This window comes from Carcharhinus amblyrhynchos, chromosome 11, assembly GCF_965287045.1.
Source record: "Carcharhinus amblyrhynchos chromosome 11, sCarAmb.v2.hapA, whole genome shotgun sequence".
NCBI lineage: Eukaryota > Metazoa > Chordata > Chondrichthyes > Carcharhiniformes > Carcharhinidae > Carcharhinus > Carcharhinus amblyrhynchos.
The window spans coordinates 67,866,931-68,011,109 of NC_137334.1; the positions used below are offsets into that span (position 1 = coordinate 67,866,931).

The 144,179-nt window shown below is 41.4% G+C and overlaps 2 protein-coding genes across 2 annotated transcripts; both read right to left on the reverse strand.

Moving 5' to 3' along the window:
- Window positions 1–6,547: 6,547 nt before the first annotated feature.
- On the reverse strand, window positions 6,548–61,234 carry dars1 (aspartyl-tRNA synthetase 1). The gene is made up of 18 exons (XM_080199362.1): window positions 61,085–61,234; window positions 53,887–53,983; window positions 52,847–52,876; window positions 46,990–47,047; window positions 45,462–45,554; window positions 44,022–44,124; window positions 35,341–35,443; window positions 34,780–34,857; window positions 31,783–31,842; window positions 28,629–28,740; window positions 22,176–22,310; window positions 18,343–18,490; window positions 15,150–15,296; window positions 10,512–10,554; window positions 8,058–8,138; window positions 7,845–7,956; window positions 7,234–7,305; window positions 6,548–7,132 (listed from the first exon to the last, which is right to left on the reverse strand). The coding sequence occupies exons 1-18, from the start codon at window positions 61,105–61,107 to the stop codon at window positions 7,041–7,043; spliced, it is 1,587 nt and encodes a 528-aa protein (XP_080055488.1). The 5' UTR covers window positions 61,108–61,234; the 3' UTR covers window positions 6,548–7,040.
- A 41,432-nt stretch (window positions 61,235–102,666) lies between these two features.
- On the reverse strand, window positions 102,667–105,780 carry LOC145350259 (C-X-C chemokine receptor type 4-like). Its single transcript, XM_080199363.1, has 2 exons — window positions 105,698–105,780; window positions 102,667–104,110 (listed from the first exon to the last, which is right to left on the reverse strand). Exons 1-2 carry the CDS (start codon window positions 105,725–105,727, stop codon window positions 103,049–103,051), a joined length of 1,092 nt encoding a protein of 363 aa, XP_080055489.1. The 5' UTR covers window positions 105,728–105,780; the 3' UTR covers window positions 102,667–103,048.
- Window positions 105,781–144,179: the final 38,399 nt, after the last annotated feature.

The following is a 144,179-nucleotide window of genomic DNA, read 5'->3' on the forward strand; positions in this document are numbered from 1 at the left end:
TGACAAAAACAAAATGCTAGAAAATCTCAGCAGGTCTAACAGCATCTGTGGGGAGAGAATAATGCCAACGTTTTGGGTCTAGATGACCCTTTGCTTCAGATTCCAGCTTCTGTAGTATTTTGCTTTTATAAGTGTGAACCTGATCCTTCCTTAACTTAGCTGCTACTTTGTTTCCCCTTTCTAATGATCTCTTGGCTAGTCTTCCATCATCCACCGGTGCTAATCTAAGACTCTGCTGTTTACATCTTAAATCCTCGGAAACATCTTTGCTTGCTCCTTGTGCAACAAGACTCAATTTAAAAACTAATTTCTTGCCATCTCTTTAGGCTCTTCCATCTATAGAAGCCTTTTGAGATATCCATGTTCCTTATATTTTGACAATTTGCAAATCCCTGATTTTAATCATTAGTTATTGTGCCTTCAAATGCCTTGGGCTTGAGCCTTAGAGTTCACTCCCATATCCTCCCTATCACTATTTTAAAACCTACATCTAAGCTTTGGTCATCTGTCTTGATTTCTCCTTCTTTGGCTCAGTATCTAAAATATGATTAATGTTTATATTGATACTGTTCTTGTTAAGCACCTTGGAATGTTTTACACGTTAAAAACCCTATATAACTTTGTTGTGAAATAAAGGTCACCAGCTTCTATTGAAAAGGCTATTCTAGGCATCCATGGAAAACACCAGTGCAACATTTCAAGCAGTGAGGGACAGCACCTGCCATATGATCAATGCTCAGTGTTTACAAGTTTTTATATTTGATTGTTACAGGCAAAGGGCACAGTCATTTTGCTAGCTTCCCCAATGTACCCTGAGACCTTAATGGCAGTGAAAACATCCCTTGAAAATCTATAGAACTGCATCAGCAGGAAGAGATTCAATGCTCTTAACTGGTTTCTCAGGATTTACAATCTGCACACCCAGTATATTTATACTAAGCATGTGGATGCATGTCTTGATGCAATTTTGTCTTTTGAAAAGCATTGAGACAGTTACTTGGGTAGGACAGGGAGAGGGGGATATGGACCAAACGCAGGCAATTGAGATTAGTTTAGTGGTTTAAAAAAAGGCGGCATGGAAAAGTTGGTAATCATAGAGGTTTACATGCTGTAAACCTCGATGATTCTATTAGTCATGCAGAATTCTGAAATAGCTCAGGTATCCAGTGAATGTAAAACACCCAACTGATGACTTATTGGGAATAAAGCATACCCTTTGCTGCATTGGTGCATGAGACTATTTTAGATATCACAGGCTAGGGTGGAAAAGAGATGCAATGAAAGCCATATATCCACTAGACAGGCCAATGTAAGCGCAACTAGAGTGAAGGGCCACTTAAGGTGTCTGAATTGATCTGCAAGTGTACTCCAGCCTTTCCACACAAAAAAGGGCAGAGATTGTGTTGATGTGTTAATTCCTGCACAAATTCATACTGGTATAAGGTCTTTACCATAACATCTTGGAAGAGGAGCTCAAAAGACAGGAGAGGCAGAGGAAAGGGATGCTGAACTGAGCAGAAGGCACACACCTGACAAGGCAGGACTCCAAGCAACAGCTCTATGCAACAGGCTTTCACTCATTGACTCCTCCCTGGACGAGAAGCAGAAAAAAATTCAATGATCAGTTCAAATCCAAAATAGATTTTTGCTGTGAGAAATTTAGATTGCTTACTGTTATCAATAGATAGATAGAAAATAAAGCATTTTTCTGCGGTTATGTAGCATAGATGTTTATTTCAATTTGTAAGACCAAACGATGCTTTTGTCAATGTGTACTAAACTTTAAGAAAAAGATTTGAGTTTTCAAAATTGTGAAAATAACAATTTAAAAAATTATTTCCAGAAGTTCAAGTATTTTTGGAATATTTATAAAGCATATTAAACAGGAGTTACACAACCTAGCAGCTTCATCCCTTCCCCAAATTGGACATCAAGGAGAAGAAAGTTGAGGTGCTAGAAACAGCAAGTGAATTCCCCGCTCTCAAGACACCCACAGAAGAGTTGGTTTCAGGGAGATTTGAAAGAGGTGTTTAAAGTCAGAAGGGGCCTGGACAGTGCAGATCAGGAGAAACTGAACCCATTAGTGGGAAGGTTGACAAACCAGGGGACACTAATTTAAGGTGAACGGCAAAAGAAACATGCAACAACTCGTTAGGATATTCATCATAACACGAGTCAGAATTCCTCTACATTGAGCAAGGTCTCGTCAGACTCCCCATCAATGCCACTTTTGATAGGTCCCATCTCCTTGGATTCAGGTTGTGTCTGAGGGTGACAAGTCTGAATAAGGAGCCTTGGTCAGACCTGATCAGTTCTTGGACTTCACACATGAAAATCAGCTAACATAGACCACCTTGAATTAAACTGAAATGTTGCTTGTTTGGCATACAGTATCTTAAATATAGCTCAGCGTCAAAACTACTTCCTGGCTCTTGACTCAATAAAGGAGTAGTATTGATACTCTTCATAATTCCATTCACCTCAGATGTTTTCATATTCCTCTTCCAAATATTTATCCCATTGCTTTTTTAAATACCCTAAACAGCCACTTGTGGTGAAGCATCTACAGTCTATTTGTTCTTTGTTTAAGAATAATCCTTTCTCATTTGTTCTTTTGTCTCTGTCCCCTTGTTCCTCATTCACTCTCAGCATTTTGCCACAGTTTATCCATGATAATGTCTCAAGGTTTCAGTCGCCCCCGCGTGGCTACTCTTCTCACTCTCCGTGTTGGAACTCTGCCCACCCCAATTCCAAATCTCTTTCTCTCTTTCTCCTAATCTTGAAAAAAATTATTATACAAAAACATGCAAGCATAGGGTTAGTCATGTGAAAAATAAAGTGGATGTCAGATTCAGTGGTGGCACCTAACTGACTTTTAAAAAATACTGAATATCCCATAAGCTAATAACCCACAAAGTATTTTACATCATCTTATTTCATTTACTTTATTTCATTTATCCATATAGTGATGTGGGTGTCACTGGCTGAGTCAGCATTTAGTGGCCATCCCTGAGGAAATTTAAGAGTCAACTATATCACTAGAGATCTGGAGTCAGGCATAAGCCAGACCAGGTAAGGATAACAGATTTCATTCCCTGACAGGCACTGTTGAACTAGATGGGTTTTTATGACAGCCAACAATTGTTTCATGGCAGTATTAGACTTTTAATTCCAGATTCCCACCATGGTGAGATTCAACTCTGGCCCCCAGAGAATTGCCCTGGGTCTCTAGATTTCTAGTCCAGCAACAAAACCACAATGCCATTTCCTGTACTTAGTTGCAAAGAGTATTTTAGGCAACTGAGAGGATGTTTCTCTTCAAATCTTTTTTTTCAAAAGCCAATTGGTAGCTGAGATAAAGTCTGCAAACCATCTTGCCAATGCCCGACTGAACATAATTAACTCTCATATAAAGTAACTACTCAGGTTGCAAATTACTGCAGTCTCCTGGATCTTTGCCCAAATGTCCTATCGTTGGAGAATCCTTTTTCTGGAGATTGTGTAACAGGACACAGTCAGTATATATAGATTGCAACATGACTGGTTAGTGTAGACCACAATTGGTTGCTCATTTCAAATGGATAAGAACATAAGAACATAAGAAATAGGAGCAGGAGTAGGCCATCCAGCCCTTTGAGCCTGCCCCGCCATTCAATAAGATCATGGCTGATCTGTCGCTGCTCAGTTCCACTTTCCCGCCCTCTCCCCATAACCCTTAATCCCCTCTCCTATCAAAAACCCATCAACCCGCGTCTTAAAAATATTTAGCGAGGCAGCCTCCACCACTTCAACGGGCAGAGAATTCCAGAGATTCACCACCCTTTGAGTGAAGAAGTTCCTCCTCAACTCCGTTCTAAACCGTTTAAATTGATTAACTCAAAATATATAGAAACAATGAAAAGGTACTTAAACCCAATAGTCTGGGCTTGGAACTTATGTCATCTTTCAGGACCTTGACAGACATGTTAGAAGAACCCATAATGTTAATTTCTACAAAATAAGTAGCTGCAGTTCAAGTACCAGCTTCAAAACTGGCCGTTGCCAAGTTGGTCCATGCAAGATTAGCAGCATCAGATGGTTAAGTAATTACTTTTACAAGGAAAATATTTCGAAACTCATCTACACAAGGAGTAAATAAGAAAACAAAAATGTAGGTGATGAATTATTTTCTGGACATATTCATATTCGCTGGATGGCCTACTCCTGCTCCTATTTCTTATGTTCTTATGTTCTTATAACATAAGAACATAAGTACAATAACATCTTATGTTATGTTCTTATGTTATGAATATGTCCAGAAAATAATTCATCACCTACGGTTTTGTTTTCTTATTTACTCCTTGTGTAGATGAGTTTCGAAATATTTTCCTCATAATCATTACTTTTCAAAGGAATTGTTTAACATTTGTTGAAGGAATCATCATAATCATTACTTTTCAAAGGAATTGTTTAACAAAATGAATTATTTTCTGGACATATTCATGATCTTTGCAGTTTACAGAAACTCTACATGAGAAAATAATCCTAAAGTGCTTCAGAGCCAATATATAAAACTGTTGTAATGGAGGAAATACATTGGCTAATTTGAACACAGCAAGCTCCCACAAACACCAATGTGACAATGGCTATTTAATATGTTTCTGTGATGTTGATTGAGGGAATAAGTATTGGCCAGTACACCAGGGATAACACCCTGGTCTTTGCAATATAGTGTCTTGGGAACTTTTAAAATAATAAATAACCACAAATAAGAAAATTACAGTAAAGTTGGAAGCTACTTCAAAAATACTGTTAGATTCTTTGTAAAATGGGTTTGTAGTTTAACTCCCATGTTTCAGGTATACCATTCCTTGATATTGAATATTAATTTTTGTTCACAGTAGAAAAATGTTGAATCCTGTTTTGCTTAAGTTAAACCTTTTCAAGTTTTATATTTATGCCGGGCCAATGACTTATGTCAGAACTGTAAAAAATTAAAGATGTCAGAGGCAGAGAAAGGTGTTGGGAAGAAGAATGAAAGGGTAGGCAAAGTGAATTGTAGGAGAGATTCAATGACAAAAAGAATGTTGATGTGAGGCACATGTAGATAATAATGGGACAAGAAACAAAGGGTGGTCTGGAGAAAGTATAAATAGGTCAAACAATATCATCACCATCAGCCGCTTTAAAAATATAATGGGTGCAGGATATGGTTTGAAATTGTGAACTCAAATGTTGAGTCAGAAAGTGTGTTAAATATCTAATCTTAAATTCCTAAAATAAATGTTTGTAACTTCTCTTGATTAACGGAATAAATATTTTGGAAAAATAAAAGTGGCTGCTTTTTTAAAAAATTAAATTTCTTCTTTTTTCATATAAAAAACCTGAGCTTTAATATCGGAAGACAATATATTATTTCTAGGCTTGTTTTTGAATGCAGACCAACTAGGGGAGATATAATTCTCAGATGTTATTACTTTGAATATGAATAATTAGAATAGGAGTAAAGTGGTGTGTGAGACAAAAAGCTGGGGTCACATCAGATACAGATCAGCATGAAGCTTCGTGAGGTCTAAACTGAATCAAACACGGTTATAAGGTTCTGGAAGTGTTAACTACCAGAGACCCACCTTTTTTTGATTTTATTGTTAAAAACCCAAATCTGCTAAAAAAAAACAATGGTGTGAAAATACTATAGATACTGGAAATCTGGAAAAAAACCCAGGATATGCTGGAAATACTTACAGGTCAATCAGCTATGGAGAGTAACAGAGTTAATATGTCAGGTTGGTGACCCTTTAGAATTGTGACACAGTCACCAACCTGGAATATTAATAGTTTTACTCTCTACCAATGTTGCAAGGCCTAATGAATCTCTTCAGTATTTTCTATTTTTATTGCTGAAACAAATGGTGGTTAGTAAATTTAGTTTTGTTTGAACGAAGTGCAATAACCGTTAAAACTGTTCAGATTAAGACATTGGGTCATTAACACATTCTAACACCTCTCCGTGTGTTGTTGATTTGGTTACTAGTGTTGGGTGAGTCTTGTCCTCCATTTGTGCCAACATATTTTAATTACGTGCAGCCACTCAAGTTTGCAAGATCTATTCTTTGGTTACAAAGATCAATAAAAATTAGATAAAATTTAGCTATGTTCATGATTCATGTTAAACAGCCTGTTTTACTGTTGTCATACTGTTGGAAAATCAGAATTCTACTTTTATAGCGTTGGGTCATGCCATTATAGAACTAGATGTTGGGAGCACAAGGTGTTGCTTATAGGATAACCAGTATGGCTGAACTCAAAAGAATATTTAGTGCAGATCCAACATTTCTGCCAAGGTTCAAGTGCTTTCAGTAGGGCAAGTAAAATGCAGCAGTTAAATGTTGAACCCACCCCACCTCAGAAATTGTTCAGTGATAGTAGGCAGTCGTTATTATAACCAAGGTGTTATAGCAAGAATATCAAGGGGAAAGCACTGGTTTCTGTTATTAAATCCTGGAAATTATTAGTTATTAATTAGTAAGTTAATATACAACAGAGTAAGATAGAAGATCACTTCACATTTCAAGTAGTTAATCAATTTATTGCAATTTGTTGAGTCTAGAATTTATTTAAAAGTGAAAATTTGCTATCACAGCAAGCTACTACCTCAACATTTACACTTTCAATCTTCTTACTTTTGATCTACCATTTCAATTTAAGGCTATTCCTGCAAACCATTCTGTAAATTCCCACATGCAAACAATGTAGCCTGTATACAGTCATCTATGAATTACAATAAATTCTCCATGGTCTTCAAACATTATTTTGTAAATTGTTGTTACATTAGAAACGGTCACGTGGTACTGTTTTATTCTTTAATGTTCAGTCTAATAATTTAAGATTTTGTAAAATTCCAAAACTACCTTATCGAATGTGAAATTTGCAACTTATCAGTGCAATGGAAACAATGTTATTTTGGCACTTATTAGTATTAATTACTGATTTTTTAAAAAAAAACCATACACTAGTTTCTAATGGTAGATGAACAGGTCTTTTTAATCATTTGGCCATGTTCAAGGAGTTAGCCGCTTGGGGTCACGAGGGAACATAGATGTCTGACGTATATTGTGCAAACCCAGGTACAGCATGGTGACCCGTTCCAAACCTAAATGTTGAGAAAAGAGGAAAAAGGATGAATAGAATTATATATATATAAACCTACTGGAAACCATTTGTGACTTGCCTGGAGCAGAAACAATACATTACCTATGCCACCACCTGCATGTGGAGGAGCACCAAATCGGAAGGAATCAATGTATGACTTTATCTTTTCTATATCTGTATAAAAGTGTAGAAAAAGTTTAAATATTAAACATCTAAGATTTATTTATCTCAATTACACGACAGCACAAGATATTAAGTAAAATGGCAACAGTAAAACGGGTTTTACAACTTAACAAATTTAGAGTGCAATCAAGTCCAGATCGGTAAAAAACTCCCATCTCCTGGACCTACCAGCTTAAATTTGTTTCAACCTCAACTGGTGCCTGTGCCAATTTTGCTATGCCCCTTCCTGCCGTCCCAGTGAGCCTCACTTCCTCTGTTGTCCCCTTCCCAGCCACTACCCCCACGTACCTCATCTTCCCCCGCTATCCCCAACGACAGGGCAACTGTCCCCAGGGCCACAAGTGCCACCTGCAGCTGGCCGGGAATAAAAGAAAACCCAGGCTGGAGTTCTGACGTAATCCTGCCACTGACCTCACCAAGCATAATCCAATTTTTAGGCTATTGTTTTTGTATACATTTTTGACCAAGTAATCCTGAGAAGGGATACAAAGGGTAGATATTTCAATTTTAGAAAAACTGCACACACATACCTATCCCAAGCTGGAGAGCTCGGTCAGTCAGAAGCTGAGGGTCATGAATCCTCTGTGCGCCGGACAAAATCTCTTCCCCTCTCATAAACATGTCATAGGAATTGGAGTATTTCTGGATTGTTTTGAAAAATGTCATTAAAATATATAAATGTAATTGTTTTTTCCTGTATTGTTATGTCACAAGATTTCAGTTAAAACAAAAGTTTTACTTACAGGGTCATGTGGATCTGGCATGGTATAGAAGGGCCTCACAGCAAGAGGATATTTGTCAAGTATATAGAAGTCTGTATCATACTGCGATAATAAAAACAGTAAAATTGAGCCCATTATATCTGCACTGAAACTCGGATTGTTGTATGCACAAATTGTTCTTTAACTAAAGTATAAAATATAACTCAAGAGCTAAGCATTATTTTCATTTTGGAACCCCAACATACTAAAATAAATACATGCCAACATTGCCCTAAACCATGCATTAAGTCAGCCAATTTTCATTGTCAGTTCAAAGGTAAAAAGGAGACTCACCACCTATTCATTTTTGCAGTGTGCTTGCGGCACAAAGTCACTCACAATTACTGATTTAACATGATGCAAAGTATATGGCATAGATTTAAAGGGAATACTTGTTAAAGAACAAGATCAAAGACCTTGGGTGGAATTTTTCCAAAATTGCAGAATACTAGATGAGGTGAGGAAAGCTGTGTGAAACTTGCAGGCTTCACAGATGCCCTTTCTTGCCTGAGCAAGCAGCTCTCTGTGCAATTTTAAACTGCTGGCAAGAATTACAGAGCCAGCTGGTGGGGGGTGGGGATGTGTGTGTGGGGCATAAAACAGCCAGCAAAGAAGGCATTCTGAGATTGGGTTGCCATTTTTAAAGGGTACCCTGATCTCAGTTACACTCAAGGCCCCCCTCCTCCCTCTCACAGAGATTGGGCCACCTCCAACTATCTCACGGAGATCGGGCTGTTTGCTGCCATAGAGATGCCCCCACCCCCGCGTGGGGCATTCCCCACACCCGCCAAAATGCCAACACTGGGGCTCACTCCTCATCTCCAGCATTGGGACCCTCCCCTCCTCCCACTCCCTTAGACGCTGGAACCCTCTCCATCCTCCTTGCTGGCATTGGTGCTCTCTCCTCTCCACTATCCCTCCCCTCCCATGTATCGCCTGCGCCATCCCCCCAAAAAAACCAAGTGGAACTCCCCTGTTCCAATGGTGGAGGGTTACTTGCCTCTGCCACAGCTCCATTGGCAGTCCCCAGCACATGCCCCCTGGCACTGTCAGGGGACACTGTAAGGGTCAATGCCCCAGCTTTGCCCCTCAATCCCTGGGGTCTTTGTGTCCCCGGCATAGTCATCACGACTGATTTTCACTTTCAAAAACCAGTAGTGATTTGCACCAGCTTGACTTCATGTTACCATGAAGGGGGAAAGAGGTGTATCATGGGCGAACACTATGGTGTAAAGCCCTTTATATTAAAATTTATTTCAATTCATAGAAATCACTAGACATGATCACATCATTGGGGGTGAAACAGAGAAGATCTCAAAGTGAGTTCTCGACAGCGCAGGTCCCATTTGGGCCGCTCATGGGAGTTAGCGGCCATAACAGATTTGCATCTGTGGCGAATGGGGCCATGAGATTGCACCCTTTAGATTCAATATTGCAGCACTGTATAATCATGGTTACAATAGCTCAAATGTGCATAGCAACTATCAATATTTATCTATTGCATCGCCAACAGAAATGCCTAATACAAAAAAGTCTTCATATTTGTTTTCCTTTTCAAGGGCAATTAAGGCATAGCAATAAATGCTGGCCTCACCAGCAATGTCCATATTCCATAAAAAAACTGGTAGACACTGGCTCCATTCTCTACTAGTTAGGAGATACTTCTGTATTACAACTATTCAAATGAAATTCTAATATGGCAAATTAAACTAGTATTTGTTAACTGCTTTCTGATAGGGATGTGACACACAGGTATATGTGTGCATATAACAAATACACGTCTTTTGGACAATACTTTAAATTGAGACTCCATCTGGCCTCTCAGGATGAGGGTTACAACAGATTACATGGCAATATTTCTAAAAGGAACAGCGGTGTTATTTCTGGTGTCTTGGTCAATATTTTTGCCTCAATCAACATCAGAAAAACAAATCACCTGTTCATTATTGCTACTGGTGGGGTCTTGCAATGCGAAATTAGCTCCTGGGTCTCCTACAGTAACTTCAAAAATACTTCATTGGTTGTATAGTGCTCTGGGGCACTGGGTGGTCATGAAAGGTTCTATATAAATGCAAGTCTGTCTTTCCTTGAAATGAAGTTACCACATATTATGTTGGAATAGAAATTGTTTCAATAATAGTGGTAATAAATTTTATTTTTAAAAGAATCAAAACCATTAACAAGTACGTCTGAAGATTAACAGCAGAGTCAAATAGTGAAAAAATGGATTAGATTAATCAAACACAATTTCGCAATAATGCTACTCTTCTTTGACTGCTTCACTGATTTAAGGCAACCTACAGACCAATCAGCTCAAATGATAGTGGTAAGTATAGTTGTAGTACTTAGGGGATATTAAAATACTCTGATTTAGCGAATATTTGAATATAGTGCATTCATTTCATTAAAGAATAACATAGTAATCATTTCTGTTACCTTTTCCTTCACCAGGCGACCCAAGAGTTTTTCATTTGGGGTGCTGAAAAGTAAATGTCACAATGTGTTCACTATTTTAATTTACCATTATCACTAACTGGAGCAAAATCAATATTTACCATCTCCTGCTGTTTCTAATATCAGCTATGTTTAGAATTGTATTATTCTTGGATTTAAACTGGAAAATTAATGTTATCTTGTGACTTTTAAAAGTTCTTTTAAGGGTTGTGGTTGTCACTGGCTAGGTCAGCATTTATTGCAAATTCCTAACTGCCCTTGAAAAGGTAGTAGTGTGCTGCCTTTTTGAATCACTGTAGTTTATTTGGTGTAGGCACAACCACAGTGCTGTTAGTGTAGGAGTTCCAGGATTTTGACTCAGCAACAGTGAAGGAGCAATGATATATTTCCAAGTCAGGATGCTGAGTGGCGTGGAAGGGAACTTTCAGGTAGTGTCTCCCCAGGTATCTGCCACCCTTGGCCCTCCTTGACCTTTTAGATGGTAGCGGTCTTGGATTTGGAAGGTGGTACATATGGAACTTTGATGAGTTCCTGTGGTGCATTTTGCAGATGATGCACAATTCTGCTATTGTATGTCAGTGGTGGAGGGGGTAGTGGAGAGAGGTAACAATGTGGAAAGTTGCCAGATGAACAAATCAAGACTGTGGACAAGCTTTGTGGAGTCAGGAGGTGAGTTACTCACTGCAGGATTCCTAAACTCCAACCTGCTCTTGTAGCTACAGTATTTACGTAGCTAATCTAGTCAAGTTCTGGTCAATGGTAACCCAGGATATTGATTTAGCAATGGTAATGCCATAGAATGTCAACGGGTGATGGTGATGCTCTCTTGTTGGAGATAGCCATTGCCTGGCACTTGTGGGGTGCAAATATTACTTGCCACTTATCAGCCCAAGTCTGGATATTGTCCAGGTCAAGCTGCATTTGGACATGGACTGCTTCATTATCTGAGGATTGCAAATGGTGAACATTGTGTAATTATCAGTGAACTTCTGATCTTAATGATGGAAGGTCAGTCATTGCTGAAGCAACCACAACCACCTTCCTTTGTGCTAGGTATGACTCCAACCAGCAGAGAATTTTTCCTATTCCCACAGACTCCAGTTTTGGTAGGGCTCGTTGATGCCACACTCAGTCAAATGCTGCGTTGATGTCAAGGACAGTCACTTCCACCTCACCTTTGCAGTTTGATTCTTTTGTCTATAATTGAAGTCTGCAATTGAGGTCAGTTGCAGAGTGATCCTGGTGGAACCCAAACTGAGTGTCAATGAGCAGGTTATTTCTAAGCAAGTGCCACTTGATACGACTATTGATGACACCTTCCATCACTTAAATGATGATTGAGAGTAGATTGATGAGCCGTTTGGATTTATCCTGTTTCTTGTGTAAAGGACATACCTGAATAATTTTCCATAATGCCAGGTAGATTCCAATGTTGCAGTTGTAATGGAACAGCTTGGCTAGGGGGAACGGCAAGGTCTGGAGCACAAGTCTTCAGGACTATTGCTGGAATTTTGTCAGGGCCCTTAGCCTTTGCAGTATAAGAACATAAGAAATAGGAGCAGGAGTAGGCCATCTAGCCCTTCGAGCCTGCCCCGCCATTCAATAAGATCATGGCTGATCTGTCGTGGCTCAGTTCCACTTTCCCGCCCTCTCCCCATAACCCTTAATCCCCTCTCTTATCAAGAACCCATCAACCTGCTTCTTAAAAATATTTAGCGAGGCAGCCTCCACCACTTCAACGGGCAGAGAATTCCAGAGATTCACCACCCTTTGAGTGAAGAAGTTCCTCCTCAACTCCGTTCTAAACCGCCTCCCCTTTATCTTGAGGCTGTGCCCCCTAGTCCTACTGTCTTTTTTGAGCGGGAAGAGTCTCTCCATCTCTATCCTATCCATCCCATTCATCATCTTATACATCTCAATGAGATCTCCCCTCATTCTTCTAAACTCTAACGAGTACAAGCCTAGTTTATTCAGCCTCTCCTCATAGCTCAACCCCCTCATCTCCGGTATCAGCCTCGTAAACCTCCTCTGCACTCCCTCCAAGGCCAAAATATCCTTGCGCAGGTGCGGCGCCCAAAACTGCACAGTACTCCAGCTGCGGCCTCACCAATGCCCTATACAGCTGCAGCAAGACCTCCCTACTTTTATATTCAATCCCCCTCGCTATGAAGGCCAGCATCCCATTCGCCTTCCTGACCACCTGCAAGCTGGGTTTTTGCGACTCATGCACAAGGACCCCGAGGTCCCTCTGCACCGTCGCCTGCTGCAGTTTTTCGCCACGTAAGTAATAGTCCTTCCTACCATTCTTCCTACCAAAGTGGACCACCTCGCACTTGCCAACATTAAATTCCATTTGCCATTTCCTGGCCCATTCGCCCAGCCTATCTAGATCCTTCTGCAGACTCTCCACACCCTCCGCACAATTTGCCTTTCCCCCAATCTTGGTGTCATCAGCAAATTTCGACACCCTACACTCGGTTCCCTCCTCCAGATCATCTATATAAATGGTAAAAAGCTGAGGCCCCAGCACCGACCCCTGGGGCACTCCACTAGTCACCAACCGCCAATCCGAATAGCACCCATTGACCCCCACTCTGTCTCCTATTTGACAACCAATCCTCTATCCACGCTAACACCCTACCCCCAACTCCATGTCCCCTGACCTTCTGCAATAACCTCTTGTGAGGTACCTTGTCAAACGCCTTCTGAAAATCCAGAAAGACCACATCCACCGGCTCTCCTCTATCCACTGCCCTAGACACATCCTCATAGAACTCCAGTAAATTTGTCAGACACGACTTCCCTTTAATGAAACCGTGTTGCGTCTGCCCTGTCAAGCAATTCCCTTCAAGATGCCTCGCAATTTCCTCCTTAATGACGGATTCTAACATTTTACCTACCACAGACGTTAAACTAACCGGCCTATAATTCCCCGCCTTCAGTATCCAGTGCCTTCAGCCTTTTCTTGATATCACATGAAGCTAATCGAATTGGTTGAAGACTGGCATCTCTGATGCCGAGCACCTCCGGAGGAGGCCAAGATGGATCATCCACTCGGCACTTCTAGATGAAGACTGAAACAAATATTTCAGCTTCATCTTTTGCACCAATGTGCTGGGCTCCCCCATAATTGAGGATGGGAATATTTGTGGAGCCTTCTCCTTTAGTTAGTTGTTTAATTGTCCATCACCATTCATGACCAAGATCGCAGAGTTTAATTCTGATCTGTTGGTTGTGGAATCGCTTAGTTCTGTCTATCACTTCCTAGTTTAGCTGTTTAACACGCAAGTAGTCCTGTGTTATAACGTCATCATCTAGATACCTCATTTTTTGGAATGTGTGGTGTTGCTCCTGGCATGCCCTCTTGCACTGTTCATTGAATCAGGGTTGATCCTCTGGCTTGGTGAGAGAGTGGGGAATAGATGGGACCATGAAATTCCAGATTATGTTGAGTACAATTCTGATGCTGCTGATGGCCCACAACACCTCATGATTGCCCAGACTTGAGTTGCTAGATCTGTTAAATATTAATCCCATTAAGCACAGTTGTAGTGCCACACAACATGATAGAGGGTATCCTCAATGTGAAGATGAGTCTTTGTCCTCACAAGGTCATTCCTACCAATACTGTCACAGAAAAATGCATCTGCAGCAGGCAGCATGGTGAGGATAAGGTCCAGTATGTTTTTCCCTCTTGTTGGTTCCCTCACCACCTGCTGCAGACCTAGTCTGGCATCTATGTCCTTTAGGATTTGGCCAGCTTGTCAGTAGTTGTGCTATTGAGCCATTCTTGGTGATGGAGATTGAGCTTTCCCCCACATCCAGAGCACCCTCAAATGGTGTTCAGTATGAATTCGTGGAGTCCAGAGTTGATGTAGTGGTTTCCTAGGATAACTCCCTCCCATATGCCACTGTGTGACTAGGTCTGCCCTGCTAGTGGGACAGGGTTGATGTCGTCTGGGACACTGTCTGTAAGGTATGATTCTGTGAATATGCCTGTTGCTTGACCAGTCTTTTGGCACTTTGCGGTGTGGATGCTGGGTGCTCCATCCGGTTTCATTCCTTTGAGATTTTTCAGTGGTTTGGTAGAGGGTATTTAAGAGTCAACCGCATAGCTGCCATCTGGAGTCACATGTACACTAGCTAAGGATGGCAGATTTCCTTCCCTAAAGGACATTAGTCAACTTAGATGGGTTTTTATGATAACCAACAACCTTAGTTTTTAGGCGCCAGATTTTTTTGTATCACATTTAAATTCAACCATCTGCTGTGATGGGATTTGAACCTGGACCTCTGGATTACTAGACTAGTGACAATATCACAATGCTACCAGCCCCAAAGAATGTCACCAATATCTTGTTTTCTCACTAATTTTTTGGCAGATGAAATTGATTGATATTTAATCTGATGGATTAATTTGGTAATTGTTCGCCAAATAGAAAAGACAGCACCTGAGTATGCTGAATCAATTATTCACTGACTGACATGCAAAAAAAAATTACTTTGAGGCTACAGATTTTTCAATGAAAATATTATCTACAGTGACACTTTACAAAATGACATGTTAAGTTCTTACGATCAATCAACTTAAATGGTACAAAATTGAATTTTTATCATTACCTCAAATCCTCTTCATCACCCATCTCCACACCAGCTTCCCTCAGCATGGCTACAGCTTCAGGAAATTCCAGCCTCAAAGTTGGTTCCAAGAATTTAAAAGGTTCACATGGGTATTGTTTGTATACTGTTTGAATCTCAGTCTGATGCCTGTTCAGTTTTAACAATACAATTAATTAATATTTTAGATGACAATTAAAATGAATTTTTCAAGAAATTATAGCTTTCAGTTATTGTTGCTCATTTCATCTGTAAGAGGAAGCAAAGTGTAAACGAAAAAATGTCCATCATTATAATTAATAATCAAATACTTGCAATAAACTGAGGGCACTAAAACATCCCAATTTATTTTTGTCTAATTTTTGGTGAGCTTTGTAATGGTGTAAATTTTACATGGCCTTGAATAATTTGTATTATTAGTATCCAGTGACAGCATCAATTATTCACAGACCACATACAGCAGTGATGGACAGCCTATGCCAGTGAGTGGGTTGCATGAATGGCTCTCCATCATCTTAGTGAGCTGCAAGATTGAAATCGGGTAAGTTCACTAACCGTGATCCTTGAATAAGATTGAATACATTTAATACATACTGAATATTTCATAACAAGTTATAGGAAATGCTTAATAATTCATTTACTATTAGAATGGTCATCAACTTGCAAATGGAAAGAACAAAACAAACATTTACATTTGCTTGAGCAAGGAGGGAACACATGGCTCTCAGTTAATGTTGTGAACAATCAGCATGCACCTCATTTCATGTGCCATTGCTTTACATGCATATTCAGTCATACAGGTAGGAAAAAAGCAGTGTGGATGGAAACCAGTGGAACTGTGACAATTCTGCACATGGGCAACAATCAACAAAAATGTTTTGTGGGCCGCACTCAGAAGCCTGATGGGTCACACGTGGCCCACCACTGTACAAGATTGATTGGTTTCAGGAAAATGTTCCTTTAAAAGTTGGTATTCATAAAGGGGGTATGTCACAAGTAGGCTTACATTAACACTGCAATGAAGTTACTGTGGAAATCCCCTAGTCTCTTTGGATATACTGAGGGAGAATTTAGTAGGGCCAATGCACCTAACCAGCACATACTTGTGGGAGGAAACTGGGGCACCCACAGGAAACCCTCACAGACAGGAACAAAGCCAGGAATTGAACCCCGATCCCTGGCATTGAGTAGCAGTTCTAACCACTGTGCAAACATAGTATTTTAAACTATTTTGATGTCTGGCATCTTCGAAAAGGGAAAATATAAAAAAATTTTAATTCAAATTTCAATCCTGCGATCATGCAGGATTATGCAATTTGGCCAGCAACTTGTAACAAGGAAGAAATCTTTTATAACTTGTGAATTGCCACAATTTGCTGACCGATTTACATTCTTCCACTGTTACCATTGTGGACACGGCATCTCAGCATAAACCTTTAGTGATTTCTTGGCTGTTTTTGCATTTGAACATTACTTGCCCATTACTCAAATAAGATCCTTTTTAATGATGTGATCACTGTTTATGACAGCCAATCAATTCTTTCCCAGAAAGTGAACAATTATAAGTCATGGTATCTCAATCCATCAGGTTCTCCATTGCTTTCAGGAGCTTTAAAAGATATCAAATTTTACATATTTTCTTACTTTTCCTTTCTGAATCCCTTTTATTTCTCTTAATCCAATCTTTCTTTCTCTTTCTGTACTTGATAGATGGGGAAATTAGATTAAAAAGTATGATAGCAATGACAAACGTTTGAAGAAATAGTCTATAATTCTCAATGAATACACGCTCCATTTTTCTCAATATACATTCAGTTGAGAAATAGAAAGGAACTCAGAGCATTCATGGTTAGCTAAGAGACTAAAATAGTATTAAATTAAAAAAAGGCTAATAATGGTACCACTCATGGTACCATTAAGAATTGGTGAGTTTTAGAAAGCAACAAAGATACACAACAAAATGAAAATGTAGGAGAAAATAGATGAAAATGAATTAGCAAGAGCTTTCAAATAGATTGTTGGAGCTTCTTAAAAAAAGGAAGAGAATAGCAAAAGTAAAATTGGGGCTAAGCCAGGGGAAATTATAAGGAAATGGCAGAGCTGTTAAACAGATATTTTTAAAATTCATTTTCATAGTTGATGGTAGGAAATGTCAGGGAGCCTATGGTCTAATGGGAATCAAGAATTTAAAGTGCTAAATATTGGTAAGGAAAACATACTGAAGAAATTAAAGCTGAAAAGACACCTGGGCCTGATGGCCTACATCCAAGGTTTATAAAAAGGTGGCTACACAGTTTGTGACCTTCCAAAATTTCCTAGCTTCTGGATGGTCCCAGTGGATTTAAAAGTAATAAAATGTAAAGGAAGGAAAGAAAGACAGAGAACCACAAGCCAGTTAGCCTGATATCAATCATCAGAAAAATGCTGGAATTCATTGTGAAAGAATGGTAACATTTAGAAAATCATAACATAATTAGGTAGAGTCAAAGTGGCTTAAATCATGTTTAACAAATTAGGGTTTTTTGAAGGTGTAACCAGCAGGGCAGAAAAAAGGGCACAGTGGATGTGGTCAGCCTGGATTTTCTAAAGAGACTCAATAAGGTGTCACATAAAGGGTTGTTACACAGATATGGCTCATGGGGGTGTTAAGGATACTATATTAACATAGATAGGGGATTGGCTAAAGGGCAAATAAAAGTAGAAATAAATAATTCATTTTCACATTGACAGGCTGTAACTAATGGGAAATTAGTGCAAGAACTCGTTCTGGGGTCTCAGTTATTTCCAATCTATGCTAATAACTTAGATGAAGGACTGAGTATTACGCATCCAGGTTTGCAGACAATACAAAACTGGTAGGTAAAAATTCTGGGAGGAGAACAGAGAGTCTTCAAACGGGTATGCAAAGATAAAGTAAATGGGTTAAAATAGTCTAGACATGAACAAATCCCTGACACAGGCTTTAAGAGACTCAAAGCTGCTTCGACTTAACGATTCAATAAGATTGAATGTAACATTACTTTCAAGTACAATGCTTCATGGAAGAACGTCACTAAACATTCTGACAAATACATTTTCCTTAGCAAACATTCAAATTATACAGTCATCCTCCCACACAATAACTTCAAGAGTGGGGAAATAAACTGAAACCATGAGAAGAAATAAATCACTGAACATAGATAAGAAGTTATTTTACCTATCTCTCAAACCCTTGAAAATCTGTACCAGAGTTTCAGCAATTTCTGTCACCACCTCATGATAATGGTAATTAAATGCCATCTCAATGTCAAGTCCAACAAACTCAGTAAGGTGGCGATGTGTGTTGGAGTCCTCAGCTCGGAACACTGTAGAAAGACACGGTAAACTTAAGATGCAAGTTCTTTTTCTAAATCTTGAAACTAATTGCAATATAATGCCCCATGTTTGTAAATGACATATTACAACTGACATGGACAAGATAGGCTGAATGGCCCCCTTCTGTGTTGGAAACTTTCTATGGTTATACAGTACAACGTAATAGGCAGTTAAGCTTTGTTTAAAAGGTAAGAGAAATTTGAATTACTGTAAAATGATATTAAAACTGGGAAGGCTGATAAGTTTGAAAAGAATATGCTACTTCCACACGTGTTTAAAAGATTTGGGGTGATTGCTTCAGTGCAATTTTAAATTCGAAATAAACATATTTTCGGAGACCTGGAGCATTCCAATAATTTGCATCAGAACTGCTGCCATGAAGAATGTTATTGACAGAATGTAAAATGAATAAGATCCTAGCTTGTAAACTGATTTTTTTTTAAACAACATCTATACGATCTGGAAGTGTTGATGAATAGATAATATACAAAGATAGCAGCCAATTTGTGATAGTGAATTGGCATTGTTATTAACTATTTTAGACTATGATGCAGAATGACATTACCACCATGGATTCAATCCCAGTAAAAAGTCTGACAACACCAGGTTTTAGTCCAACCGATTTATTTGATAATAGACTCACAAGCTTTCGGGGTTAGCCCCTTCGTCAGGTGACTGGAGAGTTCTGGCCTCAGACAGAGCATATAAAGCACAGACAGTTTAGAGATTACTGATTAGAATGCAAATCCTTACACCTAACCTGCTGTTCAAGACCTGAAGTGGCTGACAATGTGAGTGGAAGGAGCACTGATCACAGGTTAAAGAGATGTGTATTGTCTCCAGACAGTAGTGAGGTTTTGCAAACCCAGGCAAGTTACGGGGGTTACAGATAGTGCGACATGAACCCAAGATCCCTGTTGAGACCGTCCTCATGTGTGCGGAACTTGGCTATCAGTCTCTGTTCAGCGACTCTGCGCTGTCGTGTGTCGTGAAGGCCGCCTTGGAGAACGCTTACCCGAAGGTCAGAGGCGGAATGCCCGTGACCACTGAAGTGTTCGCCAACAGGAAGGGAACAGTCTTGCCTAGTGATTGTCGAGCGATGTTCATTCATCCGTTGTCGTAGCGTCTGCATGGTCTCCCCAGTGTACCATGCTTCGGGACGTCCTTTCTTGCAACGTATCAGGTAGACAATGTTGGCCGAGTTGCAAGAATATTTACCATGTACCTGGTGGATGGTATTCTCACGTGTGATGATGGTATCCATGTCGATGATCCGGCATGTCCTGCAGAGGTTGCTGTGGCAGGGTTGTGTGGTATTGTGGTCACTGTTCTCCTGAAGGCTGGGTAGTTTTCTGCGAACAATGGTCTGTTTGAGGTTGTGTGGTTGTCTGAAGGCAAGAAGTGGGGGTGTGGGGATAGCCCTGGCGAGATGTTCGTCTTCATCAGTGATACGTTGAAGACTCCGGAGAAGATGTCGTAGCTTCTCCGCTCCGGGGAAGTACTGGACAACGAAGGGTACTCTGTCCACTGTGTCCCGTGTTTGCCTTCTGAGGAGATGGGGACCAAATTTGCACCTCAATATGCCAACATCTTCATGCACAGGTTTGAACAAGACTTCTTCACTGCACAGAATCTTCAACCAACGCTATACACTAGATACATCAATGACATTTTCTTCCTTTGGCCTCATGGTGAACAATCAGTGAAACAACTATATGATGATATCAACAAATTCCACCCCACCATCAGACTCACCATGGACTATTCCCCAGAATCAGTTGCATTCTTGGACACACGCATCTCCATTAAGGACGGTCACCTCAGAACCTCACTGTACCACAAGCCCACAGACAATCTCTCAATGCTCCACTTCTCCAGTTTCCACCCTAAACATGTTAAAGAAGCCATTCCCTATGGACAAGCCCTCCGTATACACAGGATTTGCTCAGATGAGGATCGTGACAGACACCTCCAGACCCTGAAAGATGCCCTCATAAGAGCAGGATATAGTGCTCGACTCATAGATCGACAGTTCCGATGCGCCACAGCGAAAAACCGCACCGATCTCCTCAGAAGGCAAACACGGGACACAGTGGACAGAGTACCCTTCGTCGTCCAGTACTTCCCCGGAGCGGAGAAGCTACGACATCTTCTCCGGAGTCTTCAACGTATCATTGATGAAGACGAACATCTCGCCAGGGCTATCCCCACACCCCCACTTCTTGCCTTCAGACAACCGCACAACCTCAAACAGACCATTGTTCGCAGCAAACTACCCAGCCTTCAGGAGAACAGTGACCACAATACCACACAACCCTGCCACAGCAACCTCTGCAAGACATGCCGGATCATCGACATGGATACCATCATCACACGTGAGAATACCATCCACCAGGTACATGGTAAATACTCTTGCAACTCGGCCAACATTGTCTACCTGATACGTTGCAAGAAAGGACGTCCCGAAGCATGGTACATTGGGGAGACCATGCAGACGCTACGACAACGGATGAATGAACATCACTCGACAATCACTAGGCAAGACTGTTCCCTTCCTGTTGGCGAACACTTCAGTGGTCACGGGCATTCCACCTCTGACCTTCGGGTAAGCGTCCTCCAAGGCGGCCTTCACGACACACGACAGCACAGAGTCGCTGAACAGAGACTGATAGCCAAGTTCCGCACACATGAGGACGGTCTCAACAGGGATCTTGGGTTCATGTCACACTATCTGTAACCCCCGTGACTTGCCTGGGTTTGCAAAACCTCACTGTACTGTCTGGAGACAATACACATCTCTTTAACCTGTGATCAGTGCTCCTTCCACTCACATTGTCAGCCACTTCAGGTCTTGAACAGCAGGTTAGGTGTAAGGATTCGCATTCTAATCAGTAATGTCTAAACTGTCTGTGCTTTATATGCTCTGTCTGAGGCCAGAACTCTCCAGTCACCTGACGAAGGGGCTAACCCCGAAAGCTTGTGAGTCTATTATCAAATAAATCGGTTGGACTAAAACCTGGTGTTGTCAGACTTTTTACTGTGTTTACGCCAGTCCAACGCCAGCATACCCACATCATGACTTCAATCCCAGTACCAGCTGTGGTAGTTTATAGAGATCTTCCCCTTGCCTTGACCCATGAGCTTGAGTTACACAACTAATTGTTCCTTTCTAATGGAGAGCGATACCTATGATCAGAGAATCATAGAATCCTTACAGTGCAGGAGGCCACCATTTGGCCCATTGAATCTGCATCGACCCTCTGACAGAACATCTTTCTCAGGTCCCATCCCTGTAATTCCACACATGTACCCCACTAATCACTCTAACCTATACATCTTGGGAACAATTTAGAAATCACAGTTCACCTAATCTGCACATCTTTGGACTGTGGAACACTGGAGCACCTGGGAGGTACCCACACAGGAAGAATGTACAAACTCCACACAGTCACCCAAAGCTAGAATTGAACCCAAGTCCCTGATGCTGTGAGGCAGCAGTGCTAAGCACTGTGCTACCAGGCTGCCTATGACTACATGATCACAGCTAATTCCTTCATTACCTTCAATGCCATCTATAAATGTGCTGCACCAGTGACAGGATTCTTCTACCCAAGTCAAGTCCTCCAATAATCAAAGTGTTTAAATGACACGAAGTATAGAACAACAAAGACTTACCAGGTCCAATGCAAAACACTTTGTCAAAGTCAGCACAAATACACATTTGCTTGTAAAGCTGTGGCGATTGAGCCAGGTAAGCACTGGTTTTAAAGTATGACACAGTAAATACATTGGCCCCTCCTTCGCTGGCAGCTGCAAGAAAATCACGTCACAGAATTGGTTATTTACATCTCTACAAAATGTTAAAAAAAGTAAAGGTTTCTATGAACATTTTTGAACTTGACATCTCAGGAATTCACATCAGGTTTCCCATTTAAAAGGACATGTCATCATCTAACATTGACAGAGCCATCTGCAGATGTGGCAACTTTGGAGACCTCTCACTTTTTACTATATTAAAGATTTTTATACACATATGGGAAGAGATTTAGATAACTCATGTATGCTGCATATTTAAATATACTTGACTACATTAAAATGAAGAAACAGGCCACAGTTCATGTTAGGTTGAGGTTAAGGGATGATTTTATGGTGACTAATGATCAACCACAGCACATAGAGAATGTGGGGTGGGAAGAAGTGTTGTGTGAGAAGGCTTCAAGCCAGACCTGCACCAGGCTTGGTGTATTATCATTTGGTCGCCTGGTGTGTTACGTTTTCAACAAGGGTTTAAAAATAATGCAAATGTGGCAGACATTGCCTTTTTCACACATTCTAAAGGACGTAGGTCATTGCTGAATGTACATTTTAAACAGGTGCATTGCAATCTCACTTCCTGCCTTTTGCTGCATGCAAATTTGCTGGCACATGATAAAGTGAATACCATCCACAAGTATTTCAGTGGTTGTGAAGGGATAACATAGATATACGATTATTCTTACTGCAATGAAAGTTTTTTTAAAAGTTATATTCAACAGATTTAAGATCTGTGAGCTGGCATTTGTTTAGTTTACTTGGTTATTTTTTATTTGAGGCAATTTTGCTTTCTGCCCTTTATTTTGACATTTCCAGTTTTGTCTGAATTATTTTCATTTAATATCATCCCAACATGGGGGATATATTCTCACTCAGATAGGTCATACTGATAAGCAGGACAATTGAACTCAAGGAGGATGAGGATTTTCATGAGAATGGATAGAGGTGGGTGCATGTGCAAAGCAAATCAGGGGATCTCTGATCTAACTGCTAGTCTTTAACCATTTGCCAGACCTATTGACTAGTACTTTTCCAAAGAAAAGCAAACAGACAGCAACCGAAGAAGTCTCTTCACCTGCGCTCTGAGCAAAAAACTGTGATTCAAAAAAGATTTTGGGTGACATTTTACTGCCTTGCTCATCCTGAAACCGTAAAATCCCGCCAGAGGTCAACGGACCTTTCCATGGTCCAGCTCTCTCGCCTGCTCCGATTTCCACGGCAGGAGGGATGGTAAAATTTTGGCCTTCATGTTTAATCCCCAGAACAAAACTGAACAGAAGGGGGCAGTATTGTCCTAGCCAAAACAAACCACTGAGCAGGACCACGTGTGGAACTAAATGCAAGCAACAAATAAGTTACTGAAACCAACTGGCATGACAAATTTATTTCCTTTTGGATAAGATTTTACATGATTCATACCAGATGAAAATATTAATGATAATTTTAAATATTGTTAATGGTTATGATCTCTAAGTTTGATAGGTGACAGAAATGGCCAGATGGAAAATAAAATTGCAAAAATGCCACTGGCAGATGTCATAACATTTATTTGATCAAATGAACATCCAGCTCAATCTATTAATATTGCTTCGTTTGCAAGATTAGAGTCATAGAGATTTACGGCATTTTTGTTACAGCACATTACAGCACTTTGTTTTGCAGATTTAGAAATGTTAGGTTTACTCAAATTAACCAAACATCAAACCACATTTAGCAAATTATAGACAATTTTTCATTGTGGATAATTGTTTGTATTATATAATAATCCAAACACACTGGAAAGTTTTGAAGGCTACTTTATGATGCCAACACCATCTTTGTTAATACAACATTTTTTATTTGCTTTTTTCAGTTGAAATATCGATTATATTGCAAACATTTTTAACTTACCCCAGTCAAAAATATAACCATCATAAATATATTATGCTGGTAAAGATAAAGTCATCATAGTCACAGATGACCATCGGCTGCTGTCTTCTTTGAGGTGGAGTGCGCTGACTGGTGGTGATTTAACCTGAGGATCACCACACCTCAGGCGAGTTGCAAGGTTGAGCCTTCATCAAAAGCCTCAGCCAGTACAGGAATTTAATCTGCATCACAAACCAGCTGTCCAGCCAACTAAATTTACCAACTCCCTCAGCCTTATCAGCAATTCTAACCCATAAACAAAAAACAAAGGACAGAGATACAAATATTTTATCATCTCATTATGTTCTCCGCGTCACAAATCAGTCACTGGCAGCAAATAACCCAAATTTACCCCAGTCACAAAATCGACAGTGAAAATCTGTGCTTTGTTTCTTAAAGTGTATGTTAATCCGGAAGCACAGCAGTTAGTGCTGCTGCTTCACAGCGCCAGGGACCCGGGTTCTATTCCCAGCTTGGGTCACTGTCTGTGTGGAGTCTGCAAGTTCTCCCTGTATCTGAGTGGGTTTCCTCCGGGTGCTTCAGTTTCCTCCCGCAGTCCGAAAGACATGCTGGTTAGGTGCATTGGCCATGCTAAATTGTCCCTCAGTGTACCCAAACAGGTGCTGGAGTATGGTGGACTAGGGGATTTTCGCAGTAGCTTCATAATTCCCAGTTATGGGCAAATCGTCCCATGGCCTTGTGATGCTAATAAATAAAACTTTTGAAAATCCAATCGTAAATTTTTGCACATTACTTTTCACACAACTATTTGCAATTTCTCATTTCCTCACCGCAAGATAACTTAAAAATTACATAAACTTTTCTTTTCAAATGCCAGTTTCAATTTTGCAAATTTAACAACTTTTTCAAACTCTTCAGATATGTAATGCCAGTAAATGCAATTTCAGATCAAGACTGTTGTGAAAGTTGTACTAGATATAGAGACAGGTTAAAAGCCTACTAATATGAGTTAATGATCCTGATAATTTTTGCAAGGAGCTGAAAATGGTTAGTGTTGCAAGCTGACTAGAGCTAATACAAGAAAAGTGCATTTCTGCATGGTGTTCAAGTTCCATAACAATGTTCTATCAGCACAGCTTTCAAATGTGTATCAAAATTTGCATGTGTGTGTGCAACAAATCAATGTGACATGACTAGTGTGTAGATGAAGAAAGTTAGCATCCTTTCTGCTTCTCATTTCAGCCCACACCAATGGCTATCAGGAATGTGAAAAAGAGAGCTACTGAGAAGCGCCCTGCAAGCCTCTCCATAGCATACCCTCAGTTGTGGTTCATTATGATGACATACGGAAGCTGGGTCACTCAGGCTAAAGCTTCAGAGGAGCTCTGCTGAGGTTTGGCCCACTTTGACACAGAATGTAGGCCAATTTACTTGCAGACAAGCCCTGACATTCACGAACCAATCTCCCAATTATGGGCAAACAGTCCCATGGCCTTGTGGCTATTGAGGGAGACAGCTGAAGGCTATGGGAGCAAACCCTGTCAACAAGCTCTGTGGTGGAGCCTAAAGGTGGAAAACTCCTGCCAGCAAGCTGGTGTCAAGCATATCACTTTGTATTCCTTTGTACTCAATGGGAGAGTTTTAGAGGGGAATTCTAACATTTCTTAAGTCCAGGATGTCCATAAATTTAGCCAGGCTTGTGTCTTGGAGAGGACACTAGTTTTGCTGCAGAGCATTTAACACAACATGGGATACCACCGTCATGAACTTAATTTAATTGGCACATACAACAGGTGCTACTGAATGTCTCAATGCAGAGCAACCATCATGCTTGTAAGTCACGACCCACAATACATATGCTTCAACAGTAGCCTGGAGGTCAGCATCTGGAGATAATATTTGGACAGAATCTATCGCAGCAAGTAAACAAATGAAAGTAACAAAAATAAAATTGTCAACTCTTCGATTGGTAAGCTGGAACATCAGGACTATGTGCATGGGACTGATGGATGAATTGTAGCCAATCAACGGAATGCTCAAGACAGCTGTGATCAGAATGGAACTTGATAGGTTGCACATTGCATTGCTACAAGAGACCAGGCTAATTGGGAGTGGAACACAAAGAAAAACATCACACCATTTGTCTGGCAGCGGAAGAGCTCAGGAGAAATACATGAGCAAAGTGCAGGCTTTGCTGTAAAGGACTCACCACTCTCAGCAACAGCACTCTGCAGAAATAATTCAGGACATGCACTTTCCATCTGCTTCTCATCTCAGACCCAGTTAACCTCATGAATACTGAGGCAAAAATGCTGTGGTCCACTACAGAGGCAGGTCCTTTAGGAAGGTGACTGCTTTCAGCAGAATCCCCAAGTCAGAACATTTTTATCCAGAGAGGGATTTCAAGAATAGATGTGGACCATGAAGCGCAGCTCTAAGCCTTGGACATCATGGCCTGGGAAAGGTAAATGAGGTGGAGATGCCAGCGTTGGATTGGGGTAAACACAGTAAGAAGTCTCACAACACCAGGTTGAAGTCCAACAAGTTTATTTGATAGTAAACCCACTAGCTTTTGGGATTTTTTAATTAAAACCCACTAAAAAATCCCAAAAGCTAGTGGGTTTACTATCAAATAAACTTGTTGGACTTTAACCTGGTGTTGTGAGATTTCTTACAAGGTAAATGAGAACAGAGACTACATTAGCTTTGCTGTTACCACAAACTTCGTATAACTAACAAGTTCTTTCAGAGCAAACCATGCTACAAGAAACATCCAAGGTCAGGTAAGTAGCACCAGCTGGAACTGATCATCACCAGACGCAACTCTCTGAACAGCATTCTCAACACACAGTTACCACAGCATTGACTGTGGTACAGATCATTCCCTAGGGTACGGACACAACCCTTGAAGCTTTTTTACCTAAAGTAGAAATGCCATCCTTGTATCAACATTAGCCATTCTGCCTCCCAGATAAAAACAGTTCTAGGATTTGATTGAACCGGCTTTCCTGGCATTCTCACACAGTGCAGAACCAAAATGGAATATACTTCAAGACACCAGTAACAATACCTTCAATGTATGCTGTGGAAAAATGCTCACTAGCTTGAGGTTAACATCAACGTAATGGAACCTGCCATGAAAACCAAGGAGTCCGCTCTCACAAGTTACAAGAGAGACCTGAGCGAGAAAACTCTGAATGCACTAAGAGCTGCTTGAAGTAAAGTTCAACAGTCTGATCAGTGGTGTGCCACTGACTACCAGTTAAAACTCTGCTAGAATATCCACATATCTTGTCAGGACCTGTCAGAGGCATGCATGAACAGATCAAAATGGCAACAAGGCAAAGTCCATGGGCAAAGATAAGAGCTCCATTGGAAACAAAGGCAAGGAATCCATTACTGACGGCAATAAACAGTTGAGAAAGATGCCTGCAACTCTACTTTAAATTATGCTCTACAGAAAGCATTTTCACCGAGGAAGCTTAGCTACTGGGTCACAATCTTCTGGGCGTCCATATTTCCATTTCAGGGACACCTGCAAGTCAGATACGAAAATGGCAAATCTTGACGCTGACAACCTGTAACAATGCCGATGGTTGTGACCTCTGGAGGCTGATTGTTTGGATGAACATTGGAAGAGGGGAGCAGAAACAAAAAGCTCAGCTAGCCAAGAAGTGAGCCAGAGAAAAGAGGCCAGCAGATTGTGCAATTCTTAGCCCACAGTCTTCCTCCGCAGCCAATGAGGCAGACACTGTCATCCAGAGTGAGCCTCCTGAGCCACACTAGCTTAACAGAGAGGTGATCACCACAAAATAAACCATCATCTTATAAGATGGAAGGCTGCCACAGGTCATTAAGCTGTGTATTAAATAGGCATGATGTGGAAATGCCGGCACTGGACTGGGGTAAACAGTAAGAAGTCTCACAACACCAGGTTAAAGTCCAACAGGATTATTTTGTAGTACAAGCCACTGGGTTTCAGTGCGCTGCCCCTTCATCAGGTGAGAGGGAGTTCTGTTCACAAACAGGGCACATAAAAACACAGACTCAAATTTACAAAATAATGGTTGGAATGCAAGTCTTTACAGGCAATCAAGTAAAGGTACAGACAATGTGAGTGGAGAGAGGGTTCAGCACAGGTAAAAGAGATGTGTATAAGTTATTGAAAATTCCCTAGTCGCTACACTCCGGCACCTGTTTGGGTACACCGAGAGAAAATCTAGCACCCAGAGGAATCCCACGCAGACACAGAGAATGTGCAAACTCTGCATAGACAGTGACCGAAGCCAGGAATTGAACCCGTGTCCTGTGCTGCCGTGACTGTTTGTAGTTTAGCTTTATCCTTATATCTTTACAGTGTACCACGTTCTAAACTTCGTATTACACAACAAATGCAACTGAGACATTTGTAGTCAGATCAAGGAAGAAAAATAAAAGTTTATGTACCTGAAATAATTTTGGGAGTCTGGATTTCAACAAACTCTTTTTTGATTAGTGTTTCTCGGAACAGTTGGCATACTCCAGCTTGCAGACGAAAGATGGATTGACTGGTCATTGTCTGCAATAAAGTCATTCCAGGAGGTAAGTTTGTTATATGGGTGCTAATTGTATTAATTACTGGTGAGGTTTAAAAATAAAGCTACATTGAGATTAATAAGCAAGTTTATTTTCAATAGAGTCAATTTAACAATGACAAAATATTTTATCAGAAGAGTTTTAGTACATTAGTCAATGCAATATTTTACCTGTAAGCTTGCAATCTGATAGTCTAAAATTTGTTGGAATTTTTAAAAATCTAAAGTTGTTGGTATATTAACATAACAGTTTCTGCCTATTAAAGAAGGGTAGAATACATGGAGCGACATTAAAAAGCTCTTTAAAAAAGCTCAGCTCCAACTAAAACTGTAGTCTGAGAAATGCTTTGCAAAATTGATAATTCTTTCCCCCCGCAAATCCCCACGATCCGCCATCTCTCATCAGATATGCACACTAATACGTATTTTCAACCAGAGGTTCAGGCAGACAGTGGTATTTTGCTTGAGGTGCTTTCTAGTTTGATTTGTGACCCTAGAATAGTTCGAGTCAGCCACAGTTTCCCTTCCCGCCCATTCGGGTGACAAAAACTTGGCTGCGCTCACAGATTTCCCAAGGTGTCTAAAGACATGTCATGTTTTGTCTCATCACCTGCACCATATGTAGAACATTAGCTGCTGACTTAATGAGAGGTGTCTAAATGAAAAATATAACTGTATTAAATGTAATATATTTAAATACTTTGATAAGAAACATGAAAGATTCACATATCTAATCACTGATGTACACAGTTCATATGCATGGTTTCCTTTTGTAACCACACAAACCCCAACTGTCACTGAGTTAATGACAACAAACAATTTCACTATTCAACAAATATCAGAACAAATAAACACCAAAATGTCATATGGTCCTGGTACAATCAATTCTACTTATATATATCCATAATATATTTTGATTTACTCAAGTCATAGTTAAATATAAAAATTGTTAAATATTTATTCATGTGAACTGTCTTTTAGTCTGCCCTTCCCCCTTTCATTTATTTTTGAAAAACAGTAAACTTTAGGTAGGGAGGGTTTGGTTCCAAATTAACTGGGTAGTGATGTCAGCAAACAAATTCCTATTAGGCAAAAAAGCAGTACAATGGATAGAATGCCATGAATAGCTAAAAATCAAAATTTAATAACACCAAGGTAGACAGTGCTAAAGAAAACTGAATAGGAGAAGTGCAGTGTGAAGATTAATAAAGTTAAAAGCAATTATAAAAGAGGATAATAAGGACGTTTCTGGGTATTTCAGAAGGAAACATGTCGTTAAAATAGAGATAGGGCTACTCAATGATAATGGGGGGGGTAGGGGTGTAAGATAAAATATGGAACAGTATCACTGAAAAGGAAGTGGCTCTGAAAGAATTAATACAACAGATTGTGGATACTGCACTTATGGTGTGCATGCCAGGCTGTTGAAGAAGGTCAGAGAGGAAAGTGCAAAAATACTGACCACAATTTTACAGTGGTCTCAGAACATGCAAGTTATAATGAGGCACTCATGGGTAGCAATCATCACACCTTTCAGGAAGGAAGAAGAATAATAATCAAGGTGTCTATTGACCTTTTCATCCAGTATCAGTTGTGGGCAAATTGTTAGAACAGTGAATTTGAGATAAAATAATTCGACATTTGGAGAAGCACAGGATAATGAAAAACACTCAACGCAGATTTATTAAAAGTTAGTTGCATCTGGCAAATTTAGCAGAATTATTTTGAAGGTGAGCTCCTGCAGAGACTACAGAACATATGGAATTTTGATAAAGTATCTCACAGAAGATAGGGGTTCTGAGAGACTCATCCAAGGGTTCAGCTATTTTAAATTTGAAAATGCTGTCCTTCCAGCTTGTCCAATTGAATGCAGTTGGACGAGTCAGTTTACAAGCAGCCAGTGCACTGAAAAGCAAAACTCAGGCAGTGGCAGAGTCAGGGTGAGAGTGAAGGTGATCAGATAGGGGAGCGAGATAGGCAGCAGCCAGAAGTGGAGGGGAGACTAATTCAGAGGCTGGGGAAACGAAGCCCAGGGAATGGAGGGTCAAAAGTCGGGAGACATTCATGGAGAGTCCCAGGGAACTGTCCATCAGAAGTTTCCAGGCAATTCCCATTTGGGTCCGCGTGTCAGGACTTCCATAGGGTCCCGACATGCATCGTCAGACACACGTCTGGTCTCTAGTGATCAGGAGGCCAAACAATTGGCCCATACTGTCTGGGAAGAATATAACTGCTACAACTACCTTGCCAATGCCTTGATTCCTTGAATACTATATTGAGTTCCAGGAAAACTAAAAGGCAAAAATCAGATTCCAAACAGTAAGTATTTGAAATTTATACAGGAATCTGCAAGTGTGAAATGGTTGCCATTAAATACACAAATTCAGTCCACCATACTTAAGGCCCAATTACTCTTTTTCCCCTAAATAGTAGTCAGCTAACCAGGGCTATTTATTTATAAACATGCTATCAAGTTAAGTGTTCAATAAAATTCATCAATTCAGTGATGATATTGGTAATGATATGGAACGACTCTACATCAAATACATTAGTTACCAGTTAAGCAGACTGGTTTGTTTCAGGATTGACTAGGTAAAGTAGGCACAAACTGAGAATTTTAGATACAGTAAAACATCCAAATAAATATGTGGACAACTGATAATAATGCTGGTAACTTTCTAAGTGTGAAATTTATAAACTCTGGGCATTTTGTTACAGCACTAGTGAAATAAGTTCAACTTAATTACAAGATCAAGGTAGTGATAGAAAAGAAATCTGACAGTCAACTTAGTTAAGGTAGGCAATTCAACATTAATATGTTAGTGAAGAATACCCATGGTTACTGTTACCAGCCTATGATACAAGGAATGTTAAACTATTTATAAAAGACAACAGCATAGTACTACAGATGGTGGAAATCTAAAATAAGAATTGAGAATGGAAGAAATAGATCAGGGGAGAGAAAAAGTTAATGTTTCATATCAACAATGATCCAATGTCAGAATGCTATATATAATTTAGCTTACCCTTAGGTCAATTATTCTATTATCGAGCCTTGTATCTTGGTTGACAGTCGCCCTTCCTTCCTAGATATGAAAAGTATAATTTATAAGAATATGATCATGAGGTTAAATAATTAGTTACTGAATCTTGTTTGTAAATTTTAATACTAACAGCCTATTGGTATGTTCGTGGATGGGCATACTCTAAGCAGAAACTGTAAATTGTAGGGCATTTGTCTGCTTCTTCCTCTTTCAAAATCCCAAGTGCTTGTCCGAAACCAATAAGTCAGCCAATACAAAAAATGTGAAAAACAGGCTTGTGATAATTGGCTAAATTACATTGGAAGATATTGGCTTAGGCTTTCCAATAGTAAGCTACTAATAGTTATCCATAAATGAATGAGTTATCATTAATGTTACAATCAGTAAACCTGATCTGTTATCTTGAGGTGCATAAAAAGGATAACAATGACGGCCGCGGAACCACAATGGGAGGAAGCGGCTACCCCTAGGAGAACAACACGCTGCACTGATATGTTAAAAATGTACAACTCCAACATAACCTGCAATGAAACACTATTTTTAGTTTTTTTGTTGTTGGCCTCACAAGGCTGTAACCAGCTGCTTTTAATCGCGTTCCCCCACTTCAGACACCTGCACCCTGTCAGACATGTTGTCCCAAAGGATTTTATTTTTGCCCTCTAATACATCATGTCATGAAGCTGTCAAAAACAGCAGAATAACATCTTAAAAGTATACCACCTTTTGATCATTTACAGACAGCAACATTATTTATTTTCATTATTTCTAGGCACAGGGCATTTCCATGTTTTGTAATCAATATATATTTAAAAATAACTTACAAATCACAATAGTTTTACATTAATACATTTCAGCTGGAGCTCAAGCTAATTTTCATCCATCAAACTCTCACTGAGAAGCATTGTTTATAATATTGGTGTACTATTGCAATTCAATCTTCTATGATGACCTCCAATGTCACTAGGTCAGTAATGATGCTCATAAATCATGACTGGAGTTCACAATTCAGAATTATGAATTAAGTTCAGTATTCTATGGTTCATAAAAAGGATATCATCTGTGGGTTTCCAACATAATAGTTACCTGTAGCTTCTTTCATGGACTTATGCTCAATGATTAAGAAATAGTTACTATTTAGATAATAATTAATGTTTCAAATACTATACACAATGAAAGAAACTAACTGCTGTCATTTTCAATCAAGTTAATGTATGTTTACATTTGTAGATTATAAAATAAAAATAAGAAACAAACACATGGATTAATGCAATGTATTGTGTGAAGAGCTTTCCCCATTAAAGGTTTCTTCCCCAATTAAGGAGAAATTATAGTGTTCACTTCTGCAGAGCTGCCACAAGGAGATTTGACATTTTAGGCAGACATGGAATCTCATACATCTTCAGCTGATATAAAGCCACGGGCTCATGTCAACAAGATTCTATGCTGCAAAGATTGGGTTATGGTATGGGAGAGAAACAAAATCCTTTTCATTACAAGATATCTAATTAAATTTTTAATTCAGTACCACTTGAATATTGCTTTACACTAATTTACAGAATAATCGCAGCTCCACTAATCCAGATGTTCGCTGGCTGACCTCAATTAATCCCGTCTCAGGACCAGCATCAGATCTGACATGTTGCATTTCCTGCTAATGGGAAAAGAGGATGGAACGCTTCTTGTCTCAGGTCGTTTGGAACAGAACAAAATTTTACTTGGAGTGCACTCTTGTCCAATGCCGAGAATAATTATTAGATTGATTATTAGAAATGTAGTGTTTGCTCCTCACAAGGGTACTGAATACATCAAGTCTTTCATGTGTGTAGTATCAAATATGACATCTAATTCTATTAAAATGAAGTACCTGGGAAGTTAGAGTATGCCTGTAAATGCTTAGAACAGAAAGGGATCATCTAGATAGATACAAACAATTTGGTTTGTAAGTAGGATTGCATTGGAGCATTTTTCAATTGTTAACATTCTTAATTCATTAACAAGTGGTGGCCACATCATTCAGTATTACACCCAACATAGTAGCGCTCCAAATATCCAGGCCTAATACTGGTGAATTTCACTGCACCACTCAGTAGTTTATTTAACTGCAATGAATTTACCAATCAACTGTCAGTCTGGTTAGCGAAATGATACACGTTGGGATATGACCAATGGATGAACGTTACAAAGTGGAAGTCAAATTGGATGCGGTAAGGCTATTTAAGTTGCGGGGGGGGGGGGGGGGGTATCCGAACAGTCACATTAGTTGGCACTGGAAAGAAGTATGCTTCAAAGCTCTCGTGACATCAATGCCCAACCAGATCATGAACGACGACTATGGGTATAAAGAGAATTTTAAAAAAATGTATCTGAAATTTAGATCAGTAAATAGTCATTTGTCTATCAAGCGAAGGTGATATCAACCCCATCTTTCCATGATTTCAACATCAGTGACACTTATACCTCTATGATTTAATCCAAATCTTGTCTGTGCAGAAGATAATCGAGTTCAAATATGTTTTGAAGTGCCAAGTAACAATCAACCACAAAGAAATTATTTGGTAGCTTTTAACCAAGCAGCATCTAGGGTGGCAAGGTGGCATAGTGATTAGCACTGTTGCCTCATAGCACCAGGGACCTGGGTTCAATTCTGGCCTCGGATCACTGTCTGTGTGGAGTCTGCATGGGTTTCCTCTGGATGTCCCAGTTTCCTCCCAGTCTAAAGTGGTGCATTGGCCATATTAAATTGTCCCTTGGTGTCAGAGGATTAGCAGGGTAAATAAATGGGATCACAGGCATAAGGCCTGGGTGAGATTGTTGTCAGTGCAGACTCGATGGACCAAATGGCCTCCTTCTGCCCTGTAGGGATTCTATAATAGTGTCTAAACCGGACAAAGGAAGGGGAAAACTAAGTTTGGAGAATCACGTGAAATTTAATGTGTGCTAAATTGGAATGCTCAATAAAATCAGGATTATACTATTTACCTCATCACCTGCTTCAGGACGCATTGCATCTTCTAGCTGCAGAGGCAGGCGTGGTTCAGCTGCACTGATAACATAGATCTGAAAACAAATTATGGCATAAATAGTAAGATAATAACAACAAAACAACAGTGAGTACTAAAATAACTGTAGGAACACAGTTTCCATTTATAAACATTTCCTCAAATACAACTGAAATTGAATTTGCATAGTAAATAGGCATGTTGGCCACTAATTGCATATTGTCAAAATCAAATAGCTGTGATGTTTTTATTTTAAATATCACGGAAAATCAACTGGGATCACTGGCTCTGTGTAAAGCAATCTAATTAAACCACGTCTTTAAAATGTGTGTTAAAACTTTATATTTATAAAGTGCAATGGACACAAACTCAATGCAATAATTCATGGTTTCAGAAAACCAGTTTGCAAAATGAGTTTCTTAATACACAGCTGAAAAATCAATATGACTGTAATTTCCCGCAAACACAATTGTATTTACTACTCCATTAGATTCTGTTCCACCTTTAGCTCATATTTTCCAACTTAAATGGGAAGACTTACTTTTTCGATGTGTAGCTCCACATCTCTTTGGGAACAGCTCTCTATTTTCTGGTCCACCTTCCTTACAATACCTTCCACATCCACTATACTCTCTTTGCTGATGCTATGTTGAAAAAACAACCATTATTTATGATTCATATTATACAACCTCACTGTGCACAAAAAAAAGTTGCAGATCTTAGTTTGCCAGATTAGGTTTGATCAGGCACCTGTAAAACAAAAAAAAATCTAACAATATGGTGCACAATTATTCATCATTTGTGATGCATTCACAGAATAGAAAGTGAATTGAATGAATCACTCCAGAGTTTGCTTTGATTTTAGCGAGATCCCACTTTCTGTGGCTGTGAAAGTGCAAAGCCTATTACATTAATGTTGGTTGGTCACATAATAGACTCAGCACTTTCGTAGCCACAGGAAGTGGGATCTCTTTAAAATCTAGATGCGTACAGGAGGTAATATGTTCCCAAAGAATTCGAAAGTGTTTTCGTATCACGTCAGCGCTGACAACCAAATCCCCAGCAACTTTTCCCCTTTAGTTTCATTTTTCAGTATAATGTGGATAAGTGTGAAGTTATCCACTTAGGTATGAAAAACTGAATGGCAGAGTATTATTTAAATGGTAATAGATTGGGAAAATGATGAAATACAAAGGAACCTGGGTGCCTTTATTCACTAATCACTGAAAGCAAATATGCAGTTGCAGCAAGCAGTTAAAAGGTCTTCATGTCACGTTGGTTTTCCATGGTTGGAAGGCCACAAGATTAATAGAAAATCATTTTCTTCATTATCAGATTATTGAGAAATAACTTTTAAAATGTTGAAACCTGGTACTAAGTCCAAGGAAACTCTATATACCTAGGAGATTTTTGTGAAGATTTCAGTTCACTATGATGAATTGTGATGATGACGATGATGATGAACATGATTGTGAAGGCTCCTTCATGGGAGCTCCTTTTCCATGTATTGTTTTGTTTGAAGGTCAGTCAACAAAACACAAAAACTACAGTTTAAAGCATTGTTTGTTTTACTTTCCTGCCCCCGTACATTTAGCCGAATGTAAATAAATATCACTGGCTTAACCTGAATATTGGTTTTTTTTGCTGGTCTTTAGTGTGGACAGGAGAACAAGACTTACATGAATCCATGCATAATATCAAGGGAAAAGGGAAACTGTTAGTTTAGCAGTATGCTATATTGTTCATAATGTGCATACATTTCAGATGTGGTTCCTATTTTCAAGAAAGGGAACAGAGATAGCCCGGGAAATTACCGACCGGTGAGTCTGACCTCAGTGGTTGGTAAGCTGATGGAGAGGCTTCTGAGGGACAAGATTTACGAGCATTTGGAGAGGTTTGACATGATCAGAAATAGTCAGCATGGTTTTGTCAAGGGCAGGTCGTGCCTTACGAGCCTAGTTGAGTTCTTCGAAAATGTGACTGAACACATTGACGAAGGAAGAGCAGTGGATGTGGTGTACATGGACTTCAGCAAGGCGTTTGATAAGGTCCCCCACGCAAGACTTCTTGAGAAGGTGAGAGGGCATGGGATCCAAGGGGCTTTGGCCTTGTGGATCCAGAACTGGCTTGCCCGCAGAAGGCAGAGAGTGTTGTGGATGGGTCTTTTTCTGCATGAAGGTCAGTCACCAGTGGAGTGCCCCAGGGATCTGTTCTAGGACCCTTGCTGTTTGTCATTTTCATAAATGACCTAGATGAGGAAGTGGAGGGATGGGTTAGTAAGTTCGCCGATGACACGAAGGTCGGTGGTGTTGTGGATAGTCTGGAAGGATGTCAGAAGTTGCAGCAGGACATAAATAGGATGCAGGACTGGGCGGAGACTTGGCAGATGGACTTCAATGCGGATAAATGTGTAGTGGTCCATTTTGGCAGGACCAATGGGATGAACGAGTACACTATCAAGGGCAGGAGTCTTAGCAGTGTTGAAGAGCAGGAGGATCTTGGGGTCCAGGTCCACAGGACTCTTAAATCGGCCTCGCTGGTGGAGGATGTGGTCAAGAAGGCGTATGGTGTACTGGCCTTCATTAATCGACGGATTGAGTTTAGGAATCGGGAGGTAATGCTGCAACTTTATAAGACCCTTGTCAGGCCTCACTTAGAGTACTGTGCGCAGTTCTGGTCGCCTCACTATAGGAAGGACGTAGAAGCTATTGAAAGGGTACAGAGGAGATTTACAAGGATGTTGCCTGGATTGGGAGGCATGCCTTATGAAGATAGGTTGAGGGAGCTGGGACTCTTCTCCCTGGAGAGACGAAGGTTGAGAGGCGACCTGATAGAGGTTTATAAAATGTTGAGAGGAATAGATAGGGTGGATTCTCAGAGGCTATTTTCCTGGGTTGAAATGGTCGCTACGAGAGGACACAGATTTAAGGTGCGGGGAGGCAAGTACAGAAGTGACGTTAGGGGTAAGTTTTTCACTCAGAGGGTGGTGAGTGAATGGAATCGGCTGCCGTCAGTGGTGGTGGAGGCGAACTCGCTGGGGTCTTTTAAAAGACTTCTGGATGAGTATATGGGATTTAATGGGATTGGGGGTTATAGATAGGTCTATGGATTGGTAGGTGTTGATGTGATTGGCGCAACTCGTGGGTCGAAGGGCCTGTTTGTGCTGTAGTATTCTATGTTCTCTGTTCAGAGACTCTGGTGCACTTATGGATAATGCCTTGGTATTGTGAATACAAGTCAAAATTATTGAGAGGGAGCACAAATTACAGTAATCTCGAGCATCACATGGAATATGTTCATTTTGCAACAGTTGTCAAATTAAACTAAATCTAAAATAGGGCACAATTATTTGATAGATGTTTGATTACTATCTTATTTCAAATGGTTTATAAGCACTTGATGTACTGCGACTGAAATCATATCTATTCAGAAATCTCACCCACGTCTAGACAATAAAACTGTTGACTTTTCAAATTTGATTTTTCTCCAGTACGATGATTTTACTTTACCTCTCATTTCCCCATTCTATTCATAGCCACACAATTTTCTACTTGTTGCTAAAGTGGTATTAGAAATGGTTCATCATAATAATTTGAAAACATTGAGAATTCTCACTTCTAATATTCACATTGAACACATAAATAAAAATTTCCACAGTATTCGCAAAATAGAATATATGGTTCAAGACATTGTTCAGGCCACAGATTGGGGAGTACATGTGTAACGAGTTAGTCCAGGATTGGGGAGTTGCGCAGATTGGGAGGTGGGGAAATGGGAAAAGGAAAAAAGAGAGTGCAAGACAGTGTGACTGAGGACACAAGCAGGCTTCAACAGCAGATGTCAATCACACTTGGGACACTGATTTATAAATGAGATTTGTTCACATTGCTATCCATCAATTATACACCAATGAAATTAAGGTGTTAAGTAATATTCTATTGATTTAATAGTGGTAATGATGCAAGAATTCTCATGGTGATCATAAGAAAGAATTGTTTTTTGGTAACATACAATCAATCCTATTTCACTTAGTCTCACAGAAAAGGCTGAAGATAGCAATCCCTGTTCTTGCTCATCTATAAAGTATAGCTTTCAATTACTCAAGTATGAGAGATCAAATTTTATACATGTATTATGAGTTTTATGCATGTACAATATTGTCTTTTAAAAATAAAAATTAATCAAAGAGTTTCACAATCACACTATGTATTTCAGCAGAATGCAGGATTATAAGGAATTGAATCTAGGCATGAAGCCAACTTCTGTGAAAAACGTCCTCCATCCCCAAACTAATCAAATATATTGTGGGGATATCTCACATAAACTTCTTTATGAGGAGTTCCTGAGTATGAGCTGACCAAAGGTCCAAATAAAAGTGAGTTTAACACAAGAAAGGGATTAAACAACAAAAAAAAAAGCCGAGTAATACTACTATTTCATATCATCTCTGTTCTAAACATTGGAAAAAACAAAGGTAAAATATTGGAGCAGAACCACATCCATCTCCACCTATCTATACTTCAACATAATAAAAATCTTGTACATCATACATCTTTTCCCTGATATACTAAGTACTCACCATGCTTAAAACTTACCTATTTATTATAGTTTTATTATTAGTTATAGCTTTATTATAGTTACTTTTCATCAAATCCCTTAGCTATGTTTCCAATGTAGGTGCATTCTTCTCCATATCCCTCCTTAAATCTACCTCTAGTGCCACTCAAGTTTCTAATACTTGTCATCCCTCACAAGCAACTCATCCTGAGGAAAGGACAACAATCAGGTTTATATTCATATTTCTTGAAGCATTCAATGCATATTTACTAAGACTGTAAAGATACAGTGGGTTCTCTGCAGTAGCAGGCCTGTGCTGTAGTGTGGCGGGGGTGGGGGGGCTGCTTTGTTTCGGCTGGCTGACAGCAGCAAAGGCTGATTAACAGGTCGCTGCTGCTACAGACCCATGCATGAACAATAACGTCTTCAGCTAGCGTTCAGGTGACTTAACCCCCCTGCTCCCTCCTCCGACAGGCAAGAGGCTGTTTCTTCATGCACTGAGTGCATAAGATAGCAGTTTTGAACTCGAACGGATCTGAAACTCTCCCATTTTCCCAAATGTCCTGGACTTCGAATTTACTTGGCAAGATCAACCACAAAATCTATGAAAGCAAATAGAGCAAAGCAAAAGTCAGAGGGGTGCTCTGATTGTAAGAACTGGAAGAGTTCACCTGGTCAGTGACATCACGTAGGAGGTTTCTGGCTATGCCGTCATCAAGTGTTTTTCAACATTCCCTGGGAAGCAATGGAGAAGTGGAAAATGAAGGAACAGATAGGAATCTCCACCATTAGTGAAGATGGAGCAGGCCGCACTCGGTCTTGAGAGTTAAGTGTCCATGAGGGCCGGGCCGTCTTGACAGAGGTGGGAGAGTGCAGGGTGCGGGCTGGAACCGAGCGTGGCCACTGGCTGGGCCTGAGCCTTGTCCAGGAGCCTGTTGGTTGGGCTCAAGCCTCGACCTGGAGTCCATTGGTTGGACCCAAGCCTCAGCTGGAAGCCCACCGGTTGAGCCCCAAGTCTCAAATGATAGTCTGCTGGCTGAGGCTGAGTTAGAGTCCTGTAGCTGCTGAGTGAGTTGGGAAGATGGACATGTATGCATCTGTGATAGTGGAGGGAGGGAAGATTACAATCTGTGTCGCTTTGAAACTGAAGGAATAATTTCTATTTGATATTTTATCTGGAGAAATGCCCAGAATTCACTCAATTCCTTTTCAGTTGTCAGATTTTCAAGAACTCCCTGTCCTGGTTTAACATTTCTTAAAAATGAATTATTAAACATCAACTAGGTCAGTTTAGGTTCCCAACATTTAACTCGATCTCCTAAAATGGCATTTCTAAAATGAATCATGAGAATCCTCTAACAACAGTTGCATAATATGAAGATAAATCCCAAGAACTTGACTCGGTTTTAATATGGATGCAAAGAATCACAATTAAATGTTCCTTTTGGCTTATCCAATCTATGTTTCATTAAAGAATGGATGAGGTGCATTAACTTGGAAAAATCACTCAAATCAAAAGTATATGTGAATGAAACCATTTGTTATTTGATGTTCTGGTTTTGTTTTGAAGAACTAATTCACATGTATTTCCCTAATTGTACTGTCGGACCTTTTGAAATCCTGAAGTATTTGTCAGCAGTCACTTTAAAAAAAGTACTGAAGGGAAAACACTTAAAATGAGCAGAACAGAAGCAAAGAATGTTGGAGAGTGCTAGTTACGTGTAATTTTTTTTTTTATAGAGCTCCAGATATGAAACTCATTCCTGACAATAGCTGAAGCTTTCATTTTGGGAATGGCATATGGGAGATTTTATAAAAAGTTAACAGAACATCTTATTTAGATTCCAGGGTAAAAGATTTTATATATGGATACAATCCGTACAGCAGAATTCTGTGCTTTCTCTCTTCAATTATAGAATATTTTATAATTCTATTCTTCCCACCAAAAAGGACAAGCTTACATCCCCCCACATTATACGCCATTTGCCAAATTTTTGCCCAGCTACTTAACCCATCTTTACTCCTTTGCCAACACTTTGTGCCTTTTTCACAGCTGCCTTTGCTACTCTGTAATATCAGCATATTTGGCTACAACACACTTTGTTCTGTCATCCAAGTTATTAACATATATTAAAAATAGTTGAAGTATCAATACTGTGGCAGCCCACTAGTTACAGTTTGCCAATCTGAAAATGACCCATTTATCCCAACCCTCTGATTCCTGAGAGTTTTTTTGATCTTCCCTTTTATGTGGTACCTTGTTGAATGCCTTCTGGAAATCTAAATACACCCAATACAATGGTTCCCCTTTACCTTGCTTTCTACATTCTCAAAGAACTCTAATAAATTTGTCAAACACAATTTTCCTCCCACAAAACCACATTGATTCTGCTAGATTCTATCATCCATGTGCTGCTACTACTTCCTTAATAACAGGTTCCAGCATTTTCCCACTGATCCATACTTTTCTTCTTTGTCTCCCTTCTTTCTTTAGTGGTGGTGTCATGCTTGTGGTTTGCAATTGTGCTGGGACCTTTTCCAGAATAGAGGGAATTTTGAAAGATTACCACCAATGCGTCCAGTATCTCTGCAGACACTTCTTTTAAGGCCCTATTATACAGGCTATCAGATCCAGGGGACTTGCCAACACCATGAGATAGTCATCAAAATATATACATATCCACTTGTATGATCAACAATTTATGTGCACACACAGACACAACATGCATATGTATCCTCCATTTAAATCAGACATTTGTACAACAAAACTACTGCATAGGCTAGCAAGGAACACTATGAACTGAAACAGGTGCAAATGAATTTCCTGCCTCAGTCTGTTAAGCCAGACTTATCAGTTCAATACAAACAAACAGAGCCATCTGTGAAAAAAGCTGCAAGAGAACTGCAGTAAAATATTCACATACACAACTATAGGTTCACAATGCCCTTTAATGAGCAGTGACCCTTACAAAAACATCCGACAGGATATCTAATTAAAACTCCACAACTATACAATTACACAATGGCTGTAGGTTCTGAGAAGAAATGCTCTAAAATCTTCTAGGAAAATTGTAAAACCACTGACGGAGGTAATTAAACTTTGAGAGTTTTACTTCAAAGTGATCTGGAAAACTAATCGTGATTACAATATATGGTGAAAATTGTTCTGTTATAAAAAAAACTGAGAATGTTGCAAAGGAACAGGTTTGATTAAGGAAGTTAGATACCAGTATTTTTCTCCATGAGCCATCGAACTCCATTCTCCTGAAACATTCTCAAGTTTCCTTTATAAAAAAACCTCCCTTTTTGAAGTTCTTAAGGAATCACAGAAAACTGTAGTACAAAAGGGCCCAGTCGGACTGTCAAGCCTGTGGCAGTTCTTTGAAGTTGTTCAATTTGTCTCCATAACCCAGCCTTTTCCCTAGAATCCTGCAGATTAATCTTCTGCAAATACATGTCCAATTGACTTTCGGAAGTTCCTACCGAGTCCAATTCCATACAGGTAATATAAATACTGGGAGGTGGCAGGGCAAGTTGATAACATGTTTAAAAAAGTGAATGGGATGGTTGGTATTGTAAATAGGGTCACTGAACACATAAACAAGGAAGTCATGTTAAACTTTTACAAATCACTGGTGGAGTTCTCAGTTGAAGTGTTGTATAAAATTCTGGGTGCTGCACTTCAGAAAGTACATAAAGATCTTGCAGAAGGTACTGAAGAGGTTTACCAGGATGGTACCAGGGATGGGAGACTTCAGATGGTGTGAAGAGAATTGGGGGGGGGGAGGGGGGGGGTTAAGATTGTTCTCTTTAGGGCAGAAAAGATTAAAAGGAAACGTAATCGAGGTATTCAAGCTTAGTTTCTCTCTGCTTGGTCAGCTTCTGTTGGCATGTAATAAATAACTAGGGGGTCACAGATTTAAAGTAATTGGCAAAGGAACTTGTGAGGAAATGAATTTTTGGAAATTATAAACAGCTTGATATTTCTTTCCTATTTTCCCTGAGGATTCTTGAGTGCAAACTGTGATAATTTCTCTACATTAAGCCCAAGTGACTTCCTTTCTTTGAGCACTAGCCTCCAATAACAATTCTACTGTTTCTACAATCCTGATATTTACCTCAGGTATGCAAACTAAAGTAAGATACTTCATTGCTTCCTTTGCTATTCTCTCAGTCTGCACCACAAACTTCCTCCGTCACTTAGCTGCTCCAGCCTTAAGTCGCTTCTCATTAAACATATGCTGATAGAAAGTGTTTTTAGTGCATTTGGTTAAGTTTCTCATACATTCACAATTAACCTTTCCAATTATGTTACTTTTCATAATTTCTTTATATTGGTTCCATTCTCATTTTATTAACTGTAATCTAAGTAATAAATGTTTTTAAAAGTTTCAAATTTGACATTCTCTCCTAATCATCCAACACATCTTAGCCTTGGCCACAATTTTTTTACTGAACTGTACCCTATTAGATTTAGTTTAACTTGATTTCCAAAATGGCTAAGGTTTCAATATTACTTGTTGACATAACAAAACACAACATAATTTAAGTAAAGGATGCTAATAATGATACATATCTGAACTACAGCAAGGAAAGGAGCCCCGTGTAAAGTGTCTACTTTCTCATAATTGTATTTCAGACAACAGGATGCAATTCTGAACTTACTTAGCAGCAAATTTGACCATCTGCTTGCTCACATGGTCTCCTACAGCCACAAGTCCTTGGACATTAAACTGTTGCTGACGCAGGACTAAAAAACACTGCTTCCCTGTAAAGATAAAAATAGCACACATTGACTGCTATATACGTCAGATCCCCTGATACACTGTTTTGCTTCTTACAACTTAGTCACGCTTTTTGTTATTCATACATTTTTCCTTTAAAGCTATAGGAAGTTTGTGTAAATTAGATCTATATAATTAAAGAGAAATGTTAACCCACAGAAATTCACAGCCTGAAATAACTATTTAAAAAGTTCTTTAATCAATTGTATATCTTGTTTTTCCCAAACAGTTGTTTCTTGACTTTTCGGTTGCTGTAATCATTTAAACAAACTGTCAGGGACAAATTAGCCATTTCCTTAGTATGCCCCGCCAACCATATATAAAGGAGAATTTCATTTACTAAATGTGTTTACTGAAAACTTAAAACACTCATTGTATATAATGCTCTCTTTGATGGGGTTGTGGATACTCAATGAGTATATTCAACACTAGAACCAATATATTTTTGGTTATGTACAGAATCAAAGGATATGGACATATGGTGGGAAAACAGTTATTTTAGTTTAGCCCTGATCTTGTTGAATGATGGGACAAACTCAAGGGCCCATTTGACCTACACTTGCCTCTCTTTCTGATGTTCTTAATTGTGACGTGCAGTGGATAGATAGTAAAAATGACTGATATTCAACAGATTCACAATCATGCTGAAAAATCTCATTCCTGACAGACATTATATATGTAGCACTGATCTGACTACCATTCTTCACTTGCAGCCAGCAGACCTCAGTTTAAGTCTTACCAAAAGTCAGCAGCTCCGGCAATGCACAGCTCTGCATTCGATACTGCACTGAAATGTAAGTCTCTATTAGGTGCTCAAGTCTTTGCAGGAGGACTTGATTTAATTATGTACCAATTCCTTGTTTAAACATTCCTATTTCAAGTATTTCCTTAGCAGCTGGTTATTATTGACCCCTTTAAATTGCATTTTTATTAAATGTTTTAGGTTTCCTTTCTGCTTTTTTTTGGTTTGGATGATTCCTTTCTTTTTGGGGGCTCGCCTTCTTGCTTTGTTTGGTTTAATTGGTTGGCATCAAAAAGAAATGACATAGTACCATCTCTCGAAACAGCTGTAAGCAAAAACATACAGCAGGTACACAGCATTATATTCTACTAACTTTAAAAAACTGAAGCTTATGATAGGGTTTGTTAAATATATTCCCTTATGTTATTGCATAGTTAGAACTTAAATAAGCCACATTCTTAGGAAAGAGCATTCAATGAAAACACTTACCATGAGAAACTTCTGCCTCCAAAAAAGCTGTTTCCTGTTGACCAAGTATAAAATGAAAGACGACTGAATACTGTAATGCCTTGTTCTTACCTTTGGCTCTGCTGGTGTGGACTCTGGAACGGAGCCAGACCACCTGGTCAGCTTTGTCTTCTGTCAGATTTTTCACATGAACCAACACACGATCTTTACATAAAGAAAATACCTTTATTTTGGGTTAGTTCAGAAAATAAATTGTCACATCAAGCTATTCGAATCATCAACCTATTCGAATTATCAACCTAAATATCTCACATTTTCAATGCAGGGGCTTCTGGTCTGGTTGGATTTCCTTATTCCAATGAAAGGAAACCAAACTTTGACCATTTGTACTGACAAACGAGTGAGTATTTTCTTAGTTCCCTCTTCACCCGGCTAGACATATACAGATAAAGCAGAACACTCTTCAGAGACCAAGAGATCAGTGGAGCAAGATAATGAGCGGAATTTTCCCAAAAGCGTTCCAAGTGTCATAACGGTGAGAAAAATGGGGTGAACAGCACTGGTCTTCAGGCGCGCTCCAGACCGCAATCACCCCACACTCAGTAACTCTTTTGGACAGAGGTGAATCGTGTGCTGGTACAGAAGGAGATGGGGCCTAAACACGCTAGTGAGCCGACTGCAGACAGCTTAGGTGCTGTTTCGCTGTTCCCCACCCACTCCCCGACATTGGTTGCCAGCATAGGGGCCCTGCCGATAGGTCCCCCACCATGCCCCCAACACCACATAACAGCCCCCCCTCCACTCTGTGTCACAGCATCTACTCAGGCCCTCCCGTTATAGCCCCTGACCCCACCCCTCACCCCTGTGGCACTGCCCTGGCACACTCAGTGCCCAACTATCCAGTCATGCCCCCATCCATCAGGGGCTACAATGGCCTCCAATCCCCTGGCATGGCAGTCACACCTTGTTTCTGCTGGAGGAGACCAATACTGATTTGCGCCAGTGCAGAGAAGGAAGCATCCAGGTGGGGTTTGTCAGGCACAGTGAGTTAGTAAAGTCCTGGAACCTATTGCTCTGTATTCCTCAGTAGCACATTACAGTGCTATTATTTCTATTCTTTTACCTGACATTTTAGCTAATATAATAACATCCATTTGCTTGAAGAAAGGACTGGAATACACGCTCTTTTTGGAAATTAGTCAGACTCTTGCTTGTATAATGATCCTCAGGGCCTCTAAGGGACTGTTAGCTTTTTTTGTAGCATTTTTTGCATAATTTACATGTAACTTTTGACCTGCTGTCCCTCTTAAGGAAATCATGGCAACACTTACAAGCACAAAATCATAATTAGCAAGAGACTGGGAGCACTGCACCTTTAATGGCAGAAAAGAAACATATCCTGCGGCTCATGCAATTTTGATGGAAGTGGAAGTTTTCGCAAAACAAAAAAGTATGACTACTGTCTTTTTACAAATTTGTTTCAAGTGTTGGGATGCTATGTTGGAGTCTAATACAACTGAGATTTAAAATAGGCCCACAACAGACCGTTAAAAGATATGCAGCTGTTGCAACAGATCACTAGACCATCACCTTTAGCGGTGGCTGGGAGAAAAGAAAATGCGTTCATACTGAAACTCACCCAGTTTTTCCTGTGATTGAATCATTGGAAGAATTCCATATCTGTCTTTAGCAAAGTCCTAAAAAGGAAACCACATTTTGTAGACTGGAGATTTATGTGTGACTAATAAATGTTATTACATGGATGGCAATTTAATGCCAAAGGTTCATGCTCCATGAATATAAAAATCACATTGAAGACACTGGGATAATAATGGTCATTATAATTTCTAAGCAATTAATTGCGTGATATATTCTAAAAGCCTTTGGAGATGATGTCCTCCACAGAAGTTTCTGCAGAGCCATAATTTTATACAATCAACTGAACAAATCTGCTTCTCAAAATGGAAAAAAAATCAACACTATATCTATCTTTTATCACGACTGTAAACAAATGCGATTAAAGGCTTGCCAACAATAGAATCATTAAAAATGCAAAATCTCCGTGCTAAATGAACATTTAAGGTCTCACATGCCAACTTATTCACATATATTTCAGCTTTACTTAGATCAACTACTGATCATTATACTGCACCAAAATACATCTCAATGTTCATTCTGTCACTGCAACATCATGAGTGTTAAAGACCAACACTGTAACTCAATATAACAATGAGTAAAAATAGTTCAACATCTATTAATAGGCACAACCCCAAAACAGATGCACTATCTCAAGATAAAACATTTAAACTCTTCACCCTCGACCACCACCACTGCAATAATTTAGGTTTCCTCCCAATGGGTTTCTGGCCTTGGACAGCTACAATTTGAGGAGTGATTGCAGACACTCTACACTATTTCTATCTCCCTTGCCTTCTCATGAAGAGCGCGACAGACCTGCTGATGAAATGTGCATCAGTTTTCTAGACTGCCATGTACAAAACAAATGGGAAGTACAACACATTTGCCATTTGAATGTCAGACATCAAGGTAGTTTACGATTATCTCTTTGGACATACACACCAACAGAAATAGAACTTTGAAGGTACACCGAAACTAAAGACAATAGACAACTGCATCACTCGATTACTTTGATTATTTAGAGATGCCTCACACCTTGGAAACCTTTTTTTAATCTCTACAGAGACTGAGAGAGGTCTTTTAAAAAAATCAAAACAGAGGCACCAAAGGGGGAAATTGAACATAAGAAGACTGTGAAAGGAGTTAACAGCTGCACATTCCAGTATTTAAGAAAGGTGAGGGAGGGAAGTAATGAAATTATAGTTAGCCCCACATTTGTTGTCAGGAAATTAGCGTGTCCATAATTAACTGAATTGGATGGTGACTGAGCACACCAGAGATTTTCAGCTGATTAGAGGCAACTTTCATGGGTAGGTCATGCCTGATAAATCCGACTGAATGATTTGAAAAGGTGCCTGAAATAGTAGGCCGGAGAACGTCTATGGATTTTATCTGTGTGAACTTCCAGATGGTATTTGACAAAGTCCTTGGCTAAAGCTGAAGCTCATGGAAAGGAGAGAAAATTATTGATTTGACCTAAGAAAATGGCTGAGAGGAAGGAAAAGGAGTTGTGCTAATAGATAGATATTCTAATTGGAAAAACGTGATAGGTGGTATCCCACAGGATCTCTGTTAGTATATCAACAATTCATCGCATGCATTAGCAACTTAAATGATGGGGTGGATATCACATTTACAAATTTGTCAGTGACACAAAGAAAGGTGTCAGTGCAAGCAAGAGTAGATGGAAACATAACAATGATGTTAATAGGTTAAACGAATGGGCAAAGCTGTGGTAAATGGATTTCAATGTAGCTAAGTGATAATTCATCAACTTTGACTTAAAAATAGACCAGAATATTTAAAGTGGAAAAATGCTAGAAATAAAGGGCCAAAGAAACTTCATGATCATGATAGATCATGTACAAAAATAAATATGTGGCATAAATAGAGATAGACGATGTCGATCTAATCATCAATACAGAAAAATGGCCACCAGGTGATAAGATTGGATAGAAAATATTCTGGTGTGTAGAATGTTTTGAAATGAAAGACAGAATTGAAAAGGAAGACAATAAAGGATACGGACATAAGTGAGAAAGGATCTTGGCTCAGAAAATCAAAGTAAAAAGTGTGAGTGGAGATTAGGAATAGCAAGTGTCTATTGGCAAAAGTAGTTTATAGGCCCTCTAACAAGAGTTATACTGCTGGACAAAGTATTAAACAAGAAATTACTGGAGCATATAACAAAAGCATTGTGATAGTTATGAGGAATTTTAACCTTTGTTAAGACTGGGCCAATCAAACTGGCAAAGATGGTCAGGAAGATGAGTCTGAAGAATGTTTTAATGACAGTTTCCTGGAGCAATATGTTATGGAACTACCTCAGGATGAAGCTACTTTAGAAGTAGTGTTACACAATAAGGCAGGATTAATTAAGGTCACAGCAAAAGCTCCACTGGAAAATAGGTGTAATACAACTGCAATCCACATTAAATTTGAACACAACATACTTCAATCACATACAAGAATCTTAATGTTAAGCAAAGAGATATATTATAGGTATGATGGGAAAGCTGGCCAAGGCTAATTAGGTAAATAAACTAAAGATGTGGTGGTAAATAAACAGAAAGAAAGTTTTAAAGAAAGAATTGAAAAGGTTCAACAAAAATACTTCCCATAAAACACAAAAACTCAGCAAGAAAGATTGATCCATTGCTTACTGAGAAAGTTAATAGAATTAGATTAATAGAAGAGGTTTAAATATTGTAATCGTGATAAATCTAAGGATTGGCAGTGTTTTAGAAATCAGCAAAGGGCCACCAAAAAGTTGATAAATGAGATAAAATTGAATTGAATAAATTAGCCAGGAATGTAAAATACAGATTATAAGAGCTTTTACAGGTTAGTAAAAAGGGAGAGAGTAGCTCAAGTGAATGTTAGTCTTTTAGGAGTACAAACAGGACAAATTATCACTTGTGACACTTGCTTAATCACCCAGTTAAATTTAAGATGGCCAAATTATTAGAGAGATAAATCATGTAATCAGTAGTTAAAATCCACAATAAATGATTGCACTAACACAATTTGCAATAATAAAGGATCATAGAATGGATACAGCACAGAAAGAAAGAGGCTATTTGACTCTCTTGTCCGTGGCTGTCTTTGTAAGAGTGACTTAGCTAGTTTTACTTCCTTATCCTTTCTCTGTTGCAATTCAAATTTTCTCTTCAGATAATGATCCAATTCGCTTTTGAAAACCACAATTGGATTGGCTCCAGCTACACTCAGGTGGCACATTCCAGATAACTGGATTTACGGATGCCCCGTGGGGAAGCAATTTCATTTAAGTGTACTATTGTGATGCAATTTATTTTATTAATGCACTTTGTAAAAATTCTGAGACTCTTGTTTCATTCAGTTTGCTGCACATTTGTAGTTTAATGACTTGTGGAACAAATTTCAGACGAGCAGTGGCCTAATTCCAGCTGGCTTTTAAAAATCTATCAATCCCAGATTTAAAATCAGCAAATAATTCACCATCAGATGCTGTTTGCAGAAGACAATTCTAAGCTTATACCACCTATTTTATGTGGATAAACCCTTAATGTGTTATCAGCTTTGATCTAATAACTCCTTAATCTAAATTCAAGACATTATAACCCTAGATTGTCTAATCTTTCCTCTCTAGTTAACCTTTGGAGTCATTTTAATAAATCAATTCCACATTCCAAGGCCAATATATTGTTCCTAAGATATGGCATCTGGATCTGAACACTACAATCCTGGTTTGGTCTAATCAGAGCTTTGTATGACAACAGCATGATTACTAATTTCTTATATTTTAATTCTCTAGATATAAAGGCCAGTATTCCATCAGCTTGTTAATTATCTCTGTACCTGTACATGATTTGAACATACTATAAGAAATACCATACAGCTTGTTGATCTTGGGCTTCAAGTCCATCTCCCTGCCCACTCATATCCTGACTGACGAAACATCTGTGTCTCAGCCTTAAGTGTATTCAATAATAGTGAACTATAACTGTCAAGGGAGAGCTCTGAAGATTTACAACATTTGAGTGAAGAAATTTTTCCTCATCTTCATCCAATAATTGAGTGAAGAAATATTTCCTCATCTTCATCCTAAATGATTGGCCCCTTAACTTGGAACTATGCCCCGTTGTTCTAGATTTCCCAGTCTGGGAAAGAATGTCATAATATTTGCTCTGTCAAGACCCTTCATAATTTTGAATGTTTCAATGAGATTGCCTTTTGCTCTTCTAAACTGCATAGAATATAGACCCAATTTACTTAGCTCTCATCCCAGGCACAATTCTTGTGAAAATTTACTGCACGGCCTCCAATGCAAATATAGCCTTCCTGAAATACGGAGACCAAAATTGCACACAGTATTTTAGGAGTATGCTCACCAAAACGCCACAGAATTGTAGCAAGACTCCTTTATTGTTGTACTTCCATCCCCTTGAATTAAAGGCTAACATGCCATTTGCTTTCCCAATTGCCTGATGTGTCAGCAAGCCAACTTTCTGTATTGCTTCTGAGTGCAGCTAAGACTCTCGGAACATCAACATTATCCTAAATGTGGTGCTCAGAATTAGACATCAATCTCTAGTTGAGTCTAAACCAGTATGTTATAAAGGTTCACCAAAATACCTTTGCTTTTGTACTCTATAGCTCTATGTATAAAGCCCATGATCCTGTAAGTCTTATCACTTTTTTGACTTGCCCTGCCACTTGCAATTAGTTTCCCACATAGAACTGCATTACTTCTAGAACTGTATCCATTTATGCCACTGCTCCTTGTTGTATCACTTCACATTTCTCTTCAATAATTTTTATTTGCCGTACGTCCGCCCATTTAATCAGCCTGCTTATGTATTCTTGAAGTCATCACTATGCTGCTCACAGTTCACGGTACTCTCAAGTTTAGTGATGTGCATATTTTGAGACTGTGCCTTGCACACCCAAGACTAGGTCACTAATTTAGGCCAAGAAAAGTGGTAATCCTAGTATTGACCCCAAGAACCCACTGCATACCTTCTGCCAGTCAGAAAGTACTTAAAAATTTCTCAAAATATAATTGATACATCAAGCTACATTGTATTCAGGAATGACCACTGAAAATTTGATTGGCTAAGTGTTAGGTTTAGAAATTCGATAACGTATTTACATGAATATTAGCATGAACATTTAAAAATAACAAGTCACGTACTTCTGAAATGTAGTCATATTTTGGCAGCCATTTTGCTCACATTAATCCATTGTTTATGGGAGTTTAACAACCACATAACAAAAAAACAAAATAATGAAGATGCTGCAAATCTGAAATCAAAACAGAAGTGCTCAAAATACTCAGCAAGTTTGGCAGCATCTGTAGGAAATGCTCTGATAAAAAGTAATTGATTTGAAATGCTAACTGTTTCTCGATCCATGGATGCTCCAAATTTGCTGAATATGTCCAACATTTTTGTTTCATATAAAAATTTTAAAATCGATGCATTGTTTAACTAAGAACAATGTAGGTTAGAGAGTACAGGGGTGATTGAGCAAGAACTGGTGCACATTAAGACCAAATGTTGAACATTTTTAAATGGCAGTGTTCCCAAATGGATAGAAAGACGGATTAAGAAAAAGCAAATCTTCACCCTGTGCACAGCAATGAAAAAAACAGATCACATGGCATATAGACAATTTCCACAAGGGAGAATCAGTTTATAAGAAAAATTTGAGAACTGCATATTTCATGGGGCATCTTAAAAGAAATCCTGACAGAAAATCTGAACTAGAAATTGCAGACATACTAAAAAATAGTTACTTCAGTTACCATAGAATTAGAGCAGTTTTACCAAAGTTTATTTTGAAAATTCAAAGTTTTCAATTTGATAAATACCTACCTCTTCATCACCTGCTTGATTTTCTGCTGCCTGTAGGAAGTAACATTAAACCAAGATGAAAGTTAACATCCTTACAGTTAGAACAACCAAATTTATATCAACTGAATATGCTGAAAATATACAAGATTTTACAAATATATATGTTTTCACTGTTTAAGGTTCCCAAACATTTGAATCAGTATCACATCTAGTGTGCCATTATTCATGACAGTCACAGAACTAAATCAATTTTGCCAAGTATCTTATTTAAAAATCAAAACCCATAATTTTTATGTACCAAATATCTGTAATCTTATATATTTAAGGCAACTTTGTCAAAACACAGTATGAAATGCTGCTCTGATGACTTAGTAAGCAAAAGCTGAGCCAAATAGGCTAACCAGTCTGAAGTTCAATCCAAAATCTGCAATATGTTAGCTGATCTCAATCACTACTACAATTCAGGCCTGTGGGCCCCTTGGTTAAAGATAGAAGAAAAAGCATGAGGTGTCATGAAGAAAAGGACCAAAAACCAAAAATAATTCAGAAACTTTTAGTTGTAATCTGGTGACGTGGAAACCCATGTGTGTGAACTTCAGATTTAGCTGCATGGTTAAAAAACTCACTAATGAAAAGAGTTTATTGGACAGGACATCAGAGGGATGGCGACAACCATGAATATGAGTATGTTCCATTAACCACTTTTGGCAAGAAATGGAAAAAACTGGAGAAGAACAAATGGAAATATACTTATGAATTAATATACAAATATGTTTCCTGTCCTTACTGATAAAATCTTGTAATCCACAATCCCCAAATCCACCCTAAATCTGAACGGAAGACTATAGCTCACAACAAAGGTCAATGTTCTGTTCCGCTGACACTTTTGATATTGAATGACAGGTTAAAAGCATGCCAATTGGCATAGCTTTTGGGTTTCAATCTACAAATTAATTTATCTTAAGAACTGCAAAAACCACATCTACAAATCTAAATCTTCTTGCCACCCATCTCACAAATTTGGACAGAACAGCATGCATCTGAAAGTGTTTTGAACTGACCAATTTGGCCTGTTTCTCTGCTTTCTTGGCAGCCTTTTCTGCTTCTTTTTGAAGTTTCTTTGCTGCCTTCTTCGATGGTGCCTGGTCCTCTTGGACACTGCAATGGATAAAATAGTAGCATTTATTGACATACTCGCTAAATGGAAAAAAATATTAAAGTCAGCTTTGTTATTCCATTTATTGTATATTTCATGCAATTCTGTGAACATGTTAAAGGATTATTAGAAAATTCCATTAGATGGAAGGGTGGTCTAATGATTTCTAATAAGCCACTTTTATTTCCATTTCCCAATTGGATACTGCATTGTACAATACTGAGAATGACCAATGTTTATTTTACACTCTTTTCAATTAAACCAGGTGTCTCAGATCACAGTAGATAAATGCAATTGGATTCAATTGCTAAACGACTCATTCAGGAAGCAAGCTCATATGAAAATGTTCGTCATGGGATACCAGCTGCAAAGCAAACAGACAAAGGGAGCAGGTGGTTTAAGTTAAAAATTGCTTTGTTCTTGTTAGTCACCATTTTACTTCCACCAAATGAACAGGCTGAAATTAGAATGTCCAAGCACAGGATAACCTGACACAAACTTATTGTATTGGACTCAGTAGAACTTGCAGTGAGAAAGATTAACTTAATATATGGTAGTTCCATTTAAAAGTCTGATGGCAGCAGGGGAGAAGTTGTTCTTGAGTCGATTGGTATGTGATCTCAGACTTTTGTATGTTTTTCCTGACGGAAGAAGATGGAAGGGAGTATTGCCAGGGTGCAGGGGTTCCCTGATTATACTACTTTTCTGAGGCAGCCAGAAGTGTAGACTTTCATGCACTACTGTTCTGTAATTCCATAAATGGAACATATCTACGAGGAACAATGAAAGGTTGTACAGAGATAAGCAACAGATCTAACATCATGGTTCAGCTCCCCAAAAAGATTGGGTAAACATTTTATTATACTGAAGGGAACTGCTTCCATAGAATATCATATTGATAATTGACATAATTCCAGAACATCTCTCAATCCACTCTAAGATTATAACTGTAACCTCTATTTCTAGGAAAAGTACTATTTTTTGTTGGCCAGCTACTAGAAGCACCCAGCTCCTAACCTCTGCAAAAACCCATCAAGATCTTGCAGCCTTCAGAGATGACACGTCAGCCAGAATCAAGTCAATCAACTCCTCATAGGTAATCATTTGCTCATTCCACAATGCTGCCTGAACTTGTCCCAAAGTAAAACTAGCTGCTTTTCACAGTACCACCAACCAAAGTTATTTCAGAACCACTTCTATTGGTGCTCCCTAATATGTGGAAATACATACTGGGTGGGATTTACTGTGCAATGCGCTGTTAACAGAGGCAGGCTGCCACTGACTGGTAGTGGATCTTCTGGTCCTGCTGTGGTCAATGGGATTTCCCGTTGAATGCATCCTTCACCAGTGGAAAAACCGTGACAGGGGTGCGCCATCAGCAGAAAATCACTCCAGCATGAATGGCAGGAATGTTCTGGCCACTTTTGAAAACAAAAACTACCAACTACAGTTCCTCAATGTACACACTGATTTAAAAGCAGCTATTTTCTTACTTCAAATATATTTCATCATAAGTCATTATAGCTCACAAAAAAAATCTCCAATATCCAGTATCTTGCATAGGATTAATATCCATTTGGGTAGGCCTTGATAGTGAGGATCATGTAAACAAAGAATTCCTTGACCACAAAAGATCTGTATCGATTGAATTAGCTTGCCCAACTTTCTCTCAAAATTACTGCCTCCCTGATTCACTCATACTAATACTTACCACCCTGGGTGAAATAGTTTAATTTCTGACTGATCCCTTCATCATTCTCCTTCCGAACTTTATCCCACGTCCCTTACTGTTCAAGGACATGGCAAAGTTTCTCAGGGTTCAACATTCTAATACCCATATATTTTAATACTTCAATAAATTGTCCTTTTGATCTTCTCTACAGTAACAGATGCAGGTTTCTGACTCTCCATTTAGCTCAAATGTGTGATGCAAGGTACCAGACAGTAATCTCTTACTGCACTTCTTTCCTGGAATGTAGCAAACAGAGCTGCACATGGTACAGAGGATGAACCAAATCCTCAGGATAGCATCCAATAATTTGTGACCTGTACAACCAAAGTCCAATTTATCTTATTTGCTGTTGTACAGGCTCAATCAACAAACTTCCCATCAATAGCACCAAATAGGGAGCTTGAGCTCCATTTTGTAAACTAACAGATGGGCAGGATCTAAGATCTAGAGTTCTAGATCAGCAGACATTTATGGAGAGTGGAGATTAGCCAAGAGAACACTGAATGAGTTTTCAGTAGTGGATGGCTTGGGATATGAATATGAACCTCCACATTGAGAAATGCAGACTTAAAAATAATTGTAACTTTTAATGGAAATCACCTTTAAATTGTGTACATTTTGAATAAAAATATTGTATTTCACACGCAAATGGAGTTAAATGCTTCCACTGAAAACCTCTTAAACTAATGAAAACTGTATTAAATGGTGCTTTGATGTGCTTTTATGAGGTTTTAGAGATAAAACATTTTTGCACAAGGGCAGCTTAGTTGGAGAATATCGGAGTTGTGCTTCAAGATTTTTATAGTCTAAAGGTGTGCCATGACAGATAGAAAATGGTGGATCACTGCCTTTAAGGCAGGAACAGATTCTTGATCAGCAAGGGGTGAAAGGTTATTAAGGATAATCAGGAATGTGAAATTGAGGTTAAAATTAGATCAACCATGATTTACTGAATGAAGTAGGCTCAGGTGACCAGGTGGCCTACTCCTGCTCCTAGTGCGAATATTCACATGTATCTTTGTAAATTTAAGGAATTCAATCCTAGTTTCTCTAATATTTTCTCATGAAATAACCCTTATGATTCCAGATATCATTCTAGCAAACCTATGCTGCTTTCCCTCCAAGGCCAATCCTTCCTAAAGTCTGGGACCAAACTGCTTAAAGTACTCCCGGCTCTGTAGCTGAAGCATGACTTCTACCACCTTATATTACAGTTGTTGTTTAAAGGTCAGCATTCCATTAGCCTTTGCGATTTATTTTCTACACCTGATTTCAACAGTTTTAGATGATCTTAAACATCATTGCCTTCACAAGTAGGCCACAAAGCATTTTTATTATATATTTTGATAATGATATTTTGAAGAGAAACTATTTTAATAGGAATTCACATGAAAGCTATGACATTAAAATTTAGCATGAATATTTACTTCAATTTCAATCAGAATTAGGCCTCAATATCTGACCAAGAGAAGTTGGAGCTTATTAACACGGACTTAATTCTGGCCAAATCCACAAGAATACACAACAATCAACTGTTTTCTTTAAAATCCAGCTGCTCAAAACTGTGAATTGCTACACCTGCAACTTTTATGAATGGTGAGACTATACCAGATATTTCAGTTTCAAACATTTCCTCTGGTAAACAGGAAAATCCTAGCAGTGATTTCCTTCACATAACACAGTAATGCCTGAAAAAATTCTTTTGACAATAAACCCATATTAGAAGTTGGTAAAATGCCAATTAGGACTCCTCACGAAAAGGGATACAAGCTGTGTTTAGTTCTGGCATTTATAATAATAACTCACATTCTGAAAAATGATTTTTTTTTGTTGGTGTTTACAAATGATTTCCTTTTCTGAAAAAGGATCTGTGAACCATATAAACCTATCAATCAAGGACAGCACAATCTAGACAATTATGGGGAAAAGGCAGGAGAATGAGGATGAGAAAAATATCAGCTGTAACTGAATGGCGGAGCAGACTCAATGAGCCAAATGGCCTAATTCTGTTCTGATTCTGATTTCTAATTGCCTTCTCCATGATGGGTCAGCAGGAGATCATGAAGCAAGAGAATGAATTTTAGTCCATTTGCCCGATTCAAATATTTCAGCTATTTCCACTATTCCATCAATTAAATTTGATCACTTTCATAGCTCTGCCAAACAAGGCAAATGAATTGAACAGGGGATCTAAAGACTCAAGTGCAAATCTGCAGCTCTGAATGAAATGCAACAGTCATAGAATTTCAACTATTAGACCACTATTATCTTATTTTAAATCATGTCACATACCTAGTGGAAAATGTATTCAATGTACAGATCGTCATTCTAAGTATTGTAAATAGATGTGGTGCTTTATTTAGAAGAAAAACTGACATTTCATGACAAAAGATTATAGGCTCAGCTTTAAACAAACTATGGACTATATGGACAGCTTAAGGCAGAAATAATATAACTGTACAGATGAGATAAAATAACTTAAACTAATCCCAGAAATCAGGATCAGAAGACATACTTTTAAATTAGTGAAAAGCAAGAGCATTCTAAATATTTTTCTCACTCAAAAAGTGATTTACAAATGCTGAAATAAACCACTGGGTAAGTAAGGAGCAAAATGTAAGACGTTTTAAATGCAGAGAGGGCATTATAATGGGAGAATATACTTGGTGTGCTTGATGGGCTTACAACCTTTCTTGTCTTTGCATTTAGCTACGTTATCCAATCATACTAGGCCTATGGCACTGCCATCTCTGACTGACAACTAAAAAAATGCAGCAAAGCAGGAAGTTGCTCATCCAAATTCTTAACCCTGTTATCTAATGCTTCATTCTAACCGAATTCTGTAGGAAAGCATCAGCATGCAACAATTCACAATACAAATCATTAGAATAGCCATTAGAGATTTTCCCTGGCTGGGGTATTATACCCATTACCTCAGGTCGGAATGGATAAAATGATGGCGTGGTCATAAGTAGAAGTAATGAATACTGACTTGCTATTTAAGCTTTAAGACATTTCATTGGAATCAATATTATCCTCACTTGACCTTCAAATAACCCTGCACACATCACTAGTTAGAAAGTCCCTTTTACCCTTCCCTTAACTCAGAGACCAGCTATAGCTCCACTGTTCATTGGATCACAGTACAGGAGGCCAGTCAATCTCTCACGACTGTAAACTCTGTATTAGAGCTATCCAAACTTGTACCACACAATTTTCCTACAAAGCTGTGCATCTCGCATCAACCTAGTATGTACTACACAAGCCTTGTTTTGTGATAAATAACTCGTGTACAGCTTCACAACATAATTTGAAGGGACCATGTACAACAAATACATTTTAAAGGGAAACTGCATCTACACCACTGTTCTTTCCATATTGCTTTGCAACTCTTCCCCTTCAATTATTTATTCAACTCCCTTTTATTATCGAATCTGCTTCAGCCATTCTTTCAGGCAACAAATGCAAATCATAATTTAGTGCATAAATTTTTCTCTCCTTGTCGTCTCTGGCTCCTTTGCCATTTCCTTAAATCTCCTTAAATATCCAACCTTCTGCAACTGGAAAACAATTTCTCTTTATTACTTTATCATGGCCTTTTACAACTTTAAACATCTCTACTGAATCTCTTAACCTTGGCTTGAAGGAAAACAATCCAATTTTGCTGGTGGCTGCACGTGACTGAAGTCACTCATCCCTGGAAGCACTCGAGTGCACCCTTTCTGCACTATGTGAAATTTTCAAATCTGTCCCCCAGTTCTGTGATATATGTACAAATTATCATAGTTGGCAGGGATGGTTGAGAATGGTTTTAAAGATTCATAGTTTAAAAAAAGAATCCTGGGTTTTATATAGGAGTAAAAAGCAAGGAAGTGATGTTGAATCTTTATAGAACCAGCAACGTTCAATTACAGCTGCGGTATTGGACACAACAGAATATTGTTGCATACATATAGAATCCCTAGTGCATTCGAAGGCCAATCAGCCATCAAGTCCAACAGAGCATCTTACCCAGGCCCGCATTATCTCTGTAACCCCATGCATTTATCTCACTAATCCTTCTAACCTACACATCCTGGGGCATGAAGGGGCAATTTAGCATGGCCAATCCACCTAACATGCATGTTTTTAGACTGTGGGAGGAAACCAGAGCACCCAGTGGAAATCCACACAGACATGAGGAGAATGTGCAAACTCCACACAGGCAGTGACCCAAGGCTGGAAGTGACCCGGGTTCCCTGGGGCTGTGAGGCGGCGGTGCTAATCACTGTGCAACTGTGCTGCCCATATACCCATAGGTCTCTGATCTTGCAACCCCTTTAGAATTGTGCCCTTCAGTTTATGCCTCTTCTCTTTCTTTCTACCACAATATAACACTTTTCCGCTTCTTTGTTAGGTTTCACCTGCCATGTGTCCACTCGTTCCACCATTCTGTATCCTCTTATGGTCTATCACCTTCCCCTTCACAGTTCATAATATTTTCAAGTTGTCATTTGCAAAGTTTGAAACTGTATATTGAAAATCCAAGACCAAATCACAAATATACCTCAGGAAAAGTAACGGTCAAGCCATAGGGAAGCCACTCTATATCCTCCAACATATAATCATTCATTATCACTCTGTTTCCTGCCCATTAACCAATTTTGCATTCATGCTGACCCATGTATTTCACAGGTTTCAACTTTGCTGAAAGTTGATAGCTTGGCACTTTATCAAACTCCTTTTAGAAGTCCAACTCTCTTGCTTCCTTTAAGTAAAGTCGTCATAGTCCCAGATGACCACAGAATGACTGGTGGTGATTTAACCTGAGGATGACCACACCTCGGGCAAGATTGAGAAGGTGAGGCCTTGATGAATAACCTCAGACAGTACGGGAAATTGAACCCGCGTCTCTAGCATCACAAGCCAACCAAACTAAGCTAAACCGTCTCCTTTTTTAAAAATAAACTATTTGACAAACAGCTTGGTCATACACATAACACAGTGTCAGATGATAACAAGGTGGTGAGACGCTTTAGGGCGGCTTACATTAAAGGTGGTTTTGTAAATGACAGTTACTGCTGTGTGCAAGAGTGAGTTGGAGGGAAGCCCCGCGGTTCAAGAATAGATGGGTGGGGACCAGGGTGAATCCCCATGTCCCGGCAGTGGGGTTGGGTGGAGGGCAATCGGCCGGAGGGGGAATTCCAAAGGTTGTGAAGTCGGAAAACTGGGGGATGTCCAGAAGAGAGAGAGAGAGAGAGAGGGGGGGGTCAATGGAAAGCCCAAAGATCCTGGAGCTGACGCAACATCTCCGGCAGCGCAGTCTCGCTCAGCAACTGATCGACTGACTGCCCTTCCTCCTCCTGACCGCGGGTCCGGCCCCAGCTCTTACCCTCCGCTCTCTCCTTTTGTCATCGTCTCGGTTCTGTTTTAATCAAACCAGTCTGTCAAACAAAGAGAGGTTTAAGAAAACCACTCGCCGGCCGCCCCACACCAAGCCTCGCCGCCCGGTGCGCCCAGACCGGAAGTGAACCGCGGTGCGCCCACCACCGCTCCGGGTGCAACCCGAGCCTCCAACCATCGTTCCGGCCGGTGTTCCCCAGTCAGACTGAGAGGAGCAACCGATGGAGACACAGGCTTGTGTACCGAGCCTGACTTGTTGGGGAATCGACCTCTGGAAAGGGCTTTCCATAACCCACCGCAGAGCGAAACCCCGTCGCAGAACAAGACAGAAATTCCTGGTTGAAAGTGTGTGCTGCATCTTTCATGGTGGTGTGGTGATGGGGATATTTAAGACCCGTTAAAAGTGTCAAATTCAGGTTACAGGCCTGCGGCGATTCAAGAAGGCAGCTCACCACCACCTTCTCGAGGGCAACTAAGGACGGCCAATAAATGCTGACCAGCCAGTGACGCCCATGTCCCACGAATGAATTAAAAAAAAGCCCAAACTCAATCGTCAGCAAAACAGAGGGACTTTCCATTGATTTGGAGGGAGGGCGGGGGTGGATCGCACGTGATGGCTGCTTTGTTTCGGAGCCTCTTGAAGTGCAGTGCCAAACCTCATTTAAGAAATCCTCAGGGAGGCTATGGTTGGAATTTTACCATTCCATCCACCACAGGAGTTGGAGTGGGTGAGGGGCGGACCATGGAAATATCTGTTGACCTGTGCCGGGATTTTACGGTTTCAGGATGAGTTCGTCTATAAAATCCAGCTCTATGAGTACCAACTGGGTACTTTATAACAAAAACAGAAAATGTTGGAAAATGTCAGCAGGTCTGACGGCATCTGTGGAGACAGCGCAGAGCTAGCCTGGCATTTCATGTGTGGATGACCATTGGACGCTCAGATTCAAAACATTGCCTCTATTCCCTCTCTACAGATGCTGTCAGACCTGCTGACATTTTCCAGCATTTTCTGTTTTAGTTTCAGATTCTAGCATCTGCAGTATATTGCCTTTATCTGGCTACTTGGTAAACGTTCCCAACTTAAATGTGGCGACATTGGATTCTCCAAGCCCTGTTTTTTAATTGTTTATATTTTTTGAGAGACAGTGCACATATGCACCGAAACTTACATCCAGGTAGCGTACACATCTAACACAAGTCTCTTATATTCAGCCACACAGAAGTAAGACAATATAAACATTTCATAACTGTAATCAAAAATGCAATTCCTGATCTTAGCCATTTAGCATGCCATGAATGCAACCTTGGTTTTGGCATAAGTGGATGTGAAGTATAGATTATTGTTTGTGGATCATTTGCCTATTAAATTTAACAGGCTATGTTGTGAGAAACAGTTGAAGTTGGAGAAAATCATTGCCTGGGAAATATGACCAGGGAATAATGACTTGAAGACCATTTGTTTGGTGCTAGCAGATTAATAGATTAATCCACAGCACGCATGGAACATTTATACAACAGATTTGATGAAAAAGATTGGAAATCTGAAAGAAAAATGCTGCAAGTATTGTGTAGGTTGTTTTCCTCAAGCTTTAAAAAAACATTCTTTTGAATTGAAACAGAAATAAATAATCCCACATTTTCTCACCTGTGAAACTTGTAATTCCTTTACCAAGTATATATAAGCCAAAAAAAATTATTTTCCTTTCATTATAACACAAGATACTCCTCTAATATATTAGTAATTTCTAAGAACAGCAACTTATTGTAAAACAGTTTGCTAGCTGGTGACTTGTGTCAACCCATTGTATTATAGAGATTTCCTTCTCTCTGACCTTTTTATTGCGGCTAGGTCTATCCGTCTTTTCTCAGTTACATTCTTTGTTGAATGAACATTGTCCCAAAGAGACCACTTGTCAACATAACATTCTATGGGTAAACTTTTCTCACATTCTCCCTTATATAAAATATCTGACAATATACTGGAGAAGAGAACCCCCATATCCAGTACTTCTACCAATGTCAGTATTTCAGCAGGTAATGTGTTTTTTATGATTCTTTTAATTTTCTTGGCCTCACAAACCAATGGACAACACTTCTTGTTTTCTTCCCACCTCGAATATGATAACCCTGCTATGCTAAAGTACCCACTTGGGAGATCGGTTTGTGAAACATCACTAACCTCATATCTTCTGGCTCACCCAAAGCTGGGAACTTGAGCACAATCTTTCTAAATGTAACCTTTTTAGTGTGTTATTTGTTCCCAGAATTTCCTCAACTGAAGCATATATTAGATCTGACGCTAGCTAAGTACCAAGATGAATCATGCTTGATTTATTGCGGCTCTGGGGTGGGATTTTACTCAGATCTGACGCTAGCTAAGTACCAAGATGAATCGAGTGCACAATCAGTTTAACTGCCTAATCAAACTTCTTGGTTGTTCTGTTTCTTCCTTGGTATCTGGATTCACCCTTTAGAACATAACAGAGGATTTAAACCAAGTGATAGGGATATAATTAACTTTTTCTAGACAAGATTGTTGATTCAGTGTCACTCCTAACTTGTTTTGTGTAATGTCTAAACCTATGTCTTTTAAGATCACTGAAGCTGGACTTCCTAGCTTGAATGCCTTCTTTATCTTCTTGACCACCTCTTGCTCAGTCTCCCCCTCCAGGAAATTATTAACATGCATGATGAAAATTCTAGCCCAGTTTCACCTTCAACTGAATGCAACCTGTTTCCAACAGGACTGACCTCATGGGAAAATACCATTCTCTTAACACATCTTTCAATCTGTCAACACACTTGTTCAATTTCCATAGCTTTCCTTCTACATCACTAGCTCTTTGGGAGGTGCTAAAAAAAATTCTCTTTCAAAACTTCTTCCCTTGCAAGAACACAGCCTTTACATCAATTGATTTGTATTCCTGGAACAGGATGCCAAAAAATCTTCAAACTTACTTGGTCTGCAATAGTGAGTTCATCTGGACATCCTGATTCTCCCACTCTCTCTTTAAAACCTTGGGACCTAATCTTGCTTTGGCCTGATATGTGCTATCTGGGAGTATCTTTTCTGAACAGTTCCAGCAGTGAGATAAAGCTGGCTGTCCCCTTTCAAGTACTTCATAAATTCTCCAAATTCTTTCCAACTTTAACCCTGTTTGGCTTTCTTTTAGCTTATTTTCCAGTTTATTTACAGCTACTAAAATGGCTTGGTCATGAGGACTTCTACTGAGATTGCTGGCTTGCTCTCTGGATCTCATTCTTGTTAAGCTATGGCCTCTATCATGCCTGTCCCTCTGGATTGCTACTACATGATCGTTCTCCCATACGAGCAGAAGATTGTCTGCAAGTTCGTGATTTTTTTCTGGGGTTACAGCCACTTTCTGGTTCAGTGTCAGAACTGATACACCACTTTTGAACTTCAAACAACTTCCCAACCTCAAACAGTCCATTATTTGCAGTAAATTACCCAGCCTTCAGGAGAACTGTGACTACGATACCACACAACCCTGCCACAGCACCCTCTGCAAGGTGAGCTGGATCATTGACATGGATACCACTATCAAATGTGAGAACATCATCTACCAGGTACACAGTACATACTGATGCAACTCGGTCTATCTAATATGCTGCAGGAAAGGATGGTCTGAGGCATAGTACATCATTGACACCATACAGATGCTATGACAACAGATGAACGGACATTGTGAGACAATTGCCAAGCAGGAGTGTTCCCTCCCAGTCAAGTGCGTTCAGCCTCCGCTCTTCGAGTAAGCGTTCTCCAAGGTGGCCTTCAAGACACACAGCATGGAGAATCACTGAGAAGAAACCAATAGCCAAATTTGGTACGCGTAGGACGGTCTCAACCGGGATCTTAGGTTCATGTAACACTACATGTAACCCCCACTATTTGGCCTGGGCTTTCAGAATCCTAACTTTCCTGGCTTAAGACAATTCACACCTCTTTAACCTGTGATTGTCCCTCTCTCCACTCACACTGTCTGTAACTAACAAGAGTTGATTACCTGTAAAGACTCACATTCCAACCATTCTTCACATTCCAATCTGTAATTATCTTGCAGTTGTGTCTATGACTATATATGCCATGTTTGTGAACCTACCTCTCCACTCACTTGATAAAGGAGCAATGCTCCCAAAGCTCGCGATTTGAACTAAACCTGTTGGACTTTAGCCTAGTGTTATGAGACCTCTCACTAATAATGCTAATACCATACATATCTTGCTTCTTTCGGAGTACAGAAGTAACCCAAGTCCACATTTCAACTTAAGCTTTCGATTGCTCATATGAATCAGAGTCAGAAAAAAATGATAGTCAAAACTTTCAATTTTGCGCCATCCTTCTGCCAATCAGTAACTTAAATTGTCAGCTATAGTACACTTGTTTTCCTCAATGTACTGAGACAAAAAGCATCACATACAGCTAGTCAGTCACCAAGCTTACGGTTCATCCTCTTCTACCATTGTTATTCAACAATAAAGAGTTATGGTGGAAGAATCAATCCCGACAGGTCATTCAGATTATTGTATAACACTTCCTCAGCACTGCTAACCTACAAGAAGCTCCCCAACCCTGAAGGGTTCCAGCTTTCTCTACTTATAGGGAAATCAATATCACATGTTTAACAATTCCCTTAATAAGGTGATTGTCATACAATGTTATTAATAGTACGTTGGCAAAGGAGTCCAGAGAAACAAGATTGAAACCTTGTGAAGTGATCCGCCTTTGAAGTAGTCCAAGTTGAACAACTTAGGACAGAATTTCAGGATCTTCAAAGGTGAAGACTGGAATCCCTCATGGAAGAAATTGCATTCCAAAGATATTGATTAACTCACAAGTGTTTACTGACATCTGGGTGGGATGTTGAGAAATCAGTGGGCTGTGTCTTTGTTAAATTTGCTATTTTGCATGCAGAGTGTTATGTTTGACCATAGTTTGTCTGTTAATGTACATGTACCTCATATTAACCCTGAATGTTGGAATATAAGATAGATATGGTAAATTATTTTATCTTTCTGACTTTGTATTTTTTTTTGCTTGTTCAAAACCAGTGGAACCTTATTCTCTTAGCAAGTGTCTTCAATCTTAAACTTTGTTTAAACAAAAGGTTACTGGTTCCTAACAGGCTTGTATCAAGAACATGGGAGTCTGGTCCAGGGTCATAACATCTGTGGTGCTTCAAATTCTTTTTCTTCAGATATAAATATCTTCTCTTCATATCAACTTTTCATCTAAAATCCTTGATTGTATCTGTTTTCATCTCACTCCCAGGCAGTGGGTTCCAGATCCTAAACACTTGTTGCGTAACATGCTTTTTCTCATGTCGCTATTGTTTCTTTTGCCAGTCACAGTGAATTGGTATCCTCTGGTTCTTGATCCTTCCATCAACACAAATATTTTCTTCCTATCGAAGTTGTGCAAATCTCTCATGATTTTAAATGTCCTCTTAATTTTCTCCAAGGAGAACAGCCCTAGCTTCTCCAATTGATGCGCACAACTGAAGTTCTCGTCCCTTGAACTATTCTGTTGAATCTTTTCTATCCCGTCTTGAATGCCTTCACATTCCTTCCTAAAGCGCCTAAACTGGATGGAAGACTCCAGCTGAGGTCGAATAAATGTTTTATGCAGGTTTATCATGACCTACTTGTTTTTGGCATTCATTGGCAACAGGGAGGACCTCTATTTGCACTTGGAAGGAAGAGCTGCCTTGAAAGCTGTTGACCATTCAGCACTTAAGGGCCTTAATGGGGGCAAGAGCAAGCTTTCTATCTCACCATAAAATTGCGTCCTGTTTGCGCCAAGTGGAATTCCAGACGGAATCCCATCCATGTAATTTCACACTCCTAGCTGCCTCCTGGGGAACGTAAACTTCAGAACTTTAAGTGCAACCAGCCTATCCAATACTTCCTCTTTATCAAATTTTAATGCATTCAGTGTCCAAGCTACTTCCTGTTTCACTATGATGTGACAGCATCTTTTTTCTCAGTGAAGAAAGATGCAAAATATGGATTTAGTATCTCAGCCGTTTTAGGTTTTTAATTGACTAAAGTCCTCCTTTTGCTATTAATGTGCCTACGGAGGACTTTTGGATTTTTCTTCGTCCGTCTTTTCTCATATGCTCTCTTTCAGTATCAGCTGAATGTCAACTAGGACTTACTCAATGTTGACATTGACTACGTCATTATCTGAGGAATTGTGAATGTATCTGAACGCTGTGCAATCATCAGTGAACCTTCCAAAATTGCAACTTTCTGATAGAGGGAATAACACTGATGAAGATGGTTAGGCCGAGAATACTGTTCTGATTAACTCCTGCTAGAACTTAGGTGATTGGCTTCCAACATTGAACACTATCTTCCTTTGTGCTCGGTATGACTCCAAACAGTGGAAAGATTTCTTCTTGATGTCCAATGACTTAATTTTACTAGGGCGCCTTGATGCCACACTCGGTCAAATGTTGCTTTGATGTTTAAAGGCAATTATTTTCACCTCACATCTTGAATTCAGCACTTTTGTCCGTGTTTAGGCCAAGGCTGTATCCTGACAGAACCCTCTACTGAAGTGATTTAGATTTGAAATGTTAACTCTGTTTCTCCCAACAGATGCCGCTGAGTTTATCCAGCATTTTCTGCTTTTATTTTGGATTTCCAGTATCCATTTGCTTTTATCAGAGCCCAGTTAATTTCAGAAAAACTCTGATTTCTGTGAACAATCTTTGGCTTTTTATTATCCTTTTCTGATCTTACATAGGAACATAGAAGATAGGAGCAGGAGGAAGCCATTTGGCCCTTCAAGCCTGCTCCTCCAATCATCACGATCATGGCTGATCATCCAACTCAATAGCCTACTCCTGTTTTTTCCCCATAAACTTTGATCCAATTCACCCCAAGTGCTATATCCAGCCATCTCTTGAATATGTTCTATTACATTGAATGTTGTGATCAGTATTTTCTAGTTGTTTTCACAGCCTCACATGAATTGCTTACTCAACTTCGTTCCCCAGGACTAAAGTAGGCAATATTTTGTTCTTTATATTGGACAGAGTGAAGTCATTGCCTTTGGTAGCTGCCATAAACTCTCTTTACTGGACACTGACTATTCCTGCCCATTCTGAGCCTGAATCAGACTGTGTTTGCAACCTTGCCATCCTATGTGAACCTGAGCTGAGTATCTGATCTCATACCCTCTCCATCATCAGGACCTCCTATTTCACTTCCACAATATTGGCTGGACCTGCTTCCGACTCAGCTAATTCACTGCTGAAAACCTCACCTTCTAGTTGTGAATATTCTAATATTTTGTGATCCACATCTCACCTTCCACCCTGTGTAAATTTGAGGTCATCTAAACTTTGCGTCCCATAATGCTCACTTGCATCAAATCCTATTTCGTTCATCATCCCTCTTCTTGCTGATGTGCATTAGCTTCCGGTCTGGTAATGCCTCAAATTTCAAATTCTCATTCTTATTTTCATTTCCCTCAATGGCACTTTCCCTCCCATTTCTGTAACCTTCATCAACCTGTCAACACTCTGAGACCTCAGTGCTCCTCTAATTCTTATCAATTGTGGAGGCAGGAACGTTGGACTCGTTTAAGGTTCAGTTAGATAGACACATGAGTGAAACGAGGGTGGAGGGTTATGGTAGGGGCTATTAAATAAGGTTAGAACCTCGGGAGACACCAGAAAAGCAGGCTTGTAAGATTAACGTTTTTGTCTTTTTATTCCGCAGGTGTTGGTCCACCTCGTGTCAAACGAGGGGCACGCACACGGTGGGTTGTGCATGGGCTGCTCTTGGAAGTTCCGGGAGTGGCCTAGTACTTCGTGTCGGTGTGTGTGCTTGATCCTGGACCAGTAGACGGGCGCCGCAACAGCTCGGTGACTAGCACTGCTAGCTGTGCAGATACATGGATTTGGGCCTGTGTCTGTGGGAGTTTGCGCATTCTCCCTGTGGTTGCGTGGGTTTCCTCCGGGCGCTCCGGTTTCCTCCCACACCCCAAAGATGTGCTCTTAGGCTGATTGGTTTTACCAAATTGACACTATTCTCCCCTGAATCTGGCTAAGTTAGGGGTTCCATTCGTAGACATGCAGGGTAGAATAGGTGTAGGGTGATGCGGCGGCACGGGCTTGTTGGGCCGAAGGGCCTGTTTCCCGTGCTGGGTTGTTCTTTGTTCTTTGTTTGTTAATTGTTCCACTATTAGCGGACGTGTCTAGTTCAGAACGAATTCCTTTCCTAAACCTCTCCAGCTCTCTACCTCTTTCTTCTCCTTTGAGATGCTCCTTGAAACTTATCTGTTTGAATAGGCTTGGCGTCAAATTTTGTTTGTGAATGCCTTGGGTCATTTTTCTTTGTTAAATTTGCGATACAGATATAAGCTGTAATGTTTATTTCTGAATGGGGAACATCCTAAACTTAGAAGCTTATCTCTTGAATGGCTTACTTTGCCATTACAGGGGCTATTTAAGAATTAGTCATGCTAATATAGGACTAGAGTCACAATATAGTCCAGCTCAGGTAAGGAGAATGTTATTTTCTCTGAAGGGATAACTTTGCAGGAATAGACTTTTAGCTTCTGCTCAGCCACCTCCTAATTATTTATTTCATTCTTTGACTGACCCAGAGGCCACTCTGTCAACATTGCAGCAATTTGAAAATGAAACCTCTTCAGCAGTAGGCTTTCTGGGACACTCACCATGCACTTGCAATTCACAGGTTTCATATAACCGAAACTTAAGACCTGATATCAGCTGCAGTTCTGACCGAGTTATTCCAGTGCACAATTAAAGCAAAATACTGCTGAAACTGGAACTCTGAAATGAAAACAGGAAATGCTGGAAAAACCCAGCAGCATCTGTGGGCAGAGAAACAGAATGTTTTCAGTCCAGTATGACTCTTCTTCAAAGTTTTTGTTCCAGCACAGGCTTTGTTTTCTGTGATTTCTAGTCTGTTATCTGGAGCCTCTTCCACTTGGGACGTGTTTATTGGAGCATCTCTGGACTTACAAACATTGTTCTGACTATTCTCCCTGAAAAAATCTGTTCAACCATCACAGATTTAGGATGGTAACATTAATCTAAAAATATAAACTCATAACACAAATTTCAATGGAATCAGCACTGAACCATTCCAGGCTTCAACAGATTTAAAGAATACTAAAACAGAGGATGCTAGAAAATCTCAACAGGTCTAACAGCGTCTGTGGAGAGAGAATAGAGTCAACGTTTCAAGTCAGGATGACCCTTTGTCAGAGCTAACTCTCTCCATAGATGCTGTCAGACCTGCTGAGATTTTCCAGCATTTTTACATTCCAGCATCCTCAGCATTTTGCTTTTATTAAAGAATACTAAGTTCCTTTCACTACATAAACAGAAAAATTAAGATTTTAGGTAATGCAAGGTTTGAATGTATTTTATTGAAAAAGTATGGCAGTTGAAGGTTACCCTATTCTTCAAAATCATAGAATTTTTACTGTGCAGAAAGAGGCCATTCAGCCCATTGAGGTTGCACCAACAATAATCTGCTTAACCCCATGTATTTGCTCTGCTAATCCCGCGGACACTCAGGATAAATTTACCATGGTCAGTCCATCTAACCTGCACATCTTTGGATCGTGGGAGGGAAACTGGGGCATCCGGAGGAAACCCATGGAGACACAGGGAGAACGTGCAAACTCCACAAAGGCAGTCACCCAAGGAATTGAACCTGGGCCCCTGACGCTGTGAGGCAGCAGTGCTAGGCAGCAGTGCTAACCACTGTGCCATTGTGCCACCCGTTAATGTTATGCATTTATCATTCAGATGTATTATTGTTTTCATTCCCAACCTGATACAGTTTTCTATTTCACAAATGTATAAGGAGGAAATTGCGAGGCATCTTGAAGGCAATTGCTTGATAGAGCGGACGCAGCATGGTTTCATTAAAGGGAAGTCGTGTCTGACAAATTTACTGGAGTTCTATGAGGATGTGTCTAGGGCGGTGGATAGAGGAGAGCCGGTGGATGTGGTCTTTCTGGATTTTCAGAAGGCGTTTGACAAAGTACCTCACAAGAGGTTATTGCAGAAGGTCGAGGGACATGGAGTTGGGGGTAGGGTGTTAGCGTGGTTAGAGGATTGGTTGTCAAATAGGAGGCAGAGAGTGGGGGTCAACGGGTGCTATTCGGATTGGCGGATGGTGACTAGTGGAGTGCCCCAGGGGTCGGTGCTGGGGCCTCAGCTTTTTACCATTTATATAGATGATCTGGAGGAGGGAACCGAGTGTAGGGTGTCGAAATTTGCTGATGACACCAAGATTGGGGGAACGGCAAATTGTGCGGAGGGTGTGGAGAGTCTGCAGAAGGATCTAGATAGGCTGGGCGAATGGGCCAGGAAATGACAAATGGAATTTAATGTTGGCAAGTGTGAGGTGGTCCACTTTGGTAGGAAGAATGGTAGGAAGGACTATTACTTACGTGGCGAAAAACTGCAGCAGGCGACGGTGCAGAGGGACCTCGGGGTCCTTGTGCATGAGTCGCAAAAACCCAGCTTGCAGGTGCAGCAGGTGGTCAGGAAGGCGAATGGGATGCTGGCCTTCATAGCGAGGGGGATTGAATATAAAAGTAGGGAGGACTTGCTGCAGCTGTATAGGGCATTGGTGAGGCCGCAGCTGGAGTACTGTGTGCAGTTTTGGGTGCCGCACCTGCGCAAAGATATTTTGGCCTTGGAGGGAGTGCAGAGGAGGTTTACTAGGCTGATACCGGAGTTGAGGGGGTTGAGCTATGAGGAGAGGCTGAATAAACTAGGCTTGTACTCGTTGGAGTTTAGAAGAATGAGGGGAGATCTCATTGAGACGTATAAGATGATGAATGGGATGGATAGGATAGAGGTGGAGAGACTCTTCCTGCTCAAAAAAGACAGTAGGATTGGGGGCACAGCCTCAAGATAAAGGGGGGGGCGGTTTAGAACGGAGTTGAGGAGGAACTTCTTCACTCAAAGGGTGGTGAATCTCTGGAATTCTCTGCCCGTTGAAGTGGTGGAGGCTGCCTCGCTAAATATTTTTAAGACGCGGGTTGATGGGTTTTTGATAAGAGAGGGGATTAAGGGTTATGGGGAGAGGGCGGGAAGGTGGAACTGAGCCATGACAGATCAGCCATGATCTTATTGAATGGCGGGGCAGGCTCGAAGGGCTAGATGGCCTATTCCTGCTCCTATTTCTTATGTTCTTATGTAACCACTTGCTATAAAAGAATTCTAGCTATATCCTGCTGTTGTGTTACCATCTAAAATCTGGTGATGTATGTTGCAATTGCTGCTTGGAGAAATTTGAAAAGACAATGCTGTAATAGCCTTATGAAATGTTATGTATGTGCAATTGTTTCTGACCAAGTTGACAACATGGAAAAAGGATTTCTGAGGTTCCACACCATGGGTTACTTAAACAAACCAAAGCAGCTTTATTTGAAAGGTGTTGCCTGATTGAAGTCCAAAGTGGAAGAGGGATAAAAAGCTGTGAATGCTTCTGCTGCTGTCACAGTACATCATGTGACTAATCACAGAGGATGCATTGTTTATCATACGCAATCTTCATTTGATATTTCGTTCTCAGTGCACAATATGCCATGCACCTTTGCAAAAAACACATCTCTTACTAAATCTCCCAGGATGTTGCTCACAGTTAGTCTGAGCTGTGGAATTTTACATTATATGTTATCTGTATTGTTCTGGTGTCTACTGTTTAGATTCAGGTTAAAGTCTTGACTCTTGAGAAGTTTGTTTATTCATTGATGGAAATTGCAGGCATTCGCAGGTGAGCTGGAATTCATGGGCAGAATTCTCCCATGCCTTCACGAGGTGGCTCAGTGCTAGACAGTGGGGAAGAATTTGATGGGAGACTTAAGAATCAGTTTTATATATGTGTGAGTTCCCCACACTGATCTTCCACTGGTGCCTGCTGTGGCACATTAGGAAAGATGCAGGAGGACAGAATAAAGCCAATTTCCATGCCACTAATGGGATGCAGATGAAGGCCCAACTGGAATCTTCTACCCATGCTTGATTGCCTGCGACACCAGCAGGAAATCACTGGTCCAGTGCACCAAAACATGTGTGGAACAATGATGTATGCAGGACTCACCCGAACAATGCCTGAGGTTGCCTCCAGAGTTCAAGATGGAGGCTGCCAGCTACCCTGGACCCTGGAACACCTTGGCATCAGTGGGGTAAGGATTTACTGGTGGATCTTTCTGATTAGGTGTTCTGGAGGAGGTCCATCTTCCAACCTCAGAATGTTCCTGTAGATCCATCTTCATTTTCAGCAGGTCACCTTCTTTAATAGTGGGTCAGTCATAGAGTCAGAGAGGTTTACAGCATGGAAATAGGCCTTAGACCCAACTTGTCCATGCTGCCCTTTTTTTTTTAAACCCCTAAACTAATCCCAATTGCCCGCATTTTGCCCATATTCCTTTTTACCCATCTTACTCATGTAACAGTCTAAATGTTTTTTTAAAAGGACAAAATTTTATCTGCCACTAATACCATGCCTAGCAGCTTGTTCCAGACATTCACCACCCTCTGCATGAAAAATTTGCCCTTCTGTACACTTTTGTGTCTCTCCCCTCTCACCTTAAACCTGTGCCCTCAAGTCTTAGAGCCCCCTACCTTTGGGAAAAGATATTGACTATCTAGCTGCTCTATGCCTCTCATTATTTTGTAGACTTCTATAAGATCAACCCTCAGCCTTTTATGCTCGAGAGAAAAAAGCCCCAGTCTATCCAGCCTCTCCTTATAACTCAAACCATCAAATCCTGGTAGCATCCTTGTAAATCTTTTCTGTATTCTTTCTAGTTTAGTCAGTGATGTTGAACACCTTTTCAATGTGGCGCCTGGATATGACGGTGGAATATGGTGCAAACCACCAGGGTGCATAATTAATGAGGTTGGAACCCGAGGAAATGATATGTTTTCCAATGGCTCCTTGAATGGGAAATACCCAATGTTCTTGCCCTAGCCACAGGACTTAACTCAAGGTGGGAGAATTCTGTCCCATGTCTCCATCTTGGAGATGCTGTTGTGCCTTCTGGGAAGAGGTGCTATGTGGGCTTTAATATTAGTGCAACTAATTTTCTCAGGTAATTTGTTCCCTTTTCCACTCTTATTGTGTCTATTATTGTTGTTTTCTTGGATTTCTTGCTGGTTGACTTTTTCCTGTGTCAATGTTCCTCTGTGTCTGTATTTTCCACTGTCTCACTGTCTTTCAGTGCTTGCTTCTGTTACATTTTCACTGTTGTTAGTGCGATCTCTGTAATCTCTCCAAATTCTGCTCCATGATAACCAGAGTGCTGTTAAATTATCCTCCAATGTGCCACACATGTATTTATGAACTCCTTCACCCAATAGACCATTTGTAACACCTTATCTGTTACAGCTGTTTGATACAGTATTTATTTAAACACAGGACCACATACAATTACAAATTTCTCCTGTCCACTTGTGCTCTGTGTATCACACAATGCATTGTCCTCTGACTTGCTCTCTGACGCCCAGGTACGGAATCACTCCGAAGTGGCACTTGAAGAATATAGAATGAATAACAACGATTGCATGCTGACATTGCAAGTTGCTAAAGGCTCTTTGGTTTCTTGCTGGGATTCATATCAAGGAGGATCAGAAATAGAGAGATTAGAATGGTTTCCTGAGGAGCAAAGCTCAGACAGCACTTTTTAGTAGAAGGTTTGATATGAGAGATTCAGCAGTGGCTAATGCAAAATTAATGCAAGTGCAACAGGAAGAGATGAAACTGAAACAGATTTCACAATAAATCTTCTATTTGCACAATCCCTCCAAATTCTCCATTTCTGACACCCAAGAGGAAACCAAAAGCCATGTATACACTCGGAAATCTCACTTGTTGCAGATCATGGTAACAAAATGTAATTCTCACCCCCTGGATTCTTTTCTGATGGGAAAGCAGCCCATAATAGTTAAGACTGCATCGCAAAGACTGAAGGTCCCCAAATCCCTAACCCTACAATGAAGAGGGGACTTCACAAACTGCTAATTTTAGTTTTTAAAATGAAATGAAATTAAAAAATCCAGTCAGAACACGAAACACTGCTGATTTGCCTTCTGTGCAGTCCTTATAAACCTGCAGCAGCATGTTTCTTGCTTCTCTCCCACAATCTCCTACAGGCGATGTCCCAATGTGAGGTGCTTATCGTGCTGAGAATTTGCAGATAGCAATGAAATTACATGCCTTTTCAGAAAATCTTGGCTGGTATATTCTACAACTTACCTTGAACAACACAACTGGTGACTTAAACATCAATGACCTTCCTTCCATCATAAGGTCAGGAGTAGAAATGTTTTCTGATGACTGCACAATATTCAGTACCATTCATGACTCCTCAGATATTGAAGCAGTTCATATCCAAATACAGCAAGACCTGGACAACATACAGGCTTGGGCTGACAAGTAGCAAGTAACATTTGCAGCAGAGAATTGCCAGGCAATGACGATTTGCAACAAGAAAGAATCTATCGCCTCTTGACATTCAATGGCATTACCATCAACAATCTGGGGGTTACCATTAACCAGAAACTGAACTGGGCTAGCAATATAAATACTGTGACATTCAGAGCAGCTTAAAGGCCAGGAATCCTGTGCCGAGTAACTCACCTCCTGACTCCCCAGAGCCAGTCCACCATCTACAAAGCACAAGTCAGGATTATAATGGAATACTCTCCACTTGCCTGGATGAGTGCAGCTCCAACAGCACTCAAAGAGTTTGACACCATCCAGGACAAAGCAGCCTGCTTGATTGTTTCCCCTTCCGCAACTATTCAATTCCTCCACACTGATGAACAGTGGCAACCCCGTGTACCACCTACAAGATGTAATGCACCAAGATTCCTTAAGCAGTGTCTTTCAAACCCATGACCACTAACATCTAAAAGAACAAGAACAACAGATACCTTGGAGCAGCACCACTTGAATGTTCCCTCCAAATCATTCAGCATCCTGACTTAGAAATATATCGCTGTTCCTTCACTGTTGCTAAGTAAAAATCCTGGAACTCCCTCCTTAACAGCACTGCGGGTATACTTGTACCTCAAGGACTGCGGCAGTTCAAGAAGTAAAAAGTCTGACAACACCAGGTTTTAGTCCAACCTATTTATTTGATAATATACTCACAAGCTTTCGGGGTTAGTCCCTTCGTCAGGTGAATGGAGAGTTCTGGCCTCAGACAGAGCATATAAAGCACAGACAGTTTAGAGATTACTGATTAGAATGCGAATCCTTACACCTAACCTGCTGTTCAAGACCTGAAGTGGCTGATAATATGAGTGGAAGGAGCACTGGTCACAGTTTAAAGAGATGTGTATTGTCTCCAGACAGTACAGTAAGTGAGGTTTTGCAAACCCAGGCAAGTCACGGGGGTTCAAGAAGGTTCAAGTTCAAGAAGGCAGCTCACCATCATCCTCTCAAGGGCAACTAGGAATGTGCTATAAATGCTGGTCTGGCCAGCAATGTCCACATCCCACAAAAAAAACTGTCTTTGAAGAAGAGTCATACCGACTTAGAATGTTAGCTCTGTTCTCTCTCCACAGATGCTGCTTGACCTGTTGAGTTTTTCCAGCATTTTTGGGCGGCACAGTAGCACAGTAGTTAGCACTGCTGCTTCACAGCTCCAGGGTCCCGGGTACAATTCTCGGCTCGGTTCACTGTCTGTGTGGAGTTTGCACATTCTCCTCATGTCTGCATGGGTTTCCTCCGGGTACTCCGGTTTCCTCCCACAGTCCAAAGATGTGCGGGTTAGGTTGATTGGCCATGCTAAGAAATTGCCCCTTAGTGTCCAGGGTAGCGGAGGTTAGAGGGATTAGTGGGTATAATATGTAGGGATATGGGGGTAGGGCCTGGGTAGGATTGTGTTCGGTGTAGACTCAATGGGCCAAATGGCCTCTTTCTGCACTGTAGGGTTCTATGATTCTAGTTTTATTTCAGATTTCTAGCATCTGCAGTATTTTGCTTTTGCAATTGATGATTTATTAGTTCACAGCAACTTTTTTTCATAAATGTATGTCAATCCAATGCTTTCATTTAAGTAGTGAATTCAAACCCCTTTGGAATTGAAACAGTATGGTTTGATCCTAGCTCATTAGCCAAGATGGAGGAACTTTTAACATTACCAGATGTGGGAGCATAAGAGTAGAGGAGATGGAATTATTGGCTGCACCAAGACTACTGAGATGGCTTTAAAGCTGTTATAGTATTATAACTTATACAATAAGATGACTTGATTGTATTATAAAATATATTAGCCCCTTTACAGATGCCCTGATACCTTTCCTTAACAAATCTATTTAGTAGAAAGCCTCTCCCTTAAACACTCAACTGACATTGCCAGGGTGCCAGATTGGCACTGCCCAATGGGCACTACCCAGCTATGCCTCTGACCACCCAAGAGCTAAGTGGCTTCCCAGCCCCTGGCCAGGTGCGCTAGGTCCCCACTAGTCTAAACCAATACTGAATCTCACCGTTCTCGCACCATACCCAAAGTTCAGAAGATTCCGTGTGCTGGGAGTTGAACAGGCCAAGCATACTCAAATGCTACTCTAAATATGCTAAACCACTTTCTGCCCTTTCTGTGGTTGTTTGTGCCATTGAGAAGGGACTGGGACAATTGCAAACTGGTGCTGGGCTGGAAACCGATTTTTATGCCTGTACGTTATTTTCTGGGATCAGCATGATCTACGCCTGTCGCAGCAAGGCTGGAAAATGCCCCCCCATCCCCCCCCCGCCCCGTTATCCCTGTTCACCTCACCAGAGATGCTCAAAAGTATTTCCAGCATTTTGTGCTTTTATTACTCCTTCTCTCTCCACCTTTGAGTTAATAACAGAACCATTGATCCAACAGAATGCTTACAGCAGGGAATGTAAAACAAAAGGAAAATGTGGGAGACACACAGCTGTTTAATTAAGAGAAATATGGGTTACTATTTGACCATGACCATTCATTCAATTCCATATGGTCCAGCTGGAGAGTGGGTTTTATTGAACAGAGAGGAAGTCAGGACTTTTCCAAGATCCATAGAACTATAAAAGTTCACAGCACAGGAGAAAGCTACTTAATTCATCATGTCTATGCCGAATCTTTTTCAAAGCAATCCAAATTTATGTCTACTGTCACGGTCTACCATACTTTCCATTGCTTTAAAATAATATCCTATTTTCCTTTAAAAGAGGCAATGTTTTATGTTTATGTTCCAACCACTTTTGGTGACAATGTATTCCTTGCCTCAACACCCTTTTGTATAAAGAAATTTTTCCTAATTCCTCTCCTTACTCAGCGTTAATTTAATTGATAATTCCTTGTCATTGAGTTCCCAACCACAGCAAACAGTTTATCCCACTTCACCCTTCCTAATGAAAATTAGAACTGTTAAATATTTCATAAGAACATAAGAAATAAGAAATAGGAGCAGGAGTAGGCCATCTAGCCCTTCGAGCCTGCCCCGCCATTCAATAAGATCATGGCTGATCTGTCGTGGCTCAGTTCCATATTCCCGCCCTCTCCCCATAACCCTTAATCCCCTCGCTTATCAAAAACCCATCAACCCGCATCTTAAACATATTTAGCAAGGCGGCCTCCACCACTTCAACGGGCAGAGAATTCCAGAGATTCACCACCCTTTGAGTGAAGAAGTTCCTCCTCAACTCCGTTCTAAACCACACCCCCCTTTATCTTGAGGCTGTGCCCTCTAGTCCTACTGTCCTTTCTGAGCGGGAAGAGCCTCTCCACCTCTATCCTATCCATCCCATTCATCATCTTATACGTCTCAATGAGATCTCCCCTCATTCTTCTAAACTGTAATGAGTACAAGCCTAGTTTATTCAGCCTCTCCTCATAGTTCAACCCCCTCAACTCCAGTATAAGCCTAGTAAACCTCCTCTGCACTCCCTCCAAGGCCAAAATATCCTTGTGTAAGTGCGGCGACCAAAACTGCACACAGTACTCCAGCTGCGGCCTCACCAATGCCCTATATAGCTGCAGCAAGACCTCCCTACTTTTATATTCAATCCCCCTCGCTATGAAGGTCAGCATCCCATTCGCCTTCCTGACCACCTGCTGCACCTGCAAGCTGGGTTTTTGCGACTCATGCACAAGGACCCCGAAGTCCCTCTGCACTGTCACCTGCTGCAGTTTTTCGCCACGTAAGTAATAGTCCTTCCTACCATTATTCCTACCAAAGTGGACAACCTCACATTTGCCAACATTAAATTCCATTTGCCAGTTCCTGGCCCATTTGCCCAGCCTATCTAGATCCTTCTGCAGAGTCTCCACACCGCGCAATTTGCCGTTCCACCAATCTTGGTGTCATCAGCAAATTTCGACACCATACACTCGGTTCCCTCCTCCAGATCATCTATATAAATGGTAAATAGCTGAGGCCCCAGCACCGACCCCTGGGGCACTCCACTAGTCACCAACCGCCAATCCGAATAGCACCCATTGACCCCCACTCTCTGCCTCCTATTTGACAGCCAATCCCCTATCCACGCTAACACCCTACCCCCATCTCCATGCCCCCTGACCTTCTGTAATAACCTCTTGTGAGGCACCTTGTCAAACGCCTTCTGAAAATCAAGAAACACCACATCCACTGGCTCTCCTCTATCCATCGCCCTAGACACATCCTCATAGAACTCCAATAAATTCGTCAGACACGACTTCCCCTTAACGAAACCGTGCTGCGTCTGCTCTACCAAACAATTCTCCTCAAGATGCCTCGTTATTTTCTCCTTGATCACGGATTCTAACATTTTACCTACAACAGACGTTAAACTAACCGGCCTATAATTCCCTGCCTTCTTTCTTTCTTTCGCTTTCGCTTCAATGAAAAATTGGCTGGAATTTTACTGGCATGCCTGCCCTGATTCTGGAGGTGGGTGAGACTTGGAGAAAGGCATTCTCCGTTGGCCTTGGGCGGGATTGTATGAAGTCCGGGTGGATGTGCCGGTAAAATTCTGCCCACTGTCTCAGTTTTGCCTTCTAACTATAATTTTTCATTTCGCAACCTATGCTCTATTCTTTTTATGGCATTACTGTCCATTTATAATGATGTACAATACAGTACATTGTATTTGAAACGTGGTCTACAATAACAATTTACATTTTCAAAGCACCTTTTCCATTGAAAAACACACTAAGGCACTTCAGACATATATAAGGAATAATGCATACTGAACCAAAGAATCAGAAATTTAGAGGGTTGACTAAAATATTGGTGAAATATGTTGGGGCAACTCTCCTAAAAAAACTCTAAATGCCGAATTCATGTAGAAACTGGAATAACTTCTGTTGGTTTTTGAGCGGGATTTTCAAAACAAATTCCCACACTCTATGCACTGCAGAGTGCCCTAGCAAGACTCATGTTGAAAATCTGTGGGCAGGGCTTATTCCCACTAGAGAGGCTGGCAGCATAGCACTTGTGTTGCTCTGTCAGTGCCGAGATCAGTGCATGCGCAATGGCGCCACACTGCTGGCCTTTTGATTGCTGGCTAGCTCAATCATTGGCCAGCACAGCAACCCTGCATCAATGTCACTCCGACCACCTCCAGCCCTCGATCGCTGCCCTCCTGGACCTCTATGGGCCAGCACTGACATCTTCCTTCTCCTCCCTCCCCCACCCACTCTGATTTCTGCAACTGCCCTCCCACCCCCTTGGCAGTTCCGACACTCCCCACCACCCAGATAGGGTCATAGAGGTTTACAGCATGGAAACAGGTCCTTTGGCCCAATTTGTCCATGTTGCCCTTTTTTTTAAAACCCCTAAGCTAGTCTCAGTTGCCTATGTTTGGCCCATATCCCTTTATGTCCATGTAAGTGTCTAAATGCTTTTTAAAAGACGAAGTTATACCTGCCACTACTACTACATCTGGCAGCTTGTTCCAGACACTCATCACTCATCAACAAATTGCCCCTCTGGACATTTTTGTATCTCTCCCCACTCACCCCAAACCTATGCTCTCTGGTTTTAGACTTCCCTACCTTTGTGAAGGTAGAAAATCCCTCCAACTTCAGGAGAAGTGTCAGGAGCAGAATCGCGAGCACTACACAACTTTTGTTGACCTCGCGAAAGCCTTCGATACTGTAAGCCGTCAAGGCCTGTGGAGGATCATGTCAAAGTTCGGCTGCCCCCCCCAAATTCATTCAGATGGTACGCCAGTTCCATGGTGGCCAGTGTACTGGATGGTGGAGAATCCTCTGAGGCATTCCCAGTCACCAATGGTGTCAAACAGGGCTGTGTGCTCACACCCACACTGTTCATCATGATGTTTACTGCCATGCTGAATGATGCCTTCCATGACAGTGTTGCTGGAATCAGCCTCAAGTACAGAGTGGATGGGAAGCTTTTCAACCTGAGGAGACTTCAAGCTATTACCAAAGTGAAAGAGACTGTTCTGAGATATTTCCTCTTTGCCGATGACTGCGCCCTGTATGCTGACGCAGAGCCAGAGGTGCAAGTCAGTATGGACAAATTTTCCACGGCTTGTGACAACTTTGGACTCACCATCAACATTAAAAAGACCAAAGTTATGCACCAGTCTGCTCCTCATACACCGTACATAGAACCCACAATCACAATCAAAGGGCAGAAACTACAGGCAGTGGACCAGTTCACTTATCTTGGCAACACCCTCACCCAAGCAGTGACTATTGATGCAGAAGTTAAATGCAGAATAGCAAAAGCAAGTTCTGCTTTTAGTAGACTGCGCTCCATTGTATGGGAACGTCGAGGAATCAGCCCAGCAACAAAACTGAAGGTCTACAGCACCGTGGTACTCACTACCCTCCTGTATGCCTGTGAAACGTGGACTGGGAATTGAAGGTATGCAAGACAGCTCAATCATTTCCACATGAATTGTCTTTGCAAAATATTAAGCATCCGATGGCAAGACAAAGTACCAGACACTGAAGTTCTCTCTAGAGCAAGTCTATCATCAGTCCACACACTGCTGATGAGAGCGCAGACCCAGTGGGCAAGTCATGTCATCCGTATGTCAGACGAGCGCAAACTCAAGCAGCTCCTTTTTGGGGAACTCCTTGCTGAAAGACGCTCGCACGGAGGGCAGATGAAACATTTCAAAGACACACTCAAGGTGCCCCTGAAGTCACTTGACATTGACACGACCACCTGGGAAACGCTGGCAGAAAACCTCCCTACCTGGCACTGCCTCATCCACAAAGGCTGTCAAGCTCACGAAGCAAGGTGTATTGCTGAAGCACAACTTAAGCAAGAGTTGCGCAAGATCCACCAGCACAACAACTACAGTGCCTACACAAGTCTGGCCAATATGTGCCAGGACATTCCATGCCCGAATTGGCCTGATCAGTCATCTTCGGACACATCGCAACCAGCCTCAAAATGACTAATGGTGTTGAGGTCCTCAACAATGACGATGGACGAACAACAAACTTATGCTCTTTAGTTTTAGACTTCCCTACCTTTGACTATCTAGCTGATCTGTGCCCCTCATTATTTTATAGACTTCTATAAGATCACCCCAAATCTCCTACATTCCAGGAAAAAAAGTCTCAGTTTATCTCTCTTTATAACTCAATCCATCAAGTCCCGGTTGCATCCTAGTAAATCTTTACCGCACTCTTTCTAGTTTAATAATATCCTTTCTATAATAGGGTGACCAGAACTGCACACAGTATTCCAAGTATGGCCTTACCAATGTCTTGTACAACTTCAACAAGATGCCCCAACTCCTGTATTCAATATTCTGACCAATGAAACCAAGCATGCGAATGTCTTCTTCATCACTCTATCCACCTGTGACTCCACTTTCAAGTAACTATGAACGTGTACCCTTAGATCTCTTGGCTCTGTAACTCTCCCCAGTGCCTTACCATTAACTTAGTAAGTCCTGCCCTGGTTCAGTCCACCAAAATGCATCACCTCACATTTGTCTAAATTAAACTCCATCTGCCACTTGTCAATCCACTGGCCCATTTGATCAAGATTGCCTTGCAATCAGAAATAACTTTCTTCACTGTCCACAATACCACCAATCTTGGTGTCATCTGCAAACTTACTAACTATGCCTCCTATATTCTTACAAGTTGTTAATATAAATGACAAATAACAGTGGACCCAGCACTGATCCCTGAAGCACTTCGTTGGTCACAGTCCTCCACTTTGAAAAACAGCCCTCTACAACCACACAGTGGCTTCAGTCAAGAACCCAATTTTGTATCTATTTACATACCTCACCCTGGATCCCGTGAGAATTAACCCAATGCAACAACCTTCTGTGCAGTATCTTGCCAAAGGCTTTGCTAAAGTCCATATAGCCAATATCAACTGCACTGCCCTCATCTACCTTCTTGGTTACCCCTTCAAAAAACTCAGATAAATTTGTCAGGCATGATTTTCCACTCACAAAGCTGACTGTCCCTAATCAGTCCTTCTGTCTCTAAATGCCTGTGGATCCTGTCACTCAAAATACCTTCCAATAACTTACCCACCACAGACATAAGACTCACTGGCCTGTAATTCCCAGGCACAACATTTGCCACTCTCCAATTTTTGTTGCTGGCCAACCCCGATCACCTCCTCCCTCCTTCTGCCGTGATCCCAAAGCAGAGTGGTAGCAGAACCCCTCCACCCCTAACTGATCCTCCCCCATAGGCTCCACACCCTAATAAATCCCACACCTTCTGTCTCTGCCCCCTTGGAATTGACCGATGCCCAGTGGGCATTACCACATTTCCTTTTGGGCAGTACCAGAGGGTCAGGTTGGCATTGTCAGACTGGAGTGCACAGGGGGAACGCCTCCCCCCACTTCCCCTTAATCTCCTGGGGGGTTTATATGGCCTCTGTTCACTCCAGCAGGCTCAGCCGCCCATTCCTCGTTAGTTGGGAGCTGTTGTAAACCCCACTGGAGTGAACCATTTCTGGCAGGGGGAAGATGCTAGCAGACCCAGAAACCTGGGCCCGCTAATTGGATTGAAATTCAAATTTTATTATTTAAATAATAATAATGCACCGATTTCTCCAAAAAACTTGGATCTGGAGACGTGTGGAAGCCATAGCGCCCAGCGGGGATCCAATAAATGGCCTCCACTTATATCTCCCAGTCCATTGTACAGCTAGAGCAGGGCAGTGGGCTGCGAGAATCACCCCAATTGATTTTAAGAATGTTCTTAAACAAGTAAAGTGAGTTAGAGGGGTTTATTGGGTGTTTCTGAGTAAGAGGCCAAGGTAGCTAGAAGTATAAGTCACCAATTGTGGGATAAAGGCATGGGAAGGAAAATGACAAACGGACTGAAGATAGAGAGACTGAGGGCAGTTAGAGCTGAAGGAGCTTACGTAGATAGGAACAGTGAGCTTATGAAGGGCTATCAGTACAAGGATGGGAATTTAAAATTTGAGCTGTTAGGGGACTGGCAGCCAGTACAGACCTGATAGGACAGGGGTGATGTGTGAGCAGGACTTGGTGTAGGTATGATAAATGCGACAGAGCTTTGGCTGAACTGAGGTTTGTGGAGGGTGGTGGATGGAGTCGTTAATTCTGGAGGTGACAAAGGCACTGTTGAGAGCGTCAGCAACAAATGGACTAAAGGACAGTGGAGATGGGCAATAATTTAATCAAGGTAGATGGACTTTGTGACAGAGACAACGTGTGGTCAGAAGCTCAGCTTGGGAGTGAGTTTGAAAGGCGAGCTTGCTAGCAGTTTGCTTCAGTCTCAGGCAGTGTGTAGGGAGATGGTGGAGTCAGACATGAGGGTAAACATTTCCTGGCAAAGGCTTAAAAATTGCTATGATTTCCCAATATTTAGCTGGTGGAGGTTTTTAGCAAAAACGTTGAACAAAACAGCCTGACAGCGCAGAGGAAGTGAGTGGGTTGAGCAAAGTGTAGGAGTGGTAGGGCTCTCCAATGTTTTGTACAAAAATATCATTACGTGATCGCTATAAGAACTCAAGAAATAGGAGCAGGTGTAGGCCGCTTGGCTGCTCAAGCATATTCTGGCATTCAACAGGATCATCACTAATCTGATTGCACACGTAACTCCATTTCCTGCCTGACTCTTGTTAATCAAAATATTTTTAATTCTGCATTTAATATATTCCAAGATCCAGCCTCCACTGCTTGCTGGTGAAGAAAACTCCAAATACTAATGATCTTCTGAGAGCTGAAATTCTTTCTCATCTTAAATGGGGGACTCCTTATCTCATTTGTGTCCCCAGCAGTAGATTCCCCCATGAGGAGAAATATTCTCTCAGCATCTACTCTGTCAAGCTCCATCAAAATCTTACATCTTTGATCATCTCTCATTTTTCTAAATTACAATGAATATCGGCCCTGTTCAACTTTCTTCATAAGTCAAGGCTCTCATCCCAGGAATCGGCCTACTGAACCTCTCCTGAAGTGCTTCACCGTAGGTGTCTCCCACCATAAGTAAGGTGGCCAAGAACTGTACACGGTACTTTAGGCGTGGTCTCACCAATGCCCTATACAGTTGTAGCAAGATTGCTCTACTTTTCCACTCTACCCCTTCTTGCAAAAAAGGCCAACATTCCACCTACATGTTGACTTTTTATGATTCATGTGCAAAGACACCCACATCCTTCTATACATTAGCATTCTATGGTCTCTCTCCACTTAACTACTATTCTGCTATTCCATCCTTCTTGCAAAGTGAATAAGTTTGCATTTTTCCACATTATCCTACATCTATCAAATTTTTGCCCGTTCACTTAACTTATCACTTTATTCCTTTGCAATCTGCTCATAACTTAAGGTCGCAGCACTGATATTTGTGGCTGTCCACTCATTACAATTTGCCAACATGAAAATGACTAATTTATTCTGACTCTTTGTTTTGTGTTTCTTAGTTGGTCCTCTATCCATATTGATATTTCACGTCCAACGCCATAAGCTCTTTTCCTGTGTCACAGGGCAAAATCTTACTAAAAACTGGCAAAATGTTGGGCCTGGTGCAAAAAATGGGGGGCTCAATCTTATGACTTTGACCTGCCTGCCATTCGGTGAAGCAATGTCGTATGATTGGAGGGTGGTGAAAAATCAGAAGCACACCCAATTTCTTGCCCCCTCCCCTCCCGATTGTACCAGCTCTGTTTTGCTGATGAAATTGGCTTCATGCCCAGAAATGTACTCCCCGCCCCCATTCTGTTCAGGAAAGTTGGGACTATAATATCTGCTGTAATTTTATTTGCTTGGACAAAATAATCAAATCTTTCAGTATAGGAGCTCCACTGCTCAGTATTCTCATCATCTGGTCCCATGCACCAAAAATTCCTACCATTTTTACTTTGGAAAGGGCTTATGTAGGCATGATGTGCCACTAAACCTTTAAGCACTACCTTGCTTCTTTCTTCAGCAAGGCATCTCTGATCTCAGCTTGTTTCCTTCCACGTTTTGCAACATCCCCAGCTCTAAACTTATTTTTGCAGGGTAATTGATATTTACAGTACTCCCAATACTGTTCCAGATCTTTCCAGACAGAACACATAGCGAGATTGTTTTTGACGTTGTTGCTCCAAAACCTTTGTTTAAATTTTGGTTCCTTTGATGGCTGCTGCCATTATTTGGTATCTCTCCATCTCCCGCTTTGGGGCTGCAATGTTTTTTTTAACTTTAGTCGTTCTGCATATCTGCAATGTGAAGTGATGATTTTCCTTTTCTTCTACTGGATTTCTGGAATTCTTTTTTGGAGTGTTTGAAGTGTGGATCAACCACCTCGTCGCCAGTTTTCTTTGTGCTATTTTTAAAGGATAGGCTTGCAAACTGTGAAGATACAAATAAACAAGCGCTTAATTGGAAAGGTGTGTACTCTACAGGCTGTTAGGATAGACTGCATGCTTGCCCATGCAAATGGCTGATAATGTCATCAGGACATCATGCGATTGTTCCTTTAAGATGCTCTTATTCCAACTAGGAACAATGTGAATACACAGTTACATCCTCAAAGAACAGTAATAAACTTGTCAAATAAAATTTTCCATCCACAGGACCATGTTGACTTTGCCTGATAGTATTATGTCCTGCTAGTAATTCCTCAGTAATGGTGATGCACTAAATGTTTCAGATATTCATCATCCATTCAGAACACAAAGAGTGATGGTAGAAGACACACACTTTATTTTGTTTTTAATTGTTACGAACAAAATGTTTTCCATCTTTCTAAACACATAATATTGGGAATTGCAACCTGACACAACACTGGACCGCTATTTGAAGATTTTCTGAACCTCAGGTTAGTGACAGGAACATAATGGAATCCAAGGATAAGGAAAAAAAGACAGTTGTACAACCTAAGGATATCCCAAAGCACTTTACTTCCAATTATGTACCTCTGAATTGTAGTCACTATTGCAAAGTAGGAAGTATGGTAGCTAATTTACACAAGCTCCCATAAACAATAATGTGCTTATTATCACAATCTGTTTTCTTTTGTTGCCTTGATTGAGAGATAAATACTGACCTAGATACCAAGGATAACCCATATGCTCTTCTTCAGAAATATGATAAAGCATGCTTTACATCCACCTAAGAGAGTTGATTGGGACTTGGCCTAGTGTCTCATATGAAATAGAGCACATTTGATTGCATAATACTCCTCAAAACTGCACCATTGAGACATAGAGTCATACAGCACAGCAAAGCCTATTTGGCCCAACAAGTCTGCATTGACAACAGCTAACACTAAAGTTGCACTAATCCCATTTTCCAGCACTTGTGCCATATCCTTGGATGCTATGATATTTCAGGTGCTCATCCAAATACGTTTAAAAGTTGTAAGATTTTCAGCCTCCACTATATTCCCAGGCAGTGCATTCTGGATTCCCACCCTCTGAGCCAAGAAACTTTTTCTTAAATCCCCTCTGAATTACCTGCCCCTAACTCATAATCTTAAACACCTCAATTGTATTCCCTCCTCAGCCTTCTCTGTGGTAGAGAAAATAATCCAAGCCTATGCAATCTTTCCTTATATAGCACAAATGCTCCATCTCAATATTCTGGTGAATCTCCTCTGTACCCCCTCTACTGCAATCACATCTTTCCTATAGTGAGGTGATCAGAATGGCACACAGAACTCCAGCTGTGGCCTAACCAACATTCTGTACAGCTCTAACATAACCTTCCTGCTCTTATATTCAATACCATGACTGATAAAATCAAGTGTCTAATATGCATTTTTAACTATTCTGTTCACCTGCCCTCCACCTTCAATGATCTGTGAAAAAGTACCCCAAGATCCATCTGTTCCTCCTTGTGTCCTGCCATTCATTAAATATTTCTTTGTCTTGTTACTTCTTCCAAAATTCATCACCTCATATTATCAAGGTTAAATATCGTCTGCCACTGCTCTGTCCACCTGACCAACCCATCTATATCTTCCTGTAGCCTACAACCTTCTTCTTCCCTACTAACCACCTTCCCAATCTTGGTGTCTTCTACAAACTTGCATATCATTCCTACCACATTATCATCTATATCAATTATGTCTCTAACAAAATACTGAATTTTGTGATATGCCATTGGACACCAGTCACCAGTCAACAAAACAGCCTTCTACCACTACCCTTTGTGTCCTATTACTAAGCCAGTTTTGGATTCAACTTTCCCTGAATTCCATGTGCTTCAATCTTCTCAACTAGGCTCTCATGTGGGACCCTGTCAAAGGCTTTGCACTGGGGCATTCATTTAGAATTCTGCACACTGGAGGGAGACTTGAACCCACAATCTTCTTGCTTGTTATCAAGTGTGCTACTCAGTGAGGCACAGTAACAGATAGCTTGAAAGATGTAAAACGTGTCACAGTCAAGAAACATTACTTGTAAGGTCAGATAACATCTCTTATCTCACTGTTTATTTGTAGTTTTTTAAAAGCATGTCCTGTTTCATTTCTTAAGGGGTTCTCGCTGTACTTTTGGTATTGTTTATGGGTGACAGCTAACAGGAAGCACATCATGTTCTTAATGGATGGTGATTTTCAAAACAGCATGTCTTGTGACAGTTTCATCATTGCACCATTAACGTTTTACTACACGTTTTTAAAATTGTATATTAACTGAAAACTTGATACAGGACTTAAGGTTTGAGAGCCTTGCAATCTGAACTAAAACAAAGATAGGTTGAGAGAATTTTTTAAAACAATTATGCACATCACAACTTGTAACCACAAACAGGCTTCAAAAACGGAGACATCAGACAAGATACCAGCCTTACAGTCAACAGCCTTTCAAGGTATAGGGAAACCAAGCAAATCTTTTTTGTAGGATCCTCACCAAGATCCCATGCAGTTTCTCCTCTTCCTTCAGCCCATGTTTAAACAAAGCTCTCCATCTTTGGTGGGTCATAAAGTCATAGAGTCACAGAGGTTTATAGCGTGGAAACGGCTATCTACTATAGCTGATTTACGCACCTCATTATTTTATCGACCTGTATAGGATCACCCCAAATCTCCTACGCTCCAGGAAAAATAAAGTCTCAGTCTATTCAGCCTCTCCTTATAACTCAAACAGGAGTCAGGACACTTTCCAATCTAGAACCCTGGTAGGACATTGTTTTGCAAAAGTGCCTCCTTCCTTTTTGATGCGCTATCCTCCAATCTTACACAGGGCAAGTAAGAACAACTACTGGCCTACTTCCTTAGATATTGCTAATCCAGTACAATCACTAATTGATGGTACATTGTATTCTTGCTTCATCTTCAAGCTACTAAATGATGTTGTACAATTTATAAATGTTTAAAATAATAATCCAAGCTATAGTCATATGAAGCTGAATTATAGAAGTAAAATATTTGGCATGTGTGAACTTTCAATTCAAATTAATCTTACTTACTGTGTCATGATTTTTGAGTATGTCCTTTTGTGACAGTACGCCCATGGCATCAACATTTTTGACGCCCTTTCAATGTTATTCTGCATATTAATATTTGATTGTTAAACTTGTGTAACATAAAATCTTAGCCATGTCAACTGTGTTTCTGCTGGTAAAACTCTTGTCTCTGACTCACAAGATTCTGTGTTTAAGTCCCACTCCAGGGCTTGAGCACATATTCTCAAGCCTAACACTCCTGTGTGAAACAGAGGGAGTGCTGCAGTGTTCGAAGTGATGTCTTTTGGATGAGACACCAAGCTAACTGTTCGTGTTGTAAACTGTCCCATGGCACTATTTCAAAGCAGAGCAAGGGAATTTCCCCCCGTGTTCTCTACAACATCTATTCCAGAATCATCATCACAAAAACAGACTGTCTGATCATTATCGCACTGCTGTTTGTGGAAATCTCATGCATGCAAAATTGGCTGTTGTGTTTCCTGGTTTGAAACATGGACTACACTTCAAAACATATATTACATTGACTGCAAAATACTTTCAGATGCCCGACGGTTGTGAACAGTGCTATATAAATTGAAGTTTTTCTTTGCGATAACGGGAAATTAGGCGATGCAATTCCATCACCCAGATTTGCCTGTCATTTTCTTTTTAAATATGATTTAAATGTGATTTTCAGGTTTTTCAGCCCTTCCTCTGATTGGTTTTATTTTTGGGGGGGGGTAGGTTTACTATGGCGGGGGGGTAGGTTTCACTTCTTTTTGTGGCTGTCAGATTCTAATTTCAAACCATGACCTCATTGTTGTCCACCTACCTAATTTCCCTTTTTCAGTATAATCATTGCATATCTGACTCTCTTACTAATTTCAAATTTGTTCCACCAGGCCCCTCAATTTTACATCCTCAGGAGGAATAGGGCCTGGGTGGGATTGTGGACAGTGTACTCTCAATGGGCTGAATGGCTTCCTTCTGCACTGTGGGGATTCTATGATTCTATGAAGCTGAGCCTTGTGAATAACCTCATATGTTTCAATTCTCAGATTATATGACTGCTTGACTAAAGAACCAGATCCCCTGAACTCCCCTGCCGTATGAAGAGCCATCATTCATTTTTGGCCATTAGACCTCTAGACTAATTGTCCCCTTCTGCATGTTGCATTTCTAACGCTGAACTGACAGCAAGTTTTACAAGCACTTAAAGTGATCACAAAATACTAATATTTCAAATGAAGTTCCTACATTAATTAAAAATGTGCCCCTGATCAATGCTTTGTGTTGTATAAGGGTGTTCATTTTAGAACATAATAAGAACATAAGAACATAAGAAATAGGAGCAGGAGTAGGCCATCTAGCCCTTCGAGCCTGCCCCGCCATTCAATAAGATCATGGCTGATCTGTCGTGTCTCAGTTCCACATTCCCGCCCTCTCCCCATAACCCTTACTCCCCTCTCATCAAAAACCCATCAACCCGCGTCTTAAAAATATTTAGCGAGGTAGCCTCCACCACTTCAACGGGCAGAGAATTCCAGAGATTCATCACCCTTTGAGTGAAGAAGTTCCTCCTCAACTCCGTTCTAAACCGCCCCCCCTTTATCTTGAGGCTGTGCCCTCTAGTCCTACTGTCCTTTCTGAGCGGGAAGAGTCTCTCCACCTCTATCCTATCCATCCCATTCATCATCTTATACGTCTCAATGAGATCTCCCCTCATTTTTCTAAACTCTAACGAGTACAAGCCTAGTTTATTCAGCCTCTCCTCATAGCTCAACCCCCTCAACTCCGGTATCAGCCTAGTAAACCTCCTCTGCACTCCCTCCAAGGCCAAAATATCCTTGCGTAAGTGCGGCGCCCAAAACTGCACACAGTACTCCAGCTGTGGCCTCACCAATGCCCTATACAGCTGCAGCAAGACCTCCCTACTTTTATATTCAATCCCCCTCGCTATGAAGGCCAGCATCCCATTAGCCTTCCTGACCACCTGCTGCACCTGCAAGCTGGGTTTTTGCGACTCATGCACAAGGACCCCAAGGTCCCTCTGCACCGTCACCTGCTGCAGTTTTTCGCCACGTAAGTAATAGTCCTTCCTACCATTATTCCTACCAAAGTGGACCACCTCGCACTTGCCAACATTTTAGCATGGGCTAAGGTAGGATGGGGGAAACATTATGATATGGAGAGTCAGATGATAGTGGATTGAATACGAAGTGAGTCTAGTAGAAGTTGGCATGAAGTTGGTTCCTAGTCTTGGCTATATGTTGTACTTATGTAGAAGGTCACGTGATACCTATTCACCCCTACAAGCCTGTAAACCTTTTTATGAGCCCTATTAGCAACCCTTACAATATGGTGGCAACTGGTGAAGGACCCCAAAATCGCAAGGGGAAAAACTAAAGTAACTGCGGTCTGACTTCAGTGAAATGCACCTAATTTGAAGACATTGCTGGAAGTCATCTAAAAAAAAGGTTCTGGGACAGATGTGGGAGCTGAAGGGTAAAAGGAAGGTCTGCTGTGTAGGTAAAAGGGACTTCATCAGTGCACGTGCTGATCTATTGTGAGTCCTGATTGAATGCAGAGTCAAAGGACCTAGCCAGATCACAAGGATGAGCAACACATTCAGTGAAAAAGACTGAACTAACCTTTTAAAAATGATCAGACACAGCAAGCCGATTCTTTAACCAGATGGCTAGAAGAATGTTGTAGCCTGTCTGTAAAGTCAGTGACATACTAATTGGTCGCTCATCTCTATTGAGGAAAAAGAGTTTTAAAATATCAGCCAGAGCTGAAAGATCACTTTCCAATCAGATTTCTATGCTTAGAAAACCCACTAGCTGACACAAACTGCTGAATTTTATCATTTCACGCAGAATAGATCAGCTTAAAACTGGCTCCATGATCACAGTAGAAACCAATTAAAAACTGACGAACGTAGGACGAAGAGAAAAAAAAGTTACCATCTTTAAAAGAAAGACAAGATTTAAAGCTGTACACTTCTGAGCTGAAAACCAATCAACTCTAACAGATCAATTCGGGCTGATGCAAGGGCCAAGCCAGGTGCATAATTGGGAGCTTTGACGAAAAAGATTATTAAGGTATATGATAGCTTCAGGATTGGAAAAACAAACAGAGGCCGAACAAATGAATGCAGTACTGTACTCAGTTGATGTGTAGATTGAGTGTGGTAGCAGAAGTTGGCAAGAAGTTTATTCCTAGTCTGAACTATACTTAGTGAATTTTTACATAGTTATGTCTTACCAATAAACACTTGAGTCAGGATTTTCCAACAGTGCTTGTGCCAAAGACCAGAAAATCCCTCCTGAGGTCAATGGATCTTTGCATGGTCCGCTCCCGCCAACCTGGCAGGCAGGACGGGAAAATTCAGTCTTCAATGTTCAACCTTAAAAGCTTCTGAATTTCTTTGTGAGACCTATTAACAATTCTTACAACACTCTGGATTAGTATTTTTTTGGAAACATAACCCTGATGCTATTTTGTGCAACAAAATGCTATGCTGGGACACCCTGCATGGAGAAAGCACAGAGATAAACATTGACTCACTGAAAGACTTGTAAGGTAACTTGTAAACTATTCTCAAAGTTTGATTTAAAATTAATTCTGAATGACATTAATTTTTACATTATTCTTTCACAGGATTTGGGCATTGCTAACTAGGCAGCATTTGTTGTTATCCTTACTCGCTCATTGAGAAGATTTTGGACATGGTCATTGCTTGGAACTTGTATGGTGCAAATGTTACTTGCCATCTTGTCAGCTCAAGCTTGGATGTTGTCCAGGTCTTGCTGTGTGTGCTTCAATATGTGAAGAGTCGTGAATGGTGCTGAACATTGTGCAATCAGTGAACATCCCCACTTCTGACCTTATGATGGAGGAGAGGTCATTGATAAAGCAGCTGAAGACGACTGAGCTTAGGACAGTACACTCAGGAACTCATGCAGTGATGTCCTGGGACTGAGACTCTTGACTGCCAACGACCAGAACCACCTTCCTTTGTGCTGGGTATGATTTCAACCAGTAAAGAGTTTTCTCCCTGGTACCCACTGCCAATTTTGCTAGGGCTCCATGATGCCACACAAGGTCAAATGCTCTCTTGCTGTCAAGGCCAGTCACTCTCACATCACCTCTGGACTTCAACTCTTCTTTCCAAGTTCAGACCAAGGCTGTAATGAGGTCAGAAGCTGAGTGGACCCAATGGAGCCCAAACTGAGCATCAGTGAGCAGGTCATTGCTGAGAAAGTGCCATTTGATAGCACCATCAATGACATCTTCCACCTCTTTGCTGATGGTAGAGTATATTGATGGGGTGGTGATTGGTTGGTTTGGGTGTTCTGTTTTTTTGGAAAGGACATACTTGAGGGATTTTGCACATTGACAGTAAATACCAGTGTTGTAGCTGTATGAGGAGAACTTGGCTGGGGATGTGGCTGTTTCTAGAGCATAAGCTGATGTTGTCAAAGCCCATAACCTTTATAGAATCCAGTGCCTTCAGTTATTTCTTGATCTCACATGGATATAACATTGATATCAATGTATTGATATTGAAGGGCTAGATGGCCTACTCCTGCCCCTATTTCTTATGTTCTTATGTATTAACAATTATGTTACAACCTCCTAACAGAATAAATAACATCTCTGAACATGTACAAACCTTTTTTTTGTGATTTATTTTTATGGTTAATAAAGACATCCAATAATCATTTATGGGTATTATATTGCTGTTTATGTTGTTGATTACTGAGGTAAAAAAACTTTCTCTTTTGAAGCTTTGCAACAATAAACAATGATATGAGTTTTTTTGTGTTCACAAAGATTAATGGTTAAGTCTACATATTCACTAAATTGCACTAAATTAGGGACTTGTGAGCCCAGCCCATATTTAGATTGTCCATTCAGTGTATGGAGCAGGAAGTGCTTTAACACAAGAGCATTAAAAACAGGAACTGGCTGACAATGGGTTAAGTGATATTGAGAGTTTCTAAGGGTGCAAAATTGGAAACGGAAACTGGAATATTCTTAACTGCCCTTGTTGGATGATTGAAGTTAATCCTGGGAACCACTTTCGCCCTAATTAATGTGATATGATATTTACCTCTTATACGAGATGATCCACCAGAAGGACAGAGCTAATTAGGGCTAGGAGGTTGTTCTTTGTTCTAAAAATTCAGTAAATCAGCATTCGCTGCATGCGCCGAGAATCTGTTCCAGAGTGCCACTGTTTTTAGAACAAAGAACCACCTCCTGACATCTAACTAGCTCTGCCCTTACATATTTTAGATTGAGATTCCTTAATTTCCTCAGTTATTACAAGTTGTCTAAAGAAAGACAATGGAATTGCTTTACTATTTATAAACCTTTACCAAAATTACCCCAAGCCTGTCTCTTTGAAGTGCGTTTAACCTATCCTGGTATCGGAGATGTTTTGTGACCCTTCTCTGTACCCTTTCCAAATTCCAAAACACTAATACTATTTACCACCTGAAGAGAGCCAGCTGCACACAACTTCTGAAAGCCAAAGCAATGTATTGTACCAGGACAAAATCATATACTTTTGTTTTATAGTGCATTGTCTTGCTCTATTTGCTCTAAGCTGTTGAATCATGTTATTGGTTATTAACCTTTAGAGATCTATGTATTCTTCCTTTCTCTGCTAGCTTATATTATTTTCCCTGAAGTGTGTACATATGTTTAACATTCGCCCTTGCCACATGCATAACATTGCTCTTAAATATAATTTGCATCAAGAGCTCAAAACCTCAGTGTATTTAGATCTGCTTGCAGTAGCCAAGCATTATGTTCAGTCCTGAGGAAATATGGATATAATACTTTAGTCATGAAACAATGTCTTATAAAAATGACTTTATGAATTTACTGGCTAGAAACTACTGACTGTTTTTGAAGACTGAAACCACATTTCAATTACTTAAAATCACAGTCAAAGTTGACTGAACATTTGCATTACTGTACCTTCTACATTCCAAAGCAATTGAAATGAAAACAGCCTGTCTGCAAAGTCTCGGCATTAACAATTGCCTTGAAAGAATAGGAAATGGGATCATCTCCTACCCCATTAACAAAGCAACCAGATAATCACTTAGATACTCATATGGCTAGGGTGAACTGTTAGACATAGCCATTTGGACAATGAGGCTCTACCTATGGGAGGAATGTACCCAGATATAATCTAATCATGTAAGGCAGGCAACTGAAATCCACTGGCCATGACCATATTGGGAGTCACTGTGCAATTGGAGAGAGGGTCGTGTGACAAGCCAACTAAAGCTTTGTGTACTTAAGCACATGTCTTCTCTGAAGACCAGAGCACAGCAAATGAGATGCTGATGAAGTTCCCTCTCTTTGTTTCTCCTTTTCCATCCAACTTCCAAGTTTTAAATCCTATCTGCTGATTTTGACTATCAATAGGCCACAAGCAGAGATCTTCCTAAAGAACTCAAACTAACAGTTTCTGCCTTGAGAAGAACAAATAAATTATCCACCTATATTTTTAAACTGCCTCAATACCCAATGCAGATGGACCATCAAATTCAATCCGAAATCAGCCGTCACTAATCTTCAAGAGCTGAAATTTGGATTGCCGAATCTATCCTTACACACTCGCATATGTGTGTTTGAGAGTGTGCTTGTGTGAGTGAGTTGAAGGGTTTTTATCATTTTCCTTAGGCTGGGTTAAGAACAATAAATACTATTCTCTTTCTTTTTTAAATAAAATCAAGTCACCTGTTTGTTTGTGTCCTTTATGGTCACAGCATGTAAATGGTTAAACACTCTTTGATTTGGCTATCACATTCTTTTTAACAAAACAAAACCTGTTGCAGTTGAACAAATATTAGGAAAAGGGGGAACCTTGCCAGCTCTCCTCATCTGGTTGTAATATTTTAAAGATACTATTAAATATTGAGAGTTAAGAGAAATTACTGGTAAAAAGTAAATGGAACTCTACACATGTCGTGACCAGGAACTATATATAACAAGAGTGTCAAAGTGAAAGTGTTATCAATAACTGACATCCTATAAATAACATGGAATTCTTATTTATGTTAAATGCATAGATTTTGACTATTGGATCAATCACAAATTAAATTGAAGATAATTGTGTCAAATCCCAGGTATGGCACAGTGGCTAGCGCTGCTGCCTCAAAGCGCCAGGGACATGGGTTTGATTCCTGGCTTGGGTCACTATCTGTGTGGAGTCTGCATGTTCTCCCTGTATCTGCGTGGGTTTCCTCCATGTGCTCTGGTTTTCTCCTACAGTCCGAAAATCATGCCGGTTAGGTGCATTGGCCATGCTAAATTCCCCCTCAGTCTACCCAAACAGATGCTGGAGTGTGGCGACTAGGGATTTTCACAGTAACTTCGTTGCAGCGTTAATGTAAGCCTATTTGTGACTAATAAATAAACATTACTGACATTAGAATCTAATATAACTATGTTATAGGATTGTAAATTCATCTCAGGAATGGTTGCATCTTTTTAGCAAAAATGAAAGACCTTTCTTAAAAAAAAAGTGGCAGAGTAGTGAGCTTTGTATTACAGGAGCACATATTGGAATTGTGGATGAGTGTCAGCAGAATGGATGGAAAATTTTACAGCGTTAATTAATTGCACTATTCTCAGTGCCCAAATTCCATATTTGTGCCCTTGCCATTAGTTCTAAATCACAAATTTACTCCCTAATGGGGAAAAGTATTGTTAGTTTAGTTAAGTAGATTCTTTCAAACTTGTATGTATCTTGCCTGATTTCATTCATGTGTTCATTTCTCAGTAGGAGAAATCACTGATCCATTCCATGATTTTCTCCCACATCTCCTTCAGCAGGCACTTCTGAAGGGAATGTGGCTGGGGGATGAGGATCTCATCTGTGTCATTAAATGCTTCTGTCATTCCATGGGGCACAGCATTTGTAATTTCAACTATGCTTCTGACATTTCTCTGTTTGGATCAGATTGGAATGACACAGAAAATATTGGATATTTTCCAATTGGTAGAATTCGCCAGGTATTGACTGCTTCACACAAAATGCATCATTAGGAAGCAAATGTATTCTAATGCATAGGCACAGTTTAAAAGTTTTGCCTCACATTATGTGGGGGGCGGGGGGTGGCTGTACAGATGTGTAGAATAGCTATGGTGGAAACTTGAATTAAAATTTGGAGGAAACAGAGGTTGGGAGTTAAAAACAGTTACTCGGAATGCCGAAAGGTTGCTAGCCATGCCGCATTGGCTTCAGATCTTGTAATTGGTTCTGTTAACAGCAATGAGGGTTTGGGTTTAGCAGAGATGGTATCCACATTTGCAGGCAATGCTAAAATAAATTGCAAAGGGCTTTTAATATGATGATGGAATGAAAAAAGTAAATGCAGGTGGAATTCAATAGCAGTAAATTTAAGGTATATGTTTTGGCAAAAGGATAAATGTTGAATGGAGAAAAACTGAGCGATAAGATAGAGCAAAGGGATTTGGGGCTTTAGGTCACAATATATTAAAAATAGCACATCAGTTTGATAAAGACACAAAAGTGCAAATGGATGCTGGGTCTTATAGAAACAAGTATGGTAGAAGTATTTATAATTTTAGTAAGACCACATTTGGAATAGTGTGTGCAGTATTAAGCTTCACAATATAGGGGCAATGTTGAACAAATAGAGAGGACACGATATAGGTTTATGAGGATGCTGTCTGAGAGGAAAGGCAAATACAAGGGAAAACTCAAAAAAATTGGGCGGTTGTTGGAAAAGTCTAAAGGGCTATTTGACTGAGGTGCTTAAAATTTGAAGGCATGAGGCAGAGTAGAAAGGATAGGCTCGATGGTTTTATGCGATAGTGTGAAATTGGATGTTTATTTTCTTTTCCTGGAAATAAAAATCAAGAAGATATGAAACTGCTGTGAATCCACTATCACCTGTTTATACTATTACACAAAGTCAAGATCCACTCCATTGTTTCCAATGAGTTAGGTGTTTTAAACAAGAGGATGTACATGTAAAATTGAATGGTAAATATTTAGGACAGAGAACAGCAGAATTTGTTTTGCATGGAAAAATGTAAGGCTCTGGGATACAAAAGAAGGACATGTGCTATGAATTTCCAGTCCTATCATAGTGCATTATCCAGTGGTGTGTGGATCCCTTTAAATCCCTGTTTACTTTGGTGGGAATGGAAGATCCTGCCAGTGTGAAGGGCCAGAAAGCCCTCCCTTACATTTGTGTAAAGTTTTTCGCAACCCGTCGACACCTCAAAGCACATTATAGCTAATCAAGTAATTTTGTAGTGTAGCCACTATTGTAACGTAGGAAACACAGCAAACAGTATGTGATAGCAATCTCCTACAAACTATAATGTGATAACAATCAGATAATCTGTTTCTGTGATGTTGATTGAGGGATAAATGTTGACTAGAAGGTCAACTGAAGGATAAATATTGACCAGAGTGACACTGTGGTAACTCCATTGCTCTTCTTTGAAATAGTGTCTTGGGATCTATTACCCAAGCAGACAGAAGGAACCTTAGTTTAACATTTTGTCTGAAAGATGGTCTGGATGGCACGTTCAATAGTGCAGTACTCCCTCAGTACTGCACTGGAGTTTTATTCTATGTTTCATTCTATGCCGGAGGTGAGGGGGTTGAACTATGAAGAGAGGCTGAATAGACTGGGTTTGTACTCATTGGAATTTAGGAGGATGAGAGGGGATCTTATAGAGACGTATAAGATAATGAAGGGGATGGATAGGGTAGAGGTAGAGAGATTCTTCCTGCTCAGAAAGGATAGCAGGACTAAAGGGCACAGCCTCAAGATAAGGGGGAGGGGGCAGTTTAGAACGGAGTTGAAGAGGAACTTCTTCACTCAAAGGGTGGTGAATCTCTGGAGTTCTCTGCCCATTGATGTGGTAGAGGCTACCTCGCTAAATATATTTAAGACACGGGTGGATAGGTTTTTGGTAGGCAAGGGAATTAAGGGTTATGGGGAGAAAGCGGGAAAGTGAAACTGAGCCACTTCAGATCAGCCATGATCTTATTGAATGGCGGGGCAGGCTCAAAGGGCCAGATGGCCTTCTCCTGCTTCTATTTCTTATGTTCTTATGTTTATACCTGGGGCTTTGTGACTCCGGGGCAACAGTGCTATGGGCATCAGATTTAATTATTTAATCAAAGGCAGTGTAAACATCTAAGAAAAGGCAAGGTGGCTGTTTGAAGGAAAAGATAAACAGGGATATGGAAGCAGGAAGGGAACATGGGATTAGGAATATTGCTCATATGGCGCAAAAACCAACTGATCGTGTCAAAGGTCCTGTTTCCATGTTGCAATGTTTTTGTATTTCTAGGTAAAATTTGCTGTGGTAGTTTTGCTGCACAGGCTCAAACTTTTGGGTATCACCCTGGTGTTCCACTATCCCTGCGGAAGTAGATCATAGTATTACTGGGAATATTTAATCACTGTGTTCCATTGTTATTTTGTAACCTTCCTCTCAATCTTAACAGAGTTAATCGATTTAACTTTCTTGGCTAAATGGTATGATTTATCTTTGTGTTCTGAGGAAAAGTTTAATTACTTTGAACTGCTAAAAATATTTAACCGAAAACAGTAAATGCCTAAATTAGTTTTCTTTGGGTACAATCAAGCAGCACAGATTAGCTCTAATAAATTCAAATGACCAAAACTTTTTGGCAGAGTAAGGCAGGCCACGAGAAAGATGGAAAACAATGTCGAATTGTCAGATATTGTGATAAAAACAGTGGACGTAGGTTTCTCCAGGACATGTCACCATCTCTATCATTTCAAAATCTACCAGCTTGCATAACATGCCAGTCTCTGGAAAGAAGTGACGACTGGTTTTACTTTGGTGCAGAGTGATTTTGATTTCATACGAAGACAAACTGAGCTCTATAGCTCAGGTGTGAGGTTGTTCAAAGACCATTTAGGTGTGCCATCACCCACAGGAGGTACTTGCGTTCTGCCTCCTTTTGTACTTGCTACAATATATTTCCAATGGCATGAAACAAAGTTACTCTGTGGGCCATTTGACTTTTTTAGGTTGTTTCTTTGGAAAGGTTTATATTTATGGAAGAACCATCTTCCTGATAGGTCTTTAATAATACCAGCCAAGCAACATCAGTACTTAAATAGGTTGGCATGGAGTGAGCAGAATAATTTCAATCTGCCAGCCCCCAATATATTTACAGTACAGCACCATTAATCTAGCTGTCTGTTGCCCCTGGATACCATATTTAAATTGTCTAATTGCTCTAATTGTCATTTTGCATGCAATTTATGGAACATTTGCAAATTTTTCTGGTTGATTATATTGGGGGAACCTTTTTATGCAAATTCCTCAGGTGATGACCAAGTTATTAAGAGTATAAAAGTGATTCATCGACCACTAAAATTTGGGCTCAGCTGTGAAAACAGTTTATTGTTGAATGAAACTATAAAGAAAGAAAATAAAGACATGTTGTGGTCTTTCGTGTCCTTCACAGCCAATGAAGTATTTTTGTTGTAGGAAAGCTCAGGTGAATTGCCAAATAGCAATGTGATAATGACTAGATCGTCTGCTGTTCCGTGATGTTGATTGAGGAATAGATATTGACCAGGACATTGGAGGAAGCTACCCTGCTCTTTTTTATGATAGTGTCATGGGATCCTTTCTAGAGGGTATGAGAGTCTAGCAGATTCCACCATCATCATATCTCTATAGTTTGGTTTGCTCTTATATGTTTGAGACCTATCTTTTCTCTTAGGTTGGTGTAAACTCCCACCTGAGAGAGAAGACAGATTTTCTCGAACATCTATGAGAACAAACCCAACTAATTGCACAGACAAGGTGATGATTTGCTTTGCTTTATTATTGTCACATGTATTAACATACAGCGAAAAGTATTGTTTCTTGAGTGCTATGCAGACAAAGCATACCATTCATAAAGAAGGAAACAAAAGAGCGCAGAATGTAGTGTTACAGTCATAGCTAGGGTGTAGAGAAAGATCAACTTAATGCAAGGTAGGTCCAATCAAAAGTCTGATAGCAGCAGGGAAGAAACTGTTCTTGAGTCAGTTGGTATGTGACCGAAGACTTCTGTAGCTTTTACTCAACGGAAGAAGGTGGAAGAGAGAATTGAAATCTGCTGGACTCTCATACTTACTGGACAAAGTTATCAAGACCTTCCATTGGATGATTGCCAATGAAGTATTTTCCCCTAATTCTAGAACATTGATGGGAGTAATTGGTGACAAGGTGGCACAGTGCCTCACATTATTAGGGATCAGGATTCAATTCCATTCTTGGCTGTCTGTGAAGTTTACACATTTTGTCTGTGTGGGTTTCCTCTCGGTGGTCAGGTTTCCAACTGCAACCCAAAGATGTGCAGTTAGGTGGCTTAAACGAATAAATGCGTGGGCTTACAGGGATAGTATGAGGGGTAACTGGGTAAAATGCTCTTTCGAGTCAGGTGCAGATTCAATGGGCAGGATGGCCTCCTTCTGCACTGCAGGGATTCCATGGAAAACCTCTGACAAAAATAAAAAGCTCCAGCACCCGCCAGTCTCTTGACAGCGTCTTATAACTGAAAGGTGGATGTTTTGATATTTTGGAGTTGGCGAGAAAATAGCTCCAAGTTTTCCGACATAAAGATGTGAAGAGAAATACACCATAACATTTGATATGAGAAATAATGCATTTATTTACATAATCTGCGGAAATACAAGTGCACTCACTTCTACCAAACTTTGACAAGCATAATATGCGAAGTAAAAATAATTATATTATTCAATTACACGCTTTATTTACATTATCGTAAGGAATACGCGATCCACAAACTTATGGAAACTCAGCTGCCACCCATTTACCGAACCAAATGATACAGGATAACATAAAATGTATCTATAAGGTGACAAAAATTCAGACACATAAATAACCCAACGTATAAATAGCAACTCGCAACTTGAAACAAACAACACGAAGAGTTCTAAGATTGGAGGCCAGTAGTGAAAATACGAAAGTAAAAACTCCTCCCGTTAATGCAGCGTTCAAACAGAGTGGGTCCAGGGTGGGGAGGAACAGGTTAGCAACTTGACTGAAGACTGGAAGACTCTGACTCGGTGGAGATTGAGGGGTGAGCTCCCCGCCTGTCCCGGCTTTTGAGTTTGTTAAGAGAGGAGCAGCGGCTTTCAGAGTGGCTGAAGACCCTGCGGGTGTAGGTCTTGAAGTTGACCCCGACAAAGGCGTACAGAATGGGGTTGAGGCAGCAGTGGAAGAAGGCCACGGCCTCGGTGACGGCCATGGAGGTGATGACTATCTGCTCCACCTCGCAGGAATAGGCGCTGCCCTTCATCAGCATCACGGTGTCGATGGAGATGACAATGTAATAGGGCAGCCAGCAGAAGAAGAAGGTGAGGATGAGCACGATGGTGATCTTCAGAGCTTTGCGCTTCTGCAGCCCCGTGGAGCGGGACAGCCTGGAGATGATGATACAGTAGCAGACCAGGATGACCAGCCCCGGCAGCACAACGCCCACCAGGATCTCCTGCACGCGGAAAGCGATCATCCAGGACTGGTTATTCTGCTCCGGGTAAATGCGCTCGCAGACCACCTCGTTGTCCACTATGCTGGTTTCGGCGAACACCATGTCGGGCACGGTCAGGAGGACGGCTGGCAACCAGACACCCGCGTAGACTAAGCGGTCAGCCAGCAGCTTCCGCGGCCCCGCACTGTTGGTTGCATGCACCACCGCATAGTAGCGGTCCAGGCTGATGAAAGCCAGGATGAGGACGCTGCTGTACAAGTTCAGCGTGTAGATGATGTGCGCGATCTTGCACATGGCGTTTCCGAAATACCAGCCGTGGGCAGCATCGATAGACCAGAGCGGGAGGGTCAGCACGAAGAGCAAATCCGCCACCGACAGATGCAGCCTGTACTTGTCCGTCATGGTGCGGACTCTGCCCTGATAGCCCATGATCACCACCACCAGACCATTGCCCACCACCCCCAGGACAAACACCAGCGAGTACACGCAGGGGAAGAAGATGCTTTTGAAGTATTCGTTTTCCCCATCGCACATCATCCCTTCTGGATACGTGTAGTTATAATCGTCGCTGTCATTGTGATCGTAAGTCAGCTGATAACTCTGAAACAAGAAACAAGAGGCTTTGTCAACAAAACATCAGAGCTGTTACCGGGTGCATTCATCTAAAGTCCTCTTCTCAAACCGCACTGTGAAACGGCCACTCTAACTGGCCCATTGGAAAGCAAGTTTCTCTTTTCTGGGTGACATCCACGTTAACTTGGCGTTGTAACGTGCCTAAGGGGAGGAGGCAGGCAGGCTGCTGTTGCAGGATAGAGTTGCACTGTTCGAGTTAAACCCTGGGCAATACGCGGGCGAGGGGAACTGAACCTGGTGCCCCACAAAACTCCCTCTTAAAGAAGGAACCGAATTACACAGACTGGCGGGGGAGGGCGGCACACAGGGGCGGCCCGAGCTGATCAGTGTACAACTGTTTGGTTACAACACGATGGTTTAGAAGGGAAATCACAGTGAAAATCTCCAACTAGATAGCGGTTTTGAAACCCAGCTACTTCGCTGTACACATCTCAGGGCAGCGACTGAAGTTGCAGTCACCCTGTCCAATAAATAATCATGATGTGGAGATGCCAGCGTTGGACAGGGGTGGCCACAGTAAGAAGTCTCAAAACACTAGGTTATAGTCCGACAGGTTTATCATCAACTCAATGGCACGTTATTCTGCTCTCTGCTGGCGCCTGGTTTTTACAAACGCTCGCATTACTCAGATCGCTCACTGCAATTTCATCCTACGTTTTCGGAAGTATCACTTTCGGTGTTTACCCCCACGTGTGTAATGAGCAAAGTGCAAGAAAGTTCAGGGGAGATTTGGTTGTTTATTCTTAGACTAACGGTTCTGCACGTTTGGCATTGGGTTGAGTTGATCAGAGTTAAAAAGAATAAGCAGTTACCAGTTCCACACTTCACTAAATGTACCTGCAAAGATCATCTGAGCTGTCAGTGTGGGCATGTTTTATAAATTGAATATTGAAATGCCAAACGACTTATCCGTGGGCATCAATGAAACTGTCTTTTAACTTAAAAACCAACAACAAAAAAATGCGGTCGAACGCTCTAATATTCAACTTTCGGTCTTCTATGATTTCTTTGGTGCAAAGGGAATGAATCAGAACCGCGCTGGGTTTCAAAGGGCAAGTTGTAACAAAACGCGTGCGGTAAAATAAAAATACGGAACCGGCGAAGCCAGGCAAAAGGATTGGGTCAATATTGCCTTTTCAAAATCTCAAGCTGGTGTAACCAATTCCAGTAAATGAAAATAATCACACATTGGAGAGGTTAACCATGCCCTGTAAATATTAAAACCCCACAGAACTCTTCCTGACTTCTCACAGGCATCTTTCATTATCGAAGATTGCCTTGTGCTAAGGTGATCCGATCATCCTCATTTTACACAGGCCAGCCACTAATACATGCTTAATTCTCATACTGTATATATATACTCTGTATATAAATGCATTAACAAAAATATTTAAAAAGGCTATTTTGTAAATAGAAAGTCCCAATTGTAAGTACAAATTGAACAAAAAAAAACTCAATTTTGGTGCATAATTTAGTTATTAGCATAATAAAACTAGACATAATAAAAAAAAACAGAAGAAAGTGCACTTTGATAGTAATTGAAGTTTCTCTTACCAGTTCGTTGTAGTCTGAAGTTTCAGACATACTGCACTGCTTCCAGTAATACAGGCTGGTTCTAGCGGGTAAACGCTTGCAGACTTCTGAAAGTGTGAAGATGTTTGCTGAAGTTTTTAAACTGAGCTAAATTCCCACTTGGGTCCGCGCGTGCGCACAGCGAAGAGCCAAGCCCACAAATCAAAAATGTAACTGCCAATTAAAAACTTGCTGGAATACTTCATTCAAAACAAGCCCAATTTGCAACTGACGTGCACCGCAGCCTAACTGTTGTGGATGCACCGAAAGCAACAATAGCATCCGTTACACAAATACAATTGGAGAATAATACTCAATTTCATGTGCATTTAATGAAAATGTGATTTTGATGAAAGTGTCACAATCGCTTTAGCTGTCTGTGAAACTCAGACTGTGACTCCCTGGAAGAGAAAATTTGGGAATATCCCTTCCACCAGGACTGTCTGTCCCCTCATTTATTTATAGAATCATAGAATTCCTATAGTGCAGAGGGAGGCCGTTCAGCCAATTGAGCCTGCATCAACCCCAAGCCCACCCAGACCCAATCCCTGTTACCCCAGTTTTTGCCCCTGACGCTAAGGGACAATTTAACATAGCCAATCAATCTAACCCACACATCTTTCAATTGGGGGAGGAAACTGAAGCATCCGGAAAAAACGCAGGGAGAGTGTGCGAACGCCATACAGACAGAGGCCAGAATTGAAACCAAAAGAGGAAATGCTGGAAAATCTCAGTAGGTCTGGCAGCATCTATAAGGAGAGAAAAGAGCCGATGTTTTGAGTCCAGATGACCCTTTGTCAAAGTTTTTATCTTTTCCCCTCATCCCTTATCATTCCTTCATCATTGCCACTTTAGAACCCAAAAGACAGACCAACACTTCGAAAGATGCTCTGACTGCCACTTTCTCAGGGCAACTAAGGATGGATGATCCATGTGACCTCATCAGAACACACACATCCAAGAGCAAGTAAAACTGGGCCAAAGTTTGCTTCAGCCCGTTAGCTAATAATGTTGCACTTTTTAGTGTTGCCCTTACATGTTTAGATTTTCACTTTTTGAGCATGGCTAGTTGCTGGAAGTACAAGTTGATAACACTGCAGCAAGGGAAACCACATTTGGAACTCTATCGAATCAGATTAAACTGTTGTGAAGTGACCAGTGCAAGGACTGAGAAGGAAGTATAGATTAGAGTTGGTGAGTTTAACTTCAAACCAGAAAGACAAATACAGAGGGAAAAAGAAAGAATGGATTAAGCAAATGGAAATATCAAAATGTTTTCCTTTGAAATTTGGTCATTTTCACATCTCCAACAAGATTTAAAATCTGAATAAACTAAACAGATGCAATAGCTTTCAGTGCATGAGAGGTTGATTTTTGTTACTCTTTCATGGGATGTGGGCATTGCTGGCTAAGCCAGTATTTATTGCCCATCCCTAATTGCCCTTGAGAAGGTAGTGTTGAGCTCCATGTTGAACCACTGCAAGCCATGTGGTGTAGGTACATCCAGAGTGCTGTTAGGGAGGGAATTACAGGATTGTGACTGAGCAACAGTGAAGGAATGTCAGTCTGGTTTAAGGCAGGAAGATGTGTGGCCTGTAGAGGAACTTAGAGGTGGTTGTGATCCCATGCACCTGCTTCCTTCATCCTTCAAGGTCGTCAGGTTGCAGGTTTGGAAAGTGCTGTCGTAGCAGCCTTAGTGAGTTGCTGCAGTGCATTTTGTAGATGGTACTTACTGCTGGTGCTGAGCGTCAGTGGTAGAGAGAGTGAATGTCTGATGTGATGGATGCAACACCAATCAGATGGGCTGCTTTGTCCTGGATGATGGTCAATGATTAGCAGTGATTAATACTCATCATGTTATTTAAGGATACAGAGATTGGAACATAGGGATTTATATTTCTCTGGTGAGTTTAATTCGCCTCTACCACACAAATGCATTAACTTCATGCCATTCATTGTACTTCAGTTATGAAACAGACTGTGGGATGCCATTTTCGCAAAGTCAGTGATGGAGCAGAGAAGCTTGGTCAATAGCTATTGGTCATTTGAATATAACTATGTCCATACTCCTTGCTTGAAGTTGCATATAAATAATATGCATTTACACATAAATAATGGTGATGCCATGGACAGGAAAGTCTATGCCATTATGTTTTCATTATTCCTTTTAGTTTTTTTTATCCCTTCCAAGCTATTAAATAGAACATTGCTCTGGATAAACACTGCAAGCATATTTAGCATCTTTCCCTGTTTTGTTTTAGAAAGTCAAGTCCACTGTTCACATTGAATTCAGGATTATTAGAAATGCTCCAAGGTAACCTTTTGAGAAGTAGGCTGGTGAGCTAGATGGATCTGTGCTCTATTCCTGCCTCTAAAGGTCACCATGTGGCCAAACGGGATCTTTCAAAGTGCATCCATTCAGAATCATCAGCAATGGTGCATCAATTCTCTAGAGCAATTGCTGAGCAGTCACTGGCTTTAGACTAAATAATGTTGTAAAAATGTTATTTGTAAGTCTCTTCCAGTCATTTCTGTACATCTGTACACTGATTTTAAATTGTTGGTAATAAATTGTCAGTTTCTTAGGCTGTATTTTTCAATTTCTACTGAATCATGGATGTCATTGAAAACACTTATTCATAATGACTTTCTTTCACAAATTTTTATTTCATTTTATTTTTATTGTTTGCCATTCTCCTTAAGGCATGATTTATGACAATGTATTAATAATTCTTTGAATGCTGAACTTGGCTGAGTACAATGTAGTCACTAACTTTATTACATACTATAATCCTTACTTTGTTCTTTCAATGCAGCTGCCTGCAATCTCCATTGTTTGTTTTGCCTGTAAATCACATTTATCAATTTTCCAATAGTGTGATTATAAGTTACTTTGATAATTTCCTGTATAATATGGTTACGTCTCCTGCAATCACACTAGCTTCTTTGACAACCTTCTTTTATTTGTGGTTGATCTCCTGTTTAGAGGTCAAGCAGATGTTTTGATCCTAAAAAGTTAATACACACATCACTGAAAGTGCCCCATGCGGATAATGGCAAGATCTTGTCATTACCCAATAATGCCTGCAGAGGGGGAGATATCCCTTGAGCAAAAGCAGTTTGAAATAAATTGCAAGGTATTATGACTCCGCAGTAAGTATGTACGTTGTTAAACTCCAAAGTGATGGTCGCAATCAGGCAAGCATTTGAATTGAAATTTTAAAGCAGTGTTTTCATAATTATTTTAACATGTCTCAAACTTTTTATCAGTTGCTGATAAAATTACAGAATACAGGAAGGCAACTTTTTTTTAGCTTTTTTGGGCAACTCTGTCAGAAACCAATGTAAATTTATTTTTCCTAATTTTACATTTGAGCATACCATAATATCCAACTGAAAGGACAAGCCTCAGTCAATACTATAAAGCTACAATGCCTTACATTCATGAATCATCTTCAATATAGTAAAGAGGAGACAGTGGTATAGTGGTATTGTCACAAGACTAGTAACCCAGAAGACTGAGAGTAACATTTGGGGACCCAGGCTCAAATTCTACCTTCGCAGATTTTGAAATTTGAATTCAATAAATATCTGGAATTCAGAAGTCATTGTTGTAATAAACCCATATATCTTAGGGAAGAAAATCTACCATCCTTATCTGGTCTGGCCTACATGAGGCTCCAGAGCCACAGCAATGTGGTTAACTCTCAACTGCTCTCTGAAATGGATGGTAGTTAGGGATGGGCAATAAATGCTCACATCTGTAAATGAATAGTATTAAAGCTAGTATACTTCAGGCAAAATTTATAAAAAAAGACACCAAAATGCATCATAGACTGATCATTACCTGAAAGATTGAACTTTCTGGAACTTCTCTAATCTTAATGTACTAGTCAGGATGAGAACTTCGTTTTCTTTTTTAGATACAATGATATTCTAATTTGCCTTTTTATTTCAGACTTTCAGTCTTAGTATTTTTTCTCTTTGCATCATCGTCAAACTGGTGCTAGCGTCTATGACCACAAGGTTTTCATGATGTGAACCTCTTCACAAGACCTCTTCACTGCACAGGAACGTCAACCGGTGTTATACACTAGATACATCGATGACATTTTCTTCCTTTGGACTCATGGTGAACAATCATTGAAACAACTATATGATGACATCAACAAGTTCCATCCCACCATCAGACTCACCATGGACTACTCTCCGGAATTGGTTGCATTCTTGGACACACACATCTCCATCAAGGATGGTCACCTCAGCACTTCACTGTGGATAACCTCACGATGCTCCACTTCTCCAGCTTCCACCCTAAACACGTTAAAGAAGCCATTCCCTAAGGATAAGCCCCCCGTATATACAGGATCTGCTCAGATGAGGAGGACCGCAACAGACACTTACAGGCGCTAAAAGACGCCCTCATAACAAAGGATATGGCATTTGACTCATTGATCTGACGTGCCACAGCGAAAAATCGCACCGACCTCCTCAGAAGACAAACAAGGGAAATGGCAGACAGAGTACCCTTTGTCGGCCAGTACTTCCACGGATCGGAGAAGCTGCAACATCTTCTCCAGAGTCTTCAACATGTCATCAATGAAGACGAACATCTCGCCAAGGCTATCCCTACACCCCCACTACTTGCATTCAAACAACTGCACAACCTCAAACAGACCATTGTCTGCAGCAAACTACCCGGTCTTCAGGACAATAGAGACCACGACACCATACAACCCGCCACAGCAACCTTTGCAAGACATGCCAGACCATTGACACGGATGCCATCACCTCATGTGAGAACACCATCCACTAGGTACAAGGTGCCATACTCTTGCGATTCAGCCAATGTTGTCTACCTGATGTGCTACAGGAAAGGATGTCCCAAGGCATGGTACATTGGGGAGACCATGCTGATGCTATAACAACGGGTGAATGAATACCACTCAACAATGACCAGGCAGGCGCGTTTCCTTCCAGTCGGGGAACACTTCAGCAGTCACAAGCATTCAGCCTTTGGACTTTGAGTAAATGTTCTCCAAGGCGGCCTCCACGACACACAACAACGCAGAATCACTGAGCAGAAACTGATAGTCAAGTTCTGCACACACGAGGACGGCCTCAACCGGGATCTTGGGTTCATGTCACACTAGCTGTAATCCCCATGACTTGCCTGGGCTTGCAAAATCTCACTAATTGTCCTGGCTGGAGACAATACACACCTGTTTAACTTGTGCTTGGCCCTCTCTCCACTCACATTGTCTGTACCTTTAAGACTTGATTACCTGTAAAGACTCGCATTCCAACCATTATCTTGTAAATTGAGTTTGTGTCTTTATATGCCCTGTTTGTGAACACAACTCCCACTCACCTGATGCAGGGGCAGTACTCTGAAAGCTTGTGCTGCCAAATGAACCTGTTGGACTTTAACCTGATGTTGTGAGACTTCTTACTGCACAAGATTTTCACCAGACAAACAAAAGGTGAAGTTAGAAAACATTTTATTTGACACAGAGGGTTATTTGAATGTAGATTGTTATACCACAAGGGATTACTGAGAATAAGGTTTCAATATAATTTTAAAAATGAATTGGATATGTACTTGTAAAATGAAAAATATAAAATTATAAAATAAATAGGATTGCAGTTGCAGCCCCAGTGGAAGACTTACCATTGATACAGATGGGAATGGATGTACTTTTTATATAGATGCTATATGCATTGGCTCTAAATTTCCTTGCATTGGAGAGAGCATAAGTCCCATTTCTGATAGCTGGGGTGAATGGCCTAGCATATGGTCAGGATCCAAGATCTGTCAGGATACTGTCTCTTTTGACCAAGCCATTAAATTCTGATAGGGAATTTTGTGAGTAGATCTTCCTCTCACTGTCAGTCACATCAAAAGGGGATATCAGAGGTGGTTTCCAGGCTTCCACAGGTCCTTCCACATTTGCGACCAGGTGCAACTGTCCATAAGGCCTTCTAAAAGACCCAAGCATTTAAAGAGTAAAAGTCTTGGAAGCGACAGCTTCCCAGCTAAGTTGTACTCAGCACTATGAGACTGGATCAGCCCTGACCTGCTGGAAGTGTATGAGAGTATGTTTCTGAATGGCAGCATGTCAGAATCCATGAGGAAAGGCATCATTATCTTCACCTGTGAGTGGAAGAGGGAAAGGGGAGAAATTAGAAATTGGTGGTTTGAGCCTTCTGAATCTGCTATATGCCTCCCTTTTTCTCCTTTTCCAAACTTGTATATCCCTTGACATCCTGGATTCTCTGGACTTCTTGGTCCCACCCTTTACCTTTGTTGGTCCTGTACTCTCCCTAACTCCTTTTTGAATGACTCCCACTCCTCTGATGTGGATCTTCCTACAAGTAGCTGCTGCCAATCCACTTTGGCCAGACTCTGTCCTATTCTATTCAAATCAGCATTTCCCCAATTCAGAACTTTGTTTTCCAGTGCATCTTTGTCATTTTCTGTAACTATCCTAAATCCTACTGAGTTATGATCACTATCATCGAAATGCCCCCCTACTCTCACTTCTGTCTGACTTCATTCCCTAAAATTAGGTCAAGTAGCATCCTCCCCCCTCTTGAAGGATTTCCTACATGGTGGGCTCAAAAAGCTCTCCTGGATGAACTTTAAGAATTCACCTCTCTCTAAGCCTCTCACACTCTGCCTATCCCAATTAATATTGGGGAAGTTGAAATTCCCTACTATTATTACCCTACCGCTTTTACACTTCTCTGCCTACATATCTGTGCTTTTACCTCTTTCTGACTATGTGGAAGCCTATAGTACACCCCAGCAATGTGATTGCTCTTTTTATGCTTTTAATTTTGACCCTTATGACCTAAATTGAGGAGCCTGCTAAGATATCATCCCTCCTCACTGCACAAATTACTCATGGATCAATGTTGCAACAACTGCCCCCCATCTTTCCTGAATATTGAGCTGCCAGTCTTGCCCCTCCCTCAGCCATGCCTCTGTGATAACAATATCATTTTCCTTATGCGTTACTTTTTACTTGTGGGTAAAACTTGTGCTTTACCTACAAGTTTTCTTGCATTAAAAGAAGTGCCATCCAGACTTGCCATATTCCCATGTGTCTTAACATGTCGTCTCTTTGCTCAGCCTTCCAGTCTGGTTTTCCTTCTATATTTAGCTGTGCATCATCCCCTACTGTACCTCCACTTTACTTCCCCCTGCCAAATTAGTTTAAACCCCTCTCCCCCAACAGCACTGGCAAACCTCCCTACAAGAATGTTGGCCCCACTCCAGTTCAGGTGCAATCCTTTTGACTTATACAGGTCCACCTTACCCAAAGACGGATCCAGTGACCCTGGACACTAAAACTCTCCCTCCTGCACCATCTCTTCAGTCATGCATTCATCTGGTCTATCCTTCTATTTCTATATTCACTAGCACATGGCACTGGTAGTAACCCAGAGATTACAATATTTGAGGTCTTGCTTTTCAATCTGCTACCTAGTTCCCTACATTCTTTCTGCAGGACCTCATCCCTCTTTCTACCTATGCCACTGGTAGCAATGTGAACCATGACCTCTGACATTGACCCTTCCCCTTCAGAATGCCCTGCAGCTGTTCAGTGACATCCTAGACCCTGTTCCCAGGCAGGTAACACACCATTCTGGACTCATGCTTGTGGCCGCAGAAACACGTGCCTGCACCCCTCACTATTGAGCCTCTTCCACTTTTATTCCTCCCTGCTTGTGCAGCTGAACCACCCACAGTACCGTGAATTTGGCTCTGGCTGCACTCCCCAGAGGAACCGTCATACTCACTGTTTGTCAACACAGAAAAATGGTTCTTGAGTGAGATTCAGTCTGAGGCTCTCCTGACTACCTGCCTGCCCTTTTCTTCTGCCTCATGGTTAGCCATTCCCTATTTGATGGCACTTACTTAAGCTGCAAAGTGGCCATGTCTAAAAATGTGCTATCGACGAATCTCTCAGCCTCACGGGTACAATGCTGTACCTCCCACCAATGCTCAAGCTCCAAAGCCTGGCTCTGCCGCTGGTCAAACTAGTGGCTCTTCCTGCAAATGTGGTGATCCAGAATGCATAGGGCATCCAGGAATTCCCACAGCCTGTGCAAAACATGGGACTGAGCTCCCTCGTCGCACTTCTGGTTAAAAGACACTTACGTTAAATTTATTCCAATAGGAAAATTGCTTAAATTATTTTTTAAAAAGCTAGAACATTTTCCTTAATGTAAGGAAAAAGAGAAAAATGACTTACCCACTACTTACCAATCAGCTCTCTTCCTTTGTAACGTCTGCTGCAGTAGGGAAAGACCATGGGTCAATTCTCCCAGTCCACTGCGCTGCCAGAAGGCTCAAACAGGAGCTGTTTAGTAGGCTCCCCATTGGGCATCACGACCTCCGTGAGTCTCCGGCTGCCAGATTTCTGGCGCCATTTACTCCGCGGCAGAAATCGGCATGGAACTGCATAAATTATGAAAATGAACATTACCATCTTATTATCAGTCCTGGGACTGTAGTCTCTCCCCATCCCCTACCGACACTGTTCTCCCCTGAATCTGGCTAAGTTAGGGGTTCCATTTGTAGACACGCAGGGTAGAATAGGTGTAGGGTGATGCGGCGGCGCGGGCTCGTTGGGCCGAAGGGCCTGTTTCCCGTGCTGGGTTGTTCTTTGTTCTTTGTTCAGAAGTGTTTCACTCCAGCGGAATTTACAATAGCTCCCCATTAGCGGAGAGATGGCGGCCCGACCCCACTGGACTGAAGGGGGGCCATTGAGGCCCTCCAGGAGGTTGCACGTAATGGTCGCCCCTTGGGTATTTCCAGCTTCGTTGTACCAGCCTGGCACCCTGGCACTGCCCAAGGGACAAAGTGGCAATGCCCGGATGCACCTTGTCACTGTCCACCGGACATTGGGCATTTGGTGGGGGGGTCCAGCTGCCATTCTGCATTAAGTGGTGACAGAGGGATTGGGCTGGCCCTCAGGGAGGGGGTAGGGTTGCCCTGCTGGGGGGAGCTTGGGCTGCAGGGGAGATCAGGAGAGCTGGACTGCTGATGGAGGGTGGGATGGGGGAGAGTGAGGTGGGCTTGTGAGGGGTGGGGGGATTTGCAGTCAGCCCTGTCCTGGATGCTTCCAGCGAGCCAATGATCATGCTGTGGGGGGATTGGATGGGCAGCAATATGGAGGCCGACAGTGCGGGGCTACTGTGCATGCGCTGATCTCTGCTCTTTCAGATCAGCGCATGTGCAGTGGCTCACTCAGTGCCAAGTGGATAAGAGGGATCAGAATATTCCTCTGCCGGCCTCTCCAGCAGGAATAGACCCTTCTCACAGCTGCTTAATGAAATTCATGTGAGTGCACTCTGCAGTGCACAGAGTGTGAGAGATTCATTTTTGCACAAATTCGACACTTAGGAGTTTTTTTTGGGAGAATCAAGTTGCACTGTCTGAAGATGAAGTTAGACAGCAAAAAGCAAAGTGCACTGAATTCCCACTTTGCTCCAAATTCCCAATTACACTCACTCTGGCTGTATGTGACTGAAGTCACTCACTTTGGCTGTATGTGACTCAGGTCACTCACTCTGACTGTGTGTGACTCAGGTCACCCACCCTGGCTGTATGTGACTCAAGTCACTCACTGTGCTCCATAGATCTAGATTCCTCCACAGTAAGAATTAGCTTTCCAGCATTTACACTGTCGATCTGTTTCAGAAACTTATATGATTCAACAAAACCATCTCATTCTGCTAAACTCCAATGGGTAAAGACATAATCTACTCATTCCCAGACAATTCGTCAAATCAGCCTGGTGAATCTTTTCTGAACTGCTTCCAATGTAAGAATAAACCTGTTTAAGTAAGGTGGGAGCTGCGTTCACAAACTGGGCCTTTGTAGACACAAATTCAATTCACAAGATAATGGTTAGAATGCGAGTCTTTACAGGTAATTAAGTCTTAAAGGTACAGACAATGTGAGTGGAGAGAGGGTTAAGCACAGGTTAAAGAGATGTGCACACATGAGGACAGCTTCAACTGGACTCTTGGGTTCATGTTGCACTATCTGTAACCCCCATGACTTGCCTGGGCTTACAAAATCTTACTAACTGTCCTGACTGGAGACAATACACATCTCTTTAACGTGTGCTTAATCCTCTCCCCACTCACATTGTCAGTACCTTTAAGAATCAATTACCTGTAAAGACTCACATTCCAACCATTATCTTGTAAATTGAGTTTGTGTCTATATATGCCCTGTTTGGGAACACGACTCCCACTCACCTGATGAAGGGGTAGTGCCCCAAAAGCTTGTGGCTTGTACTACCAAATAAACCTGGTGTTGTGGGACTTCTTACTGTGCTTACCCCTGTCCAATGCTGGCATTTCCACATCATAAGTAAGGTGACCAGAATTGTAGAGTACTTCAAATGTAGTCTCACCAATGCCCTGTAAAGTCCTGACTTATATACTCCACCCTGATTTCAATAAAGGCCAAAATTCCACTTGCCTCCCTAGTACTCAAACAGGTGCCGGAATGTGGTGACTAGGGGGTTTTCACAGTAACTTCATTGCAGTGTTAATGTAAGCTTACTTGTGACATTAATAAATAAACTTAAATTTAATTACTGGCTGTGCCTGCAGGCTAACATTTTGTGAATCATGTGCAAGGACACCCAGATCCTTCTGTGCTGCTGTGTTCTGCAGCTTTTTTCCATTTAAATAATATTCTGCTCTTCTGTTCTTTCCGTTAAAGTGAACAAGCACTCACTAGGTTGATCTTGCTGCAGGCATGCAACGTTTGAATTGCTTGATAAACCTGAATCTGGTAGCAGTTCAGTGTGGCAGCTCGTCAGTCCCACTGAAAGGAGGCTGAGCCTCAAAATGACTCTGGCCTCATCACCTTTGCAACTGATGGGCTGCTGGCACTCACAGGGTGGGTGCTTTTAAAAAGAAAAACAAATCTTTAGCTTATTTCTGCATTAGAAAGATGGATTGGCTCAGATCAGAGCATAGAATGATAGAACGCCTACAGTGCAGGAGGCCATTCAGCCCATCAAGGCTGCACCGACAACAATCCCACCCAGGCCCTATTCTTGTAACCTCACATATTTACCCTGCCAATCCCCCTGACACTGCAGGAAAATTTAGCATGGCCAATCCACCTAACCTGCACATCTTTGGAGTTTGGGGGGAAACTGGAGCACCCAGAGAAAACCCATGCAGACATGGGGAAAATGTGCAAACTCCACACAGATGGTCACCCAAGGCCAGAATTAAACCTGGGCCCCTGGCGCAGCAGCAGAGCAGCTGGCACTGGTGTATTCCATTCCAGCAATTTGAGTAACTTTGATCTTTGGGTTTTGGGATGAGAGCCTCCAAGCTCCAGTGAGGCACTGTGGTGGGTTCCGTCCTGCTACACTGGTGCCAGTCAAGTGGGGCCTCAGAAATTTTCAGACTATTGTACCTACTTGTCAATAGCAGCTCTGGGAAGGACACAGGCAGTCACTCTCAGGAACATTTTGTCAAAGGAGCTGTGAGGAGAGGCGGCCATCAAGTACCCTTCAGCGGAAGATAATTGAGTCAATTTTGACTGAAGGTTTTAAAGTTTATTCATCAGTGTCACAAGTCAGTTTCCATTAACACTGCAATAAAGTCACTGTGAAAATCCCCCAGTTGCCAGATTCTTGCGTCTGATCAGGTACACTGAGGGAGAATTTAGCATTGCTAATGTACTTAACCAGCACATCTTTTGGACTGTGGGAAGAAACCGGAGCACCTGAGGAAACGTATGCAGACAATGTGCAAACTCTGCACCGACAGTGACCCATGGCAGGAATCAAGCCAGGGCTCCTGGCTCTGTGAGGCAGCAGTGTTAACCATTGAGCCACCTCATTGCCCTAACTCGCCAGGTTGGAACTTCACAGGAGAAGTGGAAAGCTGGCCAGTAATAGTCTCCATTAACTGGAAAGGGGAGTAAAATCAAGGACTGCAGCAGATCCCATCAGTTTCCCAGTGAACAGTTTAGGTTACATGGCCCCCAAAATCCAAAGAGAAAATGAAGACTGTCAAATAGCCTTTCTGGTTATCCAGTTTCCCAATAATCTTGTTGCAATTGACAAATTCCCAGTAATGTTCAGTAGCAAAACAGGGCTACTGAGACATTTTAAAAAAGGTTGTGCTCTTTTTAAGAGACAATGTCTAATATATGCAAGTATAGTTTAGTGTATGCATCGATGCATATACATACATCCGCCATACATAACATGGATATCATAGACCCCAAAACATTAAAGCATTAATAGATGACGTGCATTCGCAAGTAAAACAGTGCCTCAAACAGTTTACAGGACAAGGAACAGATGGTGCAGAGCCAACGCCTTTTTTTATAAAGTACATTTCCTGTCAAAACAAGAAACCAACCGTTAATTGCTTTAAGAACTGTCTGATGACATACCTCCTTTGACGTCTTTCAGCGTTGATAAGGTCTAAAACCGCAATTTTTTTGTTGGATGGGTGGGGTAAGGGGAGGGGGTTCGATAACCACAAAGACATGCAATAGGGATTAGCGTCTGATTTAACAAACCCAATTTAAGGGACATCAGATAAAATGGGGCGCCGCCACTGTCTGAGGACACGTTCTAGACAGACGTCTGAAGTGGTTCATGTTGTATTTTGTAACACTGCGGTTTGAATATTTAACAGTTTATTTTGTCAATAAAAAACAAGTTGCATCGAATTAAGGGTAACTGCAAAGTCTTTGAAATTGAGCTTAATATATCGGACATTTGGTATTCAGTCTAAAACCACTGATATTCAGTGTAATGCAGTCTGTTGGACAGGTAAGCAACACTCCTTTAACATCTACAGCTGAGAGCATGCAGAAAACCCATTGTGTTGATTCATAATAATTCCCAAGAAAAGCGACTTCCATGGATATTTTGAACAGAACCTGACATTAAAATAGTAAACATTTCCCCCACCACACTCTCCATAAATTTATAAAATCTACATGGTAGGCTGGTTGAACATAAAATTTTATATTAATATAATCCCTTTCACAACAGCAGAGCACTTTACAGCCAATCCAGTACTTTTGAAGTATATTCATTGTGATCTTCTGGGGAATGCAGCAAGAAATTTGCATCTAAACTCCCACCAAACAATGTGATTGTGACCTGATAATCTATTTTAGTGATATTGATTGAGTGGTAAACATTAACCAGGACTCTAAGAATGACCTCCTTGCTGTTTTTCAATATGGTATCACGAGGTGGAATTTTCCCATTCCACTTGGCATAGGAATCGTAACGGGCAGGATAGGATCATGCAAAGGTCTGTTGACCTCGGGCGGGATTTTCCAATCTTCAGGCAAGCGTGGCTGGAAAATCCGGCCCATAGAGGTTTTTTTTAACACTTGCTTGTCAGAGTAGGTGGAGCTTTTGTTTAGCATTTGAACCAGGGCTGGGCTTATTCAGTTAATGGTAGGGCACTGGGGAGAATTGCAGAACAAAGCGATCTAGGGGTACATGTTCATAGCTCCTTTAAAGTGGAGTCACAAATGGACAGAGTGGTGAAGAAGGCATTCAGCATGCTTGGTTTCATTGGTCAGAGTAAAAAGTCTGACAACACCAGGTTTTAGTCCAACCTATTTATTTGATAATATACTCGCAAGCTTTCGGGTTAGCCCCTTCGTCAGGTGAATGGAGAACTCTCCATTCACCTGACGAAGGGGCTAACCCGAAAGCTTGCGAGTATATTATCAAATAAATAGGTTGGACTAAAACCTGGTGTTGTCAGACTTTTTACTGTGTTTACGCCAGTCCAACGCCGGCATACCCACTTCATTGGTCAGAACATTGAATACAGGAGTTGGAATGTCTTGTTGAAGTTGTATAAGACTTAGGTAAGGCCACACTTGGAATACTGTGTACAGTCCTGGTCACTCTATTAGAGAAAAGATATTATTAAACTAGAAAGAGTGCAGAAAAGATTTACTAGGATGCTACCGGGACTTGACGGCTTGAGTTATAAGGAGAGGCTGGATAGACTGGGACTTATTTCCTCTGGAGCATAGAAGGCTATGGGGTGATCCTACAGACATCTATAAAATAATGAGGGGCAGAGATCAGATTGATAGTCAATATCTTTTCCCAAAGGTAGGGGAGTTTAAAACTAGAAGGCAAAGGTTTAAGGTGAGAGGGGAGAGATACAAAAGCGTCCAGAGGGGCAATTTTTTCATACAGAGGTCGATGAGTTTCTGGAACAAGCTGCCAGAGGTAGTAGTAGAGGTGGGTACAACTTTGCCTTTTAAAACAAGTTTAGACATTTACATGGGTAAAATGGGTATAGAGGGATATGGGCCAAATGCGGGCAACTGGAATTAACTTAGGGGTTAAAAAAAAGGGCAGCATGGACAAGTTGGGGTGAAGGGCCTGTTTCCATGCTGTAAACCTCTATGACTCTATCTCATCCAAAAGACAGCAGCTCCAACTGCCTCGGTACTGCACTGACGTGCCAGATTGATTTTTGTACTCAAACCTCTTGAACTGGGACTTGAACCCACAACCGTTTGACTCTGAGGTAATAGTGCTGCTGCCTGAGCAATAGCTGACAACTCCAAACTGTACAATCTGCAAACAGGTCAACTATTTGTATAGTTTATGTGCCTGTGTCGAACAATTGGACGCTAGGGAAGTCCGTAATTGCCAAGACAACCTCAACAAAATCTTAATAACTTTATTCTGCATATGCTTGGATTCAATATCACTGATGTATGGAGCAAGAGGTGACGTGAAGTGCTGAGTTTCAGCACCGGGCAAGTTACCAAATGAACTGTCACTCACTTAATGATCAATTATAGACTGACTTCTTTCTATATACTAAGGGTGCATTCAGTTACAACTTTGGCAGTTGGGGGCTATATCAGAAATCAGTGCTGACTTGACACCAGAGTGAAGTAGAATGAGAGAGCTAAGAGAAAAAACTCTCACACTGCTTCACTTCATTGTCAGTTCAGAATTTCAGCACCGGCTTTGCACCAATGCTAAACTCATGCTGCAAATATAGCCGAAGGTTGCCATGGCATAGATTTAATGAAATTGTTTCATTTCATGAATACTGCCTGTTTATGTTATGTAAGAAGTCTCACAACACCAGGTTAAAGTCCAACAGGTTTATTTGGCAGCACAAGCTTTCGGAGTCTCATTCCTGGGAGTCTCTCAGGAGCAAGACCCTGAAAGCTTGTGTGCTGCCAAATAAACTTGTTGGACTTTAACCTGGTGTTGTGAAACTTCTTACTGTGCTTACCCTAGTCCAACGCCGGCATCTCCACATCATATTCATGTTATCACAGTGGAAGTTAATCAGTGGCATCAAATGTGTTGGATGAAACAGATCATCGTCGTTTTAGTGGCAGGACTTTGCTAATCACAAAGCTACAACTGACAGTGGAGGCCAGGATATTACTACATAATGTCGCCATGCTGAAATTAACACAGTGAAATCTTGCAAACTGTTATAAAAGATACTAGATAAAAAATCTAATGATTTAACATCGAGCCTTTGGGTGATAAGAGCCCAGAAAACTTGGTTGCACATTACATTCCGCATTGGTGTGCGGTCATCACCATTTTGGGTCAGGGCTCAGATTAGATGTTAGAACTCAGCAGGCACCTCATTAAATGAGGGTCCTACTCCTGTTTCTGGAATAAAATTTAGATAACTTTGGCAAACTCATCACCAGTTTTAACGTAGATCTACAAATCATAGTCAGGAACATTCAGGAAGCTATCATTTCCACATTATTTAAATGGATCCCCAGTTTCTGTCACGCAGTTCGACTGACAGTGTGCTGCTGCTTTGGCTGTTGTAGCGATTATTAATCTTTGCAATCTGATTGAGACTACGTTGAGACATGAGCAAAACCTCTAGTTGGCATTACGCATTTGGTGTTTTAAATAGCATTGTACCTGGAAGGGAAGGTGAAGTAGGAACAGTGGGCTAGACCTGCAGCTGCAGACAGAAGAAATAGACTGTCAAGAGATCTCAGTTTACAGACCAAGAACATCATATTATAGTTCAGTGATGAGCAAAGGTAGAATCACAGAATAACTATAGTGCAGAAGGAGACCATTCAGCCCATCAAATTTACACATTTTTGGAGTGTGTGAGGAAACTGGGAGGAAACCCATGCAGACATGGGAAGAATGTGCAAACTCCACACAGACAGTCACCCGAGGCCAGAATTGTACCCCGGTCCCTGGCGCTGTGAGGCAGCAGTGCTAACCACTGTGCCACTGTCCTCTGCTGTACCTTATGAGTTCACCACAGAAAAATGTTGGGACATAACTTCTTGGCTTGCCAGTATCAGATTTGGGGGAATGTGCTGGGGAATCCCTCTTGGATGATCCCAAATAAGGGATTGCGCAGCAATTGTCCAAATGTGTGAATTTCACCTGGGTAATTGCGCTGCTCTGGGAACCAGGAGACAAACTGATTTAGATTGCTTACTTCAGTCGCTTCTGCCAGTGTTATGCTAACAGTTATTCAGAAAAAAAGAAGAAATAAAACCTCTTTTAACATCCGCACAACTGTTTAATCGTCCAGACCAATCTCCACATGGAACACACTCACAACCCTTGACTCTCCAGGGGAAACCCCAACCACCCCCCCAACTAATCATCCCCAACCTCTCCACCCCTGCTATGAGATTCCCTCGAGCCCCTGACCTTCAGCCTCACAGGACTAATCCTCCACACCCCCTCCCAACATATGGGCCAGACTCTCAACCCGAAATCACCCAACCCCATCCACCAACCCATCCAGCCCCATCCCCCTGATTTGAACCATTAACTGGCTCCCCTGACCCAGCCAAACTGCCAGCCGTCCTGAAGCCCTGAACCTGTTACCTTCCCCCCCTCCCTGGCCTGACCCCACCCCTGACCTGGCTGGACCTGCTCTCTCTTGACTAAATCCTCTAGCCCTTCCCATCCACAACCCAGTTGGGTGACATCTGGATCCAAACCACAAACCCCTACCATCCCACTGACCCAAACTGGGCCTGACCTGACTTGACTGACACTGCCTAACTGTGCTGGGAACTCCTTTGATCCAGGCCCCAACCATTGGAGGATTTGGTGCAGTTTTCAAGAGCAGCTAATTGTCTTGAAATTCCAGTGGGAATTCTGACACCAGCTGAAAGTTATGGCCCATCATCTCATGCAGTCCCAAGCACAGCCTAGCGCCAGATCACACTCAATCGACAGTCTGAAAATGACTGTAGCCCTGAATTTAAATGCCTCAGTTTCATTTCAGGTTGCAACAGGTGGCAGTAGCAATATTTAGTCATTCCATCATTCATTCCTGCATTGAGAAGGTAACAGAGGTGCTCTTTACCAGAGCATACAGATTAATTGCTTTCTTTATGGAGACAATGGAAGTGAGGGGGAACAAGGACTGTCTATCTTGCTGGTTGCAAAAGCTTTTTGACAGCGAATCATCACAGAGCACCAGTTCCTAGTAACTCCATCCAGCTCCAATCCCATTCCCTCCTTTATTCTTCATATTGCACCCAAACTGGTATATTTTCTGGCAAATCAATTCTCCTGGTCGGTAAGTATTCACCAAACAAACCCAGCACAACATCAATATTGGGGAAAACACCATTTCATTGATAATGAACATAATTAAATGTAAAAATCAAGGATCATCCCAGTGCAAGCTCTGGGTCAGGATCTTCTGCACCCAACTGGGATGGAGAGGTTTGGTAACAAGATTGGATAATCTTGATTCCTGGTGATGCAAATCCAGGGATTTTGATTTTATTTGATTTATTATTATCACATGTATTAGTATACAGTGAAAAGTATTGTTTCTTGTGCGTTATGCAGACAAAGCATAGAGAAAGAAAAGAGAGAATGCAGAATGTAATGTTACAGTCATAGTTAGGGTGTAGAGAAAGATCAACTGAAGGTAGGTTCATTCAAAAGTCTGATGGCAACAGGGAAGATGTTGTTCTTGAATCGGTTGGTACATGACTCAGACTTTTGTATATTTTTCCCAATGGAAGAAAGTGGAAGAGAGAATGTCCGGGGTGCATGGGGTCCTTAATTATGCTGGCTGCTTTGCTGAGGCAGTGGGAAATGTAGACAGAGTCAATGGATGGAAGGCTAGTTTGTGTGATGGATTGGGCTATGTTCATGACTTTTTGTAGATTCTTGCAGTCTTGGGCAGAGCAGGAGCCATACCAAACTGTGATGCAACCAGAAAGAATGCTTTCTATGGTGCATCTGTAAAAGTTGGTGAGAGTCGTAGCTGACATGCCAAATTTCCTTTGTCTTCTGAGAAAGGAGAGGTGTTGGTGGGCTTTCTTAACTATAATCATAGGAATGACTGACCCCTCCCACTGTCAATGGTCATTGAACATTAGAAGCTTCATTTTAATAAATTTGTACCTCATTGTCATGGTCTCGCACCAGAATCATCACCCCCACATCAAGTTTAAATTCCATCTCGGTATAGCTTTAGAATGGCATGATTTACAAATACTTTTAAAAGGCAAGTTTCCTGGCGAACTGAACCTTGAAGGGAATGTGGAGGTGATGCACAAAACTTAGTGCTCTTGAAGATCTCAATTCAAGGAAGCTGCTCTGTGGATTTTGAGGCAGGGTCACAGGCAAATATGTACAATGGCTTCTTCCTGGCTGGCTTTTGGTGCTGAGGAAAAGGCAACAGTGCCGGAGAGAAGAGTAGAAAGGGCACCTCAGAGTAAGGGAAACAGTGCCGGAGATAAGAGTTGGCAAGGGCACCTTGGAGCAAAGGCAACAGTGCCAGAGACAAGGGAGCTTTGGGAAAAGGGCAACAGTGCAAAGCTGGGAAGGGTCATGGCAGCATGACTGAAGGTTGCATGCAACCACATTGGGGGTGGTGGGGGAGCGTGTGAAATGTCTGTGGGGTTAGTGCGGTAGGGAGGTGGGTTGTAGAAAATGGCCAGCGAAATGGAAAAGCATGTTAAAGATGAGCACACTTCCACAGCTGAAATTGTTTAACTTGAGCTCAGTTGACATGCTTGGAGTCAGGTTAGTTCAGCAATTTTGCCCACTCAAGCAGCACTGATTTCTGAATGTCAATGATTGCTGCTCAACATTTAACCCCTCATGTTCAGACTTCCAAATTAAACGAATGCTATGGTGCTGTAAAACCAGACAGATGTGATAATGACAAAGAACAAAGAACAAAGAACAAAAACAGCCCGGGAAACAGGCCCTTTGGCCCAACGAGCCCGCGCCGCCATCTCAACACCACCAGTCCCCCTCTCCACCCATGACCCTTGTCTAATGTTTTATGGCCATCCAGATTGAGGGAAACTGATTTAGGGACAATTTATTACTGCCAATCAGCCTAACAGCACATCTTTGGGGTGTGGGAGGAAACCGGAGCACCCGGAGAAAACCCACGCAAGCATGGGGACAATGCGCAAACTCCCACAGACACCGGCCCAAATCCATGTGTCTGCACAGCAATCAGTGATAGTCACTGAGCTGTCGTTTTGCCCAGCATCTGGTCCAGTTTAGGCACATACTAACGACATGAAGCACTAGGCCAATCTCGAACAACCAAGAGCAGCCCCAGTACGACCCATTGCGTGTATGCCCCTCGTTGGACACAAGGCGGACCGACTTAAAACCTGTGAATGAAAAAGAAAAAAAACATTATTATTGTACCATATCCATTTACCTTACCAGGGACGCCCCAATGCTAATGACCCTTATTTAAAACAATCTCCTATATCCACCCATCTCCAACCCACTCATGTGCCTGTCTAAGTTACTCTTAAATGACTCTAGCGTGTTTGCCTCCACCACCTTACTTGGCAGAGCATTCCATACGCCCACTACCCTCTGTGTGAAAAACCTCCCTCTAATATCTGCGTTGTACCTCTCCCCCCTCACCTTGAGTCCATGGCCCCTTGTCCTATGTGTCTCTATCATAGGAAATAGCTTACCTCTGTTTACTCTATCTATACCCTTCATAATCTTATATACCTCTATTAGATCCCCCCTCAGTCGACGTCTTTCAAGGGAAGAGAGCCCCAATTTCTTCAATCTTTCCTCATACCCCAGTCCTTCCATACCAGGCAACATCCTGGTAAACCTCCTCTGCACTCTCTCCAGGGTCCCCACGTCCTTCCGGTAGTAAGGCGACCAGAACTGGACGCAGTACTCCAAATGCGGCCTAACCAATGTTCTGCACAACTGCAACATTAGACTTCAGCTCTTATATTCTATACCCCTTCCTATAAAGGCTAACATACCACAAGTCCGTCTACTTTAGGATAAAAATGGAAAGGGACAAGTGCCGGCCGAACGGGAGTGTGCTGAACTGGGGAAAGGCGAGCTATGGCAGGATTAGGAGGGAGCTGCAGGACACTGATTGGGAGGGACTGTTAGCTGGCAAGTCCACGGTTGGCAAGTGGGAGGCTTTTAAAGGCAAAATGAAATGGTTGCAGGGGAGGTATGTTCCGGTTAAGCGGAAGGATGGGAAAGGTAGGATTAGAGAGCCGTGGATTACAGGGGGTATTGAAGACTTGGTCAGGAAGAAAAGGGAGGCGTATGTTAGGTCGAAACGACTGGGTACGGAGAGTGCGCTGGAGGAATATAGAGAGAGTAGGAGGGAGCTAAAAAGGGGAATTAGAAGGGCGAAGAGAGGGCATGAAATGGCTTTGGCTGGTAGGATTAAGGAAAATCCAAAGGCATTTTATTCCTATATTAGGAGCAAGAGAGTAGTTAGAGGGAAAATTGGTCCTCTTAGGGACAAAAGTGGAGAGTTATGTATTGAGTCGGAGGGAATGAGGGAGCTCCTGAATGAACACTTTGCGTCGGTATTCATGAAGGAGAGGGGTTCGGAATCGTGCGGTCTCTTGGAGGGAGCTGAGGATCAGCTGCAGGAAATATCTATTACGAGGGAGGAAGTGCTAGGGCTTTTAGGTAGCGTAAGGACGGATAAAGCTCCGGGGCCTGATGGTATTTATCCCAGGCTGCTTAGGGAGGTGAAAGATGAAATTGCTGGGCCTCTGGCGCAAATCTTTGTCTCTTCTTTGGACACAGGTGAGGTCCCAGAGGACTGGAGGGTAGCAAATGTGGTACCGCTGTTCAAAAAAGGTAGTAGGAATAACCCTGGAAATTATAGACCGGTGAGTTTGACATCGGTGGTAGGGAAATTAATGGAAAAAATACTTAGGGGTAGGATGTATGAGCATTTGGAGCGTTGCGATCTGATTAGGGATACGCAACATGGCTTTGTTAGAGGGAGGTCTTGCCTTACGAATCTGGTGGAATTCTTTGAGGAGGTGACAAAAACGGTTGACGATGGGAGAGCCGTTGATGTCATCTATATGGATTTCAGTAAGGCGTTTGACAAAGTCCCTCATGGTAGGCTGGTAGAAAAGGTTAAGGCGCATGGGATAGGAGGCCAGGTAGCTAGGTGGATTGAGAACTGGCTGGGTAATAGGAGACAGAGGGTAGTTGTGGAGGGGACCTTGTCGGGCTGGAGGCCAGTGACCAGTGGTGTGCCGCAGGGCTCAGTACTGGGACCTCTCCTCTTTGTAGTATACATAAATGACTTGGAAGAGAGCGTAGGTGGTGTGATCAGCAAGTTTGCTGATGACACCAAGATGGCAGGGTTGGCGGGTACTGAACTGGATTGTCAGGTGATACAACAGGATATAGATAGGTTGGTGCATTGGGCAGATAGGTGGCAGATGGAATTTAATCCTGACAAATGCGAGGTGATGCATTTTGGAAGGAATAATGTAGAGAGGAGCTATGTGATAAAAGGTAGACAGATTAGGAGTATAGACATACAGAGGGACCTGGGAGTGCAGGTTCACAAATCCATGAAGGTTGCGTCACAAGTGGAGAAGGTTGTTAGGAAGGCTTATGGAATGTTAGCCTTTATAGGAAGGGGTATAGAGTATAAAAGCTGCCGTCTAATGCTTCAGTTGTATAGAACGTTGGTTAGACCGCATTTGGAGTACTGCGTCCAGTTCTGGTCACCTTACTACTGGAAGGACGTGGAGTCTCTGGAAAGGGTGCAGAGGAGGTTTACCAGGATGTTGCCTGGCATGGAGGGGCTGGGTTACGAGGAAAGGTTGGAGAAACTGGGACTGTTCTCCTTGGAAAGACGGAGATTGAGGGGGGACATGATAGAGGTATGTAAGATACTGAAGGGAATAGATAGAGTTAATAGTGAGAGACTGCTCCCTAGACTGGGTACAAATACGAGAGGTCATGATTTAAGGGTGAGGGGGGAGAGGTATAATTTGGAAGTGAGAGGAAGGTTCTTTACGCAGAGAGTTGTGGGGGTATGGAACGCGCTACCGAGTAGGGTGGTGGAGGCAGGAACGCTGGACTCGTTTAAGGTTCAGTTAGATAGACACATGAGTGAAACGAGGATGGAGGGTTATGGTAGGGGCTATTAAATAAGGTTAGAACCTCGGGAGACACCGGAAAAGCAGACTTGTAAGATTAACGTTTTTGTCTTTTTATTCCGCAGGTGGAGGTCCACCTCGTGTCAAACGAGAGGCATGCACACGGTGGGTCGTGCGTGGGCTGCTCTTGGAAGTTCCAGGAGTGGCCTAGTACTTCGTGTCGGTGTGTGTGCTTGATCCTGGACCGGTAGACGGGCGCCGCAACAGCTCAGTGACTAGCACTACTAGCTGTGCAGATACATGGATTTGGGTCTGTGTCTGTGGGAGTTTGCGCATTCTCCCTATGGTTGCGTGGGTTTCCTCCGGGCGCTCCGGTTTCCTCCCACACCCCAAAGATGTGCTATTAGGCTGATTGGTTTTACCAAATTGACACTATTCTCCCCTGAATCTGGCTAAGTTAGGGGTTCCATTCGTAGACATGCAGGGTAGAATAGGTGTAGGGTGATGCGGCGGCGCGGGCTCGTTGGGCCGAAGGGCCTGTTTCCCGTGCTGGGTTGTTCTTTGTTCTTTGTTCTATACCATAGGCTTTCTTCACCACACTCTCCACTTGCACTGCCACCTTCAAAGACTTGTGCACTTGTACCCCCAGGTCTCGCTGCGATTCTATACTCCTTACGGGCTTACCCTTTATCATATAACTCCCCCCTACATTATTCCTGCCAAAATGCATCACCTCACATTTATCCGGATTAAACTCCATTTGCCATGTATCTGCCCAATCAACCAGCCTATCTACATCCCGTTGTATTGCCAGACACTGCCCCTCACTGCCCGCCAATCCAGCCATCTTGGTGTCATCAGCAAATTTGCTGATCACACCACCTACTCCCTCTTCCAAATCATTTATATACACTACAAAGAGGAGGTCCCAGTACTGAGCCCTGCGGCACACCACTAGTGACAGACCTCCAGCTAGAAAAAGACCCCTCCACTACTACTCTCTGACTCCTCTTTGCAAACCAGTTCTCTACCCATCTAGATACCTGACCACATATCCCATGAGCTTTAATCTTCTGTACCAACCTACCATGAGGGACTTTGTCAAATGCCTTACTGAAATCCATATAGACGACATCAACGGCTCATCCTTCGTCAACCATTTTTGTCACCTCCTCAAAGAATTCTACCAGATTCGTAAGGCAAGACTTCCCCTTAACAAAGCCATGCTGTGTATCCTTAATCAGATCGCAACGCTCTAAGTGCGCATACATCCTATCCCTAAGAATCCTCTCCATCAACTTGCCTACCACTGACGTTAAACTCACCGGCCTATAGTTACCCGGGCTATCCTTCCTACCCTTTTTTAACAACGGTACCACGTTCGCTATCCTCCAGTCCTCTGGGACCTCACCTGTGTCCGAAGAAGAGACAAAGATTTGCGTCAGAGGCCCAGCAATCTCATCCCTCGCCTCCCTAAGCAGCCTAGGATAAATGCAATTGGGCCCCGGAGATTTATCGGTTTTAATGCCAGCTAAAAGCCCTAACACTTCTTCCCTTGTAATCGATAGATCTTTCAATTGGTCTACCGCTCCCTCGATGACCGTACCAGACATCAAGCCCCTCTCCTTCGTGAATACCGACGCAAAGTATTCATTCAGGATCTCCCCCATTCCCTCTGCCTCTAAGCACAATTCCCCACGTCTGTCCCTGAGAGGACCGATTTTACCCCTAGCCACCTTTTTGTTCTTAAGATAGGAGTAAAATGCCTTTGGATTCTCCTTAACCCTACCTGCCAAAACCATCTCATGCCCCCTCTTTGCTCTCCTAACTCCCCGTTTGAGATCCCTCCTACTCTCCCTGTATTCCTCCAAAGTTCTCTCCTTTCCCAGCTGCTTAGACCTGACATACGCCTCTCGTTTCTTCCTAACCAGGTCTTCTATATCTCTAGTAATCCACGGATCTCTAATCCTACCTTTCCCATCCTTCCTCCTAACCGCCACATGCCTTTCCTGCACCCATTGCAGTTTTCCCTTGAAAACGTGCCTAACGTGGTCTTGCCTTCCAACAGCCTATCCCAGTCTGTATCCCTAAGCTCCTGTCTAATCCGACTGTACCTAGCCTTCCCCCAATTTAGCACCCTCCCCTTAGGACAGCTCTCATCTTTTTCCATTTGTATCCTAAAGTAGACGGAGTTGCGGACACTATTAGCCACATGTTCGCCTACTGCAACCTCAACCACCTGACCCGGCTCATTTCCCAGAACTAAATCCAGTATAGCCCCCTCTCTAGTCGGGCTACCTACATACTGTTGCAAGGATCCTTCCAGTACACATCTTATGAATTCCTCCCCGTCCGACCCCCCAGCTCTAGGCACCTTCCAATCCACCCCAGGGAGATTAAAATCTCCCACTACAACAACCCTGTTCTTCCTACACTTATCCAAAGTGACACTTGGTTCGCCAAAGGCAGGAGCAGAACCTTAAGACCAAGGGATCTGTGGGGATACACAGAGTATGAACCACAGAGAGCCATACGTCATAAGCTTATCAATAGACCCAGGGTGTATAGAAGATGCATGTGCTATCTGCAGATGAATGAATGTCACTGCTGACTGTGCATGTCAAGGATAACTGGTCATGCACATATGCCACCTTCGACAGCACTTGGTGCCATATGAACTCAGAGGCCATCCACTGCCAATGGCAGTGAAAGTGATCACTGTGCTCAATTTCTGCAGCAGTGGCTCCTCCCAGGACACCATTGGGAATCTGGGACACAGGCTGCCTGCAAAGGACATGGCTGATGTCACCTGTACCGTAGCCTCCTGCTTAAAAAAAGTACAACAAGTGTCATGATGCAACCTGGAGTTTGGTGGAGAAGATCATTGGCCTCCTGGGGATGAGGTTGCGATGCTTCAACAGATCTAGTGGAGCACTCCAGTTTACTCCCTAGAGGTGTCCCACTTCCTGCTTACTAAACACTTAGCGATGCAAGGGGATCTGGATGATGAGGAGATGAAGCAACTGCACATCTTCTCCAAAGAGGAGGAAGTCGAAGGGGATGAGGGTGCTGTGGTCCTGGAAGGTAAGAATGCAGGTGATGAAGGCAGGTGTACTTGTGACGCCCTCATTGCCACAAATCCTCTGAGAAATCATCCTCTCACTTTGATCTCCGGTTTAGCCCCACTTCCTTTACCTCACGATTGCTGTCCCTGCAGTTCAACTGGCTAGGACATAAGCAATGAAATTCCGAAGCAAAACATCTGTGCCCCTCTTTTCTCCTTTAAGAATCTTCTGCCAACATGTCTCTTTAACCATTCTTCTGTTCACCTGCGCTAATTTCTTCTTCTTTGACTTGTTCCTCTGAAATGCTTTGCAAAATCTTACTCCAATAATGGTGCTATAAATGTGCAAATTGGTGTTGTCGGAGAAACAAAAGATAGTTTCTCACTTGGTGAGGAAGCTGAATATGCAATGTGTTTTCTAAGCATGAATCTAAGTAACTTCTGAGGGAAAAATAGAATGTTAGGCTCCCTTGTAGTCACTGATTAGAGCAGACCAAAGCTGTTCCAAATATTAGTCATCAACAGTACTGGCATGTTTGAATGAACCACCCATTTACCTGTTTTTAATCAACAACTGACATGACTACTGGCATCCAAGAAGTGGTTTTAGTTCTCACTTCTCTGGGTAACTCTTACAGTATGGCAGTCAGAACCACCCAAATTTTGCAATTTATATCTTACTTTCAGTGGATAGTAGGGAGGTATGGTGACATGATGGTTAGCACTGCTGTCTTACAGCGCCAGGGGCCCAGGTTCGATTCCAGGTTTGGGTCACTGTCTGTGTGGAGTTTGCACGTAATCTCCATGTCTGCGTGGGTTTCCTCCGAGTGGTCCGGTTTCCTCCCACATTCCGAAAGATGTTCTGGCTTGGTGCATTAGCCATGCTAAATTCTCTCTCAGTATATCCAAACAGGTGCCGGAGTGTGGCAACTAGGGGATTTTCACAGTAACTTCATTGCAGTGTTAATATAAGCCTATTTGTGATACTAATAAACTTTATAAACTTTATAAGTCAGAAACCACCATCTGCAAGTTCCCCTCCAAGCCACACACTTTGAACTCTCATCCCTGTTCCTTTGCCATCACTGGGTCAACATCCTAAAACTTCATTTCTATAAGCACTGTGGATGTACTTACACTACATGGGCTGCAGTGGTTCAAGAAGGCAGCTCACCACCACTTTCAAGGACAATTAGGAATGGACCCATGAAAGAATAAAAGGTGTACTTAACTTCCTGGTTAACGTTGTTTCTTTTATTTGCCTTATCTTCAAATAAAAAACTCAAGTGATTGGTATATTTATGCACAGAATAGAAGAATGTAACATGGGGACACCATAATATCTGAAGATTCATGAGAGGTATAGGAGCCTTTCATATACAGCAGCTGAAAGGTCTGGTGTGGAAGTGAAACAACCATCTAATTCACCATTTGTAAATGATTCTGCAGCTCGTACAGATCCGACACACCATCACATAATCTGGAATCACACCTCCCTTCAGTCAGCAGGTATCAAGTCCTGGTAAAATTGTTCAAATTTGGGAGAGCTTAATTAGTATAAACTTCCCTGCTGCAATATTTAGCAGGAACTGAGATTAAACAGTAGACTCCAAGTGGTCTATCTGTAACAACTCAGGAAGCCCAACAGGAAATGAACAATATTTATTGTTCAAGACAAAATTAAGCGCTGCTCTGTGGCACACATTTACAAGTCCCAGCTCTCTTTTTATTTAAACAATTCATCCAAATACATTACAATCCAAATTAATTAGAAATTCCATTCCAAGTACATTATATGATAAATTATTAAAACAGCAAGCTGATATAAAACAGCAAGCTGATATAATTACAATGTCCACAGCAAAAATACCTTCCTTAATGAAACAGCAAGCAACCTCCCTTCCAGTGAAAGTGAAGTCCATTATAAGATAAGTTATCTGTCACCTTCCATAGTTTCACCTTTCAGGGTTTCGCTTTCTGGAATTTCGCTGCTTGAGGTTTCGCCGTCTGGGGTGATGTCACCTAGGGTTTCACCTTCCAGGATACACAAATCCCAACTGCGACAATGTTTCTCATACAAGTCCCAAGTGGATTGACAGTTCTACAGATCCTTTCCAGTATCTGGGGCGGCATGGTGGCTCAGTGGTTAGCACTGCCACCTCACAACGCCAGGGACCCTGATTCAATTCTGGCCTTGGGTGACTGTGTGGAATTTGCATATTCTCCCTTTGTCAGTGAAGGGTGCTCCTGACTCCTCCCACAGTCCAAAGATGTATGGGTTAGGTTGTTGGCCATACTCAATTGCCCTTCAGTGTCAGTGGGATTACTGGGGTAAATACGGGGATATGGAGATAGGCCCTGGGTTGGATTATTGTCGGAGCAGGCTTGAAGGACTGAATGACCTCTTTCTGCACTGTAGGAATACTATGATTCTATAATTCTATGATTAAAAAGGGCCCAGCTGATGAGTTCCATCTCGGCAGGCCATTGCCTGTTACCAAGGGAACTCATATTCAATGAGCCACAAGGAAGATCAATTTGTGATTCCCTATGGAACTCATGGGGGTTATCACACCATCTCTAAGCAGAAGTCCACAGAGAGAAATATATTCCTGTTGTTTGCTGTTTCCACAGGAGTTTAAAATATTGAAGGTTGGGCTTGTAAGAAAATGTCAATTTGGTTAGGAGGACCAACTCCAAATCTCCAAAAGAAACTAGTATAAAATTGTTTTTCACTGTTTAATTGTATCTTTGAAGCAGGTACTCCATTTTCATGCTTAAATTACTTTTTTATGGGTGGATCTTCTGTAAATCCAAAAAAAAACTAGAATGAGCTCAACAGCGCCACCACTGGTGTCCATCTGTAATTTATGACAAGCTAAGGCAGTGGCCAGTATAATTATTGCAACACAGGCAGCCAAACTCCCTGAATTGCTATCAAAAGTTCCAGATGGTTTGAAAAATCTGGCACAAAGCCACAAGCTACCACAACATTTCCAACAGTCAGTCGGAAGGCAGCAGACCTACGTCCTGAGTTTACTTTGTTCCAAGCTGTGTTTTCTGGATCTCAGCATTTCCAAACCAGATAAACAAGCCATTAAAATTATTTTTTATTCATACAGTAAGAACACCTGGTTAAAGTCTGACAGGTTTATTTGGAATCACAAGCTTTTGGAGTGTTGCTCCTTCATCAGGTGAGTCAGTTTTATTTATAGACAATGAAGGCTTCCACAGACAGAACACATTCAGGTCAGTCTGATGCCCATCTTAAAAATCCGGATAAAATATGGTCAAAATTGAAAATGATGCTCAACTTCCAAATACGCCATCTAGAAATCATGTTCTTCAGACAATAACAGAGACAATTTGCCAATTCATAAGATTATGTAGAAAGGGCATGCCTGTGGTTTTTATAGCATCAGAGCTCGCTGACAGAATAAACAAGCTTGTGATAGCATCTGCCTCAATTTCAAAAGACTTCTTGGACCACCTCAAAGGTTGTAATGTGGAAGCACTACTACAAAGCAGAAACAAATACATAGCTACACTGCCCAGATGCTATGCATAATTCATTCACCTTTGGGATGATAGCCAATACAGAAAGGTCTAGTAAGCAATACAGGCGATTCAGCCTCACATAGGCACCGAGACATTTCCCAGCTTTTAATGCTATATGCAAAATATATGGCAGCAGAGAACATTGGAAATGCCAGTGCAGAATGCAAAGGCCAATACAAGAGGTTCAACATCATGAGAACTCACAACCCATCTTCAGACAGGTATACCATTCCAATCAACAGAAAGCATATACCAAACAGCATCAAGACAAGATAAGAACATAAGAACATAAGAACATAAGAAATAGGAGCAGGAGTAGGCCATCTAGCCCTTCGAGCCTGCCCCGCCATTCAATAAGATCATGGCTGATCTGTCGTGGCTCAGTTCCACTTTCCCGCTTTCTCCCCATAACCCTTAATCCCCTCTCTTATCAAAAACCCATCAACCCGCGTCTTAAAAATATTTAGCGAGGCAGCCTCCACCACTTCAACGGGCAGAGAATTCCAGAGATTCACCACCCTTTGAGTGAAGAAGTTCCTCCTCAACTCCGTTCTAAACCGCCCCTCTTTTATCTTGAGGCTGTGCCCCCTAGTCGTACTGTCTTCTTTGAGCAGGAAGAGCCTCTCCACCTCTATCCTATCCATCCCATTCATTATCTTATACGTCTCAATGAGATCTCCCCTCATTCTTCTAAACTCTAACGAGTACAAGCCCAGTTTATTCAGCCTCTCCTCATAGCTCAACCCCCTCAACTCCGGTATCAGCCTAGTAAACCTCCTCTGCACTCCCTCCAAGGCCAAAATATCTTTGCGCAGGTGCGGCGCCCAAAACTGCACACAGTACTCCAGCTGCGGCCTCACCAATGCCCTATACAGCTGCAGCAAGACCTCCCTACTTTTATATTGAATCCCCTTCGCTATGAAGGCCAGCATCCCATTCGCCTTCCTGACCACCTGCTGCACCTGCAAGCTGGGTTTTTGTGACTCATGCACAAGGACCCCGAGGTCCCTCTGCACCGTCGCCTGCTGCAGTTTTTCACCACGTAAGTAATAGTCCTTCCTACCATTCTTCCTACCAAAGTGGACCACCTCACATTTGCCAACATTAAATTCCATTTGCCATTTCCTGGCCCATTCGCCCAGCCTATCTAGATCCTTCTGCAGACTCTCCACACCCTCCGCACAACTTGCCGTTCCCCCAATCTTGGTGTCATCAGCAAATTTCGACACCCTACACTCGGTTCCCTCCTCCAGATCATCTATATAAATGGTAAAAAGCTGAGGCCCCAGCACCGACCCCTGGGGCACTCCACTAGTCACCATCCATGACATGTTCAGCCGAGGTCAGATGATGAAGATGATCAGCACATTAACACACAAAGTGAGCTGACATTCAACATGGTGAACATCAAAGAATGACAGCAGCTAATGTAACACCACTGTTTAAGAAAGGCGGGAGGCAGCAGATGGGAAATCATAGGCTGGTTAGCCTGACTTCAGTCATTGGCAAGATTTTAGAGTCGATTATTAAAGATGAGGTCACAGAGTACTTGGAAATGCGTGATAAAATAGGACTGAGTCAGCACGGCTTTGTCAAAGGGAGGTCATGTCTGACAAATCTGTTAGAATTCTTTGAGGAGGTAATAAGGAAGTCAGATAAAGGAGAACAAATGGACTTGATTTATTTAGATTTCCAAGAGGCCTTTGACAAGGTGCCACATAGGAGACTGTTAAATAAGTTAAGTGCCCATGGTGTTAAGGGTAAGATCTTAGTATGGATAGAGGATTGGCTGACTGGCAGAAGGCAGAGAGTGGGGATAAAGGGATCTTTTTCAGGATGGCAGCCAGTGACCAGTGGTGTGCCTCAGGGGTCAGGGCTGGGATCACAACTTTTCACAATATACATTAACGATTTGGAAGAGGGAATTGAAAGCATTGTTGCTAAGTTTGCAGATGATACAAAGATATGTAGAGACACAGGTAGTATTGAGGAAGAAGGGGGGCTGCAAATGGTCATGGACAGGTTAGGAGAGTGGGCAAAGAAGTGGCAGATGGAATACAATGGGGAAAAGTGTGAGGTTATGCACTTTGGAAGGAAGAATTGAGATATAGACTATTTTCTAACCAGGAAAATGCTGAGGAAATCAGAAACACAATGGACGTGGGAGTCATTGTTCAAGATTCTCTTAAGGTTAATGTTAACGCGCAGATTCAGGAAGACAAATGCAATGTTAGCATTCATGTCAAGAGGGCATAAATGCTAACATTCATGCCACTGGTATGAAGAACAGGGATGTATTTCTGAGGCTGTATAAGGCTCTGGTGAGACCTCATCTGGAGTATTGTGAGCAGTTTTGGGCTCATATCTAAAGAAGGATGTGCCGGCCCTAGAAAGGTTCCAGAGGGAGTTCAGAAGAATGATCCCTGGAATGAAGAGCTTGTCTTATGAGGAACGGTTGAGGACTCTGGGTCTGTACTTGTTGGAGTTTAAAAGGATGAGGGGTTATCTAATTGAAACTTACAGGTTACTGTGAGGCCTGGATGGAGTGGACGTGGAGAGGATATTTCCACTAGTGGGAAAAACTGGAACCAGAGGGCACAACCTCAGGCTAAAGGGACCATTCTTTAAAACAGAGGTAAGGAGGAATTTCTTCAGCTAGAGAGTGGTGAATCTGTGGAACTCTTTGCCACAGGGCAGCACGGTAGCACAGTGGTTAGCACTGCTGCTTCACAGCTCCAGGGTCCTGGGTTCAATTCCTGGCTCTGGTCACTGTCTGTGTGGAGTTTGCACATTCTCCTCGTGTCTGCATGGGTTTCCTCCCACAATCCAAAGATGTGCGGGTTAGGTTGATTGGCCATGCTAAGAAATTGCCCCTTAGTGTCGAGGGATGTGTAGGTTAGAGGGATTAATGGGTATAATATATAGGGATATGGGGGTAGGGCCTGGTTAGGATTGTGTTCAGTGCAGACTCGATGGGCCGAAGGGCCTGTTTCTGCACTGTAGGGTTCGATGATCTTATGATCTATAAGTCTGTGGAGGCCAGTTCATTGAGTGTCTTCAAGACAGAGGTAGATAGATCCTTGATTAATAAGGGGATCAGGGTTATTGGGAAAAGGCAGGAGAAAAATATCAGCCATAATTGAATGTTGGAGCAGATTCGATGGGCTGAGTGGTCTAATTCTGCTCCTATGTCTCATGGTCTTATGGACAGTATTATGAGCAGAAGCCGATGCCACAGTCCAGATCATATGCCCGCAGATGCAGGATTAGCTTAAGCTTTATACAAAATGGGATACTAGTGTAGATACAAGTATCCTTTTACTCTGTACACTGAAATGAATGTATGCACAGAAATGGCAAGTGATGGTTCAACCAACCACTGCCAAACTTACTGCCTATAGTAGTTTAGAGATTCAATCCCTGGGATCCATTGCACTCAAGTGTGGCTACAAAAGCTCACTCTGGTCACCTCAGATATCTTATATTGTGGACACCATAGGTCCAGTGATTGCTGCTCTCTTGGCATGCAATGTCTTAGGTCCTTGGTCACCATCCATGGTGTCATCAAGACAATGATGATAACCACATGGAATGCCATTGGGAGTAGGGTACTTACACTGAGAATAGACCACCTCTTTCTGCAACACAGGTCATAGGCTCTCAGGCTGAGTGGCATCATTTGAAAAGAAAATGTATACCCATTCCAAACTGGCAAGCTTCTTGGTACTGCAATACAAATGTGGAATTACCATTCAACTGACAAGTGGGGCAGACATCCACAGTCATCTCTTATCGATATTCCCAAGGGTATGTGATGCATCACTTGACAATCGGGGAAAAACCAGGATGCTCATGACTGGTACATGGGTAACAAAATACCCAACCTGACAGAAAATTCAAGTGGAACACTCAACTGACAGCACCTGGATTCCAGCAGGAATCATCATCAAATCTCCAGAACCAAGATTATACCATGTCCAGACAGCAAATGACATGACAGTGCAATGAAACAGATGCCAAATTAGAACAATATGACAATCAGAAACACTGAGTAACCCAATTTCAAACAGCATGATCTGTGACACAACACAAACAAAACACCTCTAACCTGCACTCTTAAAATGTAGAGCAGCTTTCAGCCAAGATGACCATAAATAAATCTGGATGGAAAAGCGAACTCCTGATGCATTTCTGAGATTTGTATGTTTATTGCTATGTGTTGAAGTAAATTCAGGCACAGTGTTATTTTATTTTGTTGCCATGTAAATAGTTTGATCCTTTGAGGTCTTGCAACATTTCACATTCTGCCATCCATTGTTGTATAAGGGAAATCATTGAGGCTCTCCATTCAAAGGGAAATAACTCCATTTAATTCTCTTCTGTCAGTAATAAGCAGGCAGAGTGTGCATGTGGCATTGTTAGGATTACAGATATATGAACATCCAAATTAGGAGCATGAGTAAGAATATTCAGAGGTAGATAGACTATTGATTCTTGAGAGGATTGCCCTCATTCCCAAGGTGCAATACCATCACTGCACTTGCATTGCAAAATGCGTATGTCAACTTTGTTCCGTACTGGAATCAAAAAGGATTCCACTCTCTTAACATCCAGCTGGTGTGTGATTGGAAGTGAATCAAGCAAGTCAGTGCTCACCATCCTGGAAATAGTCACAATGTCTTCAATATATAACAATCTGCTGTGCCAGCTGCATTTAAGCCACTATGGCAAATCAAAGGATGAGCTTTGGGGTCAATTAGCTGCGTAGATCAGTCATAGTCTTGTTGAATGGCAGAACAGGCTCGAAGTGCCAAACAGCCTATTCCTGCTTCTTTTTATGCTAACTTCTTGTGTTCTGACCATCACACCTGTTTAACCACAATGCAAAAATGAAAGGTACCAATGAATAAACATTCAAAACCAAATTTCTATGTGAAAGCATACCATATTGCACATAAAAGTCAACTAATTAACAATATGCATTCTCATTATGTCTTTCTTCCAAGTGCCTTCTCTATTCTAGTACTCCTTTATAATGCTACCCCAGTGATAAAGGATGTTTGCTGGAAGACTGTTGACTTGCAGTGGAAGATTCTACAGATGGCTTTTCAGGATGACCTTGTGCAGTTCTGTTTGTGTAATGTAACAGTTATGGTTAAATTTCTGGCAGTATGTGTAACCAATTAAATATGGTCGTGAGACCAGCAGTAGTGCTATGCCTGTGAATTTGAGATGTGGTTTATGAGCATTAGGTACAAAGCCTGATTAGTAGAGATTATTAGGAGGTGAGCAATGGGGATATGGTGATTTGAACAGTGGCTGAAACTGTTGGTGCAGTTGGTAGGTGTGGTGATCGTCTTTTTAAGGACAACACAGCAGAGGAGGGTCAGCTGGCTTGGAGAACTAATTTGAACTGAAAGTAGGCAATCACCCCAGGGAGTGGAGTTCTCTCTTAGGCAGAAGGCGTATAGAAAAAATGTAGGCACTGCAGCAGCTGATGGGCTATTGGCCTCTGTACAATAAATATCCATTGTGTTCCTGACAAAGCCTGGGAGTGTGAATCACTACAGCAGGATTATGGCATTTGAAGATGCATTCAATGAATTTAATCACTTGTACTTCTTGTACATAATCATGCTAGTTTCTGGAGGCTATCCAATTTAACTCCCCTTTCCTTTCAAAAATATGCACATACAAAATCCAATGTCTGTGTATTGTGTTTGTATGGCTGGAATTTTATTGCCTGCCCGTCACAGGAATTGGAGCGGGTGGGGGAACAGATCACGGAAAAGTCTGCTGACCTCTGGTGGGATTTTACGGTTTCAGGACAAGCAAAGCCGTAACATTCCATCCTATGTGTCTGTGCATGTACACAAAAAATTTTCTTGACAATATGGAGCTGCTTCTTTGACAATCCATCATAATGGCAGCATGTGCAATACTGGGAATCATTATAAAAATGACAGTAGTCAATTGGCAGAAACTTAGCAATGATTAAATTGCAACAAAAAAAGTACTGAAGACAGTTGCAAGCATCTGCCCGGCAGAGATAAGAGGAGGTAAATTTATTTTTCGAAAATGAATCACCTAATTCTGAAAGAAATGTCTTCGAAGACAGTGGCTTGCAGTTTTCCCTGTTGATAAAAACTTTTCAGTGGAATGAGGGTAACAGGGATAGAAAGTCAGGTGAGATTTGTTCATTAGGTCCCCATTTTTATGTCTGAGTCATTCTCCTGCCAGAAGTGATGGAAGATGTACAATATGTCTGCTTGTTTGTTATAATGATGGATTGTGGCCACGCTGTATAATTTCTGTCAATTGCACCATAGCAATGCTAAATGCAAGGGGCATTTACTCTCCCGAGCATCTTGTGTTGCTATGGTTGGTGTACATTTGTTTAAAGTTTAAACGACTAAAAAAAACCCTTTGTAATCAATCACATGACAATTAATTTGATATCCCAGGGTATCTTTAAAACAAACAGATCTATTTCTCACGCAGCAGTACAGAGGCTGCCAATCAAGTCTTAAAGTCTGAATTTGTCTCTGCTTCACTCCACCAATGGCTTCTCCTGAAGGGGCCGGGAACCGAAGCTAGCCGCAGGAAATCGGCCAAGGTCACTGGGGCTGCTTTCTACTTCATTACAGAACTGAGGCCTTCGAGGATGCTCAGGACTTACCTAACCCAGTCAAAATAAATGGGCAGAAAGTCTAGCCCAATACATGATGATATAACTATCATAACTTTAATAATAGAATGATTATGCTTCACTTTTAAAATGCTTTCAGGAAGAATGATTGATTAATTTTCTTCCGGTATGATGAAGCAGCCTCCTAATGACGATCATTATCTTTTAGGAGCACATCGAAAACATCTGTTATTGACACATCACACTGCCGCTAGAGAAGTTGAGTCACACAAAACTTTGGTTTCCTTGCCAGTTTGGTGCTGTTTATTCTTTTGCATAAAGCATCTAGTAATGCTAACAGCAGAAGTAGAGCTTGCTAGTTGGAATCTAATCTGAATAAAATCCTGTTTTCTAATCTGTCCTATCCTATTTATACGAAGAATCCAGGGCATTATCAAGACTTACAGCTCAAACACACGATGGTGGTTTGAGTCGCTATTTTCTGTTTATACTGCTTGCGTCTATCAGATTTAGTTCACCAATAGAGTTCTCTAAATGTTCATATTTATTTATGTCAAGCTCCTGATCTCACAATTACATCTCCACGCTGCAGATTAGGAACAAAGGGCCGTTTGGCCCATCACACCTGCTCCACCATTCAACAGAATCATGGCTGATCATGCACTTCAATGCCATTTTCCCACACTATCCCTTTAATCTTAATGTATTTAGAAATCTGTCAATGCCAGTATGCTATGTCATGATGATGACATGGCCAGCATAAAGGTGTAACAAGTCAATTAATTTTTAATTTTACAGCAAGTGCCAGGGCATCTGTTGTTAAAAAATACTCAATAAAAAGCTTTAACATTTCAGAGACAGTTCATTTTAAAAATGAAGCTATGTGTGACATGCTACAGTTTGTGCATGTGACATGCATGATGGACTGAAATCTCTCCTTGTTCAGTTGACTACAGTGAGCTGAGATCAGGATCAGATACTTGAGTTACACCAACAATTTTCTTGTTGACTATTCCCAAAACTACTTTGACAGCAACACAAATGTGCAAGATAATTGTAGCCTCAATTGCTTAGAGCAGATTCTCAGGGAATGTGTACATGAGTCACCACAAACATGCATACTTTGAAACAAAAACAGAAAATTCTTGAAAATCTCAGCTGGTCTGATGGCATCTGTGGAGAGAGAATCCAGCTACTATTTTGAGTCAGGATGACCCTTTGTCAGAGCTCAAATGTGTTCTTTCTAAAGATTGGTATGTAAAAAGGTAAAGTCACCACAGGCCCAGAGGACCATAGACTACCCTCCTCTCTCTGAGAGGGAATGCTGACTGGTGGTAATTTAACCTGAGGATCACCAAACCTTAGGCAAGGGGTAAAGTTGAGAAGGCCTTTATGAATAACCTAAGCTGGTACGGGTACTGAATCTGTGTTGCTGGTGACGTTTTACATTACTAACCAGCTATCCAGCCAACTGAGCTAAAACTGACAAAAACATAGGACGGAATGTTATGGCCTCACTTGTCCCGAAATCGTAAAATCCCACCAGACATCAACAGTTTTCTCATGGTCTGTCCCCCAGCCACTCCAATTCCTGCAGGCGATAAAATTCCAGCCATACAAATACAATACACAGACTCTGGATTTTGTATGTGCATGCTTTTGAAAGGAAAGTGGAGTTAAATTGGATAGCCTCCAGAAACTAGAATGATTAAGTACAAGAACTTCATGAGTGGTTAAATTCATTGAATGCACCTTCAAGAATCTTGTAGCAACACAAGATGCTCGGGAGAATAGATGCCCCTTGCACTTAGCATTGCTATGATGCAAATGACAGAAATTATATAGCGTGGCCACGATCCATCATTAAAATAAATAAGCAGACATATTGTACATCTTCAATGGGTGAAAAATGGGGGCAGTGTTGACAAATTTAGCAGTGGGATGGCCTGTGTATAATCTATGTGTGCATTCATGCCACTTTGTCAAAAGTTTTTTAGACATTCTGGCAGCTAATGTCAGCCCCTTGTATATGTTAATTGAGGACTAGACACCTGGTGAAAGACCCCATGGAAACAATTTAAAATGAGACTTGCAGGTGCTGGAGCTGTTGTTTAGTGGGCCCTGCAAGTGCCAACATAAACAGGACATGCTGTAAGTCCAGTGAACAAGGTGATTCACCTGTTTTCATAAATTGCACCAACCATTTTCAAGGTTATGTGCCTTCAGCACAATCTATAAGTTAACCCACCTACTTGTTTCTTTATATATTTAAATAATACAATTACCATATTACTGGAATATCTCCTGCTTTAACTGCCTGCCATTGGTATGTTTTGAAAGGATTTGCATTTGATAGTCAACCCCTTTGACCATGTTATGAATGTTTCTTTGGCCATGAAGTCGTGGGGTGGGATTAAACCAGATCTTCTGTCTCAGAGGCAGTGACGTTACTCATTGTGTCACATGACAAATCACGCTTAAAAACTCATTGTACAATTAATTCATTCAATAATCCATGCTATATTAATTTAAGATGAATTACTGGGATAACTTTTTAAATGGTATCTGACCACTATTACAATGATGAGAATTGATACTGAGTACAGCAAAATGTAATTTCATCAGCCAACTTAACTACTGAACTATTGAAGAAACAGTGAATAAAGATGGCTGTCACAAATAACTTGATGTCTGATTTTGTACTTTGGCCGCTTTAATGGAAAACTTCTATATGGATTGCATTGTAGACATGTCACACATTATTCATGGA

Coding starts and splice junctions, on each gene's coding strand:
- dars1 (XM_080199362.1), bottom strand. CDS start 61,107: ATGACAAAAGGAGAGAGCGGAGG. Junction 35,444..44,021: donor ATGGTCAAATTTGCTGCTAA/GTAAGTTCAGAA, acceptor TTTTCAACATAG/CATCAGCAAAGAGAGTATAG. Junction 8,139..10,511: donor GTCGCCTGGTGAAGGAAAAG/GTAACAGAAATG, acceptor TTATTATCGCAG/TATGATACAGACTTCTATAT.
- LOC145350259 (XM_080199363.1), bottom strand. CDS start 105,727: ATGTCTGAAACTTCAGACTACAACGAACTG. Junction 104,111..105,697: donor CTTCAGACTACAACGAACTG/GTAAGAGAAACT, acceptor TTCTTGTTTCAG/AGTTATCAGCTGACTTACGA.